Genomic DNA, 133,049 nt, shown 5'->3' with positions numbered 1-133,049 from the left:
ATAACAACTGCAGATATAATACATCAATATCATTCTCCAACAAACAATGTCAAACTAAGTGATATGCGATCAGTGGACGGACCTGCGCTTGTCCAGGCACCTGTTGGAGCGCAGCAGAATGGGAGAAATTCTGAACAACAGCGGAGCTTGGAACAAAAGTTTAATGGATCAACACAAGTTCAGTAGTCTGGAAGACATCGATGTGACCGCTGATGGCAGCCTCGTCCTGAGGATTATCATCTCCGTGGTTTACTCCGTGGTGTGCGCGGTGGGTCTGGTGGGAAATCTCTTGGTGTTTTTCCTCATGAAGAAAAGACAAGGGCGGAAGAAATCCACCATTAATTTCTTTGTCATCAATTTAGCTGTTACGGACTTCCAATTTGTTCTGACTTTGCCTTTCTGGGCGGTAGACACTGCGCTGGATTTCAGCTGGCCGTTTGGAAACGCCATGTGCAAAATCATTTTATCAGTCACTGTGATGAACATGTATGCCAGCGTGTTTTTCCTCACGGCAATGAGCATTACGCGCTACTGGTCCGTTGCATCTGCCCTAAAAATCCCCTCTAGAAAGAGGTCTAGGTCGGTGAAATGGATCTGTGCAGTATTGTGGGTCCTGGCGACAATGGCAACAGCTCCAACTTCCATTTTTTCCACAGTGACTGTGGTTGCAGATGAAAAACTGTGCCTCCTCAAGTTCCCAGATGGCAACGATTGGCTCGCCTTTTATCACCTTCAGAAAATAGTAATTGCCTTTATCTTGCCGATGTTCATTCTCTCAGTTTGCTACCTGTTACTTCTGAGGTTTATCCGCCTAAGGGGCGTTCAAAGGAGGCGATCTAAAGTCACCAAATCTGTAACGGTGGTGGTCCTCTCCTTTTTCGTTTGCTGGATGCCAAACCATGCCATCACCCTTTGGGGCGTCCTGGTGAAACTGAACGCGGTGCACTGGGACAAGACATATTACATGGTGCATGCCTACGTTTTTCCACTGACTGTTTGTCTTGCCCATGCGAACAGTTGTTTAAACCCAATTTTGTATTGTCTAATGCGAAGAGAGTTTCGGAAAATGCTGCATGATTTATTATGGCGCATTTCCTCGCCTGCGTACTCTAAAGCAGGGAAAGTGCAAGGATACAGTGCTGGCATCAATCAAAACCAGGATGACGCACATATTGGCATTCATTTAAACGTGATTGACAATCAGGGTCAACAATCCGTGCATCCGACAATTCCAGTACACGATAACACATGCTGAAATCCTGATTTGAAAGGAATCACAAGTTTCTTCTATTCTATTCTTATTAACCAAATTGCTCATACCAAGTTTAACCCTGCAAACACCGAACGTTCCCCTAACGTTAGAATATGGTTCCCGTTCGGTTATCTTTTGGGAACCAATCTCAAACGTTCTAGAAACGTTCTATAACGGTTTTATTGCTTCCTAACCAAAAACTAACGTTCCTAGAACGTTCCGGCAACCTAAAGTGGTTTGCTTGTTTGACGTTGTCACTTTATGGTCAGCCGTGAATTTAAGAGTTGTACCTTATTTCAGTGTTTTGGTCCGTGCACATGAATGTCTTCTTAATTTACATGTATGGCCAAAAATAATGCATGCAATGTATGACTGCACATTTATTCTGTAAACGTAAAAGGAGACATATTTATTCACAAGGCTATAGTGTCCTATTTGCCCTATGTTTAATTGACTATTCATATTTTGTTCTTCTTTTTTTTTTGCATGTAAATATGTCATTAAAAAATGCATTAAAATATAGACATATTCTGAGATTTGAATCTGAAGGCACTCTTGCAAAAGTGGACAGAAATGTATGTGCCTACTGTAGGCTCTTGTGCTGAAAGTATTACATTGTTTTGAACAATATGAAATGTATCCTTTAAGTAACAGGACTGTGTTAGGGAGAAAACTGGTACGGTAACCATGTAAAGGCCACATACGGATAAGCTAGTGTTCAGTGTATACTGTCAAAAATGACCACAAAGCTCATAATATTACTTACGTACACATAAAATACAGAAAAACTCACTTTAAAAGCCAACGAAACCTATAGTTTTATTTAACCTGCTAAACATGGCAACTAAGAGAGCTGAGCTACAAGTAGGCTTAAAATGTTCGTAACTAAAATAGGTTTACATTTAATTTTACTGTGTCCTTGTTACAGTGTAATTACACAAGTAATTACTGATTATTACTAATTAACAACATGTAGGGCCTACTTACTATAGGTTTAGGGTTAGTTGCGTGTAATTACGCATAGTTATTACTTATAGTAGATACATTTAACATGTGTAACAAGGTCAGATTAAAATAAAGTGCTAAAAAATAGACAGATAATTAAGTTACGACATTATGCAACATATTTACTAGCTTTTACTTACCGTTCTAATGCCTGTAAATTGTCCTTTTGGGTACTAGAAAGAGCTGTTTAGCCACAGCGTGTCTGACAAGAGAGACGACAAGCAGACATTTGAGGGATTCAAGCAAAAACTTATTAATTTTGCCTCCTGCGGCAGTATTTTTAGTGCATTAAATGAGATAACAGTATGTAAAATTGGCAAATACATTAAATTACAGACTTATCTTATCATGCAGCAGAATGCTTATATTAAAAACATAATAACGATTTTCAAAGGAGGCAAAATAGTGGAATACTTGATGCCTCTGTTCAGCTGCATTCAGAAAGTTTTTGGTCTTATTGGAGAAATGTTTAAAATAAAACATATAGTGGTTAAAATATATAGTATGAATATACCAAGGTTTTTACCTGAGCTACAAATCTTGCCATCTTTGCAACTGATATTAAACATTTACATTTATGCATTTGGCAGACACTTTTATCCAAAGCGACTTACAGTGCACTTATTACAGGGACAATCCCCCCGGAGCAACCTGGAGTTAAGTGCCTTGCTCAAGGACACAATGGTGGTGGCCGTGGGGTTAGAACCAGCGACCTTCTGATTAACAGCCCTGTGCTTTAGCCACTACGCCACCACCACGCCTTAAAGGCTTGCTAATCTCTGTCTAAAGTAGACAAACTCCTTGCAGCAAGCAGGGAAAACATCAGTATTTTTAAGGCAATGAAGTCAATATTAAAACATCTCACATTTTGAGCAAAGTTTCAGTGGAGAAACATTTGGATCCATGCTTTTTTGTAGGGGCTACTGACAAAGCTAAACAGCAAACAGTAGCATAAACGTTTCTCAAATTGTAATTTGGGCTCATGGTCTTAGCCTAAGGGATTTTACCGAAACGGGCGAGAGATTTGAACGTAAAGCTAAATATGGCGGCTGTTGGAACGGAAGTCCCGCTTTACAGTTAAAAGAGCCAATCAGCTTTTTGATAGAAATATCTCATGTCTATTTACTCGAATGCGCATTGACTGGATTAGCCTGGATATGGTGCGCACAAGTCCGCCTGTGAAGTTCATATTTACAAACTTCACAGGAAATCGCAAATACAAAGTGATGTACTACATTCAAGTGATTTTAGTTGGAAAGAAAAAGACCCATTTTGCAATTTCATATTTCTTTCTTTTTCACCTAGCGAAGGCAGGAAGCTTTTTTTGGGACCAATGTGTGTAAATAAAGCTTTAGTTTATTCGATCATTCTTGTTCAGCCACGTATAATGCTGGAAAATGTAGTTTTGTTGCAAATGCTTGTTGTTTCATTAACCAGTTAATTAGTCTTATTTTATGGCAAGTTTTGTCGTTATTCTTCATTAACAGTACAACAAATGCGTACAAATCCTCAAGTAAAACTGAATTATTATCAATAACAATTAGCTTCTGCCGTGACTCTTAAATCGACCCGCCCCAAACTCGGAAAGTCTGAGTTTCCCACTTTAATTATGACTTTGTGGTGGCGTTCATGAGCCGCTGATTTGTTCTGACTTGTAAAAGCGTGTTATTTTTATTTCTTATTTTCTTATTTTTGCATGATTTGAGCTTAAGAAGCCCAATTTACGATACTGTTGTTTTCAGATTGTTGAACCTGGACCAACAGTTTTGGAATTTGCCCCATTTAAGTAACGATTGTATGACTGAACCGCCCTTGGGCTATACGAATATATGGCAGCCAAGTGAGGTGACTTGCCTTTAAAGATTTGCATATTAACATGCAGTAATATGTTTTCTCGACTTGCTTTATTCTGGATTTTTTTCACATCAAATCATTTACATTTTCATAAAAAATATTGTATTCCACGATGTATTATTCATAAACACAACAGACATAAAATAAGAGCAGAAAATCAGCATTAAATACTAAGTACTCTTTTCTTTAATTATTGTGAATGTTGTATTATTAAGTTAAGCTGTATTAACTCAAAACATGTTTGCCTGTTAGTTTACCACACGTAGTATAAAACAATGGAAAAACACAAATCAGAGCTCATAGCCTAAATATTGGTCACCACAATTGTCAATTGTGCCACAAATTATATCTTTTAAAAGCACCAAATATGGGCAAAATTGCATTTTATTTTTTACAATATTATACTGTATTAGTTCAGCCAAAATAACATTCAGTTTCCAAAGAGCAAAGAGCTCTAGTTCATGGCTTTTCTTGCGTGCTACGCTAACTGGTCCTCACTGGTCCCTTTTATCCATGTTAAGTCCGTCTCCGCTATCAGAAATAGCAGTTTCCCTGCTGTTACTCAAGTCCTGTATATTCAACATAGTCAAGTCACCCAATTCCATTTCACTGCTTTCCAGTGGAGGGGACGCAATATCCTTTTCCACTTTCTCCATATCCTCTTCAGGCTTAAGCCCGATATTATCAGGAATGATCTCCACCTCGATATCTGAAGAATCCTCGCTTTCCTTGAACCATACAGTCTTCTGTCGATCATCTCTCTTCCTCTCTTTAGCCAGAATGGATTTGACTCTTTCCTTACTTGCCCTTCCTTTGATTTGGATGGCAGGACTGCTGTGGTGTGCGTGGTTGGCGTGTACCCGAAGACCACAGGCGCTGCAGTGCTTCTGTCTCTCACGAGGTATCACTTGCATCCTAGCTGCTTGAACTGCATCCAGTCTCCTATCTCTCAGTTCGGCACGCCTGGATCTGGATCTCCCCGGGTCCCCTTCATTCAAGAAACCATCATTGGTGAACTGCATGCTATCTCTTGGACTTGGCCTGTTAGGGGGCTGAGTAAACTTCAAGCATGACCCTAAACACTGAATGAGGGCAGAGGGTAAATCTCACAATTTCATGAGCTGTGTATTAGTTTGTATGCAACTTTCTTTTAAGCATCAGTTCTTTTACAAAGTGGACACTCAGAACTGCACTCACTGAGCTTGGATGAGAAGATGCTGACCTCAGACAACATGAGCGTGCCAGGATTCCCCTTCTTTACACGGGATATGAGATAGCCGATCACAATGAGGCAGAGCACTAGCAAAGCAGCCATTACGAAGCCCAGCAAGGCCATGTCTCCTGCGCGGTAGCTTTCATCCGGTGACTGGACACCCACTACTGAGATGGCGGGTGTGCAAAGATAAACGTTAGAAAAGTAACCATGCAAAAAATGTTAATCCAAAAGTATTAAGACAGAACTATATTTATTTGTTATACAAAATGACTTACATGGTAATACAACAACAGACAGTGCGGCTGTTCCCGACTCACCAGTGGATATATCCACTGCCCGAAGCTGTTCAGGCCAGGTAGAAGACAAAATATTCAATTCAGAACTTAAATGTACAGTTTTCAGCCTTAAGCCCCGTTCACACCACCAGTGACTTTGTGGCTTGGTTTCGCTAGACTCTTCGATCTGTGTTGCTTGTGGGTGTTCCTCCTGTTGACGCTGTAATGTTATTGGAGGACTGCATGTCTGGCCATTGACCAATTTGATCACAGATGAGACTTAATCCATGCACATGGTTACAGACAAATGATATAGAACAGTTAAAATCACTCACAACGCTGAAACTTCTCCTCCGTCTTGCCTGCATTCGTCTCCAGTCTGCCAGGAGACAGATGACGTGAGCTCTGCAGTCTTCCTTCTCATTGGTAGTTGCTCGCAAATGTCGCTTGTCACTATGCTCTTATTGAAAATGAATGGGATTGTGTCGCTTTCTTGCGCTATGTCACTGGAAGTGTGAACGGGGCTTCAGAATCATGAGATCATGTAACGGTAAACATCACTTGTCTTATATTTCATCTCAACTTTATTGCAGACAAAATTGTTTGGTGTGGTAGAAATGGCGCCCCAACTGTGGGACATTCATAATTTTGGGAAACAGTTTCACACAAATAATATTGAAATGGTTTGTGTTTACTTCATCAAAGATCCAGAGTTCGCAATACTTGTCCCACTCATTATTTTCACAAAAGTATATATATATATATATATATATATATATATATATATATATATATATATATATATATATATATAAATAATATAGACCTGGTTAAAAGTTTCCCATTTAAATGTATGTATCCTTCACACACAAAAAAAAAGAAGTTAATTTGAATTAAATCCAATCCCTGTATGTGTGTGAGTGCCTGAAGTTGAATGAACACTTACCTGTAAAGCAAAGGAATCCGTCCGAACAGCTTTCTTCAAAAGTATAAATCCATCTGTTGTTATATTAACATAGCTGCTGTATTGCACTTCGTATCGAATGTCAGGATTGATTCCCTATGAAATAAAGAGGGAAACTGATCCTATATATTCAATATTGTGATTTCTATTGGTGACCAGGATTTTGCCAAGTATGTTCCTGGATTAACATATTTAGTTGCTTTTCTGTCAAAAAACTAACCCTACTCCTAACCATTAACTACCTATAAAATCAGACATAAATAAAATTAGCATGTATAGGAATTAGGGATGCACCGACGTATCAGCTGGCGATATATATCTGTTAATTATTAACCAATTGATTAAAACCATTGGCAAACCGGTGGTTATTCATTATTAATTAGCAACACACTTTGTGAAAACTCTGTGAACTGAAATATCCAATCCAGAAATAATAATAGCCACACTATGTAGAAGGGTTGGCACTCCTTTCATTTCTATTCTGTCTCGTTCTCACGTTAATCAGGAAAAAAATGCCATAAATGGACATGACCTTTGTGAAACTCACTTACCTGTAGGCTACCTGTTGAGGGAAACCATCTAAAACCCTTTGAAACCAGCAAGACTTTGACTTCTGAGAAAAATGTCGGTGTGATATCCATTAATGCTGCTTGAGTGATTGAAATAAGATTGAAATCACAATATGGCTTTGTGTGATTAATAAACCTTAAAAGGCTTCGTTTTAAACTGCAAAACAACAGAAATGCAAAAACTGTGTTTTTTTGGATTTTTTTATGTTGTTTGCATCTTTCACTGTGGCTCTCTTTAACATTTTGGCCTGTCGTGTTCAACAGATCCAATGTTCAATGAAACTTATTTATTGTTAGAACAGTGAAAAAGCGTTGTTACGTCAATATAGGGCAAAATAAATGGCAAATAAATCTGTATTATATCGGGCAAATAGTTTCATATCGGTGCATCTCTAATAGGAATACAATGTATTCTTCAAGCCCCAATCCCAACCTCAGCAACCTAACCCTAAAATATTATTGATTGGTTGATTTTTGGATGTAGATGTTCCAGTAAGACCTTCTACTTGGCAAAGTCTCAAAGCAATCTCAATGACATTTGCAAAAACATTTTTTTAAAGTAGGTAACTAACAACACTGATGACATAACATCGTAATTTAAAAATGCAACTTACACTTGCGAAATCTTCATCCCTTGCTCTCACTCTAAAGGGTCTGTTTGAGATCCTGTCCCTTAGCACCATGTTTTCCGGGCCTGAATTACTGTAAACATACCCTTCATATCGTTCCTTCTCAAACCTTGGAGGATTTCTGCTCTTTTTCATGACATCAATGGTGACTGAAGTGGTGGCAAACTGATCTCTGTTTGTTATTTGGGAAGCCTGGGATGGACAGATAAAAGTAGGGCTGCCTTATTAAAATTAAGAAATGCTAAAAAGCATAACATATTACAGAATGGGCTCTTAAAGGCTTTTCACATATAACTCACCAAAACTAAGAGTGATATTGGGCCTGCTATATCTGCTGGTTTCAGCATGGTTATGTTACCAGAGTTCTCATCAATCTGAAATATACTGTCTTCATTTCCTAGATGCAGCAACACAAATTATAGTCTGTGCATGTTGAACTTTGTGAGTGCAGAGGGAACCGTTATTTTTGAAAGAAATGTGTTAATACCTCGAACAATTTTATAGCTTATCTCTTCATTTCTGCTTTTATCCCCATCTTTGGCATACACCGGACCTGGCTGCAATTGCAATGTTCCATCCTTGAAATATAAATGTAATTGTTTATATTATATAGTATTAAAAAAACAATACTGCATGCAGTAAACATTCTCATACCAACGATTAAAGGTGTAGAAATGACTGGTACCTGTTTCTCCGTTAAGTTGACCCTGCCTCTATAGCCCAAGCTCAGGCAGATTTTGGCATTACCAATGGTTACTCTTGTGCATGGTTGGAACCAAGGAGGACGGTTATCAATGTCTTTAATATTGACTGTGATGGTTGTTGAAGCTGTGAAGGACAGTTCATCTGGCTGTGATGGAGGTTGAGTGTCCTGTTAAATTCAAGACTTGCTTGTTAAACATGAGATGGGTGATGAATTTGTAAGCTTTAACATTCAAGTGAAACAATACCATTTCACACACCTGCACATTCAAGGTCAATTTCACCTGTTGGATGACATCATAATCCAAAACCTTGTTCACGAGGATGCTTGGCGTATACATGGTCTCAAGTCTGAAGTACTTGTTCGGTAAAGAAAAGTTTAAAGGGGTCATGACATGAGGAATGCAATTTTCCTTGATTTTTGACAAGAGTTCTATGAACTATAAAAACATACTGTAAGTTTCAGAACTCAAAACTTTCTCCTCAACCCAAAAAGCTGCAAGAATGTCTCATTTGGAATTTCCCTACTTTGTGATGTCACACAAATGAATATATCATCAAATGACTGTCTCTACAGCAAGACATCAACGCCTACTTTTACATCATCGCACACTTGGCCCGCCCACTGGCGCTCAGTCAGAAAGGTGAAGAGGAGCAAACAAGACAGATGGGCCTAATATTCCTGCACACCAAAGGGGGCGTACACATGACACCTTTTTGTGCCCATCTGGACTTATTTTAAATGCTTAAACATGCAATAGACAAACTGCTTTAACCATTATCATGCATCTTGCGCCGCTTTTAAAAGATACAATGTGAAGTTATAACTCTTAAAAGGAGACCCCCCATTCTGCATCTTGCTGTTATAAATATAAACGCGTCCTGGCTTTTGCTATTTTTAATTGTTGGTCTAGGCAAACATGCACTAGACATCTTTGATAGTTTGGTTTAATGGTCGACTGATATGTCGGCGAGGCTGATAAATCGACCGATTTTCAGAATTTTTTAATTAACGGCATCGGCCTATACATTTTCCCCTTTGGCCGATTTGTTTCTTGAGGGCACCGTAAGTCGCCTGCTTGCATGTGAAGCGACAGAGACATGTAAACGACCAGTCACTGTTCGTTTTTGTATCTTTTATTTTCATTGGAGAAAAGCATGATGTTAATGAATTGAGTACATACCACAGTTGGTTCCATGGAGTAATACAGAACTTCTGAATCATCATCTATTGCTTCAATCAGGGCAATGCTGGTATTAACTGGTGTGAGCTGAGCCATTTTGACAGAATGCAACATTATGATATAGAGAGGACACATCTTTGGCATTGTATGTTAAGCAATTTGTTTTGCAACAACTAAAAAACTATTAAAAATGAAAAAACAGAGTCAAGTTTTCACCTCATTTATGTCAAATGTATACTCGCTCCGAGCAAACGATGGAGGGTTGTCATTGATATTCTCCACACGAACAAGCATGGTCAGAATGATCTGTAGATAAAGAGCATGCTTCAAATTGAACAGCCATCATTTTGACAAAAAACACATATACAGATGAAACTATATGCTATATGTATAATAACAAATGTATAAATAAAGTATATTGTAGTGATAATGTTTTAGACCACACAGAACAGAAGTGGAAACTAGCCTGATCTCATGAAAATTACAGTATTTTGCTTGCAAAATGAAATGATGTGGTTCATTACACATATCGCGGCAGTTCTAAGGTGAAATGTCCACCATGTGCCACTAAACGCAAGTTAAATATTCCTAAAAAATGATGTTTTGAAGGTTAATGTTCTACCTTGTTTTAAATCAACAAAACCAACCACCCTACCCTAAATGTTAAACCAAAACCTAACCGATATTGTCATAAAAAGCAAATCTCTGATTAAAAACACAATTGCTGAAGCGTCATTTTGGTGTGCTTCTATGACCCTTTCGGCTCACGAATCGACTCAAGTGCCCTGCTGTACTCGTACCGGGGTCTTCCGCATTGCAAGCTGCCATGCAACTTGATACGGTTGTGAATGTAGTTGGTTACATAATGCAAAATTCAAAATGCATCACCTTTCAAGTCATGCACCATAGTAAAAGTGTTTAGATATAAGATAGCATTGTGTGTGGAACAGATCGAAAAATAAGTGTTTATGAACTGATAATCATTTTACTCGTGATTTGTGTGAAAGGGAATAAAATAAATTGTTGTTGTAGCACCTCTAATGTTCATTTCACCAAGAAACTGCTACGTATAAAACATGTTTGAGAGGCCGATGCCAAAATTGCCACCATTTTCCAGATCCTCTCCAATCAGTGAATCAAAGTTCACTTTTTACGCTACTATGGGCTGCCATAGACGTTGATGCAGAAAATGCATAATAATAAGAAAACTAAGATACAATGGTACTTACGCCATCTTTGGTGCTTGGCCACAAACAACTAGATCTACAGCAATGCTCAAATATAACAGTGTAGATTACAAGCCTGATATCAACCTGTACTGATGATTTTACTTTAGATGCATCCACAATATAATTTCACTAGTAATTGGACCAAGTGACTTACACTTTTGAAGCCAGTTTTATTACATCGGACCTGGACTGTTAGTTCTTCAGGGCCTGAAAGAGTCTGGAAAGCAGTAAAACATCATAAACGAAGTTACTAACAAACTTTGAGATTGTGAATCTTCATTAGAAGTCCCACTTCTGAAATCCTAAATCATACCAGCTTAGATTGGTCAAACTGTCCAATAGCAGCTCTAATCAGGTGAAGACAGTTGGTAGTCCAGTTGATCAACCATCAACACCAGCTTGAGTGAATGACCATACATGACTATTACTAGCTTGGACCAAATACCTGTAGAAGCCATGTAAAACCAACTGAGACTGGTTTTAGCTTGATTTTCCAGCAGGGACATGACAGTTTCAATACCTACATTTGCATAAGACAATGGAAATTCAGGAAATAAACATACTTCGAAGTCCAGTCCTTTCTTCGCTAGCAGGTCTGAACCTCTCAGATCAAAGGCATTCCCAGGATTCTCTGTGAGATTCAGCGTTACATCTTTTTTTGTTGTGTTAATATGGACAACAATTGTGTCAGCGGTGTTGTTCTCCTTTATTGTCACAGGCTCAGAGGGGACTGTACAAACTGCAGAGAGAAGACGCATATCATCATTACATTTACATTTATGCATTTGGCAGATCCAAAGCGACTTACAGTGCACTTATTACAGGGGCAATCCCCCCGGAGCAACCTGGAGTTAAGGGCCTTGCTCAAGGACACAATGGTGGTGGCTTTGGGGCTCGAACCAGCAACCTTCTGATTACCAGATTACCAGTTATGTGCTTAGACCACTACACCACCACCACTCCATTATTTAATGACGTTGTATGATGGCAGAAACAAACGTGTATTTTAGAAATGTTTATGATTAATACTCTTTAAAGACCCAACACACACACACACACACACACACACACACACACACATATATATATATATATATATATATATATCACAAATGGATCTACAAAATGCCCAGATAATTCTCAAAACATTTTCAAGGCAATTAGAAAATAATACAATTGAATATTTTCCAATATTTTGATGTTTTATTTTACATATATCACAGAGCTGATGTGACAAATATAGAATAGGACGCAACTGGCTTTCAAACACACACTGAGCTACACATAACACATAAGCTACACATACTGTATGTATTTTCTCGAAATAGATGCACAACTTACATATTTAAAAATATTTCACCCAAATAACAAAAGCCAAATCATACTGTTCATGTGTTACACTTGCTATAGTTTACTTCCACGTTGCTTCTTAGTCAAATAGCAATGTCAAATGTAAATCAAGTCAATCACTGGAACAACAGCGCCACCTATAGTAAGAAATAGCATGTATAATATATACAGTATATGTGTACATGCATAAGGAATACTGATAATTCGTGATATACACGAAAAATACTTGTTATTTTTATGAATATAGTCTCATTTGTCTTGTATTAAACAAATAAATATATATCCTGTGATAGTAAAATTATATAGATATGAAATAATTATAAAAAATAATAATTTAATTGCAAAAAATAAAATAATAATTAAAAAAATAAATAAATAAATATATATATATATATATATATATATATATATATATATATATATATATATATATATAAACGCACAACACTATTACATATCTAGGGTCTTTAATGACCATGTGCACTTTTGGTAATGAGGCAGTTTTATATATATATATGTTATTATTATTTTTATTTTATTTTTTGCAATTAAATTATTATTTTGTTGTTATTCAGAAGAGAACGTTTGAGGAACACTGACCAGGTGTGGTCACAACAACAAAAAATGGATGAGGTACCCACTGTGAGGTACAGGGTCACTAAAGTCCCAAGGCATGCATTAAAGGGTTAATATGATCCCTCTATTGTATGCATATGTATGGATAAATAAAACATAGTGTTCATTAATGCTTTGAATTTTTCAGCATGTAAATAAAGCTTCCTGAATCTGAATTCAATATATTAGTATTATATTAGCAATTTGATCTGACGGCTTTAAGTCACACTATTTCACTCTAATTGTGTATAAACATGTCAATATTTTAAACAGTTAAAAGCTGTTTTTGGCATTGTAATATTAACATTTGTAGTGTATGAAAAGTTTTTGCGGGGCACTTTATTCATTGTTATCAGTGACACAATATTTCATGGAAAACTCTTGGACATGAACACTTGATTCGTATGACATCTATTAAAAAGAAATTGTTCTGGTCATATAAAACAAACATTAAGAGATGTACACATTGTGACGCACTGACACAATAGCCTTGCTGATCTGAATCTAAAATTATGAAATAAGAGTTACTTACTTTTCTCAGCAAAGCAGATTTTGTGAAGAAATAAAGCGAGCAAGCAGCCAAGGATAGTAGTTATGGATTTATGCCAAATTATCCTGCCCATTTCCTAATTTCTGATACAAACAAATATGTAAGTATGGATGACTGTGAGACCGTGGCACCAGCTGGTACTTCTTCACATAAAGCACTGACTGTGTTGCCTGATGAGTGGGAGTTGACTCCAGTCGCAATGTTTGTGACTTCATCTAACGGTCATATATTGCCTGTAGAGCTTGCCAACAGTGGACTGCTCCCTCCCACCAAAATACTTGCATCTGCTTTTCAGGGCTCATTTTGTATGAGTGCAAGTATTCCAGAGCAAAAGATTGCACAGGACTGTGGCAGCAGCTATGTGAAATGTACACATTTTATGAAGCTACAAATATTTTGTCAGTCGAGATGACAAGAAAATAAAAAATGAAACAAACTTGGACAATAAATGTGCGGCACAGGCAGTAAATGCAAATTGATTCTTAAAAATGTAACTCTTCATAAATACTTAGAATAGATCTAGGGAAATCTGTGAGCTATTTGAAGATAATACTTTATCTATGGATTTCCTATAACAACACTTTAAATCCAATGCGGCAAAAACGTATTTGTACAGGTGTAGTTCATCACATTAATTACGGACATGTTCCACTTTTAACGGCAACGTTTAAAATCTGTTTAAAAACCTGAAATATTTTGCTTGAAAAATGTGTCAAAAAGTCTAGCTTTAGAGTCTAAATAGTTTTTGGAGTTCTGTATATTTTAAGATCTTGATCTCGGACTATGATATGATATGATATAAAAGATATGGGCAGAGTACATTACTTCTGATGTTACCGATCACCTTTAACCCTTGTGTTGTGTTCGTCTGTGCTGACACCTTTTGTGTTACCAGTCAAAAATGACCGGCTTAATAAGATTGTTTATAAATCTCACATATTTCATAGATTATCACAAGATATTGCATTAGATAATTTTATCAACTTTTTTTAGAAATGTGTACTCCTTTTTAGACACACACACACACACACACACACATATATATATATATATATATATATATATATATATATATATATATATATATATATATATACAACAATTAGTTCCGGACCTTGAATCTGATTGGACAAGAGACGTTTATAAGCACTGATGGTGTGACAGCATCAGCACTGTTCTAAACTAAAGTGTAAGAGCTGTGCAGATGTGTTAAGAGCTAATGTAGTCTATCTGTCTCTTTTTACATCTATTTTTACATTACATATGTTAAGCCAGCAGGTGGTGGCAAAAGATCATTATTGTGTGTCATATAAACCAGTTGGTGATGTGAAATGAATCCGTTAGTCGTTGTTTACATAGAACAGCGCTCTGTGATCACTCGTATTACTACTACACGACTAAAGCTAGAACATAGTTTTAAACAACTTTAAACAAACAAATTCAGCATTAAGGCTCATCACAGCTGAGAGACACGACAGACTGATTTATTACAGAACTCAAGGTGCTTACCTCTACTGGAGTTTCCACATTGGATACACACTGTTTATGAAATGGTGGAAGACATCACTGTTTCTATAGTGAATGACTCAAAATAGAGATAGCTGACCTTCAGAAAGCTGACAGCATCTCTGCTTGGGTGTGGCATCAAGTGATCTCATACACTCCATTTCTCTCTCTCTCTCTCTCTCACTCACACACACACACATACACACACACACACATCCTTCTATCATTGTTTATCCAATAACTTGTTAGAAACAGCACAAGCCGTGATACTATTTCTGAAGTGACATTTTTGAATTACTAACGAAGGTTTGGACGCATCATTTGTTTTGAACCAGCAACGGCAGATTCTGATCCGTAGCGTAATAAAGTATTTCCATGCACAAATGCGTTTTTATGACCATACTCGGTTTTTACTAATTTTAAAAAATTTACTTGTTCATTGAACTGTTGTATGTAAGCAATATCACACTTGCAATCGTGCGATATGTCCCTAAATCAGCACTGATGTGTAACTACTTGCTTGAGCTGAACAAAATAGGTGTCATTTTAAAGCTTAGAATCTGGACTTTACAATGCATATACTGTAGCTGATCCTACTAATTCTTAAATTTTGCATTTTAATTTACTGACAAATAAGAATAAGTTTTGTTCTCATCATTTGCAAATTTGTTATCACAACAATTATATTCAGAGTTGGTAAATCTATAAAAAAAGACGACACAGCCATGTGTTATATATTGTAGGAAAGGTCTCAATTTGTAGAATGCAATGCAAACTACAGTGAGTTTTAGTGTATACAATTCCCACAGACACATATAATGACCAGGAGTGTCTTACTGCAGACCACCCCAATTCAAAAGAGCCCAAAAACAACATAATATGATAAGTAGATTTTGACATTTTCCTCAAAAAGTGTACATGGAAAGACGATGCACAAAAAAGCCACTTAACATACATGTGTGTGTGCGTGCGTGCGTGTGTGTATGTTTGTGCACATGTCCGAGGACTTTGTTTGTGCAAGAACACATCCACATATGTGCTCATCTTAAGGATTGGGATGCCCCTGAACATGTAATATTTCTGTATTTTGTAGTATAATCCATTCATTTCCAAGTTCGAGTCTTTCCTCCCTCCTAGCCAATCGCAGCTCTTCTCTTCCATGTGTAACCGTGACACCCACTGGTATTATACATGTTTTTAGAGACAAACAGAACCCCCTGTACCCCCACCGCTCACTGCCTCTCTGTGTGGGAACAACAGCAACACAGTGCCTCATGAAGCAAACACATTGTGCAGGCATGTAGATGTGTACTACTGTCATGCATTCACTGAAGCAGACCAGAGTCCTTCAACAGCTGCGCTGTAGGCTGCATTGTTTTGCACTGTTGTTTAAAGAATTGCAGCTACTATAATCCTTCCTTCAAAACAATTTAACCCCTCTACTTTCTAAATCTAAGAAATCTATAAAAGATATAAAAATGGACATTCTGCCACACTTTTTGTTTTCGAAGAAAGAATATTATACAGATTTGGAACAACATGAGGGAAAGTAAATGATAACAGGATTTTCATTTTTGGATAAACTATCCATTAAGCATGACCCTTTAACCCTTAAAATGCAGGGGGGTGGAAAGATGTCCCAGGTCACTAAAGACCCGAGGTATGCATTAAAGGGTTAAGCTGTCAACATTCAAAACAGACTAATGAAATTACTTAAAGTATGTAGAATTAGGCTACATCTTTTACGGCAAGCATTATTTGAAAAAAATATATAATAATTATAGAATAATTACATTTCTACATATTTACAAGAAAATGTGTGTGGTGTGTACTTGTGCAAATCTCGCCACCATCATGCTGGCGTGTTGTGGGTGGTTGCCAAGCAGGCCCGGCTCCACAGGGGGGCCTGGGTGGGCCTAGCCCACCCAATCATGAGAACTACACCTACACCCACCCCTCCAACTGTTCGGCCCACCTGGCGGGTCCAATGGCCCACCATACATCATAGAGCTGGAGCCAGGCCTGTTGCCAAGGCATTGCGATGTGGTTGCTAAGGTGTTTTGGGTTGTTGCTTACTGGCCAAAAGCAAAGGTTTTTGTTCAATTGCAACTAGATATGAATTATAACAGTGATGCGTGCCCGAGCAAGCACCACCAATGATCTAATTTTTAACTGCAAAATGTATTTTCACCAGCAGAGGGCAGTGATGTGCAGATTTAAAGTCAAAAGTGGGTTGACTTGTCTGAACAACATGTCCAGCAGAAGACCATTAAGATTCTTAGAAACATTCTTTAAGATATAGATAGATAGTTTGAGGGAAAATATGCCAAAATATGAATGCTAACAGAATAGACTGGCTTGAGTACAAAACCAACAGAGCATTTTCAAGCCTTACATGGAAGTTTGCAGTCAAAGATTTATAATAGCATAATTCTATAATAAACCAACATAAACATGTACAGTCAACGTACAAACCGACACTAGTAAATCTGACATATTTAAGAATTGTCAAGAATCTGACCGTGTGAAAATAACACATTTTAGACAATCCAGGCATCAGGCCAGATCTACTGGAAGGCAAAGAGTGATTAGCTATAAATACCAACAATGTCTTAATCTTCTCAAAGCAACTATTTAACGTTCTTCTGTAGACAGTGTACGGTAAATCCTGTGTTCCTGTTAACCTAGGCAGCAAGGCTTTGCAACCAGGGCAGTGTTTGTCCAAACTGTCTTTTATACATTTAAACTATAGCCTACCGTTCAAAGTTTGAGTGGTAGAGTATGTCACAAATTTTGATATTTAAAGGGACAGTTCACCCAAAAATTAAAATTCTCTCATCATTTACTCACCCTCATGCCATCCCATATGTGTATGACTTTCTTTCTTCTGCTGAACACAACAAAGATTTTTAGAAGAATATCTCAGCTCTGTAGGTCCAAAACAATGCATGTCAACAGGGTTGAAAACTTTGAAGCTCACAAAGCATATAAAAGCAGCATAAAAGTAATCCACACGACTCCAGTGGTTAAATCCATGCCTTCAGAAGAGATAGGATAGGTGTGGGTGAGAAACAGATCAATATTTAAGTCCTTTTTACTATAAATATCCACTTTCAAACAGCCCTTCTAAGCGTTCTTCTCTTGTTTTGTTTTTGGCGATTCGCATTCTTTGTGAATCGAATCGCAATGCCACCGGCATTTTAAATAGATCGAAATAAAAATTGAAACCACCTTTTTCACAAATAACCACTAGATGGTGCCATAAACATGTGAAACTTACATATCACAGGTTGTTTTGCTCATCAGCTTGAACCGAGAGTGAAACAGGTGCTGTCAAACTTTGTGTATCATATTTGAGATAGAGCAAATTGAGATTTTTTTCCCATCTTTTCAGATTTATCTCTTTTAGAAAAAGCCCCCAGTAATTTAATGTTTCAGAAGAGATCTTAATAATGTCTCAAACTGTGCTCAAATAAACAAAAATACAAAGATAAATTCAAAGATTTCAATGAGAACTCAAACATTTCTCAAATTCTTCTAAGAACAAATTATTTGAGCTATTTGTGTAAGGGAAGGTTAGATATAGGTTTAGGGGTAGGGGGTTGGTGTAGGGTGTCTGCGTGACTCTAAATAAACACAATAAACACACTGCAGTGATACTATATGCTAGTTTTTCATTAGGAGTGCAAATAGCACTCACTTGGTACAAATAGTTGCTGCCTAGCTTTATAGCTCTTTACCAGGGCTGGACTGGTAATCTGGCATACCGGGCATTTTCCCGGTGGGCCGACGCACTTTTGGGCCAATCAGGAGTGGACTGGCCATAGTGAAAACCGAGTGGGCCGGTGGGTCGGCCGCGAAATGGGCTGAATAGGCCGCGATAAACTAAAATGAGCCGCCGCATTATACAGAACGGACCACAAACGGCGCCGCGATATGCAGAAAAGGACAAACACTATTTCAAGAATCAAAGGGAATAAGTAGTTTAGCAGCATAAATCTCCCCACATATCTCAACAATATGCATTTGTTGTAATTTCTTTTGAGGGGAAATTATCCAGCTTTTCCTGTACAAATACAAAGCTGTATATATACAAAGGATAGGTTCTAAGGCTTGCTTTGGAAACGAGCTTTGGAAAGCTGCAAGGAGGTAAAAGTAACATATGACGTCAATCAGCCACACAACACTATTTACACTAAGCTTTATTTAAACCTGCTTAAAGTTCACTGTGGTTCCACCCACATGCCAACTTGCCAAAAGTATTCTTGACCCTGTAAGACAGAGGTCAGAGGTCAAGATAAAGGGCTTGTTGATATTTTAAACAGGTTTGACCAACACATTCTAAACCATTACCTTCACTGCGACATTTGTGGTCTGCGATGATTCAAAAATATAATCCTTCCTGGTTCATAGCTTGTATTGGAGCTACTTAAAAGTTATTTATGAAGTATGCAAGAAGTGTAGCCAGTGAAAATGTCCTGTTTTAGGTCACATGCCATTTTTAGAACACTGTTTTGACCTTTAACTCATGTTAAGAGAATGTCTTGAATGTCTCTCTGAACCGACGGCATACTTTTTGTCTTTCCTTATTTTATGTGAAAGTGAATGATCAAATTTAGCTCAGTTTAAATGTCAAAATTGTTCATTACAAGGCATATACTGTATCTTTGCTATGGGCTATAAGAAGTGTGACTATTTTTAGTTTGTCACAGTGGCCCCAAAAAGTGTTTGGGACATAGCAAGTTAGCATTCTTGATTTTGGTAACACTTTACAATAAGGCTTCATTATTTAACATCAGGTAATGCATTCTGCATCTTAAAACCTGGTTTAATCTTCATCTAATTACAAATAATGAACAAACACAATCTGTTTTAACTAATAACATACAAATTATTGTATTGTTCTTGTACACAATACATCAGTCAAACATTCACAGTGAAGTTTGGAAAAAGTATGTGAACCCCTAGGGTAACGACGTCAACAAAAGATAATTAGAGTCAGGAGTTGGCAAACCTGGCATCCAGTTAATGAAACGAGATTGGAGGTGTGGGTTAGAGCTACTTTGACTTATAAAATCGATCAGTTATTAAATCCAAGGGTTCACTTACTTTTTCCACAGCTCTGTGAATGTTTAATGGGACGTGTTCATTAAAGACATGAAAAATGATCATTGTTTGTGTGTTGTTAGCTTAAGCACATTGTGTTTGTCTATACTTGTGACTTTGATGAGATCACACTTTATGACAAATGAATGCAGAAAAACAGATAATTCCAGAGGGTTCACATACTTTTTCTTGTCACTGTAAATACGGTTAAAGTATGCATTAATTGTAAATATTCACTAATGTTTTAAATAATGGTAACAAAGGGAACTCAGTGGCGGAGCTAAGGGGTGACCAGGGGTGGCCGTAACCACCATGGACCGAAGCCTGGCCCCCCCATTGGCCACCCCACTCGCAATTGCTGTTTTAGTAATTGTTTTTGTCATTTTTTGGTACAATTGAGTTCTTTAGAGGTCAAATCATCTCTGTACAAATGTACAAACTTAACGTGTGAACACCAAGGTCACCAAACCTCTCCATCTCGGGTGTCATTGTATCCACTCACCCCCCACAGTCCTATGATATAAAAATGCTGCCCGAACATTTCTGTGCCCCCACAGACTGATCGCTTGCCCCTGCCTGGCCAGCCCTTTGAAAAACTCCTGGCTCCACCCACGCCCCTTGTTTTGATAGTTTGATATCTAATACAATGACATCCACACATTTTCTTTTGTGTCCAGATATGTTTTGAGAACAGTTACAAATTTGAAGTAGCTTAAGGGTAAAATCTCAGTCAATATCTGGTTGAAAAGAACTGTGGTTGTGCAGTAACGACCCCATTCACAGTCTATATGATTATTAGAGATACGTGATGATGAATGCACTGTGTGGTTGTTCTGAAGGTTCTTTCCACATAAGGGCACCTAGTGTGTGCTCTCCAACTTTAAACATTTTTTTTTAAAATGCAACCATTACATTGCTTTATCAAAACAACTATAACTCTATGGACTCACCGGCGGGTCCAAAGGGTGCGCCGGCAGGCTATGTCGTGAAAAAAGTTTACATTTATAAAGTTAAAGTCTCCGTATACATTAGTCAGGCATACGAGGTATCATTTGAAATTTTAGAATCTGAACTCTTCAGAGATAACCATCACTTCTGTTTTTATGTTACTTAAAATAACAAAATAAGGCCTCAAAACAATCATGTTAAATATTAGATATTTAACATGATTGATATAATATTACCTAGAGGTAATGGGGTATAAATATTTTTATGAAAATAAAAGTCCTTCACAATGTACCTAAATGGACAAGTCATATATCAGATGAACGCTCTCATTCTCAGGAATGTGACTGTAGAGTTTATTGTTGCCCTAATATCACAGTTCGAAAGATTTTCAAAAGAATCACAAAGTGAAAAATGACGTCTGTAAGTCATCAAATACAAACATCTCTTTTATGCTCCGATAACTGCTGCTGTAAGCCCCAAGTAGCCAAAAACTCCATATCCACTATTAACTTAGGAGGTTTTCTAATCCAATGTTATATCTTAGTTGTCCAAAATAAAAGCCTTTCCAGCAGGAAAAGCATCCTAACAAATCATCAGAAAAAGATGTCATCGCAAAGGGGAGGATCTCAGCTCTCTAATGAGACCTAGACTGAGCTTCTAGTCCACTCAGAGGCAGAGAATATTGATGAAACAATGGGGGTGGTGGGTGAACTTAAAATTAGACTGAATGTTTATGGTCGGGCATCGAGGGCTAAAATGTATTAGAGCACCACCTACATTTCAGATCTGAATATTGTGATGAAATGTGATATATTTTTTCTAGTGATTCCTGCCATCTAGTGGAATGAAATGAGACTTTTCAAAGTGAGGTACGGAGTGGTGGTGATGGTGGCGTAGTGGGCTAAAGCACATAACTGTTAATCAGAAGGTCGCTGGTTCGATCCCCAAAGTCACCACCATTGTGTCCTTGAGCAAGGCACTTAACTCCAGGTTGCTCCGGGGGGATTGTCCCTGTAATAAGTGCACTGTAAGTTGCTTTGGATAAAAGCGTCTGCCAAATGCATAAATTTAAATGTAGGTAGAGAGAACAGAACCAGAATTACATGTGTGAAAAAAGTGTGAAAAATTGCGAGCGGCATCCCAAAAATGCTCCAGAGTATAAGGGGTTAAATTACAAACTCAGCTTAGTTCATTTTGTAAGGTTATAAATAGCAAAGCGAGTAATACCAGTTTATTTGATTCCTTTAAATGTTTTTGACAAGTGGAATTCTCTCATTGCACTGAACCCATTCATTAGAAGTTGGCTGAACCATGATTGAACCAGCCTTACTGTACAAACACTAATAGGTCGAATGAGGTTAATGAACAGCACAGAGGAAAACCTTCTCAAAGCTCAAGGTGGTGAATCACTGACCAAAGAGCATGTCAATGAAACAGCTATCGAGGGGAGAGTTGTCACTTTTTACTCCAGTGAATATGTTCTCTGAGTAGGCTTATTTTGGAAAGTCAATTTCTGTATATTTCTGTATAGCGAGGAACCTTGTTACAGTATATGAGGTTGTCACAGTGGCATTAAACAGCCTATTAGAGGCTTTTCAGCTAAATTTATAGAGTAAAACAATGAAAAAACTAAACATGAAACAGGACAAATGTTAATGTAACAAGGAAGCAAAGAAATCTGACCTTTTGTAGTTTGTAAATTTTAAATGTCATAATATTATTTTTTATTTTTCCCATTTCTCCCCAATTTGGAATGCCCAATTCCCAATGCACTCTTAAGTCCTTGTGGTGGTGTAGTGACTCGCCTCAATCCGGGTGGAGGAGGACGAATCTCAGTTGCCTCCGCATCTGAGACGGTCAATCCGTGCATCTTATCACGTGGCTTGTTGAGCACCTTACCGCGGAGACCTAGCGCGTGTGGAGGCTTCACGCTATTCTCCGCGATCTACACACAACTGACCACGTGCCCCATTGAGAACGAGAGCCACTAATCGTGACCACGAGGAGGTTACCCCATGTGACTCTACCCTCCTTAGCAACCGGGCCAATTTGGTTGCTTAGGAGACCTTTTAAAAGCTTCATTAGCTTTTAAATCACATATTTGCTATGCAAACATTTGAACCCTGCATACGGCATTAATACATTTACATTTATGCATTTATCAGACGCTTTTATCCAAAGCGACTTACAGAGCCCTTATTACAGGGACAATCCCCCCTGGAGCAAGTGCCTTGCTCAAGGACACAATGGTGGTGGCTGTGGGGCTCGAACCAGCAACCTTCTGATTACCAGATTACCAGTTATGTGCTTTAGACCACTACACCTATCTTATTAATATGATGGGGACAGTGTGTTTGTCGGCTTGCCGTCTGCCTGTCTAAAAATGTGTTTACAACTATAAATATAATAATTAATCCTCGTCTTTCCCATAATCCTGAAGCATCTACTGACATTTGTTTGAGAATATTCGATATACATTCACCAATCCTTCTTCTGATATTTTGTCTGACTGTTCTGTTGTCTCTTCTACTTCTCATAGTTTTCACCAGGTTTCTTTGAGTTGAGTGACTTAGTTAAGCATACATGAAAACTACCTCTCCACATGATGTTATTCCTTCCAATATTATAAAAGCTATTTTGACACAACTGGATCCAATATTCATACAGTTATTAATTCTTCCTTAGTTTCTGGTATTGTCGCTGCATGTTTAAAGCATGTTGTTGTGCAGCCTTTGCTTAAAAAACACAACTTGGATGAAAAATGTTTAAATAATTATCGGCCTATATCTAAATTGTCTTTTTTGTCGAAAATATTTGAGAAAGGGATTTGGTCCCAATTGCTTTCAATTATGAATGCATACTGTGTACAGTAAAATGGCTTTTAAATATGCACAATAATTAAAAATGTAAACATGTACACTCGCTGAACACCTGCACACCTACATATTCATGCGATTATCTAATCAGCCAATCGTGTGGCAGCAGTGCAAAGCATAAAATCATCCAGATACGGGTCAGGAGCTTCAGTTAATGTTCACATCAACCATCAGAAAATGTGATCTCAGTGATTTGGACCGTGGCATGATTGTTGGTGCCAGATGTGCTGGTTTGAGTATTTCTGTAACTGCTGATCTCCTGGGATTTTCACGCACAACAGTCTCGAGTGTTTACTCAGAATGGTGCCAAAAACAGGCAGTTCTGCAGACGGAAACGCCTTGTTGATAAGAGAGGTCAGCAGAGAATGGCCAGACTGGTTCGAGCTAACAGAAAGGCTACAGCAACTCAGATAACACCTCTGTACAATTGCACCACAAGTCAAACCTTGAGGCTAATGGGCTACTAAAGCAGAAGACCACATCTGGCACTTTATTAGGATCATAGTGTTCCTAATAAAGGACTCGGTGAGTATATATAACAATGGAGGGCCAAATAAATAAATAAATAAATAAATAAATAAATAAATGACTAAATAAAAGTCTCCTCTATCTCATATTAGCACAAATTTGCATCCATTTTCATTTTAGCATTATCTTTGAGTAGATTTTTCATTTAGGAATGAGCTTTATATCTTCGTTGTCCAAGTTTTGGTTGGCAACTTCATCAAGCTCAGTCATAGTTGTTGTGGGAAAAAACATGCACAAACTCACTAATCAGAAAGTCTACAACTACAAATTTAATTGAGTTATGTGCCAATAACCGTAACCCTGAAAATGAAAAACGAAGAATGATTTTGTAGATATCATTATGCATTTAATGATATACTCCTCCCCATATATAACAGCCCTGAAGATGTAAACTTCAGATACATACATTTTTATTGTACATTTTAACTGTAAGAAGCCAAAGAAGCATTTTTAAAATTGACATGTGATATTTAAAGGCCAATTAGGGTTTAAGTATCTTTTTGATTATTATATTCCCACGTTGCACAGAGTTATAAGTCTTTATGACCTTTAGATGAAATCCAATCGTAACATCTGGATGAACTTATATATGTTTGCTAACTTGGAAAACCAGGTGTGACATAAGCCTGGGAAAATTAAGACAACAAGGATTTAATAAACTTTAAGCCAATGGTATCATGAGAGGAACAGAGAACAATAACAAGACATTATATAATGCAACAAACCACAGTTTGCTGTATCAGCAAGACTAGAGGGTCATGAACACATTGCTTATTGATACTCAGCGCTCCATCGCATTCATGTTTTTTGTCAATGTTTACATTGGGGTCCTGGAAACAGACTTGCTATATCACATAAACATAACAGTCTAAACACGTAACACTCATTTTTCCCTTTGGGCATTGACATGCCATTTAATTCCATTTAATATCCCATTAAATAAAATAAATTCAGATCACTTCACAATAAGGTTGTATTCATTATCATTGGTAAATGCAATAGTTAATGAATAACAATGCTTTTACAACATTTATTAACCTGGTTAATGTCTACATACAGTTTACAAATACATTTTTGCATGTTAAAATGTTAGTTAATGCAATGTGAACTGACCTAACAAACACTGAATGGTAAATTAACATTTATCATGTATCAACATAAGATTAATAAATGCTGTAAAAAACAACGGGCATAATTCATGACAAATTTGCATGATTGTGCCTATTGAATTCAATGGGACAATTTCGATAGAATAAACAATATAAATACAAATTTGTTCTGTGTGTTTCATGAATGAGGCCCATATTGTTCATGGTTAGTTCATGACACATAATGCATTAACCTCTTCAAAGCTGGGGCATTTTTAGGCTGCTGTGTGCAATTTTTTACACTCACATTTAAAAGCTCACCATTTACACATACTGGACTAATTGTCAAAATTTGGTCTCAATTTTACTTGGGGCTTACAGCTGCAGTTCTCATGCATAAAAGAGTCGTTTGAATTTGATGACAGATATCATATTTCACTTTGTGATTCTTTTGCAAATCTTTCAAACTGTGGAATGAGGGTAATTAAATGAGCTGTACAGTTGCATTCTTGAGAATGAGAGCATTCCTTTAATATGTGATTTTTCTCCCAATTTGGAATGCCCAATTCCCACAACGTAGTAGGTCCTCATAGTGGCACGGTTATTCACCTCAATCCGGGTGCGGAGGACAAGTCTCAGTTGCCTCCGCTTCTGAGAACGTCAATCCGTGCATCTGATCACGTGACTCGTTGTGCATGACACCGCAGAGACTCACAGCATGTGGAGGCTCATGCTACTCTACGCGATCCATACACAAATTGCCCCGCGCCCCAGTGAGAGCGAGAACCGCTAATCACGACCACGAGGAGGTTACCCCATGTGACTCTACCCTCCCTAGCAACCGGGCCAATTTGGTTGCTTAGGACACCTGGCTGGAGTCACTCAGCACTGTTTAATACCAACTCGCGACTCCAGGGGTGATAGTCAGCATCAAAAAATGCAAAAAGACTTTGAAGCATTTTACCAAGTTAAATTTTGTTCTCATTGAAATAGGAAAGGCTTAAATGTTACTTTTGTTCTCTTTTTAAGCGTTTAGGTATAACATAAACGTATCTACTTAGTTTGACTTTAAAACAATTTCTATTGGGTATTCTGTGTCAATCAAGATATTACAAGGTGGAAATTAGTTTCTCTTTAAATCTATTGTGGAAGACCTGGTTTCATCTTCAGGTTACCAATGAGTTGTATAAGAATAGATTTCTTTCCTGAATGAACTATGTGCTGAAATTGCCCTCTTCTTTGTCTTCCCCCACAGTCTGTCTGATTGCTATTCTCACTTTACACCTTCACCATCTGTCTGCACGCATGGAGAAGAAAATATGAGAACAAGCTTTACTGTTCATACAGCCCCTTAGTATTCAGAATAAAGAAAGTGAGCACAGTCTACACTTACCAGCGGGAAATAAAGGTTCAAAGGGGCTCAAAACAATCACTTCAGCATTATCTTTTCAGCTAAAACAAACTGTAAAGAGGCTTTGATTGACCCTTAGCTTGCATGTGTTCACAATCATGTTAACTCCAGTTATCTTAAATTAATTCCCCCCGGCCCCAGCAGACAACATGATCAGAGGAAATATATGCAGCATACAGAAGCAACATGAGGAGATCCTTAAATGCTAATGACGGCACATATGTTCAGCCAAAAAGCTTTTCACACTTCGCTTAAGCCTGTTAACACCAGTTTAAACCCTATAGGTTAAGCAACGAATCACACTAGTCATTTTGAAAAGGGGTTACTAGCACCATTTTTAACCCTAAGTTCTGCAGCCTTTATCCAGAGTAGCGTTAGCATCACTTTTTAGCTGCCAAATTGTGATGCCAATGGTATTGTGTGAAATTGGGTTATCAGCTGTCCCGTATGAGCTGGCCGAAATTTGGCCACACTGTATAAGTCCAGAACCCTTGACCGCTTCATGGATTAAATATGGGTCATCCCCACTAATATAGGGCAGTTGGCAACCCTAATCATGTCCCTTATTGAATGCTCCAGGAGGAGCCCCAAGCAGACAGCGAAATGATCCGTATTGAAGCACTCAACATCATGCAACAAACTAGGCTTCATTTTTGGCTGCAGGCTTGTTACTTTATTTTTTATTTTATGCACTTATTGAAGAGTATTAGGAGTGTCCTTGTATGATGGACACTTGTTGGCTGATTTTCCTTCACTCCCCAGTCCAACTCATTCATTAAAAAACAATTCTTATAAAACATTTAAAGGGATAGTTCACCTAAAAATGAAAATTCTCTCATCATTTACTCACCCTCATGCCATCCCAGATGTGTATGACTTTCTTTCTTCTGCAGAACACAAACAAAGATTTTTAGAAGAATATATGAGTTCTGTAGTTACTTATAATGCAAGTGAATGGTGACCAGAACTTTGAAGGTCTAAAAAGCACATATAGGACAGGCGGCATAAAAGTAATCCACACAACTCCAGTTGTTAAATCTATATCTTCAGAGGCGATATGATAGGAGTAGGTGAGAAAGAGATCAATAGTTAAATCCTTTTTATTATAAATTCTCCTCCCTAACCAGTAGGTGGCGATATACACGAAGAATGCAAATTGACAAAAACAAAAGTGGAGATTTATAATAAAAAAAGACTTAAATATTTATCTGTTTCTCACCCACACCTATCATATCGCTTCTGAAGACATGGATTAAAACACTGGAGTCATATGGATTACTTTTATGCTGCCTTTATGTGCTTTTTGGACCTTCAAAGTTCTGGTCACCATTCACTTTTATTGTATGGACCTACAGAGCTGTGATATTCTCCTAAAAATCTTAATTTGTGTTCTACAGAAGAATGAAAGTCTTACACGTCTGGGATTGCATGAGGGTGAGAAAATGATGAGAGACAAGAAACCATCATTAGTCGTTTGGACACCTGACTGAATATACGTATACTGTACATAAACACGGATTATGGTATTCCAATACTTTCTAATAAAACCAGTAAATTAATTCAATTCCTATTTGTCATAGACCTTGTGATGCAAAGAAAACTCTTTTACAACATTTAATTAAAAAAATTATTAAATAAATGCCAAATTATATGGGAGTTTCTTCAACTATGGGCACATTTAGCCCTGTGGATTTCTATAATGTAAACTGTTAGAACAAGTTTAAAATTTTACCAGTTTATGTAAATTGTCTAACAATGTATAAAATAAACACAAGCAGAACTATGTCTTATCTTCTCTCTGATAGTCATAAAAATGTCCATCACTGTGTCATTTCCAACCCATCCCGAATTCTGTGTTGTGTTTAATAGAATTCTGCATTGTGTTTAATAGAATTCTGTACTGTGTTCAATAGAATTCTGTATTGTGTTGAATAGAATTATGTATTGTGTTGAATAGAATTCTGCATTGTGTTTAATAGAATTCTGCATTGTGTTTAATAGAATTCTGTACTGTGTTTAATAGAATTCTGTATTGTGTTTAATAGAATTCTGTACTGTGTTTAATAGAATTCTGTACTGTGTTTAATAGAATTCTTTATTGTGTTTAATAGAATTCTGTACTGTGTTTAATAGAATTCTGTATTGTGTTTAACAGAATTCTGTACTGTGTTTAATAGAATTCTGTATTGTGTTTAACAGAATTCTGTATTGTGTTTAATAGAATTCTGCATTGTGTTGAATAGAATTCTGTATTGTGTTTAATAGAATTCTGCATTGTGTTTAATAGAATCCTGTATTGTGTTTAATAGAATTCTGTATTGTGTTTAATAGAATTCTGTACTGTGTTTAATAGAATTCTGTATTGTGTTTAATAGAATTCTGTATTGTGTTTAATAGAATTCTGTACTGTGTTTAATAGAATTCTGTATTGTGTTTAATAGAATTCTGTATTGTGTTTAATAGAATTCTGTACTGTGTTTAATAGAATTCTGTATTGTGTTTAATAGAATTCTGTACTGTGTTTAATAGAATTCTGTATTGTGTTTAATAGAATTCTGTATTGTGTTTAATAGAATTCTGTATTGTGTTTAATAGAATTCTGTACTGTGTTTAATAGAATTCTGTATTGTGTTTAATAGAATTCTGTATTGTGTTTAATAGAATTCTGTACTGTGTTTAATAGAATTCTGTATTGTGTTTAATAGAATTCTGTACTGTGTTTAATAGAATTCTGTACTGTGTTTAATAGAATTCTGTATTGTGTTTAATAGAATTCTGTATTGTGTTTAATAGAATTCTGTATTGTGTTTAATAGAATTCTGTATTGTGTTTAATAGAATTCTGTACTGTGTTTAATAGAATTCTGTATTGTGTTTAATAGAATTCTGTACTGTGTTTAATAGAATTCTGTATTGTGTTTAATAGAATTCTGTACTGTGTTTAATAGAATTCTGTACTGTGTTTAATAGAATTCTGTATTGTGTTTAATAGAATTCTGTATTGTGTTTAATAGAATTCTGTATTGTGTTTAATAGAATTCTGTACTGTGTTTAATAGAATTCTGTACTGTGTTTAATAGAATTCTGTATTGTGTTTAATAGAATTCTGTATTGTGTTTAATAGAATTCTGTACTGTGTTTAATAGAATTCTGTATTGTGTTTAATAGAATTCTGTATTGTGTTTAATAGAATTCTGTATTGTGTTTAATAGAATTCTGTACTGTGTTTAATAGAATTCTGTATTGTGTTTAATAGAATTCTGTATTGTGTTTAATAGAATTCTGTATTGTGTTTAATAGAATTCTGTATTGTGTTTAATACATTTACATTTACATTTATTCATTTGGCAGACGCTTTTATCCAAAGTGACTTACAAAAGAGGAAGAACATCAGCGAATCATCTTAGGGAGACAGTGGTACAAAAAGTGCCATATTACAAAGTTTCACAATCATCATAATAGTATACAAAACAGATTTAAGTGCAACAAGAAATGTAAATATTTATTTATTTATTTATTTATTTTTTATTGACCGGTTAAGTGCTTTTGGAAAAGATGTGTTTTTAGCCGTTTTTTGAAGATAGAGAGTGAGTTAGCTTCCCGGATCGAGTTGGGAAGGTCATTCCACCACCGTGGTATGATGAAACTGAAAGTCCGGGAATGTGTTTTGGTGCCTCTTTGTTTTGGTACGACAAGGCGACGTTCCTTAGCCGACCGCAGGCTTCTGGTGGGAACGTAGCTCTGCATAAATGTTTTTAGGTATGCTGGAGCAGACCCAGTGACTGTTTTATATGCCAGCTTCAGGGCCTTGAATTTAAAACGTGCATGAACCGGCAGCCAGTGGAGAGAGACAAAGAGTGGTGTAACATGTGCTCTCTTAGGTTCATTAAAGACCAGACGTGCTGCTGCATTCTGGATCATTTGGAGAGGTCTAATAGCACATGCAGGAAGGCCTGCAATGAGAGCGTTACAGTAGTCCAGTCTAGATATGACAAGTGACTGAACAAGCAGTTGTTCAGAGAGGAAAGGTCTTATCTTCCTGATATTGTAGAGTGTAAATCTACAAGATCTTGCAGTTTTTGAAATGTGGTCTGTGAAATTTAGCTCATCATCAATGGTTACCCCTAGATTTCTGACCGTTTTGGAAGGCGAAACTGTAGTTGGACCCAGCTGCACGGTGATGTTGTGTTCAACAGCCGGGTTGGCTGGAAAGACAAGGAGTTCGGTCTTGGCAGGGTTGAGTTGAAGGTGGTGTTCCTTCATCCAGGCCGAGATGTCTGCCAGACAGGCAGCGATTCGAACGGTCACTGTGGTGTCGTTGGGCTGGAAAGACAAGTAGAGTTGCGTGTCATCAGCGTAGCAGTGGTAAGAGAAACCATGTGACTGGATGATGGGTCCCAGTGATGTTGTGTATATGGAGAAGAGAAGTGGCCCAAGCACTGATCCCTGAGGTACCCCAGTAAGTAACTTGTGTGGCTTGGATACTTCCCCTCTCCATGCTACCTCAAAGGACCTTTCTGAGAGATAAGAGTTGAACCAGTCAAGCACAGTTCCAGTGATACCCAGTTTAGAGAGGGTGGGGAGTAGGATCTGATGGTTGACTGTGTCAAAGGCTGCAGAAAGGTCCAGCAAAATCAGAACGGATGATCTCGATTCAGCTCTCGCCTGTCTCAGCGACTCAATGACAGACAGCAGGGCAGTCTCAGTGGAGTGTCCACTTTTGAAGCCCGACTGATTGTCATCCAGCAGCTTGTTCTGTGAGAGATAGGCGGAGATCTGATTGAAAATCTCTTTCAGCAGTGGGGTTACTCGAGCCTGCTTAAATGTAGTGGGAAAAGTGCCTGCAAGAAGGGATGTGTTAATTATGTGTGTAAGTGCCGGTAGGATGGACGGAGAGATGGCCTGGAGAAGGTGTGATGGAATGGGGTCAAGGGAACAGGTTGTGGGGTGGTTGGAGAGGAGGAGTTTAGAGACCTCAGTGTCAGTTAAAGGAGAGAACATAGGGAAAGAAGGGTGGCATACAGGAGCCAGGTGTTTTACAGGGTGTGGTGCTGTGAATGTATTGCTGATGGCTGTAACCTTATCAGTAAAAAATGTGGCAAATATATCTGCTGTCAGTGATGTGTCAGGTGGTGGAGGGGGAGGGCAGAGAAGTGTGTTAAATGTTCTAAACAAGCTACGAGTGTCTGTGGTGCTGTTGATCTTGGTCTGGTAATATGAAGTTTTTGCAGTTTTAACGTTATTTGAAAAAGTTGCGAGCAGAAGCTGATATTTACCTAGATCAGCTGGATCTTTAGATTTCCGCCATCTCCTCTCAGCTGCCCTGAGATCAGTCCGATGTTCATGAAGGACGTCAGACAGCCAGGGGCTGGGTGGTGTAGTCCGTGCTGGTCTAGAGGAGAGAGGACAGATGTTGTCTAGACAGGTTGTTAAAGTAGAGCTAAGTGTGTCTGTGGCAGTGTTTACATCAAGCATGGAAAATACATTTATTGTGGGAAGAGAGGCAGAGACATCAGTGGAAAGGCGAGAAGGTGAGAGGGAACGGAGGTTACGGCGAAAGGAAACCAAAGGTGGGGTCGGTTTTACAATGGATGGGAGAATCATGTTGAATTGAACAAAGTAGTGATCAGAAACATGTAAAGGTGTAACAAGAATATTAGAGGTGGTACAGTTACGTGTAAAAATGAGGTCCAGCTGGTTGCCCGACCTGTGAGTTGCTGTGGTGTGTAGTCTTTCCAAGTCAAATGAGGCCAGAAGAGTATTCAGTTCAATGGCCTGGGGTTTGTCCTGGTGTATGTTAAAATCACCAAGAACCACAAGTGGCCTGCCATCCTCTGGCAAGGAGGACAGCAGGACATCCAATTCCTCAAGAAAGCTTGTCAGCTGACCTGGGGGGCGATAGATGACAACAACATGTAATTTTGTGGGTTGCATTGTAGTAATGGCATGGAATTCAAAAGATGTATTGTTACATAGTGAAGCATGTGGTGAAAAAGTCCAGTTATTATGAATGAGTAGAATTATAGATACAGAATAATAGAATTCTGTATTGTGTTTAACAGAATTCTGCAGTGTGTTTAATAGAATTCGGCATTGTGTTTAATAGAATTCTGTATTGTGTTGAATAGAATTCTGTATTGTGTTGAATAGAATTCGGCATTGTGTTGAATAGAATTCTGCATTGTGTTGAATAGAATTCTGCATTGTGTTGGATAGAATTCTGCATTGTGTTTAATAGAATTCTGCATGGTGTTTAATAGAATTCTGCATTGTGTTTAATAGAATTCTGTATTGTGTTTAATAGAATTCGGCATTGTGTTTAATAGAATTCTGTATTGTGTTTAATAGAATTCTGCATTGTGTTTAATAGAATTCGGCATTGTGTTTAATAGAATTCTGCATTGTGTTGAATAGAATTCTGCATTGTGTTGGATAGAATTCTGCATTGTGTTTCATAGAATTCTGCATTGTGTTTAATAGAATTCTGCATTGTGTTTAATAGAATTCTGCATTGTGTTTAATAGAATTCGGCATTGTGTTTAATAGAATTCTGTATTGTGTTTAATAGAATTCTGCATTGTGTTTAATAGAATTCTGTATTGTGTTTAATATAATTCTGTATTGTGTTTAATAGAATTCGGCATTGTGTTTAATAGAATTCTGTATTGTGTTTGATAGAATTCTGCATTGTGTTTAATAGAATTCTGTATTGTGTTTAATAGAATTCTGCATTGTGTTTAATAGAATCCTGTATTGTGTTTAATAGAATTCTGTATTGTGTTTAATAGAATTCTGCATTGTGTTTAATAGAATTCTGTATTGTGTTTAATAGAATTCTGCATTGTGTTTAATAGAATTCTGTATTGTGTTTAATAGAATTCTGCATTGTGTTTAATAGAATTCTGTATTGTGTTTAATAGAATTCTGTATTGTGTTTAATAGAATTCTGCATTGTGTTTAATAGAATCCTGTATTGTGTTTAATAGAATTCGGCATTGTGTTTAATAGAATCCTGTATTGTGTTTAATAGAATCCTGTACTGCGTTTAATAGAATTCTGTATTGTGTTTAATAGAATTCTGTATTGTGTTTAATAGAATTCGGCATTGTTTAATAGAATTCTGTATTGTGTTTAATAGAATTCTGCATTGTGTTTAATAGAATTCTGTATTGTGTTTAATAGAATTCTGCATTGTGTTTAATAGAATCCTGTATTGTGTTTAATAGAATTCGGCATTGTGTTTAATAGAATTCTGTATTGTGTTTAATAGAATTCTGTATTTTGTTTAATAGAATCCTGTATTGTGTTTAATAGAATTCGGCACTGCGTTTAATAGAATTCTGTATTGTGTTTAATAGAATTCTGTATTGTGTTTAATAGAATTCGGCATTGTGTTTAATAGAATTCTGTATTGTGTTTAATAGAATTCTGCATTGTGTTTAATAGAATTCTGTATTGTGTTTAATAGAATTCTGCATTGTGTTTAATAGAATTCTGTATTGTGTTTAATAGAATTCGGCATTGTGTTTAATAGAATTCTGTATTGTGTTTAATAGAATTCTGTATTGTGTTTAATAGAATTCGGCATTGTGTTTAATAGAATTCTGTATTGTGTTTAATAGAATTCTGTATTGTGTTTAATAGAATTCTGTATTGTGTTTAATAGAATTCTGCATTGTGTTTAATAGAATCCTGTATTGTGTTTAATAGAATTCGGCATTGCGTTTAATAGAATTCTGTATTGTGTTTAATAGAATTCTGCATTGTGTTTAATAGAATTCTGTATTGTGTTTAATAGAATTCTGCATTGTGTTTAATAGAATCCTGTATTGTGTTTAATAGAATTCTGCATTGTGTTTAATAGAATTCTGTATTGTGTTTAATAGAATTCTGCATTGTGTTTAATAGAATTCTGTATTGTGTTTAATAGAATTCTGCATTGTGTTTAATAGAATCCTGTATTGTGTTTAATAGAATTCGGCATTGCGTTTAATAGAATTCTGTATTGTGTTTAATAGAATTCTGTATTGTGTTTAATAGAATTCTGCATTGTGTTTAATAGAATTCTGTATTGTGTTTAATAGAATTCTGCATTGTGTTTAATAGAATTCTGTATTGTGTTTAATAGAATTCTGCATTGTGTTTAATAGAATTCTGTATTGTGTTTAATAGAATTCTGCATTGTGTTTAATAGAATCCTGTATTGTGTTTAATAGAATTCTGCATTGTGTTTAATAGAATTCTGTATTGTGTTTAATAGAATTCTGTATTGTGTTTAATAGAATTCTGCATTGTGTTTAATAGAATTCTGTATTGTGTTTAATAGAATTCTGCATTGTGTTTAATAGAATTCTGTATTGTGTTTAATAGAATTCTGCATTGTGTTTAATAGAATCCTGTATTGTGTTTAATAGAATTCGGCATTGCGTTTAATAGAATTCTGTATTGTGTTTAATAGAATTCTGTATTGTGTTTAATAGAATTCTGCATTGCGTTTAATAGAATTCTGTATTGTGTTTAATAGAATTCTGTACTGTGTTTAAAAGAATTCTGTATTGTGTTTAATAGAATTCTGTACTGTGTTTAATAGAATTCTGTACTGTGTTTAATAGAATTCTGTATTGTGTTTAATAGAATTCTGCATTGTGTTTAATAGAATTCTGTATTGTGTTTAATAGAATTCTGTACTGTGTTTAATAGAATTCTGTACTGTGTTTAATAGAATTCTGTATTGTGTTTAATAGAATTCGGCATTGTGTTTAATAGAATTCTGTACTGTGTTTAATAGAATTCTGTACTGTGTTTAATAGAATTCGGCATTGCGTTTAATAGACAGTTGCAATTTTTTAATTGATAGAAAGTTTGTTTAAATTATTATAGTAATAAACGTGTAATAATTAATACATTTATATTGACTATAATTTTGAAAGTCAAAATCTGGGTCACAGGTAAAATATCAAAGGCTTTACATAATAAGCATTTACCATAAACGTTAAAGGCATTATAAAGTCAATTTGAATGTGACATTTATAAACAATATATATCAGATGATTTTTAGTAAGTGGAAGATACACCTTTCTATAAGCATATCAATTAATGTGCTTTCTAGGACTCGAACCCTTGATCTTGAGGTTGCTAGCAACAAATTCTACCATTTGAGCCAAAGGGAACTTGTTCAGTAATCTTCTGGGAAGCAGATCAGACCTCCAATGATGATATGAGCCCTATGGATTGCTATGAACAGCGTCTCGATTGGTCACACGGTTAGATAGTCGACTGGCATCTGTTTCACGTCGAAAAGTTGCATTTTGACAGCAGCTCCCATCAAATGAAAATCACTCCTCGACTTTCCTAGATTATCGGACTTGGATATTTAAAGCGCGGGATGAGGGACAGCAGATATGGGACTGGCCTTCTCGATAATACCTCTGTCCGGTACCGTGCTGCTGCGGATAGAGATGTCTCGCTTTCGGACATAACACAACACAAGAAGAGGAGACATGGACCTCGGTGGACTGGACAAAATGAGACATTTATGAGAACTTTTCACTAAGAAGTTCCAGGAACAATGTCGGTGAACGTCTCGAGCTTGAACAGCACACTTCTGTCGCCGCCGGTCTCTTCTCACAATGTTCCTGCCCTCATATTTGGACTATTGCTTATTATAGTGATCATTTGCGGGAATGTACTCGTGTGCCTCAGTGTTTACAAGGAAAAAGCCCTGAAGACAACGACAAACTACTTCATTGTGAGTTTAGCTGTGGCAGATCTGCTGTTGGCAGTTTTGGTTTTACCTCTTTTTGTATATGCGGAGGTAAGTAATGCTTTTGATTGCAAAACTTTATTTTTTAATATATTATTATTATTATTATTATTATTAGTTTTCATGTATAAAACTTAATATATACCCTGTACAATGGGGCTAAAGCCCCCCTGGGTAAAAGGCACTTTTGATTTTATTATTTGATTTGCTCCCAAAATAGTAAAAATGACCTCAGTACTTTTCTTAACACCTGTTTGTTAATATACACTGCAAAATATTCCTGATCCATGAGCAGTGTTGGGTAAAAAAAAAAGTAATTGATTACTAACTACTAATTACATCTTCTACAGTATAGGCTAATTAGAATACTCTACTAATTACTCCGTCTGAAAAGTAACCACGTTACTTATTGCTAATTACTTATTAAAGCCCCGATCAACCTCGACCGAATGAACAATACAAGGATACACATGCAACTGTTATAAAATCACATAAATTATTCTTGAACTGGCCAAATAGTTTAAGGGGAGCGGCGTTAAGTTAGAAAACATTAAACGTTAAATTTCGATTATTAACTATGGTTTTAAATTACAGTATTTAATGCAATTACATCAGAAGTAACTGTGATACCCGATCTCATGAAAATTCGTACATAAATTACGAGTTGCCTATTTCTTTTGGTCATGCACGATGTTGTTCGCATAAACTCGTACGACTTCATCACGTGCATATTCCCGGATGTCTAATGCGGAAGTAAGCGCGAGTTCCGCGCACGAGGCGTTAAGGACATACTTATTAATATTATGCCCTTACTCAAAACCCTTATCTAAACTTAACCCATCAGTAGAGTGTGTAAACATGACAGGAAGCTGTTGTGTGTGACAGAATCAAGTAACTGTCGTATGTTAGATGGAAATGATTTACAGCGACGTCATTGGCTGTAGAGAAAGTCGTAGGAATTCAAACAGTCGCGCGACATTCTACGAATTAGGCAAATTGAGAAAAGTCGCACGAATCCTGACGATTTCGCCTTCAGGGTGTGTTGAGTGTGTTGAAATTGCTGAAAAATGAAGAGTAGTCCCGTACTATTTTCAAGGAAAAAGTTATTTAATTACAGTAATTAATGACTTAGTAATGCATTAAATCCAACACAGTCCATCATTGCGTGCAATGTCTTAAGTTTGATTTTGAGGTAATTTGATCCCAATTTGAATAATTTGTATAATCGTGCAAATTTATGTATCTAATGAGACACTTTCATTTTTTATTTGTAATTTTCAGTTTTGTTCAAAGTGATTAATTCTAAAGTGTTTTTAATAACTGTACAGTTTAAGGACAGTATTTGGGGAGAAAAGACCCCCTGTTGCACACTGTAAACTATCATTAAAAAGTCATTTTAACAGTAAAAGACTGTAAATATGCTACAGAAATAAAACGTTAAATTGTTAACGAATATTTACTGTAAAATATACAGTAAAAAATTATATATTTTAAAAGCCAATACAGTAGTTTTTACAATAAAATGATGTAAAAATAAAAAACATTTGATGTAAAAATTACGATTTTCCTGTATAATTAATGGTAAAAAATGACATTGTTTAACAAGAGAGTGCATGTACTTTTTACAGTAAATTATTGTTAAAATTACAGTAAAAAACAATAATCTGGCATTCCCACAATTCCTAGCATGACCCATCATATTTCATTATATCTTATGGGAAGAGATATGTTTCTTCTTATTTTTAATATAATATCAGTTACCTACATTTGGGTGTTTTGTTTGATATTTAATGTAGTTTAGTTCATGTTTACTGCATTATTTTAATCTCACATGTGTTACTCTGATGGCGTTAGTGTTTGTGTTTCTCTACATGTTTATTGGTCATTGCTCCTGGAAGTATTATCTTAATTTCTTACTCAAAAAAGCATCGTGTTGTCTCAAAAATATTTGCATAAGTTGACACATTTTCATTAAAACAATTGTCCCTATTTTTACACAATATTACGATAACACCTCTGGGGGGGGGCCCTTTACCCCCAAGTTTGAGGTAAAATGCTCCCTTACCGCTTAAAACAAATAATAATAATAATTTTAATCTTTTTATCACACAAATGATGTTTCTCCAGTAATAGTCAATAAAAAAAGACATTTATTTGTTCAATCTTGATAAACTTTGTGACCAGACAAACAGCACGTTTTCCTTAAGGTACCTTTAGCCCTGTTGTACCCAAACAAAAAAGTATTATGCTTTTAAAACATAGTACCAGGGCAATATTATGCTTTTTAGGACATGTATCATGGTACTTAGTATTCTTTACCTTGCAATACCATGTATAAAAATGTATATGGTAATCAATCTAGTATTTACACTCACCTAAAGGATTATTAGGAACACCTGTTCAATTTCTCATTAATGCAATTATCTTATCAACCAATCACATGGCAGTTGCTTCAATGCATTTAGGGGTGTGGTCCTGGTCAAGACAATCTCCTGAACTCCAAACTGAATGTCAGAATGGGAAAGAAAGGTGATTTAAGCAATTTTGAGCGTGGCATGGTTGTTGGTGCCAGACGGGCCGGTCTGAGTATTTCACAATCTGCTCAGTTACTGGGATTTTCACGCACAACCATTTCTAGGGTTTACAAAGAATGGTGTGAAAAGGAAAAACATCCAGTATGCGGCAGTCCTGTGGGCTGAAAATGCCTTGTTGATGCTAGAGGTCAGAGGAGAATGGGCCGACTGATTCAAGCTGATAGAAGAGCAACTTTGCCTGAAATAACCACTCGTTACAACCGAGGTATGCAGCAAAGCATTTGTGAAGCCACAACACGCACAACCATGAGGCGGATGGGCTACAACAGCAGAAGACCCCACCGGGTACCACTCATCTCCACTACAAATAGGAAAAAGAGGCTACAATTTGCAAGAGCTCACCAAAATTGGACAGTTGAAGACTGGAAAAATGTTTCCTGGTCTGATGAGTCTCGATTTCTGTTGAGACATTCAGATGGTAGAGTCAGAATTTGTCGTAAACAGAATGAGAACATGGATCCATCATGCCTTGTTACCACTGTGCAGGATGGTGGTGGTGGTGTAATGGTGTGGGGGATGTTTTCTTGGCACACTTTAGGCCCCTTAGTGCCAATTGGGCATCATTTAAATGCCACGGCCTACCTGAGCATTGTTTCTGACCATGTCCATCCCTTTATGGCCACCATGTACCCATCCTCTGATGGCTACTTCCAGCAGGATAATGCACCATGTCACAAAGCTCGAATCATTTCAAATTGGTTTCTTGAACATGACAATGAGTTCACTGTACTAAAATGACCCCCACAGTCACCAGATCTCAACCCAATAGAGCATCTTTGGGATGTGGTGGAACGGGAGCTTCGTGCCCTGGATGTGCATCCCACAAATCTCCATCAACTGCAAGATGCTATCCTATCAATATGGGCCAACATTTCTAAAGAATGCTTTCAGCACCTTGTTGAATCAATGCCACGTAGAATTAAGGCAGTTCTGAAGGCGAAAGGGGGTCAAACACAGTATTAGTATGGTGTTCCTAATAATCCTTTAGGTGAGTGTATCTCACTATGGTATACATCAAAGTACCATCTGATGCCACCATTGCCCCACAGAATGTTTTTAGTTTTTGAAAGGGATGTAGATCAATATCGATCAATATATGAATGCAATCATTGAGATTAGACATTTTAAATAGTGTGTTAAATGACCTAAATGAAGACAATTAATTTATGATGTTATTATAATTCTAAATTATATTAAAATACGAATTTAAATGATGCACTAGAATGAGCGTCTATTAGTATATAAACACATTTTATAGCTTTTATCTTTTAAATACACTCAAAAATATTTTAGACTATTTTTAGGCATTTCAATTTCATAACTACATTTCATCAGATTGAACTGTTTATTTGTTTTTACAAAATTAAATGAATAAAAGTGGAGTGGTGGTGGTGTAGTGGTCTAAGCACATAACTGGTAATCAGAAGGTTGCTGGTTCGATCCCCACAGCCACCACCATTGTGTCCTTGAGCAAGGCACTTAACTCCAGGTTGCTCCGGGGGGATTGTCCCTGTAATAAGGGCTCTGTAAGTCGCTTTGGATAAAAGCGTCTGCCAAATGCATAAATGTACAAGTTGCATATTTAGGTTTTTTAAAGGTTTATTTTGTTCAAATTACTCAATTCATTTTATAGAATTATTTATTTTATTTTTTTGTGCGTATGTTTGAAGGAATAAATGTTGGTTGCTTCATATAACCTCTTAGCATATCTCGTTGAGTTCCTCACTCAGTTATTCTTCCTGTTTCAGGCCTCTTATCTTGTTAACTTCAAGTTGCCACACTGACCATGTTCAGTCGGTCAAGTTGTTGCTTCATTAGGCTCATTAGGTTAGTTCGACTGTCAGAAAAGGATGAGTACTACTACTCTACTACACTAGTGTATTGTAGTGATGTAGAATATTTCCTGTATTGTAAATCAATACACTATTCGATGTAATAGATCTGTGAACTTTCCAGTTTCAAGGTGGTGTCTGGTCCTTGGATTTGGCTCTCTGCGATGGACTAATGACTATGGATGTAATGCTCTGTACGGCATCTATATTCAACCTTTGTGCAATCAGTGTTGACAGGTTTGGATTGCTCTCATCTTTTTTAGATGTTCCTGATGTTTTGCATGTGTAGCACCGCTTTAAAGGAATATTCTGTGTTTAATACAAGTTAAGCTCAATTGAAGGCATTTGTGGTATAATATTGATGTTAAACTACGATTACAAAATTAAAGCCACAAGACTTAAACAATATTAGTGTTAATGTTTACTAACCTTTTCTAAGTAAAGTTATATCCAATTTTACAGCTTCGTTGACATGACGACATAACGCCATAGACCGTAATGATCTAAAACGACTATTTAAAGAACTTTACAGCTCAAATATTACACCATTTTTAACAGTAGAATTTATGTAACTTTTTTCAAATTCACATTTCTGCCTATAACCCATAAAAAATTGGACATATTCACTTCCATTCTAAGTACCTCACTGTAACCTCAATTTTTGCTTTGTTTAAAAAAAAATGTAAAAGTCTAAATCATTTTAATCTAATCAACATTATGCCACAAATGCTGTTTATAGAGCTCAACTTGTATTAAACCTGGAATATTCCTATAAGAAGACTGAAATGTTGCATTGTCATTTGTATTTGTAAAGTGCATTTCACAATACACACATGGCTTCAAAGCAGCTTTAAGAAAATCAATTGGAAACTCTGAGGCATTTTCTTAAGAAAGAATCAGTTTGTTGCACATTATTTTGGCATAATCATGGTTGCATAAACAGGGCATTTAGTTAATACTTCAGACTTCTGTTCCACCACATTAGTGTTTCCAGCAGGAGAAAAAGAGAGTGAAGATCTGTTTTAAAGGAAATGTTTTCTACACCAGTGGTTCTCAACTGCTGGGTCGTGACCACAGGTGTGTTCTGATTGGGTTGAGGACGGAAGGGATAAAACATTTCCAAATGCTAATAATAAAATGCAACTGGGGCCTGGGTAGCTCAGCGAGTATTGACGCTGACTAACACCCCTGGAGTCGTGAGTTCGAATCCAGGGCGTGCTGAGTGACTCCAGCCAGGTCTCCTAGGCAACCAAATTGGCCCAGTTGCTAGGGAGGGTAGAGTCACATGAGATAACCTCCTTGTGGGTGCGATTAGGGGTTCTCGCTCTCAATGGGGCGTGTGGTAAGTTGTGTATGGATTGCGGAGAGTAGCATGAGCCTCCACATGCTGTGAGTCTCTGCGGTGTCATGCACGACGAGCCACATGATAAAATGCACGGATTGACGGTCTCAGAATAGGAGGCAACTGAGACTTGTCCTCCGCCACCTGGATTGAGGTGAGTAACCGCTCCACCACAAGGACCTGCTAAGTAGTGGGAAAATAATAAGATGCAACTAACCATAAAATTGCAAATAGTTAGGAACACAAAAATAAATAACTAGGCTTTTCCACTTTTATAAGTAAGGAGAAAATGCTTTCCACATGTTTTGTTGTTGATATTAAAGGTTGTGTCCATTGAAACTCAACAGGATTTCGGCACAAATATTTCTGTCACTAGGTAGCAAAAAGCTAGCAAAAGAAAGCAGACACCAACATGGACAGGTTGTTGAGCCATGTGCCCTAATCTTTGAACACTATGAACAAAACTATGAAAGGTAAAAGAAAATATGAGTCAGGCTAAATTAAATTTGAGGGCAATAGAATAAACATTGTTTACAAGATTTTCCGCGTTGAATCATTGGCCGAGAGCATGAAACCCAATACAAAAACTCAATTTATAGACCATTTAAAACTCAAGTTTTTCATTCATCAAATGTAACTAATTTTGCATATTGTTGAGCCTATGCAGTTCATTGTAACATTGAGCACGTTTACATGCACGTTCTTACACCGATTATGCTTGAGCAGACGACGCGTGTGGTCATGTAAACGCAATAATTGACGTTCCTTTATCGGTTTAAGTTCATAAACGGTGTAAGAATAAACTGGTGTACACAGGTATATTTTTTTGCATAGCATGTAAACACCTTAACCGCCATTTTTAACGTCTTACCCAATGTGTGCATGTGTTGAGCGCATGTCTCTTCACGGTTTGACATCAAAAGCAAAGAATAGGGGGCCTGGGTAGCTCAGCGAGTAAAGACACTGACTATCACACCTAGAGCCGCAAGTTTGAATCCAGGCTTGCTGGGTGACTCCAGTCTGGCTCCCTAAGCAACCAATTGGCCCGGTTGCTAGGGTGGGTAGAGTCACGTTGGGTTAACCTCCTTGTGGTCTCTATAATGTGGTTCTTGCTCTCGGTGAATTATTACTCAGAGCTCACGGTAGGTCTGCCTTTAAAGGTTTATAAGTTATTGTAAAATTAATTTGCCTATGGTGAACATTTATGGGACTTTTACTTCCGGAGCTAGACTATTTAACTAAGCATCCAGTCATACAGTCCTCTATGTATCTGTTTACAGGTTTATTGCTGTGTCCATACCACTAAACTACAACCGAAAGCACGTTGACCATCGGCAGATTCTCTTACTCTCTGCCACTTGGCTCCTGGCGCTGGCTGTGGCGTCGCCAGTTATCTTCGGAATCAACAATGTTCCCCAAAGAGACCCCAGAGAGTGCAAACTGGAAGACAATAATTATGTGGTGTATTCCTCAGTCTGTTCTTTCTTCATTCCCTGCCCCATCATGCTTTTACTGTACTTCGGGGTGTTCCATGGCTTACGCAAGTGGGAAGAAGCTCGCAAAACCAAACTGCGAAACAGTATTCAAGCCTGTCGCAGGTTGCAGCATGCTGCAGCACTCCCGCCCCTGGGGACTATGTCTGCATCTCTACCACGGGTCATTGAGAGGGACCTGGCCCAGTCCAGCCTTGAGGAGCTGGGTGACTTTACGCAGCCCGTCTTTCCCTTCCCAGCAGAATATAAACACAGCCCTATTCAAACTGTGGACTACTCAAACATTCAATATGGTCAGCCAACTCAAAGAAAGAAGAGGGAGAAGATCAATGGAAGGGAGAGAAAAGCCATGAGGGTTTTACCTGTCGTTGTGGGTAAGTTTTGAAATAACTGTAGAACTGATTGATTGATTGATTGATTGATTGATTGATTGATTGATTGATCAATGCTTAATAATCACACAAAAGCTACACTGTAAATGGTGGTAATGTGCTATACCTAAAAGGAATAGTTCGTCCAAAAATGAAAATCCTCTCATCATTTAATCACCCTCATGCCATCCCAGACGTGTATAACTTTCTTCACAACTGAAGACTTTTAGAAGAATATCTCAGCTTTGTTGGTCCATACAATGCAAGTGAATGGAGTCCAAAACTTTATTAAAAAAACAGTACAAATTCAGGGTTAAAGTGGATGTAGTCAGATGTAATATTCCTTGCCATTCTGTTGCCTGGAGATCATGTGCTGGTGAATATTTGTGTCTTTTTGCAGTTCAAAGTACTTATAGTAGTATATAATGCATCTGATGTGAAATGAAAAATACATATAATACAACTTAATAAATGAGTCTCTTTATTTAGTTTTAAGCATTAAACCCTGGGCATACAAGTTCCACAGTTGTTGAATTGTGCTGTTTCACCCAGAGAACTGCTAACAAGGTAAACCCCTTAATCCAATTATGACGTAAAGGTTCGCCTGGTGTCTTAACCTAATTTTTGGACAACAATTTTTTAGCACACAGACCCACAAAAATGTTTAGATTGCCATTGGATCACATAAGCTTATTGTGTTTTACAAATCTTACTTTTGTTCATCATTATAATTATAAATTGAATATTGTTTTACAGCTTAAAATATTCTGAATATTAAACCTTTTTATGGGGTTACGGATGTATATTTCTTTAAATTAATAGTGTGAAGCATAATAAGACTTTGGATGGGATAGTGCATTATTACTATTACTATATCTTTTATTGAAATGTAAATTGTTCACATATTTCCCAATGTTTAAATGTACCCTTAACATTTGCTTTGTTTTGCTTTGTTTTGTTTTGCTTGAGAAGTCATATTTCTCTGGCCCTTCATTACAAAAGTAATTTTTTCTAATTTCAGTAGATAGCAGACAGCCTGAAATAAATAAATAAATAAATAAATAAGCAGGTGCATTAGTTTTATATAATTTCCCCATGCTTATTGGATTAAGTAGCACAACTTTCCCCACTCTCCCCCGGGGCCTGATGTAAGCATGGGCTGGGGTGGGCTGAGCCCACCCAAATGTGAGCCTTGCACACCCAATCAAACATTTTGGAAACGTGGTTTTAAATAAAAAATAAATAGATTGGTTTCCAATTTCTGCTTTGGTTAAAAGTAATATGGGGGCAGGCTGTGTGTTGCAAACATTAAGGGTGGGCTGTAGACTGCCCAATCAACCACAAAACAACACAGGAAATGTGAAGTGTTTTTCTATTTTTGACATTGGCCGAAAGCAACGACACACTCAAGCGTCTTCTGCAAACCAGAGAGTCCGTGATATCATGCGAGTGAGAACGGTAATAAGTGATATTTTTGTGCAGTGACAATGTGGCTGCTGTTAATGTACCACTGGCTTCCTCTTATCAAGTATCTCCCTATCTCCCTCTCCCTCCACATCAGCTCCCCAAAATCATGCTGCGGTTGTTCGTGAAATTCTGGACCTGAATTATAAAGTAGATGTCTGCGGGGCCTGGGTAGCTCAGCGAGTAATGATGCTGACTATCACACCTGGAGTCGTGAGTTTGAATCCAGGGTGTGCTGAGTGACTCCAGCCAGGTCTCCTAAGCAACCAAATTGGCCCGGTTGCTAGGGAGGGTAGAGTCACATGGGGTAACCTCCTCGTGGTCGCTATAATGTGGTTCTCTCTCTCGGTGGGGCACATGGTGAGTTGTGCGTGGATGCCGTGGAGAATAGCGTGGGCCTCCACATGCGCTATGACTCCACAGTAACGCGCTCAACAAGTCACGTGATAAGATGCGTGGATTGACTGTCTCAGACACGGAGACAACTGAGATTCGTCCTCTGCCACCCGGACTGAGGCGAGTCAATATGCCACCATGAGGACCTAGAGCGTTTTGGGAAATGGGCATTCTAACATTGAAACCAACTAAAGGTCAATCGGATATTTGTCAAAGTTTTGTTTGTAAATTTCTTTAATAAAGCGTTAACATCCGTCGCACCGAATGGAGCACAAGGGATCATTTGTATGAAATAAATAAATAAATAGTAAATGGTTTATTTTTGTTGGTCTTGCGCAATAGACGAATAACACTCGGTACCTTAAATACATAAAATCAATTTGAGGAACATCTATTTTGTTATTTCGATATTTATATTTTGTGGGAGTCCCTCATTTCGATCGCCTTCTCCCTCGCACACATCATCCTGCGCCGCACTCTGTTGCGCGGGTCCCATTGACTCTGCGGTGAATATTAGCTGATAGTACCGTACGTGATCATGATTCATAGCTGGATACAGTGTTTTTGTGGGACGTGTACTTCTGTTTCCCCTGTTGTTAATTTGGTGTCAATGAGAGATGCTGTCTGTCTCCACGTGTCATACATCTCTTGTACATATTTTTACAGTGTTGTGACTTAGGTGCTTACATGGCATTCATTTTCATCCATCCATCCATCCATCCATCTATCCAAATTCCCGTATTCCCTAAATGACTTAACGCATATAGTTTCACTGGTAAAAATATCAATACCTTTACTACCCTAAAAAGGCCATAATTAGTACTCTGAGTAACCCCGACCCCCCCCCCATCACAAATCAAACTATAATATAATATCCCCCAGCCCACCCTAATGTTATGTCATGAAACAACATATCACATATTCATACCATAGACTGTAAAAAAAGATGGACGACGCCCCTTCACTCTTTTCCATTGGTGAGAACTAAAGCCGCCAGTGTCCCGATATGGCGCTGACATCTTGGGACTTGAGTCTGCACAGTTGCGATTTCAGGACAAGACCTGCGCAGTTGTTAGGAGGAAGTAAAGCCGCGAAATCAAGGCCCCGCCCTCACTCTCGCTGAATCAATCGCAAGCACACGCCCCTGCACTTTTGACTTTTGAATTATGACGGTGTGAAATAATTAATTATAGAAATTTAGATATTAAATTTAAAGCTCCAATCTCCTCAGTCCTCCGAAGATCCCGAAAAAAAGTCTGTTGGTGCTTCAGTGACTACTTCGCTCAGAGATCCTGTCAATCACAGCTGTCAATCATGATGTCACAGTGCCGTTTTTATAGCATCAAATAACTAAAAACAAACTTATTTTGAAAACAAACACTTGAAATTACATCAACGTGATAGAAACTACAGTAAATGACAGAAACTATCTTTGGAAAAAAGATATGTGAAGTGTAATTTAATTGTTTAGTTGGTCTCACGTCCCGTTGAATAACATGGGGAGGCGGGGTTTATGACCTATACTAGGACCAGTCACCGGGGGTGATCGAGACGTTTTGGCTTCACTTTTGAGGGCTTGTGCGGCACACTTGATTCATACATGTGAAAGTATGTTTTTTGAACAGGCAGCTATGCTTCATGTGGAGACATCTAAATTAAGTTTCTTTATAGTCAACATTATTATTTAAAGCTGAAGTCTGTTATATTGCTAAAATAATGGATGTTTTCAAACAGGTCTCCTAAAAACTCCCCCATCAATCATTGGGTGGACAAACAGAAAGCTCTGCCATTGGTTGCGCCAATGCTGCTGTGTCACGCTGGTCAGGATGCTCAAAGTAGGGCAATGTTTTGACATTTTTGGGGGGAAATTAACCAACAAATGGCTTATTTACTGTTCTCTCTGCATATTTAGCTGGGATAGCAGAAACTGTTTTAACATTGAAAAAAAGAGCTTTAATGTGACTGAATCATCCTGACGATATTAGGTTATCACAACAAAAGTATCATTTTTAAGGGTCAGATTTGGTAGAAATAGCTCATTATGGTAATAACTGCACCTTTTCATTCTTCTAAAGTAGAGGAATGTGCACTGAACATGGTTTTCACCTCATGGCGTTTCATAGGATCTAAAACTGCTGGGGGGAAAAGAGCTAAAGGAGATGAAAACATTTCTGTAATCATCAGAAAAACATCTTCTTGCAGTATTTTATATACAGATTATCTAAATCTTCCAACTCCATAACCGGATATTTATAGAAATACCATTAATATACTTGAATAATTCAGCACAGCAGAGACCACTGTAAGACCACATTAATATCTTTAATATACATGACGTTGATTTATTTCAATAGCCTTCTCTCACATGATGTTTGGTTACTTTTGCACCATAATCCGACTGTATGCAAGCGTTACATAATGTAGAATTATTGGCTTTGATTTTACAGGTTATTGAGTTATCCAAAGCTTTGTGAGCTTTCATAGCAGTAACATATTTCTCTTGATCAGAATCAGAAGCAGGACTTTGATGACAATGTGGTGACTATTAAAGGAATGTTTCAGGTTACAAACACAACTTAAGTTCGATCGACAGCATCTACTGTCATTGGATACAGGCAATCTGTCCCTCCATGATGCATAAATGTGAAAATGTGGTTTAAAATTTTTTTCGTTTAAGTGCTTGCAAATGTATGCTATTTGAGCTGTAAAGTTGTCTTCAGAAGTTTGCTTGTCCACTTAGCCCCTAAAGTGGAAATGGTAAACAGATTGTTAATGGTAAACAAATTTGGCTTGCTGTCCATAAAGGAGGGGCTCGAACATAAGGGCCTTGGGCATGTGGCTCAGCTCGAGCTCCAAGATACCTCGATGCCCCCAGGACTACTTAAATAAAGTAGGTTAAGTTTAATGGTCAAGGAGGAGTAGGGTTGGTGGAGGGATGCTGGAAGAATCGTCACAGGAGTGAGGTAAGCTTCTGCTTGCATGTGCTTGAATGATGATTGACGGGACTTGCTTGACAAACTCCTCCCGAACTTTTGTTTAGAAATCCATTTCATGAGTTTGCATGTCCACCTAGCCCCTGAAGTGGAAATGGTAAACAGATTGTAAATGGTAAACATATTTGCCTTACTGTCCGTAAAGAAGGGGGTCGAGCATAAGGGCCTTGGACATGCGGCGCGGCTTGAGCTCCAAGTCCAAAAAACACACCTTAGGACAGCAAGCCCAGTTTATGACAAACCAACCATTTCACACGCATGGATGGCTTACTGACGAGTGTGCACCCAAGTAGTTGTTGGTTATGGCAAGAAAAGAGGGGTTTTTAGTTATGACTGACCCCCCCAAAAAGCACATATAATCAGAGTGAAAGAGAGGCAGTTGAACTTATAATAGAGGTGGTCCTGTGGGAGCATGGTGGAAGTACTGCTGTCATGGTAGAGTAAAACGGGTCTCTTGTGGGAGGCAGGGTTAAAGTGCTACTGCGTCTGCAGAGTCTTTGAGACAGTATAGGATGAGGAGCTCCTGCAGGAGTGGAGTGAAGGCACTGCTGCGGCAGTGGAATAGAGTAAAGGGGGGGGGTGCATCCTGTGGAGGTGGAGTTAGAGCACTGCTGCGGCAGTGGAATAGAGTAAAAAGGGGAGTGCATCCTGCGGAGGTGGAGTTAGAGCACTGCTGCGGCAGTGGAATAGAGTAAAAGGGGGTTGCATCCTGCAGAGGTGGAGTTAGAGCACTGCTGCGGCAGTGGAATAGAGTAAAAGGGGGGTGCATCCTGCGGAGGTGGAGTTAGAGCACTGCTGCAGCAGTGGAATAGAGTAAAAAGGGGGGTGCATCCTGCGGAGGTGCATCCTGCGGAGGTGGAGTTAGATCACTGCTGCGGCAGTGGAATAGAGTAAAAAGGGTGGTGCATCCTGCGGAGGTGGAGTTAGAGCACTGCTGCAGCAGTGGAATAGAGTAAAAAGGGGGGGTGCATCCTGCGGAGGTGGAGTTAGAGCACTGCTGCGGCAGTGGAATAGAGTAAAAAGGGTGGTGCATCCTGCGGAGGTGGAGTTAGAGCACTGCTGCGGCAGTGGCGTTGTAGAGACAATAGCAAAAAGTTAGGAAGCATGTTTGCAGAATATAAATACATAACTTGCATTTTATACTTTTTTTTAAAGGGGGGGGCTCCTGTGGAAGGCAGAGTTATATGAAATAGCAGTGTAGGTTACTTCTGTGACAGTCAAAGACAAGACTCTCCTGATGGTGAGCACATGAAATTGAGGTGTATTACTGCTGTGGCCGTGATAGGAAAGAAAATCACTCAGGGAGTGGAGCACTGCTGAAGCAATGGGGTATTTAGGGAAGTAGTAATGTAGCTTTGCAGAAGCTGGATTAAATCACTGCTGCTTATGCAATATAGTTTAATGAAACAATGCAATCCTCTGTAGAGAGGAAAAAAAGATTAGACTTGGCAGGTTTGCAAAATAAGAGTAACGGTAATGTGTAAGTTATGCATTGCAGAATGCTTAGTATTAATATGAATCTAGCATGTAGAATAGTTGAATCAAAATGGTAGAGGATCTCCTGCAGGAGCTGTTAATGAGCTGCTGTGGCAGTGGAGTGTTGGACCTCCGGTGGGAGCTAGGAGAGAGAGCACTGCTGTGTTTCCACAGTTGTGCAATCACTTGTAGATACCCTTCTACCCAAGGATCAAATTTGGAAATTGTGAGCACTTGTGAAGGGAACAGAAATAGCTCCGTATTCACACCTGTAAGGAAATGTATGCTCTTGGACTTGCAGGAATCCCTATCAAGTGCATGAACAACTCTTGTCAATGAGGATCATTAATGAATTAACATCATCGAAGCTCATGCTAAGCAAATCAAATGGGGATAATACTCCTGAAAGCGAGTGATTATGTTAGCTGGTATACAATCATGTAACGAGTATGAGTCAAGGTGATGCTGAGGATGTGATCCAATGTGATCCACCGTTATGGAATACTCTGCCGGGACTGTACAGCATCACTCCACTATTGTGATCCTGACACCTGAATCATCCGTTTAACATTATGAAAGTGTACTTAAATACATTAAATAATGGATGGACATGCTGTGGATAAAGCATGCAAATTTCAGTTTCATTTCACAAGTGGTTCAAAAGATATACAGTATAACTTTATATGAAAATTCAAAGTGGCGGAGAGACAATATGCGTGATATTGGAAAATGTGGTATCGTTGGAATCCGTATGACTGAAGAAATCCAAAAACACAAAGCTCATGATTTTAGGAGAAACGGTTTAAATGTTATGGGGAAAATATAGCCAATATTGGAAATTTTTGCCCAATTTGTGATGCTGTCACCAAACTTGTACCCTCGAGCATGTACCCTCAGATCATGGTCATAATGATGCATGCCACGTTTCGATTCGAAAGGACAAAGTGTTGCTGAGAAACAGCCTCACTTCCTGTCTCATGTCAGCCTCGTTAACTTCGCATTGGCGAAATGTCCGAATGGTAGCACAAATAAAAATACTGTTTTGTCAGTTGATTGTTATTTGATGAATTACTGCTGTCATGATCAATAGAAAATGTACACAAGATTTTCTTCTAAATAAAATCCACTTTACCACCTGTGTTGATAGCGTGATGCTGATTGCGCTGGGCAAAGAGTTTCCTGAATCGAGCATAATTGATAATTAGTATAATTTATCTAGAAAGGAGGTATGTTTGTGCAGAAAGCAATGACTTAAATTAAATCCTCAAGATGCAGTGCAATTTTAGCACCAATTGTGCCTACTTAAAGGGATAGTTCACCCAAAAATTACAATTATTTTATCATTTACTCACCATCATGATTTTTAGAATATCTCTATATTAGCTCTGTAGGTCCATGCAATGCAAGTGAATAGTGACTAGACCTTTGAAGCTCCACAAATCACATAACGTCAGCATAAAAGGAATCCATATGACTCCAGTGGTTTAATCCATGTCTTCAGAAGCGATATGATATGTTTGGGTTAGAAATAGATCAACATTTAAGTCCTTTTTTACTTTAAATCTCCACTTTCACTTTCACATACTTTTTATTTTGTTTTTGGCGATTCTCATTCTTTGTGCATATCGCCACCTACTGGGCAGGGAGGAGAATTTATAGTAAAAAAGGACTTATATATTGATCTGTTTCTCACCCACACCTATCATACCTCTTCTGAAGACATGGATTAAACCACTGGAGTCGTATGGATTACTTTTATGCTCCCTTTATATGCTTTTGGAGCTTTAAAGTTTTGGTCACCATTCACTTGCATTGTATGGACCTACAGAGCTGTGATATTCTTTTAAAAATGTTTTTGTAACTGCATTACTGTAAACAGTTTTTTAATGCACTTTGTTTGCCTTTGTTTACTTTGTTAACTGAAATTATTTTCTCTGGCAATCAACAACTGAGCTTAATCTGAGCTTAACTCTGTATATAATCAACCTATTTAGCAAAGCAAAATGAATTGCATTGTGTAAAAAAAAAGATACAGCCATGTAATTCAAATTTTACTCATTATATGAAATTTTAATGTAAGGTTATAAAAGGGTTCATCAGAAAATGCCCTCAAATGCACTAAATCTCCTCATCTTAATTAGACTCATGACAAATACGTGACTTTTTATCTTACTGCAGGTACCTTCCTCTTCTGCTGGACTCCATTCTTTGTAGTTCATACCACACGAGCCACGTGTGAATCATGTGACATCTCCCCATACCTGATGAGCACAGTGACATGGCTGGGATATGTGAACAGCGCTCTGAACCCCATTATCTACACCATTTTTAACACTGAATACAGGAAGTTCTTCAGAGGATTTTTTCAACGATTCTGCTGCATCCACCAAATATGAGATATACACCATAATTTATGCTACAGACATTTATACGTGTATACTGGAAGTATATTTAAAACATATATATCTGTAAACATATGGAACTGTTTTATAGTTTTTATTATTATGTTATCTTTTGTTTGATTGTGCCTATGATGTACTACGTCCCAATTGTTTATAAAGCAGTCTTTATTTGAAAGAAATACTTCACCCAAAGATTCAAATTCTGTAATTTAGTCGCCCTCATGTTGTTCCAAACCCCATATTCATTTCATTATTCAATGGAGCACAAGAGGAAAGACAGGCTCAGTCACCAAATTAATCTTATTGCGTCTTTTTATCCATACAATGAATGTAACTGCGGCAAACATTCTGCCTATGATCAACTTTTGTGACTTGGCTATCCCTCTAAATATACAGTGGCAAGAAAAAGTATGTGAACCCTTTGGAATTAGCTGTTTTTCTGCATAACTGTAACTGCGGCTAGCATTCTGCCTATGGTCAACTTTTGTGTTCCAGAAAGAATTATAGGTTTGGAACAACATGAAGGTGAGTAAACAAAGATTATTTTCTGTCTTTGGGGGGAGGGGGGGGGGGGGGGTTGACTTGGTAATAACTTAAGTTAATAACACACAGACAATTACAATCTTTCATGTCTTTATTGAACTCATCCCATTAAACATTCACAGTGCTTTTTGAGAGTTTCTTGTTTTTTGCTAATATATATATATATATTCTTGATGCACTCTAATCTGTCTTTGATACTACTATTCTGATGCTAGTGAAACTTGGTAATGCAGCACTTTTCATACTGCTGTCTCCTTAAAATGAATCCCTTATTATGTAACAACCATGTTAAAAATTCCTCTTTTGTGAGTCGCTTTGGATAAAAGTGTCTGCCAAATGAATACATGTAAATGTCAAATATAAAAAGACCCTAGAGTACACATTTCATGATCTAGTAGAACAGGCCTTGAAGTGGCACAATACATTTAGTTAAATCCGATTAATTGTTTAAGGCCTTTTAAATATTCTAGATACTGCACAGCTGTGAGTGTACCTTTCATTCTGCTGAAAACTGAATCGCTAATGACAAAAATCAGATATCAGTGTGATAAAACCGTAAGATGTTCCCACTGATCTTAATGAGTTTTGAAACTGGGGTTCATGTAGTGTTTCACTGCTAAAGCTTCTCCTTTAAGGCTCCAAAATGTCATGAAAAAAGGTCTAATGAACTTCCAGAAAAGCCCCAAGGATTTCCCTATACATGGTTGCAGCATCATCTGCACACAGTGAACAAATATCCGACACCTGGGCAGAATTCCCACATCTCTTTTTTTTCCTTTCTTATTGAATAATAAATAAAATGTCTGCATGATCAAGTGTTGCTACTCCAGTATGCATGACTTTTACATTTCTTTTTGAAAAACAGTCTTGCAGAAGGTTAATAATGGCACTTTAACTGAGCAAATGCGCATGAATTATAGTTATTAGAACTGTATAAAGTATGAGGTACACATAACGTGTACCTCATACGTGGCATCAAGGTGGATGACCAATCGTCTAATTTTAAGCTTATTCACAACAAGCCAAAATCTCACCCTTCTAAAAATAAAGGTCGAAGACGTATTTGAGGGCATGTAGTCTTGCAAAAATATGGTGAATATGGTGTTTTGAAGTCCTTTCCATTTCCCATTCCCGTTCTTCACCGCTGCCTTTCTGGGTCATTCTACAGAAATGTCCACTTTTGAGGTAGATAAAAATGTGTAAAAATACATTTTATTTTTAAACATTGAACCTAGGTTCAGTGGCGGAGCTTGTGGGTGGCCAAGGGTGGCCGTGGCCAACGTGGATCGAAGCCTGGCCACCCCATTGGCCAACCCCACTCGCAAATGCTGTTTTAGTCATTATTTTGGTCATTTTTTGGCACAATTTAGATCTTTAGAGGTGAAATCATCTCTGTACAAATGTACAAACTTAACATGTGTGCACACCAAGGTCGCTGAACCCCCCCCCCCCAATTATAACCCATTATGGCATTTGCACATTTACACCATCATATATATAACTGTCTTTTGAGTATTAAAAACTGCTTTAGGAAAACTAAAAATAATGGTATATATGTTGTCTGTTTATAGGACTATATGTTTGTTGCTGGACTAAGAGGGGGAAGATTGGAACTGTCCTCAGCTATTAATAAAGTACAAAATACATGGTGCCTTTGCACCTTTCTGTCCACCACCTGAATGTCAATATCCAGGTGCCCCATGATGAACTCCCATGACCTCTGTGCAACCTGAAATGATCACTAGGGGCTCTGGAATTAAGCAAATAATCTGTTTTTCACCAATATCAATTAAAGTCATCTCTAAAGTTTGGCCAGTTGGCCAGATGAACTTCTATCTCTACCATGTTTAGCCACTCCTGACTAAAGAAACAATGACAAAGACAATCTACAATCAAGAAATGTGTATTAACTAGTGCTATTGTATGCATAACTACTTCATAAACAGACATAACTAAAGCTTTTTATGAAATATGCGTTTTATAAAATGTCATCTGAAGTACCTAAAGCCATGCTTTGCTAATCATACTGTACTCTCTAAAAGATGTCATTTAATCCATTTGTATTATATATTTTGACTATTCCCTTATAATGAAATAGGTTACACCAGTGACGTCATCTAAAAGCCTCGAATGAAATTATGGAGCAAATTAGGACATTTCTGATCATTGAAATGGGACAGAAAACATATAATGTGCCTTTCTTTATAGAACTTCGAAAAGAGGAATGCAGGACGCTGTGACGTCATAATCTGGATATTTTTTCCAAACCGTGTTTTTTTGATCTGTGGTAACACTGAAGCTGTTTCCATCATATTGTTGTGGAGCGGAGGGGGGCGGGGCCGGAATGTCGCACGCCCGGTCCTCAATCGGCCTGATGGGGCCCGCGAGGGATAAAGGCGGCCGGTGACGACGGTTCGAGAGAGAGAGAGAATTACGGGCATGTCCGTCATGTGTGTGTGTTTATGTTTGTGTGTTTTGGTTTTGAGTTTAATTAAATATTATTTATATTGACAAGCCGGTTCTCGCCTCCTCCTTGCCCATCTTATCCCCCTTACATTGGTGCCAAAACCCGGGAAGGAGGAGGGATGCCCGTCGCAGGGTCCTCGACACTATCGTCCACCCAGGGGAGCGCCGCTACCCTTCATATTTGTAAACGTATATTGTTGAGTTTATTTCTGTTAACATAAATATATTGAAATGTAAAAATTGCATAAATTTTCCCTATATCTTCCCAAAACATAAATAAAACAAAACAGTTCCACGGATGTCCCCTCCAGTGTGTGTGATGTCATTTCAAAGCATACAGTAGATGTTCAGTTAAAGGTCACAGTATCATGACACACATCTGCTATGAGTGATAAAATGACGCCTGTACCACGTGTTAGTGAGATAATGCAATACTAAACACTTAAAGGAATATTCAGAGTTTGAGCTCAATCAACAAATATCCCTTTAGAAGCAATGCAATCACTTTGGGAGAGAAACAGATCGATATTTAAATCCTTTTTGATTATAAATCTACGCTTTCACTTTCAGAATGGGGTTTTTTGTTAAAAGGACTTAAATATTGATGTGCTTCTCACACACCTATCATATCGCTTCTGAAGGCATGGATTAAACCACTGGAGTCGTATGGATTGCTTTTATGCTGCCTTTATATGCTTTTTGGAGCTTCAAAGTTCTGGTCACCATTCACTTGAATTGTATGGACCTACAGAGCTGAAATATTCATCTAAAAATCTTCGTTTGTGTTCAGCAGAAGAAAGAAAGTCATACACATCTGGGATGGCATGAGGGTGAGCATATAATGAGAGCATTTTCATTAGTGGATGGACTATCTCTTTAACAGATGAGGAATAGGCAATTGTTTCCAATGGACCATACAGCCAATTCAAGAACAGTTTATACAGTAAAGTGGGTTCTTTGCTGAAGCTAATGCTAGAACCACAAAATATCGCCCTCAGAACACTGTTGGATAGATCAAACCTATACAACAACAAAAAACATTTTATGTTTATTTATAAATGTTCATTAAACATTTCAATTGAGAGCAGATAATATATCTGTCACTATAGAATTCTTACAGAAATGTTTCAAAATTTTGTTTTTATAAATTTGCGAACCACTTCAAATCCAATTGCCACAGTAGTTTAATTTCATTCAACGTAATACCACAAAAAATAACACCAAAAGATGATTATTTGTCAAATGCTTTTTGAAACCATATATCTAGCATTAGATTAGATTCGTTTGGAAATGTTTTGAGAATATTGTCTAGGTCAGGGATGGATTACCGACTGGGCCAATGGGGCCCTTGACTGCCCTGGAGGGCCCTGGGCTTTAAGGTTGCACTATCCAGTTTAGTCTATGTGTTGTATTCAGTACTGACTTGCCAACAGTCTGAACTGAATCAGACAGAGGAAGTGTCTGTCACTTTAACTGCGAGACAATGACACAATGAACTCTGAATGGAATGCTGAGCAGTTCACCTTCTCACTGTCCTCAACAGACAAAACAACTGAAGGAGTTCTGAAAGTCATTATGAGGCTGCGACATGTTGACAGTCTTTTTCTACTGATCAAATGACATCTTGTTGCAGGTGAGGTAACAACATGGTATAGGGGGCTTGGGTAGCTCAGCGAGTATTGACACTGACTATCACCCCTGGAGTCACAAGTTTGAATACAGGGCGTGCTGAGTGACTCCAGCCAGGTCTCCTAAGCAACCAAATTGGCCAGGTTGCTAGGGAAGGTAAAGTCACATGGGGTAACCTCCTCGTGGTCACTATAATGTGGTTTGCTTTCGGTGGGGTGCGTGGTGAGTTGTGCGTGGATGCTGCAGAGAATAGAGTGGGGCAGTGGTGGCTCAGTGTTTGAGAGTGGGGCAGTGGTGGCTCAGTGGTAGTTCAGGGTTACTGACCAGTAGGTCAGGGGTTCAAGCCCAGCACCACAAAGATGCCACTGTTGGGCCCTTGAGCAAGGCCCTTAACTCCAGGTTGCTCCGGGGGAATTGTCCCTGTAATAAGTGCACTGTTAAGTCGCTTTGGATTAAAGCGTCTGCCAAATGCATAAATGTAAAATGGAGTGAAGCCTCCACACGCACTAGGTCTCCGCGCTCAACAACCCACGTGATATGATGTGTGGATTGGCAGTCTCAGACGCGGTGGCAACTGAGATTTGTCCTCCGCCACCCGGATTGAGGCGAGCCACTACGCCACCACCAGGACTTAGAGTTGGACTTTCCAAATTGGGGAGAAAAGGGGAGACTTAATAAAAAAATAACATGGTGTAAACTTACACTTAGTAATAACATAATGTAAAGATTGCAATTCTGGAACATGTATAGTGCTATATGTATAGGAAAGGCATGAGAGTAAAATGATTAACAAGAGTACAAGTAGCACTTTGCATGAATATGGTTCGCTTTAATGTCGCATGCCTTAAAATTAATCGATCGTAAAAAGCAATAAGTTTGAAGCACTTACATGCATATTTATGCATTTGGCAGAGTCTCCTGGGAATCAAACCCATGCTCTACCTGTTGAGTTACAGGAATGCCAAACAGGAAAAAAGATTAAATACAATTATTAAATTTATGGGAAACATGCGGCAAGTTTATCGACTAAGAACCAACATTTGGTCCTAAACTAGTTGACCTCATTTAGGCTACACCTGTTTGTTACTTGCAAACCTGTCTTAGTTTTTTATCTTGTAAATGGTATGTTAATTTAATGTTTTATTATTATTATTATTTTTTACAAAATGACAAAAATCAAGGTTTTAAACTCTATTGTGGTAACAGATTAGTAAAATTTTCAAGCCTCATCTTAATGAAAAATGAAGAGAACTGGTGGTGGCGTAGTAGGCTAAAGCACATAACTGGTAATCAGAAGGTTGCTGGTTCGATCCCCACAGCCACCACCATTGTGTCCTTGAGCAAGACACTTAACTCCAGGTTGCTCCGGGGGGGGATTGTCCCTGTAATAAGTGCACTGTAAGTCGCTTTGGATAAAACCATCTGCCAAATTCATAAATATAAATGTAAATAATTGTAAAATAAAATGGCTCTCTTGAGGTTGACAATCATCATATTATTAAGAGTTAAGAACCTCCTTTCACTGGCCATTTGTTGAAAAAGAATTTAAAATAGAAACACTAATTATAAAGTCAATCCTATTTATAATAACATTATAAATATCCTTATAATCCATATATGCAGGATAAAGACATGGAAAAATTGGGATAAATAAATGACAAATCAGTGCCTCCCAAAAGCCTTTAATGCAAACCTGATGTACAGTAAATCATCTTCGATCATACGCAATATTCTTACACCTGAATGTCACAATGTGTGTTTGTTTTTTTGTTCTTTTAAAAAGGGTTTTAAAAGTGATTGCAAATCAGTAATGGTGAGAGAGAGTTGTTCAGTGAACATAACAAACAAACTGAACTAAACCCGCCGTATGCCAACGTGCCTGAAAATTACACAGGATAAAAAGATTTCTTATCAGTTTTCAAAATATCCTTCATGCTTCATTTAAAGCTGTCTTCAGTTTTTTTTCCACTTGAAAGGGTTTTACACATAGTGCTTTTGATAAATGTGCTTAAAATGATTTGCACACTTAAATAATACAAAAATAAACTGTTTTATTCTACATTTGGATGGTCACATGACCAGCCTCATACTACTCACTTAATCTAGGTAATCTTCCTTAATCGATCAATAAAATGATTGCTTTTATATGATACTGTATCTACGCTGATAGGTGTCAGTATAAACTCCAAGTACACTCTTGTATCGGTTGTTTAGGAAGATGAAAAGAGACCAAAAATGACAGTGCCTTTAATCCAGTCAGCTACATTATTGTCGAAGTTCATTTTTAAAAAGTGCTTATAAATTTGCCATGGTGTTTGGGCGTTGCATTGATTTAGATTGTTCTAGATCTCTTTCCAATCAAGAATCCAATGTTGTGAGCTACAACTTGTCAACAAATGAATCTAACTCCCACTTTGGCAGACTCACTCCTCATAGAGTGCCATCACTGGGCTTCCCAGAGCGCCACCCAACAGCAGATTTTAAGATCCCATGTTGCAATTAAATCAGGCTGCTCATTCCTCCTTTTTCATTGAAGCCTACGGAGAAGGAAAACATTATTATATGAAATATTATACGATGTATTCAAATCAAACAGTATAGTATTTTCAAATCAAATAGATTTTGGGTATTTAAAGGTGAGAATTCAGAACTATTTACAGGGTTACAAGTCAAAATTTGACCAATTTCCATGATTTTTCCATGAACATTTGTGATCACTGGATATAGAATTTGATTCCAACTGATTAGCAAATAAATAATTTTGTCCGATTTTTTAAACGCTTCCACTCATTGCGCAGAATTGACTAAACAAAAGAGGTACATACTGACATTTCACATTTCTGACTTTATTTCTCGCAATTGTGTGATGTAGCGTGTATAAAATAGAAATAGATATAAAATAGCGATAGTGAATTTAAATCTCACAATTGCAACTTACGAGACATAAACTCACAATTTAGTTTATATCACACAATTGTGACTTTATATCTCACAACTGCAAGAAACAGAGTTGAAATTGTGATATACAAAACGAAATTGGGAGAAATAAAGTCTCAGTCGCGAGACTTAACCCTTTAAGCTCTGAAGGTGTTTTTAAAGAATACCCGTTTCATTTACATTTACATTTATGAATTTGGCAGATTCTTTTCTCCAAAGCGACTTACAGTGCACTTATTACAGGAACAATCCCCCCGGAGCAACCTGGAGTTAAGTGCCTTGCTCAAGGACACAATGGTGGTGGCTGTGGGGATTGAACCAGTGACCTTCTGATTACAAGGTATGTGCTTAGCCCACCACCCCACCCCACCACCACTCCACTCCACTCCACTGCCAGTGGCATCCCCAAAATTAAAGGCTTATAACTTATAAAAATAAAAGGCTCAAGTGTTTGGTATCATTGTAAAGAAAACTTTTCAAATTTTTTAATGATATAGATTATGATACATTCTGAGACTCTCAGCCTAAGAAAATGCTGAACAATTACAAAAAATAAGCCCAAAATGGACTTTTTTATTATTATTATTATTTTTCCCATTTGACATTATATATCTCTGGGTGTAAACAAGATGGCTCTAAAAATGGCTTTTGCTTTGTTCCCGATCTTGTTCCCTGTAACGGAGTACAGATTTGTGTTGATACGACAAAGCAATCAAACGTTATAGCATTACAAATATAATTTATCATAGTGTCCAAAAATGTCTACGTGTCCAAAAGCCTCTCCAAACAAATCAAACATAATAATTGTACATAAGACATAATTACACATGCAAACACAACAATGACTAAAGGTTTGCAAAGCATGCAGACATGATTTTAGTAATGAGATTTTACAGAATGAGTTTCATTCTGTGCCATAAGAGTCATCATTGAATTTGTGTTATTTACTTGGCGCCATATCCTGGTGCTCATATGTAACATTGTGATTGTTGTGGATTATCTCATGATCTATGTATCCGATTACCTTGTGTGCGTAAGCTATTTTGAAAGATAATCTCTTCCTCTAAGTAATGGTATGTGATATTTTATGCTCTGTTTATTTTTCGTGAAGTAATAAGTGAAAACGCAGCACATAAGCAATGTCAACACAATTGTCAAAGACATATACTTAGCTATTACTCATTATAGTTGTTACTGTGAGTAAAACAAATAGGCCTGTTGTATTCTACTCTTTAAGAGCTTTCCAACAACATATGACACATGGCTATTTGATGAGTTTGATGTTTTTACTGATTGCAATAATACATACAGTGGAATAAAAAAATTAAAAAAAGATTTTATATAAATTATCAAAGCAGAGCACTTCTGATTTCTTTGCCAATTCCAAAGCACCTGTTCAGTTGTGCTAATAATGCTTACATGCATTGTAAAGTAGAGCTTCTAAACTTTCAGACGAAACCTATTTTGTGTTAGTTAAGACTGTAGTTATTAATATTTTGACAGTAGTAATTTTTTTCACATCAGAGCTTAAAGGATTCAAGTTTTATAGACTTCATATGCTGCACGATTTATACAAAAAGTCATACTGCGATTATTTTGAAAACTATTGTGATTGTGATTTGAACTGCAATATGATAAAAAGATATTAGCCTTTAAAATGTACACATTTCAGTTTCATAACAAAATTCCATCAAATTGAATTGTATAATATTTAACAATCTTGCATTTAAATAAATAAATACATGTTTTTATTTTATTTTGATTACACAATTCAAATGTAAAATATCTTATTAAATTGAAATGCATAAATCTTAAAATAATTTATTGAGTGTAGTAGCTAAGTGATTCCTTTTGACCAAAATTTGATAATGTTTTGCCCATACTGTCAATAAAAAACTGAGACCTTTTTCCACTACAGCCAAAAATAAACAAATAAGTAAATAAAAAAGTGACTGTTTTCATCATATTCACATTGTAATATAATATTTATTATTATTATTATTATTATTATACAATAGTAATATATCAAGCTTTTATTTTGGCAGGAAATGCCGGAACAATTTAGTTTCTTGTTCACAACATCTGTATTATGTGCTTCTCATTTTTTTCTTCCTCTGTGTACAAATACCCGATGCCATGGGGTATTTTATTTATAAACCTTTAACGGCCAAACATATTTTTAATTACACGGTGAAAAGTGAAATTAAAGTGAATCTGGATCGCTTTAAATATAACACGCTCAGCACATCCGTTACCCTGAGCATGAGATGAAGATGTGGATCACAGAACAGCTCTAAAAACACTAATAATGCAATACAGACATGACAGAAGTGAGCAGCGTGTGCAGACTATTTATTTAATACATTAACTTTCAGCCTTTCGCTGTAAAATAATCGTACAAGTTTAGATCGAGATTTAGATTTTATTTTGATAAACTGTGCAGCCCTTATTGTGAGATATAAAATCAGAATGATCTCTTATTTTCCATACAAATCACACATCACTATTAAGATGCGTTTCGGGTGATCCGATCACATGCGGTCAGCCCAAAATACAGGTCTAAATGGGGTCTAAAACATTTTGTGATTGGATCACAAAATACACATACGAACGTGGTCAAAAATGCATGTGTTCAAATCGCAATTAAGGTGTAAACGCTAATCCGTCCTGTGTGCGCCTTGGCAGCAGCAAAGCACAACCCCTCACCTGTCAATCAACCGCTGCGCTAAAACAAGAGTTTAAAATTTGCCATTTACGAGCAGCTTTATAAGGACATAACCGTCCGATCGGAAAATGTAAAAAAGCAGATACATCCACAATCACGAGAGCTTCACAGTTCTTCTTAGGTGTCTGATATTAAACACAGATGACAAGCACAAACACCTGAAGCTCCTTTAATACAGGTAATCCACTAAAATAATGGATAATCCTGCTCGACATGTTGCGTTTGTGGTTAGATTACAATTCAACCACGTTTGGGTGAAACAGAGCGTCATTTTTTCTGTGCTTTCTTTGTCTTTTCTGACTTTGAAAGTAACAGTAAAACACTGGCATAGTGATTGATGTGTGTTGTCATGAAACAGAGACCCTCCAAATCCAAACACAAGTGGTCATAGGAGACACATTTAAACAACCAGGTGTAACCAGCGATGTGTCTCACCTGACCACATGTGATCGGATCACCCGAGACACATCGTAATACCAGGTGGAAACAGGGCCTAAGGATCCATCTCCCACCCCTAACAAAAACTAACATACCAGAAATAGTTAAATGCACCAGAAAGAGTAAAAAGGGCCTCAAGTAGTCTTATTAAATCAATTTTTTCCCCATATTAAATTAAAACAGTTTGTACAATTAGGCTCATTATACGGTATATCGTAATCATAACGGTCTATTGGTGAACATATTCTGGTGGTGCAACAAAAATATACATTTCTCATATAAAATATGATTTATAAAAGCAGGGATTGATTGTAACTCACACTGTCTCCACCAGCATTCATTAAAGCTTCTAATTCCTGCCTCCAGCCAAGGAGCTCCACCAGCTTTTTTACTCCGGCAACAACGTCACCCAGCTCAACCACGTCATTGTGACGTGGGGACCCCCAGGTGAACGGCCCAACAAGATCTCGATTTATCAGAAGGCGTGGCACAGAATCATGCACGGCACCTGCCAGGCTGGCAAAGGGCTCCACCTAATATTTCAGAAAATGTGTAGAGAACATTTAACAGTAGTGACATCTGCTGGTGATGCAGACACATAAAATAAAGAGCATGGTCTGCAAATACTCCAACGCATTTAAAGGAATGTTCAATTGCCTTCATTTGGTTGCTTAAATCCAGTTTTGCACAATAGTTACTGGCCGATTGTGGCGTATTCTCCTCACCTCTAGAGATGTTCCCATGATGATGAGTAAGTCAGCCATTGGGAAGTCTGTAAGATACGTGAAGAAGTGCCTAGGGAGCTCCTCGCCAAAAAACACAATGTCAGGCTTGATGATTCCTTTACAGGTAGGGCATTTGGGTACCGTTCCTTCCATTATGTCATTCTATTAGGAGAGAAACGTATATGAGGTGCTCAGCTCATTGTTAGGCTATACAACTGCAACTAAGATCTATTATTAAAAATACACTATCAAATCAATGGGCAGAACACTCTTAGGTGGCTTGGAGATGCTTGCTTGCTCGTGGTGGTGGCGTAGTGGGCTAAAACACATAACTGTTAATCAGAAGGTTGCTGGTTCCCCACAGCCACCACCATTGTGTCCTTGAGCAAGGCACTTAACTCCAGGTTGCTCCGGGGGGATTGTCCCTGTATTAAATGCACTTTGGATAAAAGCATCTGTCAAATGCATAAATGTAAATGCTTACAAATAAGCTGCTAGATGATTGGTTTATTTGGAAAGTGCACATACTAACCCGAAGCTCCTCTCCTTTATAATTTCTGCAGCAGACTGTGCAGGTGGCCGTGGCAAACGTTCCATGTGCCTCCACCAACATCTTAGGAGCAATGCCAGCCACTGAAATTTGTGAAATTGAAAAAAAAAAGCACGCACGCACGCACGCACGCACGCACGCACACGCGCACACGCGCACACACACACACAAAACAAATGGAAAGCAATAGGGTCGATGAGAAATGTCCTAGATGATGAAAAGAAAATCTCTTTAAATTGTTGTAATTAAATTCTAGTAATTTCTAGAATTTGAAATGTCTTATTTTTATAATCTGATAAATAAAAATGCTCAAAAAATGTAATCTTTGTAATCATATTCGTTTCATACATCTTTGCAAAATTTTTATTTAATGACTCTAAAAATGTCAAGAGATGGAACGATAAAGTAATAGCTCTACTTACATTTTGAATGCATGTAAATCCATTTTAATAAGACTTTTATCTTTATTAAAATCTCAAAAAGGTTCTACAGTACCACCTTCACATTTTTTACTTTATGCACAAAAAACAATTGCCGATTAGTTTTAATTTAGAAACATGTTCATCATAGAAGATGCACATTCAAGTCATTGAGCTGCATTTTTATGATTTTCTATTATTATTTATTTAAATAAATAGATCCAGAGTCAGACACAAAGAATTAGCACCACAAAACTTGGTAAATAATGATCATGTAAACTATACTATAACTATACTAATTATATAATGGTATAAAATAATAAATTAGGCACACAGTAAGTGATTTAATATATTTTAATGATAGGATGAGAGCTCGTTTCATGTAATCATTAATTGAGTCATTATTTGATTAATATGATTATATATTATATAATGATAATATAACGGTTGTATCACTAGTGGTTATTACTATGGTTAATCATAATAAACACCAAAAATAAAAATATACAAATATATATAAGGATGATTGGTATATGAAATATATAATTAAATATTAAGCACACAGTAAGCGATAAAAAAATATATTTAAATGTTAGGATGGGAGCTTGTATCATGTAATCATTAATTTAGTTTTTAATTAGAATTATTATATATTATATAATAATATAATGGTTGTATCACTAGTGATTATTATTATTGTTAATCGTAATAAACACCAAAAAATAAAAATATGATATAAATGGTATATGAAATATATAATAATAAATTAAGTACACAGTAAGTGATAAAAAAATCTTTAAATGATAGGATGAGAGCTTGTATCATGTAATTAGGAGCCAAACACTGAAGGTGCGTAGCCTGTATTGTATCCGTTAGTGTTATTATTATTACTATTGTTATTCTGCTGCTTCTTCTTCTTCCTCCCAATGGGATAATTATGAAATGGCACACTGATAGAGGTGGTCATGAATAGTCCCTATAGCAAATTGGGGAACTCTAGGACAAACACCATAGCAAATATTCAATTCTCCTTTGGTGTGCATCTTTTGAACCGTTTGTACATGAAACGAAATAGTTTTTTGTCTGATTTCTCTCCGTGATTCAAATGAACCTCCATGCATTATAACTCCACCCATTACATGTTTATAATGATGTTTACAGTTTAAAAGATTTATGTCCTTCAAACTTTGTCTGTTTTGTCCAAACAATGGCTCTCCAGACCGAGCTGCACAGAAACGATGGTGAAGAATTTAGATTTTCGCCTTTGTTTAAAAGTTACAGCAGCGTAAATTTAACGAGGCCGACGTAAAACTGGTTGTGAGGCTGTATCTCGCCAATGGTTTGTCCTATCAAAACTAAACTTGATATGCTATATCAAGACCATGATCTGAGGCTACATGCAAAGTTTGGAGACAGCGCCACCTATCAGTCAAAATATGTAAACAAAGAAGCTATTTTTGGCCATATCTTTTGATCTGTATGATTCTAACCTTGCAATGTGTCTTTGCCATCAGCCTGACATGTCAACTGAGTGGCTCATTGTGTTAAAGCACAAGTTTATGGTTTCAAAGGCCATAGGTTCGAATCCTCACGTCAACAAATCATGCAGTTTACATTTCTGTTGTTATGGAGATCTTTGCATTTGGCTTACTAAATGGATGCTGAGATGTTCTCCACTCAAATTTAGATTTTCATTTTGTTGTAACGTTACATGAATATGAAGTTGATTATGGTGACAATGTCGATTGGCTGTGATTGCTCTATGCTGGGTATGTCCCTTTGGAGACTGTCAATGTTGTGGCTCTGTGGTTCAGTGGATACAGGTTCAAATCCATCCTGAGGCGATGCGTATGTGCGCTTTATGTCATATGTGATCTTTGAGTTGCGGTTAATGCTGTGCAATTCTTGCCATTTCGGTGCTTGTCCCCGTAAATGGCCGCTTGCAGCTATATTCATTAATGTAGTCATTATTTCAAATTATTATACAGTATATTATATAAAGATAATATAATGGTTGTATCCCTAGTGATTATGCTTACTGTTAATAATTAGAATAACAATTGGTATATAAAATATTTAATAATAAATAAAGTACACAGTAAGAGATATCAAACTCTTTAAATGCTAGATTGAGAGCTTCAACATAGTGCATGTACATGTGGATGGTGTCATCTTAAATACACTCACTTCGCTCCAGTCCATCGATGTTTTGGGTGTACATCCTGAGCAGCTGGCCCTTATCATGAAGCATTCGAATGAAGTAGTGTGTAATGTTGGGTTGGTAATTACCAGGATACAGCTCTTTGGCAAGGGCAAAAAAAGGGTTGGGATTGTGATGGAAGTAATTTATTTCAAATATGGCCTCAGCGTAGGGCAGATTGTACTGTTGAAGGTTGTCATAAAGACCACTGCCAGGTGATCTGTGGGAGAAATACAAAAAGGAGGAAGTTACAAAACATCTCAAAGGTGCATTACGGGACAAATATTTAGTATGTCCTACTTTACCTAAAGTCTGGGATCCCACTGGGTGTGCTGATGCCTGCGCCTGCCATTACAACAATTCGTCTGAACTTGCGTTCTCTGATATTTTCAGCAAAGTCTTCCAGGGTCTTCTGCTGAACATTGCCACGACCTCCCCCAAACAGCCTGCGTGCTCCACCACATCTTATAAACCCAGCTCTATCAGGTGAAAATGTTTGATAAAAATGCAATTTTGCTGAGGAATTAGATTCAGCCAAATCTATTCAAAGGGATTAGTACAGCAGAAATAAGCAATACTTACGAACAAATGAATTCAGATAGAAATAGTGCACTGCTATGTGCATGAGGGAACTGGGATGAGATCTTTCGGTGGGCAAAGTTTGTCCTTGACAGATCTGAGGAAAAGCATAATTATAAGACTCTTTCCTATCACTGGGTCAAAAAGAAATAATAAAATGACAGACCAACCACTCTAATTACATTTTACACTACTAAAAATTACAAATATGGTGAGGTTTATACTTAAAAATATCATCCAAAAAGAAATCTTGATATCATGTGCCATTTTGCTTCTCAGGTAAATGCACTGCTATATACGGATGTTTTGATATTTTGCTTAAAACTAAACACAGATACTCATTAAGAATGTCATTTTTAGTAGTAGAGCAGTCACAGTTCATGACAACCTTCTCTGTAAGTTGGTAGAATACACTAAAGAGACATAAATTACTCTTTCAATGACAATCAGATACTTTGTCTCGTGCACAGTCCTCTTCTCCAAATGATTTTCTCTGTAAAGCAGCGCCTGTAAACACTCAGTAATGGGGGTTTCAAGAACAGCATACTGAAATCTTTCTAAGCTCGTACTGTCAAAAACGTCGTGCATTGCAATGGGCGTATGCCTTTAAGAGAACGTCATCACGTTCCCTTAAACGTCATCACGTTCCCTTAAAGGCATACACCCATTCTTTTTGCTGTGTTTAGACAAGTGGTGTTCATTAAAGACTGTTACAAACATTATTCAATTTAAAATAAGATTGACTCAATTAATCGTACAATTTAGAGATTATTATGAAGTTGAAAATAAAAACATGCTGGTCTGAGACTGATTACGCACTTATAACTGTAACATACACAACGCTTTTTCCATTGAAAAATGACGGTCAAAGGAGGTCCAATGCGTAATACTTTAATTAATTTTCATTTTTGCATTCATTAATATATATACCATCGGCATACCATGATTTGTGTGTTTATTGTAGTGATGTATATACCCTTAGATGCCACTGATTTTGGGGCATGATTTAACATGCGCAATTACTACAGTAAATACGATTGCAAGCAGGCCTGGCAGTGGTTGCATGTCTTTTCGACGAGACCAAAATAATATTTATATTATTTTATATCATATTTAATTGTATATTTTCATTGTTCTTGTTCATTCTATGTTATATGCAAATATGTGCTGTCCCATATAAAAAATATAAACTGGAGGGGAATATTTAGGTGAATATATGTTTCACCTAAATATTCCCTCTAGTTTATATTTTGTATTTGTATAATTTAGTTTAGATTGCTATGATCCGTTTGCATTGTACAATGTTTTTTACTTCTTAGGGCCCGTCCTGCAGTGACAAAACGGCTGAGCCATTCGGTTATCATAGCAATGCATCGACATTCTATGGGATGCGAGGAGACCAGAGCCCGGTTTTTATAATGGATGTCTAGGGAGGAGATCCTTCAGTACGCTGAAAAATATTATTGTGTGAGGAAACGATCACTTAACGAATTGACCGCCTGTACGCTAATCTTCAATATGTTTTACACTACACAATCCTTTTGGAGTGAACTATGTGTGGAGTTTACTACGATAAATTTGCTGCTTTATAAGAAAAGACACGGACACATTTGCAACGGGTAGATGTCAGTTTACGGCTCTCCCCGCTCGTTTGTATGGTAACCGCAAACGGGGATTTACTGTCGTAACACGCTAGTTGACCGTTAGGCTCTCTCCAATGGTAAAAGCGCGAAGGTTGTTATTTAATTAAAGAAAATCGCTGCTTTTATTTTTCTTGTCATTCGACTGAGGGAGGTGTGTGTTGTATACAAGGTGTATAAAACAATACAAAGTGTTTAAATATTTCCAAATGATGTGAAATGAATGTCAATTATCGAAAGTACTATTTTAAAGCGTGTAAAGTGGGTCTGATGGCAATTATGACCTGGAAGTCAATGTTGAAATTAAGATTTACAGTAAAAATAACTTAAATATTGATCTGTTTCTCACCCACACACCTCTTCTTAAGACATGGATTAAACCACTTGAGTCATATTCATTAATTGTATAGCCTACTGTTAATTTGTGTACTTTTAATGCCTTTGTGTACTTAAAGCCAATCCAAAAGCAATTCACCAATAAATTCTGGGAGTATTATCATCATCCTACAAGACTACTTTGATTCAAGAAAGCAGGAAACACTCCTGGTATGACAACACAATTTCAGTGAAATACTGTTCTGTTTGTTAAAGGACAGACTGAAGACATGAGTGATACAGAACCATGCAGGATGAAAGATGATGATACAGAGGAACAAAGAGTTTGGTGTTCCTTCATTAAGGTAAAAACACTTCAAACAGCTAATCAGATTCGGTGGATGTAGTTATAAAGTCATTGTGTGTGCATTTTACTTAAATTATCATTAACCCAATTAACAGTTATCTACTATTGGGATTTTCAAACTTTTTGATGCCAAGAACCCCCAAATATGAAGATCTCCCTTCCTAGAATATGTATAAATATATGCATAAATATGTATAAATACTAATTTTATGGTGTGAGGTCAAATAGAAAATTATAATATTATAAACCAACATGTTTTTAAATTAAATAATTTGCTGAATTTTATAGCTTTTATATTGTCATTGTACTAAAGCTAAAATAAACGAGTAAAATATTATACAGTTTAAGTCAAGTTTACATACACTTAGATTGAAGTCATTAAAACAAATTTTTATCCACTCCACAGATTTCATATTAGCAAACAATATAAAAAAAATAGATTTGGCAAGTCGTTTAGGACATCTACTTTGTGCATGACATAAGTAATCTTTCCAACGATTGTTTACAGACTGATTATTTCCCTTTTAATTGACTAAATCATAATTCCATTGGGTCTGAAGTTTACATACACTATGTTAACTGTGCCTTTAAGCAGCTTAGAAAATTCCAGAAAATGATGTCAATCCTTTAGAAAATTAGCTTCTTACAAAAAAATAACCCGTTAAAAAAAAATGTACGCAATTAATCGCACTTCCCCTGGACCATAATAAGGAAGAGTCCTGAGAAATGCAAGCTTGTAGTACCACCTGTTTACTCCAGAGGGCAGTAAGTGAACTTTCAGCTGTATGAGCAACGCACAGTTTATACAGTGAAGAAAACACTTCAGTAGGCAGAACAACACAAACACGCGTTACGTTCTTGCGTTCAAAACACTTGAAGGAGCGCATATGCGAACTAAGCGATCTCAAGATGTGTTTAAAGATTGAGTATTAAACTATATTTAACTTAAAACAGTGAACTGAACATTGTATGTTTATGATGCAACACACCCGAGACACTACACAAGCATGTCTGACGCAGGGTGTGGCTGGACTGAGATGGTGCAAAATTTGGAAGTTACCCAAAAATATTTAATCATGAATAAAATCAAAGAAATTTCCTTCAAACTAGTACTACCTCACTAATTATTTTCTTGTAGAGAGATTTAATTGTAATGTCGATATATTCGTCCATTTTGTGGTCTGCAGGAGGAAACATTTATTTATTTATTTTGGAGTTGTCCCGACTCGACTTGTTTTTGGTCTGATTTCTACAAGATTGTTAGAGATCATATTATTCCCAGCTTTCAACTTTGTTTTGAAAATGTTTTATTCAGGTTTTTATTTAGCTATGACATGTCTCTTTATAAGGAATATTATTTGATTAATGTTCTGCTTTTGTTGGCAAAGTTTAATATTCATACATTTAAGTATGGTGGTTATAAACCATTAGTTTTAATTTTTAATTCAGGTTCAGCAACACCTAAGAACAATTTCCAATTTGAGTAACAAGACAGCTGTAAAGTGTATTGAAATATGTAAACAATTTGATATTTTTATTAAACTGTTTATTTATTTATTTATTTTCCTTTTTGTTATTATTGTTTGTTTTAATATACCTCTTGGCTCTAGATGTAAAAGTTTTGTAAGTATTAATAAAAAATAAATTAAAAAAATGTCTGACGCAGGTGTAAATTGACGGGTCCTTAAACAAGCCCTCATAAAAATCTCGAACTGATTGACAAATTCACTTGTGTAATGGATTGCTGTGAACTGTGTGTCAATGATTGACTTATGATCAATAATATGGTAGTAAACAATACATTGTATTATAAAGCCGCTTTTTTGTCTTATCAATAATAAACATTTATGCATTTGGCAGACGCTTTTATCCAAAGCAACTTACAGAGCCCTTATTACAGGGACAATCCCCCTGGAGCAACCTGGAGTTAAGTGCCTTACTCAAGGACACAATGGTGGGGCTTGAACCAGCAACCTTCTGATTACCAGATTACCAGTTATGTGCTTAGGCCACTACACCACCACCACTCCATAAACTCTTCTGCTACAGGAATGTAATGCATTTTAATTATCTGAATATTTTTTATTTATATATATATATATATATATATATCATTTTTAAATACAGGTCCTTCTCAAAAAATTAGCATATTGTGATAAAGTTCATTATTTTCCATAATGTAATGATAAAAATTGAACTTTCATATATTTTAGATTCATTGCACACCAACTGAAATATTACAGGTCTTTTATTGTTTTAATACTGATGATTTTGGCATACAGCTCATGAAAACCCAAAATTCCTATCTCAAAAAATTAGCATATCATGAAAAGGGTCTCTAAACGAGCTATTAACCTAATCATCTGAATCAGCTAATTAACTCTAAACACCTGCAAAAGATTCCTGAGGCTTTTAAAAACTCCCAGCCTGTTTCATTACTCAAAACCGCAATCATGGGTAAGACTGCCGACCTGACTGCTGTCCAGAAGGCCATCATTGACACCCTCAAGCAAGAGGGTAAGACACAGAAAGAAATTTCTGAACAAATAGGCTGTTCCCAGAGTGCTGTATCAAGGCACCTCAGTGGGAAGTCTGTGGGAAGGAAAAAGTCTGGCAAAAAACGCTGCACAACGAGAAGAGAGGTGACCGGACCATGAGGAAGATTGTGGAGAAGGACCGATTCCAGACCTTGGGGGACCTGCGGAAGCAGTGGACTGAGTCTGGAGTAGAAACATCCAGAGCCACTGTGCACAGGCACCAGAAACAGCGGCAGAAGCGCCTGACCTGGGCTACAGAGAAGCAGCACTGGACTGTTGCTCAGTGGTCCAAAGTACTTTTTTCGGATGAAAGCAAATTTTGCATGTCATTCGAAATCAAGGTGCCAGAGTCTGGAGGAAGACTGGGGAGAAGGAAATGCCAAAATGCCTGAAGTCCAGTGTCAAGTACCCACAGTCAGTGATGGTCTGGGGTGCCATATCAGCTGCTGGTGTTGGTCCACTGTGTTTTATCAAGGGCAGGGTCAATGCAGCTAGCTATCAGGAGATTTTGGAGCACTTCATGCTTCCATCTGCTGAAAAGCTTTATGGAGATGAATATTTCATTTTTCAGCACGACCTGGCACCTGCTCACAGTGCCAAAACCACTGGTAAATGGTTTACTGACCATGGTATTACTATGCTCAATTGGCCTGCCAACTCTCCTGACCTGAACCCCATAGAGAATCTGTGGGATATTGTGAAGAGAAAGTTGAGAGACATAAGACCCAACACTCTGGATGAGCTTAAGGCCGCTATCGAAGCATCCTGGGCCTCCATAACACCTTAGCAGTGCCACAGGCTGATTGCCTCCATGCCACGCCGCATTGAAGCAGTCATTTCTGCTAAAGGATTCCCGACCAAGTATTGAGTGCATAACTGAACATAATTATTTGAAGGTTGACTTTTTTGTATTAAAAACACTTCTTTTATTGGTCGGATGAAATATGCTAAATTTTTGAGATAGGAATTTTGGGTTTTCATGAGCTGTATGCCAAAATCATCAGTATTAAAACAATAAAAGACCTGAAATATTTCAGTTGGTGTGCAATGAATCTAAAATATATGAAAGTTTAATTTTTATCATTACATTATGGAAAATAATGACCTTTATCACAATATGCTAATTTTTTGAGAAGGACCTGTATTTAAAGATAACTATGTATAATTATATATTGATATAAATATGAATAATCTTTATATATTGAATTGTTGTTATATAAGGGGCTTTCTCAAATATCAGCAAATATTTGTATATGTGATTAAATGCAATTAATCGCGGTTAATTAATCAGGACACCATGTAATTAATTCGATTAAAAATTTTAACCGATTGACAGCCCTAATATATATATATATATATATATATATATATATATATATATATATATATAAATGAAATGTATTTAATTGTTCATTATCTGGATCATCCTTGGAAGCAATTTCCAAATGCCTGAAGGTACAAATAATAGTATGCAAGTATAAACACCATGGGAGCACACAGCCATCATACCGCTCAGGAAGGAGATGCATTCGGTCTCCTAAAGATGCTAGGATCGGTGGGGCTCGTGTCCCAATCTTTCTGTATAGGGAGAGACGTTAAAGCACTTACCTCGCTCCCCATAACCCACGTAGAACCGGTCAGCGACGGGGAAGGAGGCTGTCCACCAGGGGATGGAGTGGTCTGTCTACCACCTCCAAATATGGCATGAGTCTCCTCACCTCCAGGTCATCCATCTTAGGGGCATTTAGAAGCCTTCCTAGCCTGATTTTGAACCACGCCGGGGCAAGATGTGTTGAATGGCCTCCTTTACCGGTGAAAATTGCTTTGCGAAGACTTCGACGGTGTCGCCGAAAAGGCTAGCCTGAGAAATGGGGGCGTTAAGGAATCGAACCTTGTCAGCATCCCTCATCTCAACCAGGTTGAGCCAAAGGTGGCGCTCCTGGACATCAACGTGGACATCGCCTGCCCGAGAGCCCGTGCTGGACCTTCGTCACCCATAGGGCGAGGTCGGGTGCTGAGCTCAGCTCCTACATTACTCCCAGGATGGAACCACCCTCGTGCAGCTCTTTCAATGCCTTGGCCTGGTGGACCTGCAAGAGGGCCATGGCATGCAGAGTGGAGGCGGTCTGCCCCGTGGTGCTGTAAGCCTTTGCCATCAAAGACGACATAGTCTTACAGGCCGCGGCAGCCCGGGCAAGCATGGCCGTTGGCTCGCCGTCAGCCTCAGTCTGGGTGGCCACACCCAAGGCGGCAGCCCATCCGAGTCCTCCACATCGGACTGAAGCAGCCTGCTCTCCGACGCCGCTATCGATATCTCATCTTCCTCCTGAGGGCCGAATGGGAGGTCATTCTGAGGCGAGCTGTCTGGCTCATCCCATAACTCACGAGTGTGCTGGTACGGGAGGTCCGTGGGGATTCACCCGGCATGGTTACGTCCATTGAAGTCCCCAAATCAGCCCCAGCGCTAAGCGTCGCGGTCTTGTGCCTGCAGGCAGAAGAACCGAGGTGGGGAACAGCTGGAGTTGCTTTCCCTCTGAGGAAGGAATTGTCGCAATCGCAAAATGGCCATGGTCATGTTCTCGCTCTGCGGACATGAACCATCCACGAACGCTGTCTCAGCATGTCTGGAGGCCAGACACGTAAGGCAGCGACTGTGACCGTAAGGCAGCGATGGGTGCACCTTTAAGTTTATGCGTAAAATTCAAACTAAGGGCTTAGTCATTACTAGTTAGTTTGTAACTAATTCAGTGCTTAATTTGGTTTCACCTGTTCTTAAAAAAGACATATCTAGTAAGCTAGTAAAGCAATGTATAGTCACATAATATGGCATTTACCTTTATTGATGCAACAAGCAGCCTTCAAATTTGCAAACAGAACCGTTGAAAAGCAGAGCATTTCATTTTAATATTTTCACAGTTGATGTTCAAACGTTTTTGTCTAACGTAACTGTCAGAGTTAATACATTTCATTTGACATATGACACCTACAAATTAGGTAAATATAACAAATAGTAGGCCTATAATTAAATATGAAATTAATATTCCAGTACTGTACCTAACAAATAAATATTAATAACAGACTTCAAAAATCTAAAATGTATTTATTGTAATATCCTACAGTATATTTACTCACTGAACACTCCAGGAACACCTGTACACCTTCTTAATCATGTGATTATATAATCAGCCGATCGTATGGCGGCAGTGTTATGTATAAAATCATGCAGATATGGGTCAGGAGCTTCAGTTAATGTTCACATTAAATATCAGAATGGGAAAAATGTGATCTCAGTGATTTGGACCATGGCATGATTGTTGGTGCCAGACGGGCTGATTTGAGTATTTCTGTAACTGTTGATCTCCTGGGATTTTCACGCACAACAGTCTCTAGAATTTACTCAGAATGATGCTAAAACAAAAAACATCTAGTTCTGTGGACGAAAAGGCCTCGTTGATGAGAGTGGTCAATGGAGAATGGCCAGACTGGTTTGAGCTGGTAAAAAGGCTACAGGTACTCAGATAGCCCCTCTTTACAATTGTAGTGAGCAGAATAACATCTCAGAATGCACAACACGTTGAGCCTTGAGGCGGATAGGCTACAACAGCAGAAGACCATGTTAGGCACTTTATTGGGACCATAGTGTTACTAATAAAGTGCTCAGTGAGTGTACTTGTATGTCTTTTATATTTTGTAACTGTGCATGTCATTGACACTGTGCAATGAGCACAGAAAAGTGCACAGTTTAGATCGGTTTCATGCTGAAGAGTGCATAATTTCATCTCTCATAAATGTAAACAAGAGTCAATGTCAACCTCATCATGGATTTTTAAAGGATTGATATCTCATTGATGCCATTTAATACGTTTTCATTTTTATTTCCAACCATTACTCCTGGTCGGAGGCTTCGTGTAAACAATATATATATATATTTAGTTTACACATAGGGTTATGTTTCACCTAAGTTTAATGGCGCAACTCTCATATATTTACATTTAGTAGTGGGTAAATTGTAGCACAGTGCCCATTCTTCTTCTTTCGTATGGTATTTGGAAAAGCAATGAGCTAATTACAATTGGTTTTTGAGGTTTAAGATCCATTCTAGAGCACACAGAGATGCCGTGTGAATTTCTGAAGCACCTCCATAGCTGGCGTGTTTGTGGCTCACCACAATCACAGTTAGGCACATCTTCCATGGTGTGTTCGGACCCGGCTTATCGCAGTCTATGATCGTCGAGGAGGGGAAAAACAAAGCACTTCTTTCATTGGATCCAAGATCAGGTTCTTATTATGGACATTTGCATGGGACCATGAGTCAAGCCATCTGGCATTCACATCTCTCTCTTTGGCTATCAAGGTCAGGGCTTGGATCCAGAATGGTTTTCTGGATTTCAATTGGGGGCGTGATGCTGTTGCATGGTCCTGGTGGATCGGCATATCAGGGATTGCCAGAATCTTGTTGTATTCAAGGATGGTGGCAGGGTTGGCTGGTGCAATGTTAGCAAGGGCTGGCAACCATCTCCAGGTGCTCATGGACACCATGTTGGAGACTACTGCTATGGAGTGATCAATTATTTACTTTCTTCCTACCTAAGTTATATTCCAGGTTCCAATGTACACATTATACATGTTAACATGATTTTAGTGTGTTAAAATCGCATACAGAGATTACCAGCATTATGTTGTCATAGCAACAAAGTTGTCAATTTTGGATATAACTTGACAGTGAAAATGATAGTAAGAGATTTTATTACACTGTAAATGGGAATTTAGCTTTCCATTTAAATAAACGAGGGAAGAGTTGAAATATTTTTTTACAGTATTCAAGACTATGCCACAAATGCTGTCAATTGAGATGAGGTAAATGTAAGCAATACAAAAAAGAAAGAATGCCATGATTCCAAGCCGTTTAGTTTCTCCAGATCTTTAGTCTTCAGGTTGAAAATAAGATGGACCTTTCATTTTTTTCAACTCAGGTTTAGCGTTTTACAAAGCAATTATTCATGCAATTATCATTTCACTGGCTATTGATTTAAAATACCTTGACATTGGAAAACATGCATGCAGTTTTCAATCTAATCTTTGAAGATGTAATAAAAACAATCATGTATGGATTAATAATAGCATAACAGTTATCATTAGAGAGTATCATGGGGACAGAATTATAAGGGAAAGATTAATAATTAGGGAAGCCGTTGCATGGATATGCCTTTCTTTCCCTCTATCCCTTTAAGAAAAAAAAGGAGAGCATGAGTGGGGGAGGGTAATGGGTTGGGGTGGAACAGTCCTGTAATGAGCATATTCTAGAGACACAGCATCATATGAGACCATCAAGGATACGCACCTTTAAATATGCCTATAAACGTGTAAGAGGAGAGGACCAAAGAGCAGGATTGCACTGATTTTTCATGCTTTAAACAGTCTTCCAGGAAAAAAAGCTTCTCTAAACCACAGCAGGAGTGAAGAAGGGAAAGGCAAGCAAAAGGGGGAGAGAGAGAGAGAGAGAGAGAGAGAGAGAGAGAGAGAGAGAGAAAGAGCAGTAATAGGAAAAATGCTGTGCCAGATTGATCCTATTGAAGGCATAGATGAGGAAATTCTGTCGTTTTCTTTTTCAAACATGATCTAGAGGCAGGTCTGAACATCCTCCAGGCTTCTAGGGTACGGATGCTCTACTGTATTTCCCCATCTTTGAGAGCCGGTGTGGTATGTTTGGGGATCGATGTAATGTCTGATTGAGTGTATCAATGCTGCTGCTGAGTGGATCTCTGTGGTCGTGGAAAAAAACTAGGCCTTGTTTGCCTGCTGATCTCCACGCAGGGAACGCGGAGCACGGCTGATTCTCAGCCATTTGGGACCGTGCAGAGAGAGAAAGAGAGGGAGAAGCTCAGCATCTGCATGCCCATCAGAAGCAGCATGCTTAATAGAGACATCCATTACCAAAGGTTGAGCACAAGCAGGCAGGGGCTATAACGGCAGGATGGTAGCATGGTAAATTCATTTCCACCCCTTTAAATTGTCTGGACTTAAAAGCACTGTTTTTTTTCTATCCGGTCAAAATCTACTTGAATGACAGGAGGAATGTTGCTGTAACACTTCCTGTTTTGTTTATCGTAGTCTTCCTTTTTTTGCTTGCCAATTGCTTCCTTCAACTTGACATTCTGAAAATTTGCCAAAACCTGTTTCATGCATGTCCACTGGAGGCAGGTTTGACTTTGATGATGGGGGGTCGTACTGTGGAGGGTGGGAACAGGGCAAGGCGCATGGCCGAGGGGTTTGCACGGGGCCCCAGGGCCAGGGCGAGTATGTGGGGGCCTGGAGTCATGGCTTTGAAGTTCTTGGAGTTTACACTTGGCCCAGTGGGAACAGTTACAAGGGAACCTGGGCACAGGGCAAAAGGCATGGCATTGGTGTGGAAATCAAAGGGAGATGGGAGTACAAGGGTGAATGGACACAAGGGTTTAAGGGCAGGTATGGCAAGTTGGAAAGCACTAGCAGCGGCTCCTGTTATGAGGGCACCTGGAGTAATGGCTTACAGGATGGATATGGCTCGGAGACCTATTCCGATGGAGGTGAGAAACTATATATCTGTAATCTATATCGCTACACTTTTCCACCAAACAAGTTTTCTTTGCAAAAGGCATCACTTTCAGAAAAAAGGGTACTGTTTAAGGCCATCCCTTGTTTTGAGTATGCATTTGTTTACCCCCAAAATTGTATTCTCTCATAATTTACTTACCCTCATGCCATCCCAGATGTGTGACTTTCTTTCTTCTGCTAAATGCTTTTAGAAGAATATCTCTATACAATGCAAGTGTATGGTGGACAGAAATTTGAAGCTCCAAAAAGCACATAAATGCATCATAAAAGTAATCTATAAGACTGCATTGATTAAATCAATGTCTTCAGAAGCGATATGATAAGTGTGGGTGAGAAACAGATCAACGTTTAAGTCCTTTTTAATATAAATCTCCACCCTTGACCAGTAGGTGGTAATATGCACAAAGAATGCGAATCGCCAAGAACAAAAGAAAGTTAAAATGGAGATTTATAGTACGAACATTGAAAAATTGTCACACTGATCATATCACTTCTGAAGACATGGATTTAACCACTGGAGTTGTATGGATTATTTTTAAGGTGTCTTTATGTGCTTTTTTAACCTTCAAAGTTCTGGCTACCATCCGGTTGCATTTGGGGGGATGGGGGGGGGGTGTTCTTTTGCCCCCCCAGAAACTTTGGACACCCCTCCAGGTCCAATGAAGAGGCAACCACTTGCCCACTTTAAAGTCGCATTTTGGTACCGACCCCAATTATATACCCAGAACAAGTTATAAGTTTCAACTAGAGGTACCAAAAAGCTCACCCCTGTAATGGCCTTTGTACCTTTAACAGTACTTTTTTTCTCTCATATTCAGCAACAGTCCAGTAAACTATAGTGTATCATGTCTATTAAATACACATTTTTAATGTTTGCACATTAGTCAAATTATACACTAATCTAAATTAAATCTCAACATTTCATTATATAAGCTAATTTCACTACAGATGCCCCTGTACTGTAAATCTCAATGGAAAACTATTGACAGCAGGTCATTGTGTCACTAGAAACTAGTTTCACTGTGATCGCAGATTGGCTGTTTCACATGCTTGTGTAATCTGCTTCCTGGCATGCTCGATCGTTATTAATGCGGTGGGAATGAGGAAACTGATTGATTGGGGCATGTATCAATAGTGTAACAAAAACCTCCTTGTTATACGCAGACAGATAATTTAGGCATTGTTAATGTTCTCAAATTCTCTAATTGCATGACACACATCTTCATTTGAAAGATCGTTAGACTTGTGTACAAATCTGGAAAATGATCAATATGATATTGTTTGCTAAACCAATTGACTTGTTAACTAAACAGGACAGTATTCTTGGTAAAGTACCTAACAATAGTGAGGTTACACTCATCATCCCTACATTTCAGCACCTTGGAGAGTTGCTTTAATTTTGGACTATAATGAAAATGAGGCTGTGAGAGATACTTACTGTCTCTTCAATGTGTTATACTGTTGTTTAAATTGGTGTTGACCTACATAGAAAACTGACACTGAATCGATGTAGAATTGATGCCTCTCTCGGTTGATCTCCGACGTTGATTCCTCATCTTTTTGCTCATCGAAGTCACGTTGAATCCACGTCGTTCACACCACTGAAAACAAACATAAAATCGATCTGATTGGTTTGGTTAGTTGGGTAAAACGACGTTATGCAATCAATGTATTTTCTAGTTTTCTTTATAAAATCCCAAACACTTAAAATGAATAGATCAGCCTATTTATGTGCCCTTTATTAAACACAGCGCATTCAGATACTCATTGTTTTATATATAAAAAATATATATTTACAAATACATAAGCTTTTTCTACAGATAAATCTTAATACTTAACAGCCAATTATAGAAAAATGCCTTCACACTGTTGCATTCACCAATGGATGTCAATTTGACAGATTTTAAGAGTTAGCTCATCCATAAAATAAAAATTCAGTCATCGTATACGCACCCTCGTATTGTTCTGAACCGTAGACATTTTTGCTCTTTGGAACACAAAAGTAGATGTATGGCAGTGACAATCTCAGTCCCCATTTTATTTAATTGCATCTTTCTTTTCTATAAAAGTGAAGGGTTGACTGAAATTCAATATTGCAATATCTTCTTTTATGTTTCGCACAAGAATAACACACAGGTTTGGAACATCCGGCGCCCCTTAAGAGGACAGAGAAATACTGAAATATTTTGTATTCCCTCGCATAAAAACAAAATGTGTTTTTAGTATTGTAACCACAGTTGAACAATGGTGTTTGTAGTAAAACATAACAACAAAACTTAACATGGTTTTAGTAGTAACCATATTTTACCCGTGATACTTAACCATGATTCAGGACAATGAAAGGTATGGTAATAAAATTAGAATCTTGTGGTTCCTTTGGTTTTACTACCATAATTAAACTATTGTTACTACTGAAAAACAAAACAAAATGAAAAATAAACTTTGTTTTACTACAGAAACCATTGTTTAACCATGGGTTTTAAAAACCATTACTACACGATTTAAGATTAAGATTCAACTTTATTGTCATTGTGCAGGTACAGAGCCAATGAAATGCAGGTGTTTTCACATATCCCAACTAAGCTGGGGTCTGAGCGCAGGGTCAGCCATGAAACAGTGCCTGTTTCTGGAGCAGATAGGGTCAAGGGTCTTGCTCAAGGGCCCAACAGTGGTATCTGGGGCTGGGTGCTGGGGCTTGAACCCCCAACCTTTCAGTCAGTAACCCAGACCTTAACCACTGAGCCACCACTGGCATTTGCCATGGTTACTAAAGTCATGTTTGTTACAATTTTATTAAAGTAAAACCATGGATAATTTATTGCGAGGGGGCAATAATAAAGGGTTAGTTCACCCAAATATTACAATTCTCTCACCATTTACTCACCCTCATGCCATCCCAGTTGTGAATGGCTTTCTCTCTTCTGCTTAACACATTTGAAGAAAAATAGAAAAATATTTTAGCTCAGTAGGTCCTTATAATACAAGTGGATGTTGATCAGACTATTGAAGCTCCAAAAATCAAAGACAGTCAGCATAAATGTCATCTATACGAATCCAGCGGTTAAATTAATGTCTTCTAAAGTGAAATGATCACTTTTGGTGCAAAAAAGATACATATTTAAATACTTTTTTAATAATTTTATTTTTATCCACTTTTCTCCCCATTTGGCATGCTCAATTCCCTCTTCTTACTAGGTCTTCGTGGTGGTGCGGTTACTCAATCCGGGTGGTGGAGGACAAGTCTCAGTTGCCTCCGCTTCTGAGACCGTCAGTCCACGCATCTTATCAAGTGACTCGTTGTGCATGACACCGCAGAGTCTCACAGCATGTGGACTCACACACAACTTACCACACGAGTTGAGAACGAGAACCACTAATCACGACCACGAGGAGGTTACCCCATGTGACTGTACCCTCCCTTGCAACCGGGCCAATTTGGTTGCTAAGGAGTCCTGGCTAGAGTCACTCAGCACACCCTGTATTTGAACTTGCGACTCCAGGGGTGGTAGTCAGCATCAATAATCGCTGAGCTACCCAGGCCCCAATATTTAAATTCATCAATAGTTAAAATCATTGCTTCAAGAACTGATGCATGTGCGGCGCACATGGAAGAGCAGTGCTGTTTACAGCTGTGTAGGAGGAACGCTGAACAGAAGCTGGAGTTGTATGGATGAAGTTTATGCTGACTGTCTGTGATTTGTGGAGCTTCAAAAGTCTGATCACCATTTTCTTCAAATGTGTTCTGGTGAAGAAAGAAAGTCATACATATTTAATAAGTACTTTTTATGGAGTGATTAATGTACATCAGTAAGTGTACAGGCAACATTTATTTCCAGTGACATCTGTTTTTTGGTCTGCACTATGTAAGCTTGCAAAGGTGGAAAATTGTGATCAGTGATGAGAAAGCCTTTAAAATATAGTGATGTGCTGTGGCTCTGTTGAGAAGTTCCTCCATAAAGCTGAAAGAAAAGGCATCAATCACAGTGAAACTGCATTTCAACAGTGAGTCATTCCATAATAAACTCAAGTCTTATGAATGTAAATTCTAGAATTATAGAAAAATAACAGGTTATTCTATTTTAACTTCATCCTACAGTATATCAAATATTATCTTGAGATATTTGGAACTACAGTACAATACTCAAAACTGTCTTCTGTATTTGAGCCTCTTTGGGGTGGATTTACTGCAAAGGCAATCCCTCAAAAAAACAATGCAGCAGAAAAGTTTCAACAATGCAAAAATATGATTGTCTAAAAATGATTACATTCTGAAGCATGAAACAAATGAAACGGGTAAGGCACTGGACATCTCTCGGAAATAGACAAATATGTACAAGTGATATTATTAAGCAGTATTATTAACAGTCCTATTACTAATCATTATCATAAAATCCTTTAGGTAAAACACAAAAGACACCAACTGTTTCCCAGCACAATTTATAGGTACAGCAGATGACAATGCTTTTATATCTATTTTATATTGTTGTTGTGAGACATACAGTTGTAATATAATAAAGAGAACTTGAGACGTCTATCTTTGCCATGCTCAGTTGGACCTCTATAAACATTAGTGCAGAAAATGCCACAAGGTTTGTCCCTAAACTTAAAACACAGTATTTGAGAAAGTAATGACAGTTTTAACATTTATTCAACTTGTGTATTATTGACCACTGCAGGCTTGTGCACGCATCATATGACATTGCAGAGCGGAAGACAGAGAAATGAATGAATTTAACTAAAGTTAATGTTTAGAAAATATAATATTGAAATTGACCATCTACTAAAACTGAAATGACTCCAACATGGTGAATTATCTCAATTTATCTCACTTACCGGCTGCCTCACAGAAAACTGGGTAGTACACAAATAGGGCATTTAGTTACAAAATTTCCAAGTGGGAATGTTTTCAAAACACTGAAGGCTAAAACAATTCAAATCTTCAAAACATTGTGTAAAATGATGAATAAAAGTATATTTATGCTTACCTTTTTCTAGCGACGTGTCCACTGATGGTTGGCCCGGTGTTCTGTCGAAGTCTGTTCCCCTATGTTTCCCCTTTGTCGAAGTCTGTTCCCCCTATGTTTCCCCTTAAGGTTAGTGTTGAACTCTGCTCCCTCTATGTTTCTCCTTTGTCCAAGTCTGTTCCCCCTATGTTTCCCCTTAAGGTTAGTGTTGAAGTGTGTTCCCCTATGTTTCCCCTTAAGGTTAGTGTCGATGTGTGTTCCCCTATATTTCCCCTTAAAGTTAGTGTCGAAGTGTGTTCCCCTATGTTTCCCCTTAAGGTTAGTGTTGAAGTGTGTTCCCCTATGTTTCCCCTTAAGGTTAGTGTCGAAGTGTGTTCCCCTATGTTTCCCCTTAAGGTTAGTGTCGAAGTGTGTTCCCCTATGTTTCCCCTTAAGGTTAGTGTCGAAGTGTGTTTCCCTATGTTTCCCCTTAAGGTTAGTGTCGAAGTGTGTTCCCCTATGTTTCAACTTAAGGTTAGTGTCGAAGTGTGTTCCCCTATGTTTCCCCTTTAAGTTACAGTTGAAGTGTGTTCCCCAATGTTTCCCTTTAAGTTTAGTATCGAAGTGTGTTCCCCTATGTTTCCCCTTTAAGTTATAGTTGAAGTGTGTTCCCCCTTTGTTTCCCTTTAAGGTTAGTGTCGACGTGTGTTCCCCTATGTTTCCCCTTTAGGTTAGTGTCGAAGTTTGTTCCCCCTATGTTTCCTCTTAAGGTTAATGTCGAAGTCTATTTCCCTTTGGTTCTTCTTAGGGGAACATACTTCGACACAAACCTATGTTGCCCCTTTATGTTAGTGTTGAAGTGTGTTCCCCCTGTGTTTCCCCTAAGGTTCGTTTCAAATTCTGTTCCCACTCTGTTTTCCCTTAAGGTTAATTTTGAAGTATGTTCCCCTATGTTTCCCCTTAGAATAGTGTCAAAGTCTGTTCCCCCTATGTTTCCCCTTAATGTTAGCATTGAAGTCTATTCCCCCTATGTTTCCCCTTAGAATAGTGTCAAAGTCTGTTCCCTCTATGTTTCCGCTTAATGTTAGCGTTGAAGTCTGTTCCCCCTATGTTTCCCCTTAAGATCAGTGCCAAAGGCAGTTTCCTCTTAAGGTTAGTGTTGAAGTATGTTCCCCCTATAGATTATTGTCGAAGTATTTTTGCCCCATGTTCCCCATTTAGGTTAGTGTCGAAATCTGTTCCACATATGTTTCCCCTCAATGTTAGTGCCAAAGTCAGTTTTCCCTATAGGTTAGTGTCAAATTATAGTTCCCCTAAGTTTCCCCTTTAGATTAATGTTAAAGTGTTTTCCCCCAATATTTCCCCTTAAGGTTAGTGTTGAATTGTGTTCCCCCATTGTTTCCTCTTAAGGTTAGTGTCAAAGTCAGTTTCCCCTATAGGTAAGTGTCCAAGTATTTTACACCTATGTTTCACCTTTAGGTTAGTGTTAAAGTGTGTTCCCACTAAGTGTGTTCCACACTAACCTAAGGGGAAACATAAGGGAAACAGACTTCGACACTAACCTAAGGGGAAACATAGGGGAACATAATAATAATAATAGTTATTAATAATAATAATAATAATTCCTTACATTTATATAGCGCTTTTCTAGGCACTCAAAGCACTTTACATAGCATATGGATGATGCGACGGCAGCCATAGTGCGCCAGAACGTCCACCACACACCAGCTATTGGTGGGGAGGAGAGAGTAGAGTGATGTAGCCAGTTCAGGGATGGAGATTAATACGAGGCCATGATAGATAGGGGCCAATGGGGGGAATTTTTAATGACCACAGAGAGTCAGGACCTCAGTTTAACATCTCATCCGAAGGACGGTGCCTTTTTACACTATAGTGTCCCCGTCACTATACTGGGGCATTAGGACCCACACAGACCATAGGGTGAGCATACTCGCTGCATACTTCGACACAAACCTATTTTTCTCCTTTAGGTAAGTGTTGAAGTCTTAATGTGTGTGTCGATGTCTGTTCCCCTATGTTTTCTCTTAAGGTTAATTTTGAAGTTTGTTCCCCCTATGTTTCCCCTTAGGTTAGTGTCAAAGTCTGTTCCCACTATGTTTAATGTTTAACGGGGTGCTACAGGGAACACTAACCTCAGGGGAAACAGGGGGAACAGACTTTGACAGAACGCCGGTGTAGTTTAAAAAAATACGCATGTCCAGAACTTCGACTTCTCTAACCAAGTTTCTAACAAACATTATGATTTTAACCTAATCTGTCGGTGTTGATGAATGGACCTCATCCCTCGTTGAAGATATGTTCTATTTTCAACCTGACAACATTCTGATGTACCGACTAAATAGTGAATGTTGATTGACAACTGATCCCGACCCTTACAACTAAAAATAGATGTTTAATCAACAACTCCTTGCTCTCTGGGGACCGTTCAGGTGAAGAAGCTTTAAAAAATGCATCTTTCAAAACAAAACAAAACATAAATAAATTGTGATTTAGGACCGGCATACAACTTTGTCCAAGTGGATCTCTCACATGTTCATTTTTATTCCTGTCGAAAAATAAATATGGTGCTACTTTTAATAAAGCTATTTGTTTGAAAATGAATGGAAGAAATTGGAATGCCCAAAAGTCGACGGATGTAGAAATGAAGTACCACCTTTTAGGTAAAAGAGCCAATCAGATTTGATATACAGACATCTGTCAATCAACTCAATAACATGCATGCGCAGTAGCCGTGAAAATGCGTTTTTTTAAGCATTATCTCAGGTAACATGACATCATTTATACAGTGATACAGTATATTGGCGATGTAGGGGCAATAGTTACAGGGCAACTTATGCAAATAGAGACTTTTGAATTAAAAGTAAGCCATGATTACTTTATTCAATAAGTGAAAGTGTCAAATAACAGGACGGTTACTGAGATATAAGGGAGTAGTATTCGGCTAACATGGCAGCTCCCATGTGTGGACCCTCTCCATGTAGAATAAAACAGCTTTTATAAGGTTACTGGTATGACTGGAGTCTTCATTTTAATGCGAGTGCTCATGATTCCCTTCATATACTGCAAAATTACAATTAATGTCTTTAGGCGTTAAACTTTTAATGAGGAAAAAGAGTGCACCTTTAAGATAACCACTTCAGAAAAGGGTACACAATTTCCTGTTCATTTCAATTATGTTTGGCATTTCAAGTATTCTCCATTATGATTGAATCAGTCAATGTGAGCCTACTTTGAAAATGTTTCCTAACAAATCTATTCGCCTCACTTAAGAAAAACAATGTTTTATGACTAACTTTAGCACCTGCAACAGGGGGGCTTTTTACCCCAAATTCTATCCTTTCACTTATTGGACAGTTATTAAAAAAAGGTTTTATTTAATCATCTTGAACATCTTGGTATAAGATGTTCAAGATGGAGTGGTGGTGGTGTAGTGGGCTAAAGCACATAACTGGTAATCAGAAGGTTGCTGGTTCGCTCCCCACAGCCACCACCATTGTGTCCTTGAGCAAGTCACTTAGTCTTGTGGTTGCTCCGGGGGGATTGTCCCTGTAATAAGGACTCTGTAAGTTGCTTTGGATAAAAGCATCTGCCAAATGCATAAATGTATACATTTATGATACTAAAAACTAGTGCTGTCAGTCTATTAAATATTGTAATTACATAATTTTTAATTGTTAATTGCGATTAATCACAGATTTTGAAAGTGCTGAAATTTGACTCTCTATATATAACTTTTAATACAATTATTCCCTTTTAAAGGAAGCAAAACAATATGTAACAATTGTACATATTTCCAAACAAAGCCTTCCACAGTGTAAAGACAGAAATGCACTAAAATAGCACCAAGTCAAGGAACATTAAACATTTTCCAAAGTCTAACTGAGAGTTTGACTAATTAAAATAAGTAGTCTCCCCATAGGTTGCATTTTAATTACAATGGGCATCAAATCTCTTAAGCCTTCATCCTCCATAAAATTAATCAGCCAGCAGGCTGTGGCTATTGTTACTGCAATTGTGAAGCCGCATTCATGATTCATGCTAGTGCATCAATGCCAGAGTCAAGTGCCGCGAGAGTCAGTTTGAACTCCACATGAAAAGCGCTTGCAGACAAAAACGTCTCATTCTGCATTTGCGTGATAGTTCAAACTTGACCTGCTTCTGTGGTAATTAAATTGCACCTTACAGAGGCTGCAAAGTACTTGCTTTCTGTCACAAGTTCAATCTGGGCTTGTTTTATACATCAAATATCATTAAGAGGTCCTTTACCATTGCCGTAGTATTTGTGCTTGTGTAATCTGCATCAGTGTAAAGACTCCAGGTGGACACGTCACAAAGATACTTTTCTAATTTAAGAGGTTTTTGTGTTTGAAATCGACATACCTCTGGTAGAGAGAACACACATTTGGGTAACTGGATTTTCGACTCCAAATCTTATTGTTACTGAGAAACAGACTTTGTGACAAGAAACGGCACACAAAAACACAGCCTAATGTTTGATTATGTCATTTGTAGGCATACAAATAATATAAATAACACTCTGCTCTATCCCTGTTCCTCTCGCAGGTACATACCAGGGCCAGTGGTTGAGTGGTATGCGTCATGGCTATGGTATGCGACAGAGTGTGCCTTATGGCATGGCTGCCATCATCTTCTCCCCCATGTGCACTTCCATTAACTCGCTTCGCTCTGATCACAGCGAAGGGGTCCCCACTCCAGAAGATGGCTCTGGTATCAGTGGGGTCTCTGGGAGTCCGTTGGGGCGCAGCGGCTTTGTACTTTGTGCTCAGAGTGAATCAGACAGGCACAGGAAGAGGAAAGGGCGCTTCCGACAGTCCATACTGAGTGGTTTGAAGTTGCGTAGGTCTGAATCCAAAAGCTCTTTGGCCAGCCAGTTAAGCAAGCAGAGTTCCTTCTGCAGCGAGGCAGGTATGAGCACCGTCAGCTCTGCCGCATCAGAAATCAACTCCAATATCAGCCTAGGTGAGGCTGAGGCAGGGGGCAGCATTGATGCCACTGTCACAGAAACATATGCTGGCGAATGGAGGAATGATATGCGATCGGGGTGGGGTGTAAGTCACCGCTCAGACGGGCTTCGCTATGAAGGTGAGTGGTTCGGAAACAAACGGCACGGATATGGCTGTACCACCTTTCCCGGCGGAACCAAGGAGGAAGGAAAATACAAGCAGAACACTCTGGTGAGTGGCAAGCGGAAAAACCTTATACCACTCCGCACCAGCAAAATCCGTGAGAAGGTTGATCGTGCTGTGGAAGCCGCGAAGAAAGCTGCAGACATTGCCAAGCAGAAGGCTGAGATTGCATTGTCCAGGTAAGACACAGTTAGATCTTGCTTCAAAGGAAACTTTGTTATAAAAAGGGATAGTTTTATTCCTTTATAGGGGTCATGGCATGCCTTTTTTTATTATTTTAATATGTTACTTAACGTTTGCTTCTAATATAAGTAACGTTTTTTTGCACTCAAAATAGTCATATATTTGTAAAGCATGATAATTTTCCACCCTCATTCTGACCCTCTGTCAGAAATGTTCGGTTTTGGTGCTGCTTCTCCTTTAAGACTTGACAGTAAACACCCACTGTTATGATTGGCTCTCTGATCTTGACTCATCTGCTCACTCTACTTGCCTTAAAGTTTAAGTAGGCATTGATATGTTGTTGTGGAGGCGGTCAGATGCAACTGTCTACCACAGTGTGACATCACAATGTGTAGAAAATAGAGAATGAGTAGTTTTGGCAACAAATGCTCTTTTTACAGTGAGGAGGAAGTTTTGATTTCTGAAACTTACAGTATGTTTTAAAAGGACAATGACCACTTATATGTCAAAAGATCAAGGAAAATTGTATTCCTCATATCATGATCCCTTTAAATGTATTTAAAAAGCTATGGACAAACACAAAAAAACACGTAGGCACATTTTGTTTTGTTTTTCTGTAGTCATGCCATTCGAACCAAATCTTCTTTTGCAGGACGAGCCATGCTAGAGGAAAGTCAGAGGCTGCAGAGGGAGTTGCACAGAGAGCTCTGGAGGAGTGTTGTCTAGCCAGGGCTATTGCCAAAGAACTCTCACCCTCTTTCCATCACTATGGGAATGGTCAGTCTAACTTATTTCTAGAAAACCAGCAATCCAGATCAGTACATTTCTTCAGCATAAAGGCACAATATCAGTTTTGGTATTTTACTGCAAGCATGCGCTAAGTCTATGCGCAAGCTGATTTGGCGAAATTGCACATGCAAATCGCTAATGTGCGCAGTCAAGTGCAATTTAATTTCTTCTCCAGCACCATCTGCATTCTATTATATAATTAATTTCCTGTCAAGCACCAGCGATATAAACAAAGACAAGAGGTTGCAGTGTAAATCGACTGTATGCATTGCAATAAATTAAAAGAATAGAAATATGGACTTGCGTTCTTTTGTGCATTAACTGCGTCCCTGTTGAATGTCAGGCATAGTTCTATGACAGTGATACGCTCCTTTTATAGCAATGGAAAATTTGGTTTTCTGTTCTGTTAAATTGTAGACAATGTTTGTATTATCAATTATTTTCTTCTACTGACACACAAAGCATGGCTAGTGTTAACAGTCATTGTATCGTTATTGATTTTGAAAATTGTTATTGATTTATTGAAACACGAACAAATTAAAACCAAAATATTTCTATATTCAAATTACACTTTAAATGAAATGAAAATACAATAAAAATAACAAAGTGGTCGAAAAAATCATACCAAAATAAAACATTGTTCTCTCTTCCCCCTTTTGCAGCGACTTAAAAATCCCTCTATGACAACAGGTCGAAAAATACCAATACAAAATGGATCATAAATACAAATTCAATCATAAATACATAAATGCATGGTTTATTACTAAATAAACCATGACCTAAAGATAGTTTGACACAAATATCATAAATATTTGATTCATAAAACAGCTACAGATTTTGGACATGAACTTAATTATCACCTGCTGGTGAAATCAACTAACTGCATGCACAGGAACTGAGTTTAGACTTTTTAAAATTTTGATGTCTTAGCGCAATTAACTATTTCTCAGGAAAATAGCGAATTACCTTACAATAACTTAATTACCATACAATAAACCCCCAGTTTGCATGCATACGCCCACAGATTAGCGCAAACACTCCCACTCATGACAACCTGCACTTTGCCCTGGCACAAAATTAGCACTTAGAATTAGCGCTTGCACGGAAATTTGGAAAAGACGTCACGTACGGTCTTAGCGCGTAGCACACTCGTGAAAATATAGCTCTATGTCTGAAATGCATGTAAGAATGTAACAAGTCTTGATTACAGTATGAGATGGCCAAATCGTAAACTATAATTCGAGTTTGCTCATATAAAACGTACCACTTTAAATCCCATACAGAAAAATAAACAAAACAATGAACAATGTTATTACGATTTTTGTTCTGTTTAACCCACAACCCAAACCCAGGTTCCTGTAGCTCAGCTGGTAGAGCATGGCCTTAGCAATGCCAAGATCATGGGTTTGATACTCAGTGAACACACAAACTGATTAAATGTATACATTGATTGCACTGTAAGTTGCTTTTGATAAAAGCATCTGCCAAATGCATGAATTTAAATGCAACCATAAAGTCCAAACCCTAAATTTAACCATAACTTCAATAAGAAAATAACTTTTGTGTACCATGGTAAATGGTCTGCACTTATATAGTGCTTTTTTAACCTTAATGGTATTTACACCGTGACACATTCACCCATTCATACACCAATGGTGGCAGAGCTGCCATGCAAGGTGCTAGCCTGCCATTGGGAGCAACTTGGGGTTCAGTGTCTTGCCCAAGGACACTTCAGCATGTGGAGTCATGTGGGCCAGGATTCAAACCACCAACCCTGCGATTAGTGGCCAACCCACTCTACCAACTGAGCCACAGTAGGAGACTAACTAAAAGTCGTACCGTTTCATATGAGCCAAGTCCCGGCAGCCATATCACCCTGCAGTTATTGCCTGGTTGCCCACTAAAGCTAAGCAGGGTTGAGCCTGGCCAGTACCTGGATGGGAGACCTCCTGGGGAAAACCAAGGTTGCTGCTGAAAGTGGTATTAGGGAGGCCAGCAGGGGGTGCTCACCCTACAGTCTGTGTGGGTCCTAATGCCCCAGTATAGTGATGGGGACACTATACTGTAAAATAAAAAAAGCATTGTCTTTCGGATGAGATGTTAAACTGAGATCCTGACTCTGTGTGGTCATTAAAAATCCCAGGACACTTCTTGTAAAGAGTAGGGGTGTAACCCCAGTGTCCTAGCCAAATTCCCCCATTGGCTCCTATCTATCATGGCCCTCCATCCCTGAATTGGCTACATCCCTCTACCATCTCCTCTCCTCCAATAGCTAGTGTGTGGTGGGCGTTCTGGCGCACTATGGCTGCCGTCGCATCATCCAGGTGGATGCTGCACACTGGTGGTGGTGGTTGAGGAGGTTCCCCCTATACTATATAAAGTGCTTTGAGTGCCTAGAAAAGCACTATATAAATGTAAGGAATTATTATTATTATTATTAAGTCATACGATATTTTACAATTTCGCCATCTCGTAAGAATTACGAAGTTATCTGGAACTATGTTTCAGCTTGAATGTATTCTGTTTAGTTGTCAGCAAGGTCTTTATGCTCAGTGTGCACATTTTGAGAGTTTTAACACAAGTATTTTAGAATATAAAAAAAGATCTAAAGATCTTTTGACAATAGGGACTAAAACAACACAAGGAACATTTTCTTGCACTAAGCTATGTCTCTATATGAACTCTGTATACTGCCACTGGCTCTGACCTGTTTTACACTGTAGTCTTCAACTATAAACACACACCAATAATTCTACTTTCATAAGTTGTTAACTGGTTACTCTGCTAGGACGCCTGTATGAACTTTGGGGGAACTGATTTCATAAATCCACCAAAAATCACTTTGGGACCATTTGGTTAAAAGTTATAGCAAAAAGAGTGAAGTTAAAATTGAGAAAAGTTCTGGTGACATTTTTCTGCAGATGCAGCTTGGTTTGATATTGAGCTATCTAATACAAGTACATTCATACATTTTCAGTGTGGTTTACGTGTACAAATATGTATTTCTCATGTAATGTGTGCCCAATGTCACATATAAACCTTTCCATTTACTAGGACTGGAGTGCCAGAGGCCAAAGCATCAGGACGGGAAAGAAAAAGACATGGAGGTGACCTCCACTGGCACAGACAGTCCTGAGCTCTGTACACCAGACACAACACCCCCAGCCCAGACGCCCAACCTGAGCCCAGTTCTGAGCAACCCCTCCTCGCCCTCTTGCAGCCCGCCAACTCATCGCTCCAGAAATGCTTGCTTCATGCGCCAGACCGCCGTGGACGAACAAGGAGGCGCTGAGATCCAGGTTCTCATAGAAGGTAGAGGCACGGATACCCTGAGAGGTGGAGCCAACAGCTGGACCGCTGACATGTATCCTCATAGAAGGGGAAGTAAAGGGGAGAGCAGTCGCTCCACAACTCCATCCCTACTGGAAGAAGAGATCGGCCACATTAACGGACATGAGCAGACCTCCTCAACGCATCACCCATGGGAGAATGGTTCCTCGAATCACAAGCCAGTTGAGCATATGGTCCATGAGAATGTGTGGGATCAAATGTCCTCCAACCAAAAGCACTGGAAGTATGTGTCCTTGAATCAGAAATCCAGGGAACATATCATTTCCAGGGAAAGAGACTGGGATCATACACCATCCAATCAGAACTCAACTGTTGAGTACGACAATTCCCAGTACAAACCACAGGTGCACATAAATTCCAACCACAAGGGTCATGATTTATCCAATCACAAGACCGATGAGCATGCTTCCACCAATCATAAACCAAAGGACTTTATTTCTACAAATGAAAAAACACATGTTTCCTACCATTATAACCCCCAAGAGCATGTTTCCTGTTATCACAAACAACATGAGCATGTCCACTCCAACCACAAGCCAAGAAAGTCTTTTATCAATCACACAATCGGCGAGTCTAGCTTGAACGCCTACCAGCCGTCAGACCGTGGAGCCAACAAGTACACCCTGGGATGGACTGTTGAAAACAATTCCCAGCGGATCTCATCCCATTCACATGTGCAGGAGAAAGAAGTCGGAAATGATTATCAGGTTGAAATGAGGTTCCAGCCCCTAGACTCCATTTCCAAACAGAACTTTGGCTCTGGCATGAAATGCTCAAGTCTCCAAGGGCACAATTTGCAGATGCTACGTCAGCGAAACCATGAATGCAAAGAATGGAGTCTTGCAGCCAGGGAGGGGTCCATGGACTCTGTGCAGATGCTCGACACCTTGAATGTCGGGGTGGACATGGAGGAGCGGCCTTTGCACCGGGAAATTACTCTTTCACCCCCTTTAACTTCCTCTCCAGAAACCCTGGACCAATATGTAGAGCATCTGGACCTGATGAAGACAAACTCAGTAAGCAAAATAGTGCTTGCTGTAAGCGGTAATGAAATTTGATGAGTGTAAATGAGCTGCTACATCATGTATATGTTGCACTTGCAACATTAGGCAGCAAGCAGTATCTAATATGGATCTATGATTCCAAATATTTAAAGGTGAAGTGTGTTATTTTGTGCCAAAAGCATCAGCAAATGGCATTGAATACAGAACATTTATTTCCCAAACACTCCGTTTCCATTATTAAAAAAAAGCTGTTAACCATTCTCGAACCTGCATTCTTTCACTGATGCGGACACAACAATGTTAAAATACTCTGCTTCAGTGGCACTTCAACACCGCTTTTGAATCAGCGCAAAAACCTACCATTGTAGTCCAATTCCTGAACAAATTACTCTGATGAATCGTTTTTTATTTACAGCATAAAACATACCGTTTGACCAGTGTAGTCCGATTCCCAAACAAATGACTCTTTTGAGTTGTTTCTTTTAATTGATAGCACAAAACATACAGCTCATCCAGTGTTGTCCAGTTATTGAAAAAATAACTCTCATGATTAATTTTAACGCAAAACATACTGTGTGACCAGTGTAATCCGATTCCCAAACAAATGACTCTTAGGAGTCGGTTCTTTTGAATTTACAGCGTGAAAAATTCAGCCTGACCAGTGTAGTCTGGTTCCCAAACATGACTCTTATGAGAAAAATTTGTATTTTATTTACAGCACGAAACATACAGCGTGACCAGTGAAGTCCTGAACAAATAACTCTTTCTAGTAGTCCTTTTGAATTTGCAGCAGCAAAAAAAACTGCTCAACCATTATGAACGAATCCCAAACAAATGACTCTTATGAGTCGGTTCTTTTGAATTTACATTGTGAAAAAATCAGCATGACGGTTTAGTCTGATTCCCAAACAAATTACTCTTATGAGTCGGTTCTTTTGAATTTACATTGTGAAAATTTCAGTGTGATGGTTTAGTGTGATTCCCAAACAAATTACTCTTATGAGTCAGTTCTTTTGAATTTACGTTGTGAAAAATTCAGCGTGACGGTTTTGTCTGATTCCCAAATAAATGACTCTTATGAGTCGGTTCTTTTACATTTGCATTGTGAAAATTTCAGCACGACCATTTAGTCTGATTCCCAAACAAATGACTCTTATGAATCTTTTTTTATTTATTTTCAGCGCGAAATATACAGTGTGACTAGTGTAGTCTGATTCCTGTACAAATGACTCTTATTTTAGTGAGAGAGAGAGAAAAAAACATACTAAACCAGAACTGGAATCATTCAATTCCATGCTATTTCTATTTCTAACAGATAGTCCCGACCTGATCTAATGCCATTGGTTGAACCAGTGTTGCTTTGTCAGGCTGGTCGGGATGCTCAAACAAACAGAGCAATGGCAAAAGCTACTCAGGTTTTCATGGAAATCAACCTACGCATATTTACTTGGTTGTTTCTGCATATTAATCTGGAATAGAAGAAAGTATTTTATCATAAAAAATGTGAACTTCACTTCTGATTTTACTCAATGCAGCATTTAGTGGTGCATGTAAAACAGACATATTAATATGATACTTTTGATACTTTTATACAATTCTAATAACTACATTTTGCTCTCTTTTCGCAGGGCTCAAGCACTGTCCTGGTGGTCCTGGTGGTTTTACTCAACATCGGTGTTGCCATTTTGTTCATTCATTTCTTTATTTAAACATATGTCAATAACAGAATTGTCATCAAGAGTAAAATATGCACACAACGCACACTTAGCACCACTTCTTAATATAAGGAACCCGAAAAATACAGTGGTTAATATCTGTCAGTTGGGGCAAGCCCATGTAAATTGCAAACTTCTATTATGGTTCAATTTATTATATATTTCCATCAAAATCCATTAGTTAATGTTGCTTAATTTTTTTCCTTGATTCACAATAAAGATCCATTTACAACATTGTGTAGAACTGAAGTATGACACACATTTACTGTATACAGCTCGTCTGATATGTTTTACCACAGATTATTTCACATTTATTTATTTTCTAAATGGCACATTATCGATGCAACTCTTCATATGCAACCAAACAGTCCAAGTCAACACGCCCCCCTCTGCAGTATATTCCAGGGTACAGCCCTATATAATCGCTGCAGACACTCATTTCTTCATCTGTCAATAAACAACTCTCTCATCTACATACCCAGATTTGACATAACTGTACGTCTGTGGTAAGAGCTATCTTAAAGGGCTTCATCATCGCACTTTTGTATCATAACAAACTCTCATGAATAATTCAATATTCACTCATGAATCCCGCCTCACTCAATTGCAGCACAATGCAGTTGTGCCCTTTGTTTTGACTCTATTGAGCACCTCTATGCCAGACTCACTATTAAAGACTCGTCTTTCCTTGTACACCACGTGACATAAGAGTACAACAGAGGTGCGGCGGTGGTTGTTTTCTGGCTCATACTCGATAAAGTTTGAGACTGTTAGCACTGTTTTCGATATGTATTCTATATAACTGAGCAGTTAAAGGCATAGTTCACCCAATATTCTTCCACATATTTTTGGCAGAACTATCCCTTTAACATCTTTTAACAAGTTTGCAAGATATTATTGATATGCTGAGTGCCTTTTATAATTGAGAAACCATCCCAGCGGGCAGGTTATATACAGGTGACCGCACATACAGCGGGCACGTGAACAGTATGTCTCTATGCCACCCCACCTATGAACATGTTGACTGAAGATCTGAGCCTGTGGAGATTTATACAGCATGTTTTCTCGCCTGTTCTCTTCTGCTGTTACTCTTCTGTGTGATTTTCTCCCTGTCTCTCTGTCCAGCAACTTGGATAACGATCGGGACTGAAAGCAGTGTAAAAAATACCAGCTTATGTTTCTCAGTGGGACCTGACCGACATCACCTAAATTCATTGAATGATAAACTGCTATTGTATATTTTATACAACTCATCCAGTGAAGTCATCATGTTGTGAGATCATTGCATGCCTAAGCATGCCCTTTCTTACGCAACGATTTATGAGATTGTTTCCAAGTTATGTGGAAATTAATAAAATGTTTGTGGTTATGTCGTAGTCCATAATTTCATAAGAAACATGCACACATAATACAGTGGGTACGGAAAGTATTCAGACCCCCTTAAATGTTTCACTCTTTGTTATTTGCAGCCATTTGCTAAAATCATTTAAGTTAATTGTTGACATTTTTGCACATTTATTAAAAAAGAAAAACTGAAATATCACATGGACCTAAGTATTCAGACCCTTTGTTCAGTATTTAGTAGAAGCACCCTTTTGATCTAACACAGCCATGAGTCTTTTTGGGAAAGATGCAACAAGTTTTTCACATCTGGATTTGGGTATCCTCTGCCATTCCTCCTTGCAGATCCTCTCCAGTTCTGTCAGGTTGGATGGTAAACGTTGGTGGACAGCCATTTTCAGGTCTCTCCAGAGATGCTCAATTGGGTTTAAGTCAGGGCTCTGGCTGGGCCATTCAAGAACAGTCACGGAGTTGTTGTGAAGCCACTCCTTCGTTATTTTAGCGGTGTGCTTAGGGTCATTGTCTTGTTGGAAGGTGAACCTTCGGCCCAGTCTGAGGTCCAGAGCACTCTGGTGAAGGTTTTCGTCCAGGATATCCCTGTACTTGGCCGCATTCATCTTTCCCTCGATTGCAACCAGTTGTCCTGTCCCTGCAGCTGAAAAACACCCCCACAGCATGATGCTGCCACCACATGCTTCACTGTTGAGACTGTTTTGGACAGGTGATGAGCAGTGCCTGGTTTTCTCCACACATACCGCTTAGATTAAAGGCCAAAATGTTCTATCTTGGTCTCATCAGACCAGAGAATCTTATTTATCACCATCTTGGAGTCCTTCAGGTGTTTTTTAGCAAACTCCATGCAGGCTTTCATGTGTCTTGCACTGAGGAGAGGCTTCCGTCGGGCCACTCTGCCATAAAGCCCCGACTGGTGGATGGCTGCAGTGATGGTTGACTTACTACAACTTTCACCAAGGCTCTTCTCCCCCGATAGCTCAGTTTGGCCGGACGGCCAGCTCTAGGAAGGGTTCTGGTCATCCCAAACGTCTTCCATTTAAGGATTATGGAGGCCACTGTGCTCTTATGAACCTTAAGGGCAGCAGAATTTTTTTTGTAATCTTGGCCAGATCTGTGCCTTGCCACAATTCTGTCTCTGAGCTCTTCAGGCAGTTCCTTTGACCTCATGATTCTCATTTGCTCTGAGATGCACTGTGAGCTGTAAGGTTTTATATAGACAGGTGTGTGGCTTTCCTAATCAAGTCCAATCAGTATAATCAAACACAGCTGGACTCAATTGAAGGTGTAGAACCATCTCAAGGATGATCAGAAGAAATGGACAGCACCTGAGTTAAATATATGAGTGTCACAGCAAAGGGTCTGAATACTTAGGACCATGTGATATTTCAGTTTTTCTTTTTTAATAAATGTGCAAAAATGTCAACAAGTCTGTGTTTTTCTGTCAATATGGGGTGCTGTGTGTACAATAATGAGGAAAAAAAATGAACATAAATGATTTTAGCAATTGGCTGCAATATAACAAAGAGTGAAACATTTAAGGGGGTCTGAATACTTTCCGTACCCACTGTATACACAGAGATGGATTCCAACTATTCAACCATGCAATGTAGAGCTGGTTATCCACAGACATTTGAGGACGTTGCATGGAGGTTTTTGTGTAACAACCTAAAAATAACATTAAATAACTTGCAGAACAAATTTAACTGTATTGCGGAACACTAAATTGCAAATGCTAGTTTTCAGCAAACACAGAATGTTCCCGTAACGTTAGTGTGTGGTTTTCAATTGGCTACTTTTTGGGGAACTAACCCAAGGCAGTTTTTGTGTAACAACCTGAAAGGAACCTCTAAAGAATGTTATTAGTGAAGAACAAAGAATATCAAAGTTGCAAATGCTAGTTTTCATCAATCACAGAACGTTGTACCAACGTTAGTTTATGGTTGTGTAATCCTTCCCAGAACGTTGCATGGAGGTTTTTGTGAAACAACCTGAAAAGAACTAAAAAATATCTTGCAGAACAAATTTAAATGTATTGCAGAACACTAAATTGCTAAAGCTAGTCTTCAGCAAACACAGAACGTTGCACTAACGTTAGTATATGGTTGTGTAATCCTTCCCAGAATGTTGCAGGGAGGTTTTTTGTGTGACAACCTAAAAAGAACCTCTAAAGAATGTTATTAGTGAAGAACAACGAATATGGAAGTTGCAAATGCTAGTCTTCATCAATCACAGAACGTTGCACTAACGTTAGTATATGGTTGTGCAATTGTTTTGAATTTATAACCTTAAACTATCCTTCGCAGAATGTTGCATGGAGGTTTTTATGTAACAACCTGAAAATAACTTTAAATAAATTGCAGAACACTACATTAAAAATGCTAGTCTTCAGAAGACACCGAACGTTCCCGTAACGTTAGTGTATGGTTTACAATTAGCTATTTTCTGGGAACTTACACCTAATGTCCAAGGAAAGTAATTTTTTGTTTTATAAACCTTAAACTATCCTTCCCAGAACATTGCACTAACGTTAGTTTATGGTTTTGTAATCCTTCCCAGAACGTTGCAGGGAGTTGTTTTGAGTAACAACCTGAAAAGAACCTCTAAAGAATGTTATTAGTGAAGAACAAAGAATATCTAAAAGTTGCAAATGCTAGTTTTTATCAATCACAGAACATTGTACCAACGTTAGTTTATGGTTGTGTAATCCTTCCCAGAACGTTGCAGGGAGGTTTTTGTGTAACAACCTAAAAATAACATTAAATAACTTGCAGAACAAATTTAAATGTATTGCAGAACACTAAATTGCAAATGCTAGTTTTCAGCAAACACAGAATGTTCCCGTAACGTTAGTGTGTGGTTTTCAATTGGCTACTTTTTGGGGAACTAACCCAAGGCAGTTTTTGTGTAACAACCTGAAAGGAACCTCTAAAGAATGTTATTAGTGAAGAACAAAGAATATCTAAAAGTTGCAAATGCTAGTCTTCATCAATCACAGAACGTTGCACTAACGTTAGTATATGGTTGTGCAATTGTTTTGAATTTATACCCTTAAACTATCCTTCCCAGAACGTTGCATGGAGGTTTTTGTGTGACAACCTAAAAAGAACCTCTAAAGAATGTTATTATTGAAGAACAAAGAATATCTAAAAGTTGCAAATGCTAGTCTTCATCAATCACAGAACGTTGCACTAACGTTAGTATATGGTTGTGCAATTGTTTTGAATTTATAACCTTAAACTATCCTTCGCAGAATGTTGCATGGAGGTTTTTATGTAACAACCTGAAAATAACTTTAAATAAATTGCAGAACACTACATTAAAAATGCTAGTCTTCAGAAGACACCGAACGTTCCCGTAACGTTAGTGTATGGTTTACAATTAGCTATTTTCTGGGAACTTACACCTAATGTCCAAGGAAAGTAATTTTTTGTTTTATAAACCTTAAACTATCCTTCCCAGAACATTGCACTAACGTTAGTTTATGGTTTTGTAATCCTTCCCAGAACGTTGCAGGGAGTTGTTTTGAGTAACAACCTGAAAAGAACCTCTAAAGAATGTTATTAGTGAAGAACAAAGAATATCTAAAAGTTGCAAATGCTAGTTTTTAATCAATCACAGAACATTGTACCAACGTTAGTTTATGGTTGTGTAATCCTTCCCAGAACGTTGCAGGGAGGTTTTTGTGTAACAACCTAAAAATAACATTAAATAACTTGCAGAACAAATTTAAATGTATTGCAGAACACTAAATTGCAAATGCTAGTTTTCAGCAAACACAGAATGTTCCCGTAACGTTAGTGTGTGGTTTTCAATTGGCTACTTTTTGGGGAACTAACCCAAGGCAGTTTTTGTGTAACAACCTGAAAGGAACCTCTAAAGAATGTTATTAGTGAAGAACAAAGAATATCAAAGTTGCAAATGCTAGTCTTCATCAATCACAGAACGTTGTACCAACGTTAGTATATGGTTGTGCAATTGTTTTGAATTTATACCCTTAAACTATCCTTCCCAGAACGTTGCATGGAGGTTTTTGTGTGACAACCTAAAAAGAACCTCTAAAGAATGTTATTATTGAAGAACAAAGAATATCTAAAAGTTGCAAATGCTAGTCTTCATCAATCACAGAACGTTGCACTAACGTTAGTATATGGTTGTGCAATTGTTTTGAATTTATAACCTTAAACTATCCTTCGCGAGAATGTTGCATGGAGGTTTTTATGTAACAACCTGAAAATAACTTTAAATAAATTGCAGAACACTACATTAAAAATGCTAGTCTTCAGAAGACACCGAACGTTCCCGTAACGTTAGTGTATGGTTTACAATTAGCTATTTTCTGGGAACTTACACCTAATGTCCAAGGAAAGTAATTTTTTGTTTTATAAACCTTAAACTATCCTTCCCAGAACATTGCACTAACGTTAGTTTATGGTTTTGTAATCCTTCCCAGAACGTTGCAGGGAGTTGTTTTGAGTAACAACCTGAAAAGAACCTCTAAAGAATGTTATTAGTGAAGAACAAAGAATATCTAAAAGTTGCAAATGCTAGTTTTTAATCAATCACAGAACATTGTACCAACGTTAGTTTATGGTTGTGTAATCCTTCCCAGAACGTTGCAGGGAGGTTTTTGTGTAACAACCTAAAAATAACATTAAATAACTTGCAGAACAAATTTAAATGTATTGCAGAACACTAAATTGCAAATGCTAGTTTTCAGCAAACACAGAATGTTCCCGTAACGTTAGTGTGTGGTTTTCAATTGGCTACTTTTTGGGGAACTAACCCAAGGCAGTTTTTGTGTAACAACCTGAAAGGAACCTCTAAAGAATGTTATTAGTGAAGAACAAAGAATATCAAAGTTGCAAATGCTAGTCTTCATCAATCACAGAACGTTGTACCAACGTTAGTATATGGTTGTGCAATTGTTTTGAATTTATACCCTTAAACTATCCTTCCCAGAACGTTGCATGGAGGTTTTTGTGTGACAACCTAAAAAGAACCTCTAAAGAATGTTATTATTGAAGAACAAAGAATATCTAAAAGTTGCAAATGCTAGTCTTCATCAATCACAGAACGTTGCACTAACGTTAGCATATGGTTGTGTAATCCTTCCCAGAATGTTGCATGGAGTTTTTTTGTGTGACAACCTAAAAAAGAACCTCTAAAGAATGTTATTAGTGAAGAACAAAGAATATCTAAGTTGCAAATGCTAGTTTTCATCAATCACAGAACGTTGCACCAACGTTAGTATATGGTTGTGCAATTGTTTTGAATTTATACCCTTAAACTATCCTTCCCAGAATGTTGCAGGTAATGTTTTTGTGTCACAACTTAATGAGAACGTTATGGTTATTTTTAGTTTTTTTTGTTGTTGTGAAGAATCACATATTTTCATAATTTTTATTTATTTATTTTTGTAGAGAGGTATTTTGATAAACAACAATAAACATTAGTGCAATACATTTCATAGCTTTCATATGATGTTGTCTATGTATTTATTTGATGGCCTCTATTGAACGCTATTGTGATCACGGCCTTGTATCTTCTAAAACAACGTGTGACTTACAAAAATTCGCTCATATATAGTAACCAAAACAGTGATTTTCCGCCCATTACATTGCGCCCATCTCATCGGGGTGTCCGCCTTGTTCTAGGGGCTGGTCGTAGAGGTCCGATGCGTCACATTTATTTGGGCCCTCTGCATCCCTTTGGCAGGGAAGCGCCCGAATTGTAGCCATAAAACGTTTTATTTACACTTTTTTTTTTTTTTTTTTTAACGGGCCTGGATCTTCAGGATAGCAAGGCATCGAAGGGGGAAACGCGACGCAAAGTAGGTTGACGCCAATGCTGCGTTCATTTAATGCAATCGCTACAATGTCGCGTGCTAGTAAACACACTTGCACCGGGTTTAAGGTTGCGATGCGTATCATATGCGTGCCTTTCAGCAGACGCGGTATGATTTGGCTTAATGTTCTTTATTGCATGCGTGAGTCGCGAGACCGATGAAAAATAACGATTGCACTCGAGCACATTGATAAGAGAAGGGCATTAGCAGCGCCGGCTAACACTGGCTGCAAGTGTGCATCGGTAAATGCCAGCTGAAGTTTTTTTGCACACAAACTGAGGAAAAACAAGCGAATTTTAAAAACCAATGCACTGCTTTTGTGACAGGCCTCTCATAATGGTTATGCATATGACTGTCATATCCAAAGCATCGCTTGTTTTCTGCACCAGTTCTCCAATTAAGAGGATCAAATACAATTCCAGATTTCTCCCGTTTTCCCCCTTGAGTCTAGCATGCAATCGACTCTCATTGTTTGTATTGCAATGGCATGATTGTTTGGATTGTGTTAGTGCTGTATTAGTATTTTAGTAATCCTATATAAAGTGTTGTGGCAAACTGTGTGTGTGAGGAAGCATGTTATAAAGGGAATGCTGGATTTTTATTATTGATTGGGCAATATCAATGTTATAGCCTATGCATTTGATTGTTGTAGTATGTATCAATAATGTATTGTGTTTCCAGTGTTGACTCCAGATCATTATCAACACTATTCAGGTGCAAAAGTACTGAAAATGTTTGCACAAGATATTTTAATTTGCACAATGTATTGCCGAATACAGAATTTCTAAAGGGCAAATACTAGTTAGTCTATAACCTAGTTTTGCAAATCATACATACTTTGTTTGCGTATAGCCTAAACTGTGTATGGATGTTTTATTGGGAATAATGGTGTTAGATTTGCGTTTACACTAGTGATCGAACCACATAATTGATACCCCTATGTATGTTATTTTCTAGTACAGGCTTGCTAAATCCAAAAGGTTGTTTTTTGCCCCAGTGTTGATTCCAGATCTTTATTAATAGGTTCCCTTGTTCATGAAGACCTTGAAAATATCAGGGTCTCATTAAGTAAGTTGTGATTTCCAGTCCTGGAAAAGTAATTGAAATGAATAAAATACCAATTGAATAGTCATGGTATTTTCTATAGTGCTCTGCGTCATTTAATTCGACATATTTTGCTCTTTCTTATCAACATGCAATCTCTACAAAACGATTAGTAAAATGGTTGTACTATTATTATTCTGGGACCATAATAACTATAATATGCTGGTGTTATAAAGATAAAATCCTTAACCTGTAATTGCAAGAAATTGGAACATTCATGGAAATTCATTGGTTAAAATCGATGGGAGCCATTTTATATTGCTTGCGATAATTACATTGACTACTTTTGGTACTAATCTGCTGTTTTTCTTATTGCAGGCATACATTTGGAGACTATTCAGTGTAATTTACTGAAGACACATTCAGACGTTACCTTTGGATTGGTATCTAATTTAAAACTTCACTTTGTTGAACTCTTACACCATGAACAATTTCACCCAAAAGTCTTGAACCTTCCTGCCAAACTCCATAAGTATAGTCCATTGCCTTTCCAATGAACTGACCATCACACATTGGGACGTTTTGTGTGAAACCATACATGTACAGTGGAAGAATGACCGAAGCATGGCAGCAGCAGCATGCGGTCGCCCCTCCTGTTGGGCACCCCCTTCTACAAGTGGCTGAGAATGCCCTAGGCAGTGCTGCATATGGTATTGTCCTACAAGCAGACCCTGCATTACAACAGTCCCAGCATGCCCAGCAGCACCCGCTGCCAGCTCCGCAGCCTTCGCTACAGGTCGGTAGCGAAGGCGGCCACAAATGTGGCGCATGCGGCCATGATATATCGCACTTGGCCAACCCCCACGAGCATCAGTGCATGGTTAATCAGGATCGCTCTTTCCAGTGCACTCAGTGCATGAAGATTTTCAGCCAGGCAACCGATCTTCTAGAGCACCAGTGCGTCCAGGTTGAGCAGAAACCGTTTGTATGCGGCGTTTGCAAAATGGGATTCTCTCTTCTTACATCTCTGGCGCAACATCATAATGAGCATTCCACATCAAACAACCCCATGAAGTGCTCTATTTGTGAGAAAACGTACCGGCCTGATTCGGCATCGTCTACCCCTCAGCAGCCCTCAACTGGAGAGACATCCAGCGACGGGGCAGCTATGGGCTCATCTTCGTCTACAGCTTATCAGGGTACTGACCGTCCATATAAGTGCTCCATGTGCAACAAGGCGTTCCGTCACCTTTCCGAACTCTCACGTCATGAAAGAGTGCACACAGGTGAGAAGCCCTACAAGTGCGACACCTGCGACAAGACCTTTAGTCAGGCTTCTCACCTTGCACATCACCAGCGCACTCACAGTACAGATCGCCCTTATAAATGCACCGTTTGCGAGAAGACCTTCAAGCACAGGCAGCACCTGGTACGGCACATGTACGCTCACTCCGGCGAGCACCTTTTCAAGTGCAACCTGTGCGAGCTTCATTTTAAAGAGTCCTCTGAACTTCTGCACCACCAGTGCCAGCCTGCAGGAGAGCGTCCGTTCCGTTGCACAGCATGCGGAAAAAGCTTCAAACGACCCTCGGATTTGAGGCAGCATGAGCGCACCCACTCGGAAGAGCGCCCTTTCCAGTGTGAGGAGTGTCAGATGAGTTTCAAACAGCAGTATGCACTTGTTCGCCACCGACGTACGCACAAAAACCCGGCAGACCGCCCTTTCAAGTGCAATCAGTGCGACAAGGGCTTCCTGCAACCGTCTCACCTGCTGTACCACCAGCATGTCCACGGTATCGATAGTCTGTTTAAATGTGCTGCATGTCAGAAAGGCTTCAGACAATCGGGAGAACTGCTTAGGCACAAGTGTACAGAATCCAACTCTGGATCGACTGCTCCGGAAAAGCCTTACAAATGCGACGTGTGCGGGAAGGGCTACAAAAAGTCGTCGACGTTACAGCGGCACCAAAACTCCCATTGCACCGAAAAGCCGCTCAAATGCTCGCTCTGTGGCCGCCGCTTCCAATCCTCATCCGATTTTGTGCAGCACCGCTGCGACCCGGCCCGAGAGAAGCCAATGAAATGCGCAGACTGCGAACGACGCTTTAAGTATTCCTCAGAGCTCCAGAGACATCGTAGAGTCCATACCGGAGAGAAACCCTTTAAGTGTCCCACCTGTGACAAAGGGTTCAAACAGCGTGAACACCTGGCCAAACATGGCATCGTCCACTCCCGTGAAGCTCAGTTCAAGTGTGTTTGGTGTGGAGAGTGTTTTGGCGAGCTTGGGGCCCTTCAGGAACATACGGTTCAACACACGGCAGAAGGAGGGGGTTATTCTGGATCTTCATGCATAGAGTAGTTGCTTCTTGCCTAATGACAATATACTATGCACGCATTGGCAACGTTGCGATTTCTTGCATTTAGTTAAACTGTTAACGCAAGTTTTACATCCCAGAACAGTTGCAGTTTATGTTGCACTGGTAAGGAACTACAAAAAAGTGAAAGCTTGTAAAAGTCTTGATGTGTATGAGCAGATATCGGTGATGTTGTGACCATTCCACGCACAGAAACTTGACTTCGTTCTGAACCAACCGTAATAACGAACAGAATCGTACATAAAAATAAGCTTGTCATAATGAACAATTTTGTTTCTTGGCTACTCATTATGATACACTTCTCCACATGCTATGCTTTAACATTGGTTTTCTTACAGAGAAGACCAATTGAATCTTTAAAGAACTACGTTCACACTAATACATTTTCGTTTTAAAAAAACGCATCGATTACGCTACATTTACGCATCTCACCCGCACTTGAATGCAGTTTTCCTGCACCGAAAACACTGTCCATAATCGCATACGTTGAATAGAATAGAATCATTAATTTTGGTTGCACATTTTACACACAGTTTTTGTTTTTGCATATATACAGTGAAATGTATTCATTTTCCACATATCCCAGCTAAGCTGGGGTCAGAGTGCAGGGTCAGCCATGATACGGCGCCCCTGGAGCACATAGGTTTAAGGGCCTTGCTCAAGGGCCCAACAGTATCATCTTGGTGGCGACCTTCTGGTCAGTAACCCTGAGCCTCAACCGCTGAGCTACCACTGCCCCTTTGATGTTAGGAAACCCGAAAGTTAATTTGGACGTGGCCTAAAATAAAACGAAAACGAAATGCAGTAGCGCAGCTATCGGTGCAAGGTTTTCTGATTGATTTCAATTGGTTTGCAAGATATTAAGCGTTAAAACTTAATAGCACCACCATGAATCCGCGCATTAGTCTTTATACGACTGATCAGGACTTGACGTCTCATTGCATTTGTTTTCTTTTATTCGTTATTTGGCCTTTCAAATTAACTGCCTTTCATCTAGTGCTCTCCATCTACAATCTCATGCTTCCATGTGTATGTATGGCACACTGTATGGCAATCTAGTGATTGTATGTAATGGTAATGTATAACTTCACCACATAACCCAATGATGTAACAGGGTATATGTATGTATGCATGAATAGCCTAAATAATTTATACGGTTTGTTGTAATCTGTCATTGGTGTGTACTGCGTTGTTAACTTGTAGGATAAAGACTACACAAAAATATTTAACCTTTTTTTTTTTTTCTGTGTGTGACTAATCTCTAACAATAACGCAATAGTGTGCAAGCAGTTGTAAGAGTACATTTACAGTGACTTAAGAACTGCCAGGCAACAGAGAAATAACAATGAAGTATTTTTGTTTGCAGAAGATTGCAAACAGATGGTGTTGCGTTAATGAAACAATGCTGTAGAATTTGTAAAGTTATCTGTATATGGATGTTTTGTATCGCTTTGACTTGAGTACAGTGGTAGGAATTAGTATCTGTTGTGGATCTGCGTCATAAGCTGTAGACTGTGCATCTGTGATTTATGTTTCTTCTCTCGCAAAGGTGCATTATTTCTATTCTGGCGAATTATACTTTTGCTACAGAGAACTTGTTCATTTTATCTTCCACTAATTCTTTGTTTGCTCTTTGCTTCAGTAGCAAAACGTTACTGATGCCATACATCAGTTGGTATTTCATTTTATTGCACCCAATGTAAAATAATAGATAATAAAATCATGGATATATGTGCAGATTTTGAGATAAAATTGCATTGTAGGCAATCAGAAGCTGTTATAAATATAAAAGTCATTTGAATAATATTCAAGAGTACTAGTACTGGCAATATGTTAAATCTATTAAATCTATTATCTATTAAATAGTGCTAGAGTGTTTAATTCAATCTTTAAGATCTTCAAAAACTTGTATGACACCGTATCTAAATAACTAAAACATTTGAATTGAATCCATATTAATGATAGATTATAATCCTAACAGCTTGAATGTAAACATTGGAAACATTTCTCCCTTTTGATGCCTCTGAAAGCCTTATTAATTATCATTGTTTGTTCTGTTGCCGTTTCATGTATGTCCATGTGCATTAGATGCAGTAACTTGTGTTATTGCTTGTGAAGCAATATTCTTGATGTCAAGTCGATGAACAGGTATAATCAGAATGATTTGTTCTTTTGTATTTGAGCAAGAACAGATGTTATCCCTGCCATTTAACTCCTGTATGTTACTCAACCCTTCATTTTTAACCTCTTTATGTGTGTCCCAGAGAAGGCAGTGAAGAGACTGACATTGTAAATATGCCATAATGTATTTTTTTTTTTCATTATCGCAGATGTGTGGCATGTCATAACCTCACAAGGCATTTAAAAAAAAAAAAAATGTTTGTAAACATATAACTGTTGTTTTACTTTGTGATCCACACGTGAAATAATCACTACATGCAGTGTTGAAATTGTGCTCAACATTGAATTGACAGACTGTAAAATATACTGTAGACAGGTATTGTGAATTAGTACTACAGAATAACATTTAGGCTGAGTTTGTAATGGCATCCCACCACTACTCTTACCATTACTGCCATCTATTTTCAACAGAAATGTAATTGCAGCGTAGTTCTAGCGGGAAGACTAGCAGCTGTACATCATCACTTCATTAGCTGGGTAACTCTTAGCCAATCACATGTAAGCCATTGCTTTATAAGTCTGCTTGCAATCTATCACATTGCTGTTTCAGTGTGCTAACACGGCAACCTCCTCCAGCCCACCACCACCTGTTGAGTCCCGTCCTGCACAGGGGTAGGCTCCTCACCCCTGCCTCCTATCTCCGGCAGGATATGACGCTTCCGAGTACAACTTCTTCGGACCGCTAAACAGGGCGTATGCCAAAAAGAGGCGTTACTTTTCTGTTTTATGGTCATCAAATAAATGTCATATTAAATTTCACTCAAGTCTGAAAGTCTTCCTTGGTAGAAATAGTACTATTAGTATTAGTAGTATGGTGCTATTCCAAACTCAGCCTTAGATTAAAGGGTAACTAAACCCCTGCTCAGAGTCTGACTCCACCCACTAGCAATATTTGAAAAATGCTCGAAAAGTGGGCAGACCCCAGCGGGGATAGAGGGGACGAACCGAGGGCGGGGCTGAGCGGGGGGGCGTGCACCTGAGACCCGTAGTGACAGATTAATTGACAGCTGCTGTCAGACTCTAAAATGGAGAGTGACTGGAGTGACGCAAGTAGCTTTGCCACGGAGCGGTCTTTTGAAGTTGAGGACCTTTCTCCCCCACCTTCACCTGAAGTGGAGGAGGGTGAATTGTCTGTGGACACAGGGCCGGAGCCATATCAATTCGAGCCGCTGGCTCAAACTGCGGTTTTAACTCCCTGTTGAGCATCCGAGTGCGCATTCACCTTCACTCGCGTGCAGGAAAAACAAACGAAACGCTGTTCAGTGATGTTTATCCTTTTAGCAGGATTTTTATTTAGCAAGCTTCACTTGAACATAACATCAGTTAGCTGTTCTCTCAACTTAGAAGAATGTGACGTAAAGCGTAACGTCATCATGTACAAAACCGTATGCCTCCAAATAAAACTATACAGGTAGTCAATACCGTAATACAATGTATAAGGGTGCAATACGTTTAACACTCCCGCATCGCGAACGCGTTTGTCTACCCCAGAGGATTAACTTTAGCCTAACCATAAATTGTGATTCAAATATATATGATCAGTCACCTCAAGACGCCGCTGAGGTGGTGGAGTCCATGCAGGAGGAGCAGCGTTTGGCACTGCGTCGCTTTTCAGCGCGAGCTGTTTGGAGAAGCCCATTTCCACCTCCATTGCATTGGAGAAGCAATCCCGCGTAAAATGCAGTTTGCACACTCCTACAGCTCTAGGCGGGAACTTGCGGTCTTCCAGAACAAGGACGTGCAACCCCTGGCGCCTAATTTCCAAGTCTGCTGGAAAGCTATACAGTCCAGCAGTGCTGTTGCAACCAGCAACATTACACCTATGTACCATCCTGACCACTGTACTAAATACAGATAATCTACGCTAACTTGAAGCTATCCTAACTGACGCAATACTATGCTACTAACTAACTATGCTTCTAACAATACTACACTAACAAATATGCTAATTAACTATCTAGGCTACACGAAATAATCTAAATAACTATATAAATGCTATGCTAAATAGATGCTAAAATACTCTATCCTGATCGTTTTCAATACTCGCAATTCCAACTCCTGACTTCGCTACAGTGGTTTTGACGAAACGAGATGGTTTTTATACTGCCATGGGCGAGGTAGCTCGTACCAAGGGCGTGGTGAGCTGGAACCTGCTTACGTCAGCTGTCACCGCTTACATCACGAAGTACCGCAAACAGCCAATAGGAAAATTCAACTGCAGTAGCCACCGTTCAACCTGAAGAGGGCAGCACTCAGACGTTTTTACGCCATATATTGTAGAATTAAAACACTTTATACACATGTCAAAAAAATTACTTGAATCAATGACCAGTACTAATAAAGCCCCATTCTTACAGATCATTAACTAAAAAAAGTTGGTTTAGGGTTTAGTTACCCTTTAAAATGAAAAAGTTAGATTTATATTTGATGTAGTCTTTTAACGTTTAATGAAGTACATTAATGAAACACAATTACTTTTATACATTTGTTTATATGCAGTCAAAATTATAATAACTGCATTACTGACTCATAGTTAATGATCCTGAGCTCTTGGATACACACGAATATTAATGTTATGCTAATTGTTTCTGCATTATTGATTAACATGCACTCAAAAAAATGAAGTCATTACTTTAATTGAATTTGAAGAATTGAAAACAGTTTAGTTGGATTAGGTCAAATCAATAGGGGGCTAAAGGCTCCTTTGATTTTGATTTTTTCCAAAACACTAAATGGCAACAAAAACTACCACAACACTTTCCTAAATGGGTTGATTTGTCACTATGCACGGCAACATTGTCCTGATCCAGGAGATGTCAAGTCAAGTGGTTTTTATGGTCGTTTCAACCATATACAGTTAGTACAGTACACAGCGAAACGAGACAATGTTCCTCCAGGACCATAGTGCTACATAAAACAACATAGGACAAACACAGACCCACATGAGACTACACAGACTAAATAACATAACTATATAAAGTGCACGCGCAAACGTGTGCAAGAAGTACGGGACAGTACAGTAAATTACTAAAAATTAACAGGACAATCTGCACAGTGAGAGAAAGTGCAGCGCCAGTTCATCCACCGAAAAAGTGTAATAGTGTATAAGAGTAATATGTGCATACGTGTTGTTACGATGTTTGATGTATTTTGCTGCAAATAAACATTCAATTAAAAATGACAATAAAATAAAAAGTAAGAGTAATATGTGAATACGTGTTGTTTCGATATTTGATGTATGTTACTGCATCTAAATATTCAAAATAAAAAAAAATAAAATACAAATAAAAAGTAAGAGTAATATGTGCGTATGTGTTGTTTCGACGTTTGATGTATGTTGCTGCATATAAATATTCAATATATATATTTTTTAATTAATTAAAATAAAATGTAAGAGTAGTAGGACGCGAGTCCGAGTTTAGCCTTTTATTTTGAAAATAGACTACAGGAAGTCCACTTGATACTTCCGGTAGCTCCATCTAAGCGATTGAAAAATCGACGAGAGCGCGATAAGGGCTTAACATCCGCCTCCCGGTGAACAGACACCTCGATCTCGCACTCGATTTGATTCCCGGGATCGCTGCTTGGAATCCGCACGCACCGATCTCAAATCAGCCTGATATCTGGAGTCGTTTTTGTAGAAGTCGTAGAGGCCAATTAAAGCCCTCCGTCGCCATCGCTAGCCTAGCTAGCGCTCCTGTCCGTTGGGAATGATGTGAAAGTCAGAAATGATCGTTAGAATAAACCGCGATGTTCAGAATCTGTTCCGTTACATATACCGAGACAATTGATCAACCTGACGGCTCGGCTGGTGTACGGGGGTTTTCTCGTTAATTTCCGTTTTCACCGCGTAGCGACGTCATATTCGGTGGGCTTGACAGCTCTGAGCTTCAGTTGAAAATAATTAATTTAGGCTTTTTCTTTTCTGGCATTATTGTCATCTATTTTAAGCTGATTTTATTTATTTATGTATTTGACAATTCGAACACGTTTAAATAGACTGCCTCAAAAGGGATCATGAAATCGTGAATTTTATTTGTAATAAACTGGCGGTCCGTCGAGAAATAAACACATTTGTGCGCAGTTTTGGACGCCCGCTGGTTTTTGCTTTGGCTTTGAGTGTTGCAAGCATCAGCGCGAGGTCATGCGCGCCGCTGCCAAGCAGCTGTCAATCAAGATCGCGCACACGAGATCGCTTTGAATCGTCATTCTATTACAGTATTTCACAACAGAAGCGTTCGACTTCTCATTTCTGTCGCGTAGAGAGACTCGTAGTAGCAGGTGGATTGGCCGAGCCCGCCATGCCCGGTCCAGTGACCAGCAAAGCACGGGTGTATGCTGATGCCAACACTTTGAAGAGCAAGGAATACTGGGATTATGAAGCACATGTGCCTAGCTGGAGGTAAAGAGATTTTTTTTATTTATGCATAAATACTCTTTCAAATAATTACTTTGATGGCAATACCATGGTACTTTGGCATACTGTGCTGTGGCACTGGTTAAGATTAAGATTGACACACTCATGTACCATGGTATTTACGTGAATACCAGGAGACCACCCAGGCAAAGAGTATAGGGACCGCCGTCAAGGGGGTCTCTGGAACCAACGGAGCTGAGAGTAGAAGGTCTGCACTTATGATTTCAGAAAGAAAGTCTTGAGAAAGACGATCACAGTCCAAAGGGACTAGTTTCATCACCTGGCCATTGAGTCCCAACCAGAGCATAGTTCTGTGGAATCGCTCATAACAGTTAAATTGGGATGCCAGATTCCAGAATTTGAGGCAGTATTCCACTGGAGAAGTGGACCCTTGGGAAAGCTGCTCAATCTGTACTGCTAGATCCATATTCGGTTGGTCCTTTTGTCAGGGTTGTGTAGGGAAGAGGCGAGAGAGTTTCAAACTAAGAGTCCTTGTAAATTTCAAATGAGGTGTCCTTGGGGTGGAAAACATAGGGACGTGACAAAGGTATTGTCCAAAAATGGTATTAGCATGGAACAATACACAAAAAACATAGGATTGCCATCATACATGTTCAAAGAAACATGGTAGTACCATTGTATCATGTCCAAAAAAGATATTACCATGGAAAAAAACTATTATTATAATACTACTATAAATTATTATTACCACATTGCATATGGAAAAAATCATGGCATTAATACGGTACTGTCCAAAATGGCATTACCAAGGAACCATGCCCAAAACCATTGTATATGTCCAAGAACATGGTGGAATCATGGTATCATGTTCAAAAATGTTATTGCAAGGAACCATGCCAATAAAACATGGTATTACCATAGTTCATATAAAAAACATGGTATTACCATGGTATCATGTCCAAAAGTGGTATTACCATGGAACTATACCTAAAAAACATAGTATTGCCATCATACATGTCCAAAGAAACATGGTATTACCATGGTATCATGTCCAAAAGTGGTATTACCATGGAACTATGCCTAAAAAACATAGTATTGCCATCATACATGTCCAAAGAAACATGACTGTACCATGGTATCATGTCCAAAAGTGGTATTACCATGGAACTATACCTAAAAAACATAGTATTGCCATCATACATGTCCAAAGAAACATGGTATTACCATGGTATCGTGTCCAAAAGTGGTATTACCATGGAACTATACCTAAAAAACATAGTATTGCCATCATACATGTCCAAAGAAACATGGTATTACCATGGTATCATGTCCAAAAGTGGTATTACCATTGAACTATACCTAAAAAACATAGTATTGCCATCATACATGTCCAAAGAAACATGACTGTACCATGGTATCATGTCCAAAAGTGGTATTACCATGGAACTATACCTAAAAAACATAGTATTGCCATCATACATGTCCAAAGAAACATGGTATTACCATGGTATCGTGTCCAAAAGTGGTATTACCATGGAACTATACCTAAAAAACATAGTATTGCCATCATACATGTCCAAAGAAACATGGTATTACCATGGTATCATGTCCAAAAGTGGTATTACCATGGAACTATGCCTAAAAAACATAGTATTGCCATCATACATGTCCAAAGAAACATGGTATTACCATGGTATCATGTCCAAAAGTGGTATTACCATGGAACTATGCCTAAAAAACATAGTATTGCCATCATACATGTCCAAAGAAACATTATTGTACCATGGTATCATGTCCAAAAGTGGTATTACCATTGAACTATACCTAAAAAACATAGTATTGCCATTATACATGTCCAAAGAAACATGATTGTACCATGGTATCATGTCCAAAAGTGGTATTACCATTGAACTATACCTAAAAAAACATAGTATTGCCATCATACATGTCCAAAGAAACATTATTGTACCATGGTATCATGTCCAAAAGTGGTATTACCATTGAACTATACCTGTCCAAAGAAACATTATTGTACCATGTTATCGTGTCCAAAAGTGGTATTACCATTGAACTATACCTAAAAAACATAGTATTGCCATTATACATGTCCAAAGAAACATGGTATTACCATGGTATCATGTCCAAAAGTCGTATTACCATGGAACTATACCTAAAAAACATAGTATTGCCATCATACATGTCCAAAGAAACATGGTATTACCATGGTATCATGTCCAAAAGTGGTATTACCATGGAACTATACCTAAAAAACATAGTATTGCCATCATACATGTCCAAAGAAACATTATTGTACCATGGTATCATGTCCAAAAGTCATATTACCATGGAACTATACCTAAAAAACATAGTATTGCCATCATACATGTCCAAAGAAACATGGTATTACCATGGTATCATGTCCAAAAGTGGTATTACCATGGAACTATGCCTAAAAAACATAGTATTGCCATCATACATGTCCAAAGAAACATTATTGTACCATGGTATCATGTCCAAAAGTGGTATTACCATTGAACTATACCTAAAAAACATAGTATTGCCATCATACATGTCCAAAGAAACATGATTGTACCATGGTATCATGTCCAAAAGTGGTATTACCATGGAACTATACCTAAAAAAACATAGTATTGCCATCATACATGTCCAAAGAAACATGGTATTGTACCATGGTATCATGTCCAAAAGTGGTATTACCATGGAACTATGCCTAAAAAACATAGTATTGCCATCATACATGTCCAAAGAAACATGATTGTACCACGGTATCATGTCCAAAAGTGGTGTTACCATGGAACTGTGCCTAAAAAACATAGTATTGCCATCATGTCCAAAGAAACATGGTATTACCATGGTATCATGTCCAAAAGTGGTATTACCATGGAACTATGCCTAAAAAACATAGTATTGCCATCATACATGTCCAAAGAAACATTATTGTACCATGGTATCATGTCCAAAAGTGGTATTACCATTGAACTATACCTGTCCAAAGAAACATTATTGTACCATGTTATCGTGTCCAAAAGTGGTATTACCATTGAACTATACCTAAAAAACATAGTATTGCCATTATACATGTCCAAAGAAACATGGTATTACCATGGTATCATGTCCAAAAGTGGTATTACCATGGAACTATGCCTAAAAAAACATAGTATTGCCATCATACATGTCCAAAGAAACATGATTGTACCATGGTATCATGTCCAAAAGTGGTATTACCATGGAACTATACCTAAAAAACATAGTATTGCCATCATACATGTCCAAAGAAACATGGTATTACCATGGTATCATGTCCAAAAGTGGTATTACCATGGAACTATGCCTAAAAAACATAGTATTGCCATCATACATGTCCAAAGAAACATTATTGTACCATGGTATCATGTCCAAAAGTGGTATTACCATGGAACTATACCTAAAAAACATAGTATTGCCATCATACATGTCCAAAGAAACATGATTGTACCATGGTATCATGTCCAAAAGTGGTATTACCATGGAACCATACCTAAAAAACATAGTATTGCCATCATACATGTCCAAAGAAACATGGTATTACCATGGTATCATGTCCAAAAGTGGTATTACCATGGAACCATACCTAAAAAACATAGTATTGCCATCATACATGTCCAAAGAAACATGGTATTACCATGGTATCATGTCCAAAAGTGGTATTACCATTGAACTATACCTAAAAAACATAGTATTGCCATTATACATGTCCAAAGAAACATGATTGTACCATGGTATCATGTCCAAAAGTGGTATTACCATTGAACTATACCTAAAAAACATAGTATTGCCATTATACATGTCCAAAGAAACATGGTATTACCATGGTATCATGTCCAAAAGTGGTATTACCATGGAACTGTGCCTAAAAAACATAGTATTGCCATTATACATGTCCAAAGAAACATGATTGTACCATGGTATCATGTCCAAAAGTGGTATTACCATGGAACTATACCTAAAAAACATAGTATTGCCATCATACATGTCCAAAGAAACATGGTATTACCATGGTATCATGTCCAAAAGTGGTATTACCATGGAACTGTGCCTAAAAAACATAGTATTGCCATCATACATGTCCAAAGAAACATTATTGTACCATGGTATCATGTCCAAAAGTGGTATTACCATTGAACTATACCTAAAAAACATAGTATTGCCATCATACATGTCCAAAGAAACATTATTGTACCATGGTATCATGTCCAAAAGTGGTATTACCATTGAACTATACCTAAAAAACATAGTATTGCCATTATACATGTCCAAAGAAACATGATTGTACCATGGTATCATGTCCAAAAGTGGTATTACCATTGAACTATACCTAAAAAACATAGTATTGCCATCATACATGTCCAGAGAAACATTATTGTGCCATGGTACTTTTTGTTATTTATTTTGTTAGTGTCTAGATAAACCATTTGCAGCTTTATCCATTTATTATTACAGTACTTACTGTGTCTCTCTCTCTCTCACACTCACTCGCTTTCTCTCTCTCACTCACTCTCTCTCTCTCTCTCCCTCTCCCTCCCGTTCTCTCTTCAACTCAGCAATCAGGATGACTACCAGCTTGTACGAAAGCTTGGAAGAGGCAAATATAGTGAAGTGTTCGAGGCCATCAACATTAACAGCAATGACAGAGTAGTTGTAAAAATACTGAAGGTAACAACGTTTGCGCTCTCATTTTACTGAACTACGAACATCAGGTAGAGGCTTGCTCTTAAAGTTTTTCTGAATTGCTAAAACACATTTCTTGAAACCTTCACCCATTTTCTCACAACTTTAAACACAAAACCAAATCTTCAAACTACATTCACAAAACCCCTGACTCTTCTGGCAAAAATCAAACAATCGCCTCAACCATTTAGTCTGTGCACATAATCAGTGCTTTCAGATCATACACACAGCCAGTCAATATATAAACACTACAGAGCATTCATTAGACACTACATCAGAAAATGGAGAACATGGCGTCCAGAGCATGTATTGCAGAAACTAATGTTTATTGTATACAGTAAGCACATTTTGCAATTACTGTCAAAAAAGTATAATAATCACAACTCACAGTAGAACAGTGACTATATTGTATACTGTAAGTACTGCATGTAATACAGTATTGAATGTCTGTATATTCAGCTCTTGCATACTGTAAAAATACAGCTGTCCAACTGCAAAACCCCAGAGAACAAGGAACACTTAATGAAAAACACATTACAGGACACTAACTCAGAAATGTTGTGCAACTGCAAAATCAAAGTCAATGAGAGATTCACTCTGCCTCAGCATCACATTTTCACATCATTAGAAACAAGTGTGAACAATTGAGTCGTTGTGTGTAAACGATGACAACTGTGTTGTAGTTGTGTTCACTTTTGCTGCCTGTGGTTACTGTTTTGCAACACAAATGCATCACAGTGCAAAATGTGTTTTAGTGAGTGAGAATGAGTTCAGAGATTTGCACAAAGAGTGATTGATTCGACAAATGGGTTTAGGCCACTGAGCATTTGCTTCAGAGAATGAGGTTTAGTGTTTTAGCAATTCAGAAAAACGAATATTTCTCCTCTTTTGTAGCCTGTTAAGAAGAAGAAGATTAAGCGTGAAATCAAAATTCTGGAGAACTTGAAGGGGGGGACCAACATCATTCGTCTTGTAGATACAGTGAAGGACCCTGTGGTAAGTTTTACAAATTGACTATACAGTGAGGAAAATAAGTATTTGAACACCCTGCTATTTTGCAAGTTCTCCCACTTGGAAATCATGGAGGGGTCTGAAATTGTCATCATAGGTGCATGTCCACTGTGAGAGACATAATCTAAAAAAAAAAAAATCCAGAAATCACAATGTATGATTTTTTAACTATTTATTTGTATGATACAGCTGCAAATAAGTATTTGAACACCTGTCTATCAGCTAGAATTCTGACCCTCAAAGACCTGTTAGTCTGCCTTTAAAATGTCCACCTCCACTCCATTTATTATCCTAAATTAGATGCACCTGTTTGAGGTCGTTAGCTGCATAAAGACACCTGTCCACCCCATAAAATCAGTAAGAATCCAACTACTAACATGGCCAAGACCAAAGAGCTGTCCAAAGACACTAGAGACAAAATTGTACACCTCCACAAGGCTGGAAAGGGCTTTGGGGAAATTGCCAAGCAGCTTGGTGAAAAAAGGTCCACTGTTGGAGCAATCATTAGAAAATGGAAGAAGCTAAACATGACTGTCAATCTCCCTCGGACTGGGGCTCCATGCAAGATCTCACCTCGTGGGGTCTCAATGATCCTAAGAAAGGTGAGAAATCAGCCCAGAACTACACGGGAGGAGCTGGTCAATGACCTGAAAAGAGCTGGGACCACCGTTTCCAAGGTTACTGTTGGTAATACACTAAGACGTCATGGTTTGAAATCATGCATGGCACGGAAGGTTCCCCTGCTTAAACCAGCACATGTCAAGATCCCGTCTTAAGTTTGCCAATGACCATTTGGATGATCCAGAGGAGTCATGGGAGAAAGTCATGTGGTCAGATGAGACCAAAATAGAAGTTTTTGGTCATAATTCCACTAACCGTGTTTGGAGGAAGAAGAATGATGAGTACCATCCCAAGAACACCATCCCTACTGTGAAGCATGGGGGTGGTAGCATCATGCTTTGGGGGTGTTTTTCTGCACATGGGAGAGGGCGACTGCACTGTATTAAGGAGAGGATGACCGGGGCCATGTATTGCGAGATTTTGGGAACAACCTCCTTCCCTCAGTTAGAGCATTGAAGATGGGTCGAGGCTGGGTCTTCCAACATGACAATGACCCGAAGCACACAGCCAGGATAACCAAGGAGTGGCTCTGTAAGAAGCATATCAAGGTTCTGGCGTGGCCTAGTCAGTCTCTAGACCTAAACCCAATAGAGAATCTTTGGAGGGAGCTCAAACTCCGTGTTTCTCAGCGACAGCCCAGAAACCTGACTGATCTAGAGAAGATCTGTGTGGAGGAGTGGGCCAAAATCCCTCCTGCAGTGTGTGCAAACCTGGTGAAAAACTACAGGAAACGTTTGACCTCTGTAATTGCAAACAAAGGCTACTGTACCAAATATTAACATTGATTTTCTCAGGTGTTCAAATACTTATTTGCAGCTGTATCATACAAATAAATAGTTAAAAAATCATACATTGTGATTTCTGGATTTTTTTTTTTAGATTATGTCTCTCACAGTGGACATGCACCTATGATGACAATTTCAGACCCCTCCATGATTTCTAAGTGGGAGAACTTGCAAAATAGCAGGGTGTTCAAATACTTATTTTCCTCACTGTATAACAAGGATGATTTATGGTCATGTCTAGATGACACCGCTCAAATGCATGTCTTAGGGGTCGTTCACATAAGACGCATTCTTGCGTCCAAAAACAGCTAGACTGTGTGCAATGGAATAGCATTTTTCCATCTCCCATTTTCCCCCCAATTTGGAATGCCCAATTCCCAATGCCCTCTAAGTCCTCATGGTGGCGTAGTGACTCGCCTCAATCCGGGTGGCGGAGGACGAATCTCAGTTGCCTCCACGTCTGAGACCGTCAATCCGCGCATCTTATCACGTGGCTTGTTGAGCGCGTTACCGCGGAGATGTAGCACGTTGTAACACAGTTAATGATGGGCAAGGAGGAGGCGAGAACCGACTTGTCAACATAAATCATAATTTAATGAGAACTTAAACCAAAAGCACAAACATAAACACACTCATGACAGACATGCCTGTAATTCTCTCTCTCTCTCGAACCATCGTCACCGGCCGCCATTATCCCTCGCGCGCCTCATCAGGCCGATTGGGGACCGGGCACGCGATATTCCGACCCGGCCCCGCCCCCCTCCGCTCCACACACGTGTGGAGGCTTCACGCTATTATCTGCAGCATCCATGCACAACTTGCCACCCGCCCCACCGAGAGCGACAACCACACATTATAGCGACCAGGCCAATTTGGTTGCTTAGGAGACCTGGCTGGAGTCACTCGACACACCCTGGATTCGAACTCACGACTCCAGGGTTGGTAGTCAGCGTCAATACTCGCTGAGATACCAGGCCCAAATATATGATTATTGAGATATATATATATATATATATATATATATATATATATATATATATGAATATCATGATCAATAGGTTGAAAAATATTGAGATATAATTTTACCAGTAAATGCAAGTCTGGCACGCTTTTGGAACAACTTGTGCTTGAGTAAATAATGACAGAATTTTCATTTTTGGATGAACTATTCTTTTGATAATATAGATTCCATCGCACATTTTAGTCAATGTTTTTTTTTTTTATTGAAAAGGATTCATGCAGACCTTACAAATATTTAATTTATATAATTAAAATACTGTTTTCTTTTTCATTCCACAGTCTAGAACACCTGCTCTTGTGTTCGACTACATCAACAACACTGATTTCAAGGTACCACTTTTATCAAGCTTGACAGCCATTGCTGCTGATATGGCATCAAAATACAAATAAATAAATAAATATCAAGCTTGACAAACATGTATTCATGTTGCTGTAGAACTACGGCTTTAAATATACAGTATTTCTGAAGGAACCATTAATATCTTTAATTTCATTCGTTTTCAGGACCTCTATCAGAGACTAACAGATTTTGATATCCGATTTTATTTGTATGAACTTCTAAAGGTAAGCGCACTGTGTTGTTACTGAAATAAGATTACAGATTTGTTTTAAACTAGGATGGTGTTTTAAGTGTCTTCTCTCTTTGCAGGCTCTGGACTACTCTCACAGCATGGGCATCATGCATCGTGATGTCAAACCTCATAATGTCATGATAGACCACCAAATGAGAAAGGTAAAGTCAATGTTTTAGTTTTTGTCATTAGACATGGGCCTTGCCATTGGCTCCAAATCAATATGGAAGTGACCTGAAAATATGTTTGTTTTTTGTATAGTTGCGGCTTATAGATTGGGGTCTTGCTGAGTTTTACCACCCTGCACAGGAATACAACGTAAGGGTCGCCTCAAGGTCATATAAGGGACCAGAGTTGCTGGTTGACTATCAGGTATGCATTTGTACTCCACAGCCGACTGGAAATACTGTTATAGAAAGTGTAATTCACACTCAAGTACTCTTAAAAAGAACCTAAATAAATATCCGCTTGATTCATTTTTTTTGTCCATTTTATGAACGGGTCAGCCCACTTTTCATCATATTTTTTTATTAAACCCAGTCAACATGAATAAATATTATTGTAATATGACAATACAAATAAAAAACATGTTACTAAATGACTATAGAAATATATTATTATTATATAATAATACTAAGTATTATTATTATTATTAAATGGTAATTTATTTATTTAATTTCTTAACTTGCTCCTGGCATTGCTATGTTAAACCCTCAAGCCTTTATTTTGGCGGAAGCTTTTATTTTGGCTGTTTTGTTTTTTTGTAGTTCAGTTGACAACAACCTTTTAATGCAGTGAAATGCTCCCATCTCCCTTTCTGTCCACAAAATAAAGTTATTTTATATTTGTGTAGTAAATGGTGGCGGCAAAACATGCAAAGTAAAAGTAAATCAAGGGCGATTTAAATATAATGAGCTCTGCGCACGTCAGCGCACCAAACCGAACTCGGAGCACCAGATAGATAGATGTTTGACTTTCTCTCTTCTGATGAACACAAACAAAGATTTTACAAAGAATATCTCAGCTCTGTAGGTCCATACAGTACAAGTGAATGGGGTCCTAAAACATAGAAGCTCCAGAAAGCACATAAAGGCAGCATAAAAGTAATCCACATGACTCCAGTGGGTAAATCCATGTCTTCAGAAGTGATATGATAGGTGTGGGTGAGAAACGGATCAATATTTACAGGCTTTTTTGCTATAAATTTTCCTCCCATTCCAGTAGATGACGATATGCACAAAGAATGCAAATCGCCAAAAAAAAAAGAAGAATGTGAAAGTGAAAGTGGAGATTGATAGTAAAAAGGACTTAAATATTGATCTGTTTCTCACCCACACCTATCATAAGCTATAATAATAAGGTAATGTTATTGAACAATCTTATTATAGTTAAAGGGCACCTATTATGGCATTTAAAATGTTCCTAATATTGTTTTGGGAGTCCCCAACAACAGTTTTACATGCATGCAATGACAAAAAACACTTTTGTTGTCTTATAATATGCATTTATGTTTACCTGATTTGCTCACCGACTCCCAAATGATTCGTTCAACGACTCATTTTTCCAAACCCCTCCTTTGCGTGACGCTAATCTGCGGTGATTGGTCAGATGACCCAGTCAGTTGTGATTGGTATACTCTGTGCAGAGATTGTCGGAAACGGAACGCCCATCACCGCTTTGTAGTAAAAAATCCAAATCAGAGAAGGAATTTGAGTTGATTTATGTTAGCGATCATAGCCCAAAGTTCGGTGGTAAACACCCAATCAGTTATTGTTTGCGTTAGCCCAACGCATAAACATATTGGTAAAGCACTGCATTACTACAAGTTATTGCTCTATTCTTTATGACAACTCCAATAACATCGACAAACATTTCACATATTTCAAAAAAATTGACATTGGAGACCTAGAAGCTGCGCTGAGCGTAACTTACACAACACACACAAATACTTATTAAGCATGCTAAAAAACACATAAAAGCAACAATTATTAATAATACTTACAGGTTGTGATTCGGAGGAGGAAGCTGATCCAAATAAACTTGGTAATGAACCTTCCTTCAGTATCAACCGGCTCTCAAATCCACACTTGAAAGCATTCATGTTCGTAAAGCAATCGTCATTAAAATGAGGCGAACACAGCACAAGGTTCGGGCTATACTTATGTGGTATAGTTGTAAATATAAACTCTAGCCACTGATTCTTCACATGCTCGTCCCTGGGCAGTGAAAAAAAGGTCGCTTTTGATATGCACTTCAGAACACAGTGTCTTGTTGTGATGTGTGTGATGTTCAAGTTTTCCCTGGTGTCTGCGCGCGCAATGAGTGGGCGCGGCCAATTTGATAATTTTTCGTCTTGACGTCACAACGAAAAGGAAAATGACTCATTGGAAAAATGATTCATTACATTGACTCAGAGTCGACTCCTACTTTTGAGAGACAATAACTTTTTTTACGGTGAACTTTCATATATAAAACTTTGCAGGATGTTTTTGTTCACTTAAATCTATGTTACACACTACATGAAAGGTAATTTTCAAAATTCCATAATAGGTGCCCTTTAAAATCAATTATGGTATAAGGCCAAATCCTATTGAATATTGCAGTTAAATCTCCAAATTGTTTTGCAGATGTATGATTACAGTCTGGACATGTGGAGCTTAGGCTGCATGTTGGCCAGTATGATCTTCCAGAAAGAGCCATTTTTCCATGGTCAAGACAACTATGACCAGGTATGACAAGCCATGCATGCATATATTAAAATAATTACAATATGTTAAAACGTTCAGAACATGCTTACAAAAATAGTTTTTTTCCCTAAAGCTGGTCCGAATTGCAAAAGTCCTTGGAACAGATGAGCTCTTCAGCTACCTGAACAAGTATCACATTGAGTTGGACACACGCTTCAAAGATCTGCTCGGCCAGTAAGTCTTTTTATTACTACTATTATTATTATTGGCTGTTATGTTAACAGGTTTTATGTTGAATTGTACAAAAACTTAAAAACAATTACCAGTGGTTGATACATAGACGTTTTGGTCAATAAGATATCTGATAATATGATGGTTGATATTATAAAGCTATACTGTTTTTCTGTTTTGCATTTACTTTAGTGCCCCAATCTAAAATGTCACTTCAAGTAAAGCAAGGCATCAAAACTTAAGTAACAGTAGAGCAATCTTATGCCAGTAATAAGAAAATGCTAATATCAGCTGATACAGATATGATCATTGTATATTGTGACTTCAAATTGCTGGACTGTTTTAATTTAGAAATGTAAAACCTCTTTAGGCAGACACGAAAGCGTTGGGAGAACTTTGTTCAGCCAGAGAATCAGCACTTGGTGAGTCCAGAGGCTTTGGACATGCTGGATAAACTCCTGCGCTACGATCATCAACAGAGACTGACTGCCCAAGAGGCCATGGAGCACCCCTACTTCTGTGAGTCAACGTTCATTATCAACTCTGATTCTTCAAGTCTCATTCTTAAACCTGCATGTCATTCGTTTACAATTATTCCTTTTGTAGACTGTAGTTGGATTGAGAAGGGATAGACCAATATCAATATATTGTCTTAATATATATATTTTGACTGATACTGATTAAGACTGCAGAATTAATCGAAATAAAATGGAAATCATGAAATTACCTTCTGTGATTTATTACCTTGTTAAGCGCTTTGAATACCGTTAAGGCTCAAAAAGGCGCTATATAAGTGCAGACCGACCATTTATTAAATCGTTTAAATCGTTAAATTAAGTCTGCTCGCTTCAAAGTTTATTTGAGCTGGTCTGTCCAGTCAATAATAAGTTAGCGCTTTATTGCAGTTTTTTTCAGAGCAGTTTTGTGCTCCACAACTCCATCTTATGCTTCGAGTAACAGAAGTGAGTGGTGGTGGCGTAGTGGGCTAAAGCACATAACTGGTAATCAGAAGGTCTCTGGTTCGATCCCCACGGCCACCACCATTGTGTCCTTGAGCAAGGCACTTAACTCCAGGTTGCTCCGGGGGGGATTGTCCCTGTAATAAGTGCACTGTAAGTCGCTTTGGATAAAAGCATCTGCCAAATGCATAAATGTAAATGTAAGTGCTCAGAGTTCAGTTCTGTTTGCTAATGTGCGCTAAGCGCTTTATTTACAATCGTGCTGGTTGATTGTAAATTTAAAAAAGATTTAGTCCTGCATGAAGCGTTTTTCAGTATCATCTGCGGAAGCTGCATCTCAGTCTCGGCCAATAAGAATATTTTTTTTTTGTTTTTATTATTCCAACCAACCAACAGTATTTTTGACCGCAAAACTAGGCAACAACTATCCATCCATCCATCTTCAACCGCTTATCCGAAGTCGGGTCGAAGGGGCAGCAGCTCCACCAGGGGGCCCCAAACTTCCCTATCCCGAGCCACATTAACCAGCTCTGACTGGGGGACCCCGAGGCATTCCCAGGCCAGTGTGGAGATGTAATCTCTCCACCTAATCCTGGGTCTTCCCCGAGGCCTCCTCCCAGCTGGACGTGCCTGAAACACCTCCTTAGGGAGGCGGCCAGGGGGCATCCTTACCAGATGCCCAAACCACCTCAACTGTCACCTTTCAACGCAAAGGAGCAGCGGCTCTACTCTGAGCTCCTCACGGATATTACAAACAGGGAAATTCAGTTTACAGTGACATTGAGCAGAAAGCTTAAATATAACCAGTTTTGACAGTGCTGAGGATAAAAATGATTAGCATCGGACGATTAGATGAAAAGAAAATTGGAGAACGGTATCGGATGGTAAAATCCTGATTGGAGCATCCCTAATACTCCAGTTGTTGGAATGATGATGATTAGCGGGTTGACTTTTTGTCCAAATCATGCAGCCCTAATACTGATTATTAAAATCAATATTATAATCTACCCTGTTAGCCAAAACAGACAAAACTATACACCATGCACAGTTCAAAACACACACACTTAAACATATACAAAAATGAACTGGTGACACTATACCACAGAGCAATTTTTTTTAAATGTTATCAAATAAAATGTAGAAATCAGCCACAATGCAGATAAATCACACTCACAAAAATGAGACCATTGACACAATGTGCACACACAAATATACACCCTCTCAATTAGGGCTGCAACTAAGGATTATTTTGATAATCCATTATTCTTCGATTATTTCTTTTGACTATTCGATTAATCAGATTTCCTGTATTTTAAAAAAATATAATAATTAAAGTAAAAAAATAAATAATGTGAAGGGCATAATGATTTGGTTTGATTTACAGTACCGAATTCACAGTTCTTTACTCTCACAAAGCCTGAATCATGAAAGGGTAAGTTTTAATTTATTACTATCATTATTATCATTATTATTACTTTCAGGACATATGCAAAACAGGTATTTACCTTTACTTGCCAAACTTAACAAAAAGCACTGTTCTATAAAGAGTAAAATGATCCATCATGGATGGAGTGTGACTAAACATCCAGCAGAGGGCAATGGTGACACCAGAATAGAAATAATCAATATTCTCCCCAGTCACAATTATGTTAGATTATGTACTTGTACACAGTCACTGTTTACATACTTTTGAGGTATTTTAAATGAATATTGTAGGTTTTAAAATGGGATGGCCACTTGATTGCATGTCCCTAAACTATTCTTTTCCAAAAATATGTTTATGTTTATCCAGTAAAAGAGTGTTTGCCATAGTATAAATATACTTAAGACATGAAATCAGACATTGCATTTGGCATCATCAGGAGGACTTTCAAATATCAGGACCATTAGCGTTATTAAACATTATATTCAGCATTAATTATACAGTTTTATATAGTACAATCATCATGCTGGGCAAATTTACTCTCATGCTTATGTCTCATCCTGATGCTCACTGAGGAGAAACCAAAACGCTTTTAAAAACATGAAAAGCTGCACAACTGATCACATTGATTGTGAAATTGTGGTTTGATGTTGCACAGTTTCATCAAAGTGATTGCGCTCCTTTTCTCCATTGCGATCAGTTTGATTGACACGAATGCTTGAGCTCGCTTACTCGTTAAAGTTTAACGGAGACTCGCTTGTGGTAAAAACAAATTGTTTCGTGAAATACACACTTGATTTTGAATTCACATCATGTGTACATTATAAAACATCGAAATTAGCAGTAAAACTGAAGTGTTGCGCTGGAGAGAAACAACTCCCGCGTATCAAACGGCACAATCAATCGGTCAACGTTGGGCTACCTGATGCAGCAACTAGCCCTCGTTAAACATTATGCATATTATGATCTTCTTTGAAGTGTTTATAAAGTGTATATTTGTCATGTTTTTTACGCTTCGACTTGTCTCTGTTTTTCAAAGGAGTTTCAAAATGCAACGTGTTTTCACTTAGCTGTAAAGTGACGTCACTGTCAGAGCTTCTCCATGCTTACTGCAAATGTCCAACTAATCGATTCATTGTTGCAGCCCTACACTCAATAGTTTGATAATGTCTAAATATTTATCCAATTGCATAACTTGTGTTAAACTTGAGAATTGCTACAGCGTAGAACACTGCTGCCATCTACTGGCTATTATTGTCATAACATGATTTTCAAGTCATGTTGTTTCTTTTTTCACTAATTGGCAGCAATCTGCCCCAATACATGAGACATTTTCTTTGTTTCAGGGATTGGGCGAACCATATTGTGGCATATCTCAATATTTAAAAATTTGCAACATTATTTTCTCTCCATGTGATCATGAATGTCAATCATCACAATCTCTCGATTGCTTGATTTTACCCAGACTGCACTTTTTTTCTATACTGTTAACAGGGTTCACACAAGGTGCTTCAAGTGCTTGAATTTAGCTTTTAGTAATTTAAGAACTGGAATACCTGGAAAATTGATTGTTTCCTCCGTGTAATGTGTCCATCAAAGATGATCCTGCACTCCACTTTCATTGAATAATGTGCTTTAATATCCTTTCTGTTCTTTACAGTCAGATAAAAAAGTTAAAAGAAATATTCACTTAATCTCACGCAGCATGGATTCTCGTTGATGTTCGCTGAACCGGAACTTTGAGCCGCTGCGAATCCTTAAAGTGACAGTAACCTTTTTAGCTTTTCTTACACAAATGAATGTAAACTCAGTGTTATTACTTGTAAATTGTACACATTATTTCAAACAGTGATGGCTCATATCATAATTACATATACAATTTAATGATATAATATTAATGAATATAATGTAGAAGTTTTATATTTTTACCATATAAAATTGATTATAATAAAGGATGACAAACGAGTTATTAAAATATAAATATACACTTTCATATACTTTTTCAGGACAGGTTTTGTTCAGTTCTGCACCCGATCAGCCTGAATGCAGCCCACTATTTTTGAAAGCGTATTTGTTTGTGCTCTTTTCTTATAGAGAAATGTATACGAGCAACCCATATTATTTAAACTTTGAGCATTTATATTGTGTATTAAAGCACATTATTTTGATGAGAAATAATAATTAGCATTTTGCTCAAACATTTTATTCAGAAAACAAAAATTTTCTATAATATGTTGTCATTTAAATTTTATTATATCAAATCGAGATTATTTAGAAACGTGAACCTCATATCATATAACAAGCCGAATCGTGAGAACCATATCGTCCCATCCCTAGTTTCATGCAGGTGTTTACTGTAATGAAGTTAAATAAATTGGCTAATTTGTATATGCAAATGAATGGTGAAATTGAGTAATTTATACAGAACTAACCTCTTTCTCTCTCTCTCTCTCTCTTATATATATATATATATATATATATATATATATATATATATATATATATATATATATATATATATATATAAAATAGTTTTGTTTGTCTTTTTAACTTATGGGCAGATCAGAATAGGAGAGTTACATTAAAACATCCAAATATGTTCCTCATTCCAGAACTCATTTTCTGTTAATCATATTATATTGAACTCTGGTTTTTCTAGTGCTCCTGACAAGTTTGTTTTATTATGCTGATGTCCGTAAAATGATTTTGAATAAAGTAAAACCAGAATCAGTTGAGTTTTTATTGAAAATTGATCTCAAACATTTTATATATATTTATTTTTTATTTTTATTCTCTTTTTTTTTTTTTTTTTTATGCATTTGGCAGACACTTTTATCCAAAGCGACTTACAGAGCACTTATTACAGGGACAATCCCCCCGGAGCAACCTGGAGTTAAGTGCCTTGCTCAAGGACACAATGGTTGTGGCTGTGGGGATCGAACCAGCGACCTTCTGATTACCAGTTTAGTGCTTTAGCCCACTATGCCACCACCACTCCTTATATAGTGCTTTAGTGTTATTTTAAATATTAGAAAAATAAAAGTGTTAAAAATAGTGTAATTTATCATGCCCCCGGACTGTAATAAGGAACAGTGGGGACATGTTTTTACGATCACAAGTCAGCAGGGGGCAGTAAGCATAACTCCAGCTGTACAGGCAACAAACCGCACTTATTAATAACAGCACAAGATGGGGATGCATTGGATGGAGAACAACTCCGAATGCAGAGGTCTCCAGACATGTTTTCTAACTTTCAAACTACATTTAGCATGACACAACATCCTGAAAATGCATTATGGCGTGACACAACCAAAGTGAGACGCTACAAAAGCGTCCGTCTGACGCATGTGTACAGACGCAACATTAGGAAAGCCCTAATTATAAGTCTACCTCGGGCAGAATTACATTTTTAAAAGAAAGATCCTGATTTGTTGTGGATTGTTTTCCAATGATAGGCTTAATATATTCAGTAATATGGAAATAAACAATATATTGCCTAATAAAGCCATTTTTTATTAAGCCACTAATTATTGCCTGACCAATGCTTTACTCGTCTGCCACAATAATGTATTGTATTTTAATTATATGAATTATATATATTAATCATACAATGAATAATCTCCATGAAAACGGTTATGAGTGTTCCAGTTTAGCTTTAAATGCTCATGGTAAAAAATGATGCATCAGAATGATGAAAAACGAAATGTAGCTGACATGTAAGAGACGGACAATTTGACGTGTCTGCATCGTCTTTTTCTATAGATCCTGTGCTGAAGGGGCAGCCTCTGTCAAACTCGGAAGGCGCTCTGGCAATAAGCAGCTCAACCACAACATGATGAGCTAAAAGCAGGTAAGAACAATGTTGCATAAAGTCTGTAAATCAAATGTTTTTCCGGCTGTCTAAAATGGTCATTTTAATATCATTTGTAATCTTTCTTCTAGGAAAACCTTTTTACCTCAACATGTCATGCAGAGACATTCTGCCTTTCAGGTGTGAAGCTTCCGTTTGCTGGAGCACGAAGTTATTAAGCAACACAAGACATGTACAGAATGAACACAACGGACATCAGTCCCTCCCCTACATTCACTTTGTATTAGTGCTGCTTGCCCCCAAGTACCAAACTGGTGGTTCTGTTTTCTTCCCCTCCCATCCGCCCTCTTTTGAACATCTCAACATTTCTTTTTTGGATCAACACTGAATTAAGCTATGATATAAGGACAGGGAAAGAATGCCTGCTCTTTCCTCATGACTCTCAGGCTATAGATGACTGACGGGGGTTCGGCGTCCTCGTTGCATTATGTACTGGAAGATTGTGTTGTTCAGTGACTTGCCCTGCTGATATGAGCTCAGATTATAAACTATAGTATTGTCAGGTATGGAGGCTTTACTGCAATCTATCAAGAATTATGATATATTAAATGAAACCGTTTTTAATCAGTTTGACTTTAATTTTTTAAGCACCATACTCCGCAGACATGTTATCGGCTCATGTGCAATCTTTTTGCATTTTCTGTGATGATTTTTAGGGAAAATCTGCATAATTCTGTAGAAGGGATTTAAAACATCGCAAAATGCATCACATGGACCTGAGAGTACTACACTCCTATTGGTAGCTAAAAGCGTCACGAAATTAGCCAAAATATTTCATAAACAAACATGCGGAATGAGGAATGCATAGAACTTTTATGAATGACAGATATCGCAAAGTTTTCTGCTAATTCTGCAGGCGCGTACTGTCTGGGCCTGTTTATGAGTGATAATCGGCTGTGAATGAAAGGGAAATATATTCATAATATCAAATATTTTAATTGTTTTTATTGCATTAATGGTATTGGTAATACAACTTTTATGTTTGTAAAAATAATGAAAAATTATATTCATGTTTATAATATGAAAATTAGTTTTTTTTTAATAATATTTAAATTTATATACATTTTATTAAAAGTAATTATAATATTTATGACAGAATGATTTAATATTTATTTATAGTAATATAATAATAATAATAAATATTATTATTATAATACTATAAT

At 38.0% G+C, this 133,049-nt stretch overlaps 7 protein-coding genes across 10 annotated transcripts in view; 5 read left to right on the top strand and 2 right to left on the bottom strand.

The window, feature by feature from the left end:
* Window positions 1-1,688, top strand: part of rxfp3.3a2 (relaxin family peptide receptor 3.3a2) — a 1,738-nt gene extending 50 nt beyond the window's left edge. Inside the window, exon 1 of the mRNA XM_052153657.1 lies at window positions 1-1,688. This exon is cut by the window's left edge and continues 50 nt beyond it. Coding sequence (XP_052009617.1) covers window positions 119-1,255 — 1,137 coding nt within the window. The 5' untranslated portion in view covers window positions 1-118 and the 3' untranslated portion in view covers window positions 1,256-1,688.
* A 2,466-nt stretch (window positions 1,689-4,154) lies between these two features.
* cdhr5a (cadherin-related family member 5a) lies at window positions 4,155-13,520 on the bottom strand. Of its 2 annotated transcripts, XM_052152222.1 has the most exons (14): window positions 13,377-13,520; window positions 11,443-11,618; window positions 11,034-11,096; window positions 9,867-9,956; window positions 9,651-9,737; window positions 8,727-8,825; window positions 8,450-8,635; window positions 8,252-8,342; window positions 8,064-8,161; window positions 7,750-7,956; window positions 6,549-6,662; window positions 5,603-5,669; window positions 5,334-5,491; window positions 4,155-5,193 (listed from the first exon to the last, which is right to left on the bottom strand). In XM_052152222.1, the coding sequence occupies exons 1-14, from the start codon at window positions 13,465-13,467 to the stop codon at window positions 4,606-4,608; spliced, it is 2,115 nt and encodes a 704-aa protein (XP_052008182.1). In that variant the 5' UTR covers window positions 13,468-13,520; the 3' UTR covers window positions 4,155-4,605. The 2 variants fall into 2 exon arrangements, with proteins under 2 accessions (XP_052008182.1, XP_052008185.1); XM_052152225.1 differs by lacking the exon at window positions 13,377-13,520 and having other exon boundaries at window positions 11,034-11,324; window positions 11,443-11,589.
* A 22,541-nt stretch (window positions 13,521-36,061) lies between these two features.
* Window positions 36,062-53,515, top strand: drd4b (dopamine receptor D4b). Its single transcript, XM_052153044.1, has 4 exons — window positions 36,062-36,670; window positions 41,170-41,282; window positions 43,668-44,254; window positions 52,759-53,515. Exons 1-4 carry the CDS (start codon window positions 36,425-36,427, stop codon window positions 52,974-52,976), a joined length of 1,164 nt encoding a protein of 387 aa, XP_052009004.1. The 5' UTR covers window positions 36,062-36,424; the 3' UTR covers window positions 52,977-53,515.
* Window positions 53,516-58,465: 4,950 nt separating this feature from the next.
* Window positions 58,466-68,792, bottom strand: sirt3 (sirtuin 3). 3 transcript variants are annotated; one of them, XM_052148442.1, is made up of 9 exons: window positions 68,626-68,757; window positions 68,197-68,290; window positions 67,920-68,093; window positions 67,602-67,834; window positions 64,978-65,078; window positions 64,446-64,607; window positions 64,041-64,253; window positions 63,718-63,806; window positions 58,466-60,157 (listed from the first exon to the last, which is right to left on the bottom strand). In XM_052148442.1, the coding sequence occupies exons 3-9, from the start codon at window positions 67,964-67,966 to the stop codon at window positions 60,148-60,150; spliced, it is 855 nt and encodes a 284-aa protein (XP_052004402.1). In that variant the 5' UTR covers window positions 67,967-68,093; window positions 68,197-68,290; window positions 68,626-68,757; the 3' UTR covers window positions 58,466-60,147. The 3 variants fall into 3 exon arrangements, with proteins under 3 accessions (XP_052004402.1, XP_052004385.1, XP_052004394.1); XM_052148425.1 differs by having other exon boundaries at window positions 58,468-60,157; window positions 68,648-68,792; XM_052148434.1 differs by lacking the exon at window positions 63,718-63,806 and having other exon boundaries at window positions 58,472-60,157; window positions 68,648-68,781.
* A 9,575-nt stretch (window positions 68,793-78,367) lies between these two features.
* jph3a (junctophilin 3a) lies at window positions 78,368-98,158 on the top strand. Its single transcript, XM_052150534.1, has 5 exons — window positions 78,368-79,618; window positions 89,174-89,936; window positions 90,593-90,717; window positions 93,784-95,096; window positions 96,713-98,158. Exons 1-5 carry the CDS (start codon window positions 79,237-79,239, stop codon window positions 96,791-96,793), a joined length of 2,664 nt encoding a protein of 887 aa, XP_052006494.1. The 5' UTR covers window positions 78,368-79,236; the 3' UTR covers window positions 96,794-98,158.
* Window positions 98,159-103,859: 5,701 nt separating this feature from the next.
* On the top strand, window positions 103,860-110,983 carry LOC127659185 (zinc finger protein 319). The gene is made up of 2 exons (XM_052148870.1): window positions 103,860-103,985; window positions 105,423-110,983. Exon 2 carries the CDS (start codon window positions 105,643-105,645, stop codon window positions 107,401-107,403), a length of 1,761 nt encoding a protein of 586 aa, XP_052004830.1. The 5' UTR covers window positions 103,860-103,985; window positions 105,423-105,642; the 3' UTR covers window positions 107,404-110,983.
* A 2,091-nt stretch (window positions 110,984-113,074) lies between these two features.
* On the top strand, window positions 113,075-132,790 carry csnk2a2a (casein kinase 2, alpha prime polypeptide a). Its single transcript, XM_052153034.1, has 12 exons — window positions 113,075-114,002; window positions 118,580-118,691; window positions 119,601-119,702; window positions 122,423-122,473; window positions 122,648-122,707; window positions 122,793-122,876; window positions 122,977-123,087; window positions 125,343-125,444; window positions 125,536-125,636; window positions 126,004-126,152; window positions 131,778-131,865; window positions 131,958-132,790. The coding sequence occupies exons 1-11, from the start codon at window positions 113,902-113,904 to the stop codon at window positions 131,849-131,851; spliced, it is 1,047 nt and encodes a 348-aa protein (XP_052008994.1). The 5' UTR covers window positions 113,075-113,901; the 3' UTR covers window positions 131,852-131,865; window positions 131,958-132,790.
* The last annotated feature ends 259 nt before the right edge of the window (window positions 132,791-133,049 follow it).

The sequence above is a fragment of the Xyrauchen texanus genome, chromosome 2, assembly GCF_025860055.1.
Source record: "Xyrauchen texanus isolate HMW12.3.18 chromosome 2, RBS_HiC_50CHRs, whole genome shotgun sequence".
NCBI classification, from domain to species: Eukaryota; Metazoa; Chordata; class Actinopteri; order Cypriniformes; family Catostomidae; genus Xyrauchen; species Xyrauchen texanus.
This window is presented reverse-complemented; position numbering and strand designations above follow the sequence as displayed.

Bases quoted from the DNA above. Each gene is read 5' to 3' on its own strand.
- cdhr5a (XM_052152222.1), bottom strand. From the start codon at position 13,467: ATGGGCAGGATAATTTGGCATAAATCCATAACTACTATCCTTGGCTGC. The intron at 8,343-8,449 runs GTACCAGTCATT...TTATATTTCAAG, and splicing joins TCAACTTAACGGAGAAACAG to GATGGAACATTGCAATTGCA. The intron at 8,162-8,251 runs GTATTAACACAT...TGCTGCATCTAG, and splicing joins AAGCTATAAAATTGTTCGAG to GAAATGAAGACAGTATATTT.
- drd4b (XM_052153044.1), top strand. From the start codon at position 36,425: ATGTCGGTGAACGTCTCGAGCTTGAACAGCACACTTCTGTCGCCGCCG. The intron at 41,283-43,667 runs GTTTGGATTGCT...ATCTGTTTACAG, and splicing joins TGTGCAATCAGTGTTGACAG to GTTTATTGCTGTGTCCATAC. The intron at 44,255-52,758 runs GTAAGTTTTGAA...ATCTTACTGCAG, and splicing joins GGTTTTACCTGTCGTTGTGG to GTACCTTCCTCTTCTGCTGG.
- sirt3 (XM_052148425.1), bottom strand. From the start codon at position 68,738: ATGCTGTTCTTGAAACCCCCATTACTGAGTGTTTACAGGCGCTGCTTT. The intron at 68,291-68,647 runs GTATCTGATTGT...GCTTTTCCTCAG, and splicing joins AGGACTGTGCACGAGACAAA to ATCTGTCAAGGACAAACTTT. The intron at 67,835-67,919 runs GTAAAGTAGGAC...TTTCTCCCACAG, and splicing joins AGTGGGATCCCAGACTTTAG to ATCACCTGGCAGTGGTCTTT.
- jph3a (XM_052150534.1), top strand. From the start codon at position 79,237: ATGTCCACTGGAGGCAGGTTTGACTTTGATGATGGGGGGTCGTACTGT. The intron at 89,937-90,592 runs GTAAGACACAGT...CTTCTTTTGCAG, and splicing joins GCTGAGATTGCATTGTCCAG to GACGAGCCATGCTAGAGGAA. The intron at 95,097-96,712 runs GTAAGCAAAATA...CTCTTTTCGCAG, and splicing joins ACCTGATGAAGACAAACTCA to GGCTCAAGCACTGTCCTGGT.
- LOC127659185 (XM_052148870.1), top strand. From the start codon at position 105,643: ATGTACAGTGGAAGAATGACCGAAGCATGGCAGCAGCAGCATGCGGTC.
- csnk2a2a (XM_052153034.1), top strand. From the start codon at position 113,902: ATGCCCGGTCCAGTGACCAGCAAAGCACGGGTGTATGCTGATGCCAAC. The intron at 114,003-118,579 runs GTAAAGAGATTT...TCTTCAACTCAG, and splicing joins GCACATGTGCCTAGCTGGAG to CAATCAGGATGACTACCAGC. The intron at 123,088-125,342 runs GTATGCATTTGT...ATTGTTTTGCAG, and splicing joins AGTTGCTGGTTGACTATCAG to ATGTATGATTACAGTCTGGA.